This window comes from Zeus faber (assembly GCF_960531495.2).
Source record: "Zeus faber genome assembly, chromosome: 1".
Classification (NCBI taxonomy): Eukaryota; Metazoa; Chordata; class Actinopteri; order Zeiformes; family Zeidae; genus Zeus; species Zeus faber.
This window is the reverse complement of record NC_137193.1, coordinates 31,634,090-31,759,089: the sequence shown is the minus strand read 5'-3', so window position 1 is coordinate 31,759,089 and position 125,000 is coordinate 31,634,090. Positions and strand designations below refer to the sequence as shown.

The 125,000-nt window shown below is 43.5% G+C and overlaps 6 protein-coding genes across 8 annotated transcripts; 3 read left to right on the top strand and 3 right to left on the bottom strand.

The window, feature by feature from the left end:
* Window positions 1-13,474: 13,474 nt before the first annotated feature.
* sdhaf3 (succinate dehydrogenase complex assembly factor 3) lies at window positions 13,475-19,821 on the bottom strand. The gene is made up of 2 exons (XM_080014741.1): window positions 19,405-19,821; window positions 13,475-13,830 (listed from the first exon to the last, which is right to left on the bottom strand). Exons 1-2 carry the CDS (start codon window positions 19,579-19,581, stop codon window positions 13,630-13,632), a joined length of 378 nt encoding a protein of 125 aa, XP_079870867.1. The 5' UTR covers window positions 19,582-19,821; the 3' UTR covers window positions 13,475-13,629.
* Window positions 19,822-23,453: 3,632 nt separating this feature from the next.
* Window positions 23,454-26,952, top strand: c1galt1a (core 1 synthase, glycoprotein-N-acetylgalactosamine 3-beta-galactosyltransferase 1a; the record flags this gene model as incomplete). Its single annotated transcript, XM_080023554.1, has 3 exons — window positions 23,454-24,059; window positions 24,756-24,879; window positions 26,876-26,952. The coding sequence occupies 3 exons, from the start codon at window positions 23,454-23,456 to the stop codon at window positions 26,950-26,952; spliced, it is 807 nt and encodes a 268-aa protein (XP_079879680.1).
* Window positions 26,953-29,232: 2,280 nt separating this feature from the next.
* On the bottom strand, window positions 29,233-45,456 carry col28a1a (collagen, type XXVIII, alpha 1a; the record flags this gene model as incomplete). Its single annotated transcript, XM_080023439.1, has 34 exons — window positions 29,233-29,405; window positions 29,706-29,982; window positions 30,521-30,678; window positions 30,832-31,386; window positions 32,583-32,619; window positions 32,703-32,738; window positions 32,824-32,904; window positions 33,014-33,082; window positions 33,215-33,283; window positions 33,370-33,438; window positions 33,570-33,638; window positions 33,752-33,820; window positions 33,911-33,979; window positions 34,170-34,238; window positions 36,241-36,312; window positions 36,561-36,629; window positions 36,739-36,810; window positions 36,959-37,027; window positions 37,397-37,465; window positions 37,555-37,623; window positions 37,719-37,787; window positions 38,259-38,327; window positions 38,509-38,577; window positions 38,694-38,762; window positions 39,048-39,101; window positions 40,026-40,070; window positions 40,160-40,204; window positions 41,514-41,540; window positions 42,117-42,161; window positions 42,260-42,313; window positions 43,196-43,255; window positions 43,941-43,961; window positions 44,055-44,620; window positions 45,366-45,456. 34 exons carry the CDS (start codon window positions 45,454-45,456, stop codon window positions 29,233-29,235), a joined length of 3,504 nt encoding a protein of 1,167 aa, XP_079879565.1.
* A 7,516-nt stretch (window positions 45,457-52,972) lies between these two features.
* Window positions 52,973-56,771, bottom strand: rpa3 (replication protein A3). Its single transcript, XM_080010638.1, has 4 exons — window positions 56,620-56,771; window positions 56,431-56,505; window positions 53,273-53,384; window positions 52,973-53,187 (listed from the first exon to the last, which is right to left on the bottom strand). Exons 1-4 carry the CDS (start codon window positions 56,716-56,718, stop codon window positions 53,105-53,107), a joined length of 369 nt encoding a protein of 122 aa, XP_079866764.1. The 5' UTR covers window positions 56,719-56,771; the 3' UTR covers window positions 52,973-53,104.
* Window positions 56,772-57,208: 437 nt separating this feature from the next.
* umad1 (UBAP1-MVB12-associated (UMA) domain containing 1) lies at window positions 57,209-70,454 on the top strand. Its single transcript, XM_079999313.1, has 3 exons — window positions 57,209-57,613; window positions 65,917-66,002; window positions 68,412-70,454. Exons 1-3 carry the CDS (start codon window positions 57,532-57,534, stop codon window positions 68,673-68,675), a joined length of 432 nt encoding a protein of 143 aa, XP_079855439.1. The 5' UTR covers window positions 57,209-57,531; the 3' UTR covers window positions 68,676-70,454.
* Window positions 70,455-72,108: 1,654 nt separating this feature from the next.
* On the top strand, window positions 72,109-108,301 carry glcci1a (glucocorticoid induced 1a). Of its 3 annotated transcripts, none has more exons than XM_079998983.1 (8): window positions 72,109-72,877; window positions 85,555-85,706; window positions 96,117-96,206; window positions 101,835-101,981; window positions 103,437-103,589; window positions 104,900-105,110; window positions 105,835-105,955; window positions 106,043-108,301. In XM_079998983.1, exons 1-8 carry the CDS (start codon window positions 72,475-72,477, stop codon window positions 106,359-106,361), a joined length of 1,596 nt encoding a protein of 531 aa, XP_079855109.1. In that variant the 5' UTR covers window positions 72,109-72,474; the 3' UTR covers window positions 106,362-108,301. The 3 variants fall into 3 exon arrangements, with proteins under 3 accessions (XP_079855109.1, XP_079855108.1, XP_079855110.1); XM_079998982.1 differs by having other exon boundaries at window positions 103,434-103,589; XM_079998984.1 differs by lacking the exon at window positions 105,835-105,955 and having other exon boundaries at window positions 103,434-103,589.
* Window positions 108,302-125,000: the final 16,699 nt, after the last annotated feature.

The window sequence follows — 125,000 nt, the reverse complement described above, 5'->3', positions numbered from 1 at the left end:
TCTTCGAGCTCATCTTCTAGTTCGGTCCATCTGCTTTTCTTCCCTCTGAAAGCTTTTGTTGTCTTTTTGCACTGAGTCAGTTCCTCACGCTGCTTTCCAACGTCTTATCATCGACTCATTAAGGCCAAGCTCCCGTGCAGCAGCTCTATTTCTTTTTCCCTCAGCCAGATCGATCGCCTTCAACTTGAAAGCTGCATCATATGCATTTCTTTGTCTCTTTGCCATGATGAGGGTGACGAAATGAAGGCCGTAAATGATGGGAAGTTTGAGCGCGCTCGATTTAATCTAAACAGTTACATTGTTTCACCTTAACCCGTTCGGCAATTTCATTGGTCTGATGAAAGCTTCATGCCACCAAAAAACTGAGCAATGTCACATAATGTGTTTTTTGCTCAGTTTTTTGGCAGCATGAAGCTTGTGAAAGTGGGAAAAATCCATAAATTTACCGCGTCATTGTTTAAGCCGCGAGGTTCAAAGCGTGGGAAAAAAGTAGCGGCTTATAGTCCGGAAATTACGGTATATATATATATATATATATGTATGTATGTATGTATGCATATATATTATTATTATTATATATATATATATATATATATATATATATATATATATATATATATATATGCACTGCTGCCTCACAGCAAGAAGGTCCTGGGTTCGATTCCCACCTGGGGCGCTGTTGGCACCGTGCTCCGGGTGGGTTATCTCCCAAACAGTAGCCTTTCTGTGTGGAGTTTGCATGTTCTCCCCGTGCTCACATGGGGTTTCCTCCACCTCACATCAGCAAGGACCCCCACCAAAAACATCCACACATCATCGTCTGACCAGCGATGGACACTCGTCACCAGGTCCCCGGGCGCGTCCACGAATGCTGCCCACTGCTCCTGGTTAAGATTAGGGGATTCCGCTGATTTCTATGTGAAACTCTAAGAGATTGCAGTGTAATTAAAGGCTAAATGAACAAACTGAAGTTGAGTTGACTTCCAAAGGATGTTATTTCTGGACACTAAATCTATCTTTTTACATAAACTGTACCATGATTAAAGGATCCGTTGAGACAACTGCCCCTGTCACCATTACAAGTAAGACGGTGTATCGCAGCTGTTCATTTTGGACCCCACAGGGTGTATCGAGCAGGAGGTCCTCAATAGGTTACTGCCGTGGTATTCATCAAACAACGGAAGGATGGCAGCTCTACCTAGTGTGGTATGAATTCATTATCTCTATTGACTTTCGATGCCTGGTGATGTACCAGGCTGATTCCCTTTGAGCGACTCAGCGCCTAGTGACAGCCGCTGACTTTTGACTCGGCTTGTGCCTGCACTGGAGGATCTCGCAGCAGGTGCGGCCGCTCCTGGAGAGTCTTTCAGAGCTGTTATCTGTCGAGGTCAGGTGGCGAGTGGAGCTTTTGAAGAAAATCAAATCAAAGAGAAATCATCAACCGTACGTCTATTTACTTCATTGATCTACTTTATTTTTTTTTTTTTTTTGGAATGGAGCAAATACAAAGAAAACTATATAACAAATGAGATTACAATTTATTTAATTTTATTTATTTTAGTGGTTATTTTGTAAACAAACAAAAAAATCCATATTTGCTATTTTTTTTGTCTGGCACATTTTAAGAAACACTTGTTGCAATGTATTTATGTTATTCACATGCTCCTCTATATGCTGTTGCTGTTGTTGGTGGCAGGGTCAGGCTTTTCCTGGCAAGAATTCAGAGATCGGGCAAGTGCAAGAAGTGCAGTGAATTTGATTAACCAGCAGAGTTAGCTGTAATTAGAAAACATGGATGATTGTTCCCAAAAGAAAAGCACCCTCGGTTGAAAACAAGAAAGAAAAAAAGATTTTCAATGGAATTCTGGGACTTGCTACGTAATCCACCCAACACAGACGATCTTATGAATTTTCACTTGAACGGCCAGATGACTAATAACCTGAATGTCCCCAAGATATGGAATATTTACAAACATATTTCACTGCCTTCACATAAAAACTGTTAGAATATTACCTGGATCGTAATACTGAATACTGAATGACTTGGCTCCGACAGCTGATTTGAAGCTTTCCCATAGAGCACATGGTGTGTATGGGTTGTACCCAACAGTTTATGTAATTGGATGAATGTAAATGAGAGACCTTTACTGGGGATCAATCAGCCCTAGCTTTTGTAAGGAGTGTTTCGATCTGACTTCCAAGCCTATATTTATTGCGGGACAAGCGCCGAGGATAATGCACGCTGATAAAGGCAGGGAGCTGCATGAGAAATCGGTCACTCATGGAATGACTCACGTCGATGCAACACATTCTTGTAGAAATATTCCATTTCATATGAATGCTCAAGGACTCAATGACTTCAGGGTCTGATTCAGTACAGTGTAACGCCAAATAACCTTGGTATTACACAGTAGTAATTTAGTGAAAAATGAAGAAAATAAGTTTGGGACACAGCAGAAAATGTATTCCTGGCTTCAGAATGTACCTTAATCAGCCCTGCGGGCTGGAACCATATTGTTTTTGCTCGGATTTTTATTATTTTTAATCCTCTTGGTATTTTTTGGGCTTAAAGTATCTGACACACGGCAACCGCAGTACGTCCCGCAGTCCAACCGGGACATTTCAGACATCTTGTTGTTCAAGGATATCAATGTAAATTTGGAGCAGAAATCTGTTAAAAAAATGTACTGGAAGTTGAAGAACATTGGCCGGACTTCATTTATTTGAGGAGTGGGACGATTTGTAACGTCATCACTTAAAGTTATATTAGTCCAAACTTAGTCTCTTGGAACTCATTTTCATCCAGCGACTTTCGCCCTGTGGACCTCCTTGCATTTGCTCTGCATAGACAGACAACTTAAGCTGATACTGCATTCAGAGGAAACTCGTAAAACTGTAACCGAAAAACTACAATTGGTCAGAGAAGCCTTTTTCTCATAGCAGGAAGTTCTAAAAACCTTTGGAGGAGCCGTAGCTTTCTTGCTGTCCACACTGCATGATCCAGAAACGATCGTCATTATTAAAACACCGTTCTTGAGGGACATTTTTCGCTCCTACCCTAGACCAGTTCAAATTTACAATAAGTTGAAGAATGTTGGCGTACCTTGATTAGGTGTGTAGCAGGGCACTTTGTGACATCATCATCCAATTTGTTATACTGTATATTGTATGTCCAGGTTTCGTCTGTGTGGTCATTTGCACCCTGCAAGGTCTGTAGTGTAGGGCTGCGCGATCAATCGTATTCTCATTGTCATCGCAATATGAACATGTGCAATAAACACATTGCAAAAGACTGCCTGAAACGCGATCTATAAGAAAAATCATTTTATTAAATAAATCTTTTTTTTTTTCTTATCCGTCAGAGAGAGCGACACCAGTGGCAATCAATTAACTTGTAGACTAGACACACAGCTCTCCGGTTGAAAGCGCTCCAAAAGCAGGAAGTGATGGCGTGTTCACGGAACTCGGAAAACTCGGAAGTAATGCTGCATTCAGTGGAACTCGGATAACCGTTATTTGTGGTGTTTTCCCTTTTTATTTCAGGAGATGTTTTTGTTGAGATTAGAAATAATGGTGTTATTAGTTGTGTTGTGAAATAATTTGACTGTTTGTGTTTTTTCGTGTTTCAGATGCCAAAGAGAAGCCGAAAGTCTCGGAAATTTGTAATTGGTGTCGGTAAGAAGTGACACTGCATTTCATGGGAACTCTGAAAACTGTTATTTTTAACTAATACAAATAACCCTAACCCTCTGTATTTCTGCCTGCAGCTATACTTTTTACATATATATATATATATATATATATATATATATATCAAAACATTAACAAATGATCCATTAATGTTGTTTTTCTGTCATTAGAAGTCATATAACAAAAACAGACACAGACAAGACAACAAAAGACAGACAAAGGGGATTTAAACAGGTGTAAGCACAAATTTATTAAAAAATATCAAAAAAGCTGCTGGTCCAGCAAAAAGAAAATTAATTAAACGAAATTAAACGCCACCTACAGCATATTTGCAAGTTGGTTAATAAATGAGGCCATTTATATTTTCCTATGGTACATCCTATAGGAACATATTGATTCCATGCTTATTTGGAAAATAACTGATTTTAGCAAATCATACAAATCATGAATCACCAAAAGTGGAATAAACCCATTTCCTCACTTTCGTTCTGCCACTGTGCGACTGCATGACTTTTTATAACAAGTCTATTCAGTGAGTAAAACTAAATAAAAAAAGTCCCCTATAACAAATCATGAGCTTATTAATGTGCTCCCACTTTCCCTGACATTCTATATTTTCTGATGCAAAACTCAGGTGCAGTTGCCTAGTAGCTGGTGTTGGTTAATATCTGCTTCATCCATCGCAGGTTGCCATGATTTTGCTAGTGAAACTTGTGCAGATAACACCATACCCCAATCAAGCCATGTATGCATTTTCATCAACATTAACTAATCATTACCGATGTTTTTTGAGTGAGAATATTAGAAATTAATAATGAAGTGATGCGTGATCTCATGAAAATCAGATGATGATAATAACAATATCTTGAATGGCTCTCGGCCAGGCGGGCCTAAACTAAATCCCTAAAAGAGTGTCAACGCCTTAACCAGAGGTAAGGGTGGAGCTAGGTTACGATTCTATCCATTTATTCAAAAATGTATTTCAAAACACCAAGGCACTTTATACCATTTTTCAAGTGTGACAAATCAATATTTTTTGTAAGGCACTTTAGACAAAAGCCTTTGCTTAATGACGTGATGTAATGTAATGTAATGAAAATAAGGTAAAGCGAAGTAAAAAAGCCGACCTATGCCTGTCTTTTTTTTTTTTTTTTTTTTTTTGGAATGATGAAGATTCCTTCTTTGTATTTTTCACTGTGTGGACTGATAACCATTTGATAGCTGCGATATGGATGCCGGATCAGTGTGAAGCTCTCCAAGGCGCCGGCTTGATTGAGCGTATGAAAACTCAAACACAAAGCGCGGTGACCCAGCAACATGAAGCGAAATGAAACCAATACGGCATGACTTGCCAGTGCACAACTTGCTAGGACTCTTGAGTGTTGGGTATTGATTGCATTGCATTGCGTGTGGTGTGTGTGGTGTGTGTGTGTGTGTGTGTGTGTGTGTGTGTGTGTGTGTGTGTGTGTGTGTGTGTGTGTGTGTGTGTGTGTGTGTGTGTGTGTGTGTGTGTGTGTGAAACCAGCGGAAAAATTCCTAGATGAAGTGTCATGCCTTTCTACGGACATGTCACTCAGCGGAGTGTCTATATTCTCTCCGCTGCCTCTTCGTATTAGGCTTCTTATCATGGCCACGCTGATTGACTCTTCCTTCCTTTCGACTAGCAACACCCATCTCTGCGCAATTCGGAGAAATGGACAGTCCACGCCACAGCCCCATGCTATACCTCCGTTGGTCGAAATGCAGATGAATGCATAACCACCGGATTTGTGTTCATTCCGAACATACTGTTGCATTCCCGTATTTATCTTAGATGAGTTTTGTCGTTCTGCTACCAGGAGAGTGAGGACATAAATGTCGAGGAAAATGTTCCAGCCCCAGAAAATTACATATTATTAACTCTGCATGGACTAATCTGCCATCCACAAGATTGGTTCCTGAAAATCAACACCCAGATGAATTAACGCTAAGTGCATCAAATGCACTTACATTAGTAAACAACATTAACTACAAAAAATAAAAAAAATACATTCTCTCACTCTACTAGTGCTGCTCGTTCCTAGAGAAGAAGCTAAAGGACGTAATGTAATGTAACTATAGCGATCATGTTACTCATTTGAACTCATTCAATCATTAATGACCTTTGTCATTAATGATTAAACTAGCCATTTTTTCCCCCCGTTATTAATATATAAACCCCTTAAGTGATTTTTTTTTTCTTTCCTTCTTTCCTTTTTTGACCTGATACAACGTGCGGAAATTCAGACTAAATTGGCACATCTACAAAGGACGCTTTCGTCTCTTGACACCGCCCCAAAGTATCCAATTGTTTCGCTCAGCCCCGCTGACCTTCCATATCATGGTGGTCGAAGACATTCAGATGTGTCAGGGTTATAAAAACAGATGTTGGAAAATATCAATATCTCTATGTTGTCTGTGATTAAAAAAAAAATAGTCCAATTTGTTCCTAAGTTGAAAGTTTTCTATTTCATTGTTGACAGATGATCTCGGGGCCAAGGTGGCAAACAGCCCATATTAATATTAATACATGTTAAAAACGACGATAGAGGTCCTCTATGTTCCCGGATAAAGAGTTATTGTGCAACATATATAGCTGGCGTGAGAATGCTAAAAATACCGTGGACAGAGGCTGAGGTGATGATTCAATTAAGCCCATAGAGAACACGAGCTGAATAATTGATGTCCCCCTTTTCATTCTTTGGAAGTCTTAAAGAGTAACGTCTCCATGGTTTCATCCTCTCTCAGCTCACCGCACAAATTTGGAAAAAAAAAAAAAGCAGAGGGATTGTGATCGAGGAGGGCGGGAAGGGGAGCAGGGTCAGACCATCACCAGCTTATCTGGCCATAAGACCATTATAGAATGAGAAGAGTGGCCCAGCTGTAAATCAGAAAATCCAAACAAAAGGGGAAAAAGAAAAATCACAAGTTTCAAGTTGCAATTCTGTGTTCCGCCATTCTCCAATTATCCTAGAGAATGGTTTTTGAAATCATTCAACTAGAGCAACCTTTAGCTAAGTCGCGACTAATAAACGTCCCTGAGAGCAATGAATGATTGCGGATTGCAGCCTCTATTTCTATTCATTACTTAGAGCTTGTTCTCGACCTGTTATCTGTCGTGTATAAAGGTCGGGTTCTGGGGTTGGTCTTCTAAGTCATGTTTCAAGCAGTGGCCTTGTGTTTAAAAAGGGGCCACGTACTAGACATGGACTGCACACAACGTACATGATAAGCCTTTGGTTGTGCAAACTTTGCACTGCATTGTGGCGACGCAGGGTTCAAACTCTTCTGAAGACATACTTTTACCATAAAGACTATCCATGATTTTAGTTGAGTAGCCTTTTATGTCTTAACCTTGAATATATTAGGTTTTTTGCTTCATTTTCAGGATTACTGTTTTCGATATACGCTTGTTTATTAAGTCTACCTACAGTTTTACTCCTTGTACTTCTCTTTAAATTATGAGGTTTGCCTCCATTTTGCTGTTGTGTGCTATGTGAAGCACTGTAACTCTGCTGAAAAGTGCTCCATCAATAAAGTTTATTATTATTATTATTATTATTATTATTATTATTATTTTTATTATTATTATTGTCACAATGTCTCTGCGCCACACGGTCCCGATTCTTCATCGCCTTTTCTTTTTTTTTGCCAGCAGTGAATCGAATGAGGGGGTGACAGCATGGGCGAGAGGAGGTCCACGTGCCAAAACTGTCGTGCTGTCCTCGCAGTATTTTGCTCTTACTGTGAGATGGTGGGTGGGTGCCGCTTTTTGTGTTACAAGTAGAAGAGGGAAAGTTCCGCTTTTGTTTCCCTGGACGAGGAGGCATAACGGAGTGAGTGAGTGAGTCACGGCTGACCGTACAGGTCCTCTGATCCCATAGCTCAACACCGAGCATACTTGGCTTTGTTTGTTTGTCCAGAACTAAAAAAAAAAAAAAATTTCAAAAACATATTGACACACACTTCAAAAAAGAAATTAAAAAAACATATTGCAGATAATTTGAATGTTCAGAGTTTGTTGTCGCTTTTGCTCTCTCCCCGCAACTTCCTTTCAAAGCTGCCGTGAAGGGCCTTGAGTCAACCCGGTTCCGAGGGCGGAGGGGGCCCTTGAACCTCGCTGCTGAGTGGTTTTCACACTCACGGCTAGTCTGGATTGTTTCGACAATTTGCCATGTGCGGATGGAGATGTGAGTGTGCATGGGATTTATATATGACAATAAGGTCCAAGCCAGTTTGAGGAAAAGTATTTTTTCTTGCATATAATAACAATAATAACAACAATAATAATCATAATAACAGTAATAATACTACTACGGTACTGTTATTATTATTATAATTATTGTTATTATTGTTATTATTATTATTATTATTATTATTATTATAAACTTTACTTATGGAGCACTTTTTCCAAACATCAATAAAAAACTGTAAAGAGCAATAAAGAAAGCGATCATAATAAAAGCAATCACAAGAATAAAGGAATTGAAGGAATAATAATTAATTAGTAATAACAAATTAGAATCAGAATCAGTTTATTCTGCCGAGTATATTAACACATAAAAATAATTTGTCGTGGTGAGTGGTGGTGCATTTCTACGGAGACAACTGGCATAAAGAGCTGTATGAAACTGTATGAAAAAGTTAAAAAAAAAATAATGATGGCCAAAGGCCAAATATAGCCCAAAATACCAATGAAATAGCAAATATCCCAAAAATTGAATTGTATTAAAAGAGAATAGGCTGCTACAGTGCCGTCTTCCAGGGAACACTCACCACCACCACCATTTAATCGTTTCATGGGTGTTGATGGTGGTTTTTTTTTTTTGTTTTTTTTCCCCCTCTTTTAAACAAGTAAATCAATAACGATCCCTCCGTCCCGTCATTGTTCACCGCCCTTTTGCTCCCCCCAGATTGTAATTTCACACACGCTAACAACACCGTGGCCGTAAATAATAATTGATTCTCCCGCAGCTCACGGCTCTCTCTGGCACTCTTCTGATAAAACCCTGGTGACTTCCTGCTGATCACCCTTTTTTCTTCTTCTTCTCTTCTACATTAAAGGGCGAAGATTATTCTCTTTTAAATTATGCATCCGTGTGACTCATACGGTAGAACTATGATGATTACAGCTAGAAATGACCATGCGGTGGCTCCTATGTCACTGTCCCAATTGTATTATTCTTTATTTTTGTCTTCATACATGTCCAAAGCAAGCGGGGGTTGGAGCGTGACGAGAGCCAGAAGCAGCTCTGCTCAAGGCCGCTCCACACGAACAGACTTTTCAAATCTTAACAGATGTTGAAAATGTGATAACATAACATAACGACATATCATGACAAACGTAACAGCTTTGTGCCGGTAGTGTTGTGGAGAGCAACCATTTGGCCCAAACAGCGCACCACACGAACCGATTCCATTCACGTTGTCATATGTTTATGACTTCTTCCGTTTGATTGGCTCTCGGCCCTTCCAGGACATACCTCACACCACAAGGAAAATCTGGCAAGGCAATCTTCATAACCGTCAAAAAATCTGGACCATGGTCGCAAGGGCGGAATCAGGCTTGTTCATCTTGTATTGTGGACCCCGTTTAACCTAAGCTGTTTCGCTACGCTTGCTATGGCCAGTTAGTGGGATCTCATATTTTTTATTCCCCACAATGGACTCAACAAACTTTGTCCAAATTAATTCATTTTGCTTCAGCAATGAACCGTTGGAGAACTGTGTGTGGGTGTGGGAGAGAGTTTTGAAAGAATTGGTGGTTACAGTTGGATGGACTGTATTCATATAAGAGGCAACTCCATACTTCCACTCTGAATGTATTTATGAATTTAGAATTCCAAAAGGCAAAGAAGAGGACTCGAGATGACACGTTGTATGGGCGAAGGAGGACGACAATGGGAACGCCGGGCAGCTGGAAACGCTGAAAGAATGGGATCTTGCTCTTAACTGACAAGAGCAGATTCCTTCCATGAAAATATCATTGCTGAGGCTTAGAGGCAATTCTAAACCAGGATATGAAAACATTAAACCACATCGTAAACCAAAAAAAAACCTCTCAAACTTTTTCTCTTTGTTTGACAAAGGGGCGAAGATGAAATATCTGAGGCCGTTAACAGTTGCTTTATTGGCCAGAATTGCACAGAGTTCTGAGTACAGAGTTTATGGCTCCTAATCTGTGCCCTAGCTCGGCCAAAAAAGGAGTGATACTATTCTATTTGACGTTTTATAGAAGTGACGCACGGCCGTCGACGACCAGTGTTGACGTCCCAATGTATGCTGATGTAATTCATTAACCTCAGGGTAGGGTTATCATAAGGTAGTCCATGCCACTCTGGTTGAAGCAATATTGTTCATTTGCTACAAACAGGAACAAATACCTTTCTTCAAGGGGATGACAACAAATATCTTGGTTTAAGGGTAAAATTACGGGGTAAAAGGGGAATTAAGACATTTTTGAAGAAAACCAAAAGGCATACGGCCATCTTGCATATGGACATCGAGAATTCGGTCGTGAACTAATAGAGCTAGTCTTAAACCATTGGGATTAATATAGAAACGGTTAAAATCCCAGATAAGGAATATAGGAATCACAACGTCTAGCCCCTCCTCCACTCCCAAGGTGTTTAATAAATCAGGATATCCACTTAAGCCATATTAGCGGAGGTGCTGCAAGAGGTAATGATCATATTCCAGTGAGAAAATGCACACTCAGCCAGAACGCCTTCACACTAAAAGCTCCAAAGCCATGGACCGAGGTGTATAAGAGAACTTACAGTAATACATCATCCCTCAGCATATTGGGCGACCGTGGCCTTAACAACACAATATGCTCCTTAGTATCATCCCCTGTTTTATCACCTCCTATAACTGTTTTGTCTTGGTTGTTTTTGGCAGCTAGCGGAAGACATAAGTTTGGTCACATACCATCTCGTCTACATACGTCAAAAAGAGCAACGTAGCCTGTTCAACCACACCATGTCTGGTCACAGCGAAAGCAGCCGTTTGTAGAGCAATAAAGCTGAAATATTGTCCCTCCAACGCCCAATGGCTTTTTTCATCCCCTTATGAGGGGAATTCAGTGGGGCACGTTGGAGTCGTAGGGGCGTGCCCTAGTTACCATCAGCCTTGCCTTGTGACCAATAAGACAAGTTACAACTTCTGCAATGATCTCCAACCTGTCTTTGCAAAAGTAGCTTATGATATGTTTCTTCACTTTTACTTTGAGGGAATTAAATCAGGTTTTAACTTTGAAGGTAAGAAACCACAATCTTATTTGTTTATATGATAACATTTTTTCCCCCATTCTCATTTCCTGACTGTCAATTTCCATTTTAATACAATGCTCATGTTTGGCTTTTAGTGTGTTCCAACTCAGTTTTGTTCCGGTTATGAGACTGAACTTTGCAAGACCTGGCACATTTCCAATGTTAACAATTCTTTCCTTAATATTTGTTTTTGCTTTTATAATTTATACTCGTCCTAAAGACGAGTATAAATTATAAGTATATCTCAAATTACTACATACTAGCTACTGTTGGAGACTTTCTCCTGCGTAGTCGGTGAGGTTAATCTGCCCGCCTACAGGGAAAACAAAACTGAGAATATTGAAAGATATTTATTCTGCAGAATAAAGGGAAAGATTCGGAGCTGCTCCAAAGCAGTGTTATTGATCTGTCTGCCTCTACTTTACTTGAAGAGGCCTTTATAGACATGAGAGGTTGTGTCCCATTCTGAGACTAGACATGTGATTCGCTGTTGCCTTCAGTAACAGCTGAGAACCCATTGAGTGTTGACACAAAATGGCCTTTTTAGGAGCCAGAAAAACAGAGATTAACGACTAAAACAGTTGTGAGCCATTGCTCAGCTTGTCATTTACAGGACGATGCCCCCTCAATCATATCCCCGGGTGTTTCTCTCATACAATGGCGTGACAGTCCGGTCACAGGCCCCAGGTACAGTCTGACTATGCCACAAGACAAACCACAATGCTGTCGAGCGCCCTGGGGGGGGGGGGGGGGGGGGGGGGGGTTATCCTCATCTCCACACCAGGCTGAGTGAAGATGGGATGTGATCTGGTAAACCCTAACTAACCCTTATAATACAGTAGGCATTGTTGGCAAATGAGACTCTTTATATAAACACTATGGGATGCTCATTAAAACCCCAAGGCAACGTGTTTTAAAAACTATGTGACATACAAAAATGGCTATTATCCTATATAAAACATGTAAAACATCATTCAAAGAACTGATCATGTGCATTTTTCTCTCACACTACAAACGGGGAACAATAGCTTTGGAGATGCTGAAAGGCGCATATCCCTAATTTCACAGGAGCTAGGCTATCCGAACTTAAACTGTTAACTTAAACCCTATCAACAGATTTGTAAACATTCTGCCACGAAGCCGAGAAGGCATCAAAATCTCTTTTGTTTCTATGTCTCGTTGTGATGCTGCCGGGTACAGTATGAGCACTGATTATTTAATTCCACCACCCCAGACCAACAGACTACTTCCTCTGTTGGAGTACAATTCAGTGTGTGACGGTGGGAGACTATTCATTGATTAAATCTGGGGAAAATGACCCCCCATCCCAAACCAACCAGATCCTTGCTCATAATGACCGCTGAGGCTGATACAGACTCAGTATTTCCCGGATTGATTTCCTATCGATCTGTGTGTAGTACACAAGGGGAATATTCCTCCGCCTGAATTCTGCTCACACAAGGCTCTAGAGGAAGCCGTTTAGGACCCATTGATTTCTTCCTTCTGGGGCCGTGTACACATGACCCCGCTTCATTGCCGCAATCAGTTAGGATAAACAGCATTGTGTTGACCCCACCAACACACACACACACACGTATCCCAGTGGAAACACTTTTTCCCTTGGTTGTCTGAACCGCCTGGGCCAGGCGGCGGGTGACTCTTCACTTTGACGGGTCCCGGTTTGTCGTGTGTGTGTCTCATTAGCGACCATCCTGGACCGTGGGGGTGACATGACACCACTGCACACGTCAACAAAAGAGGCCTCACTTGTCTTTGGTAACCGTGGAGCGGAAGCAAACGTAGACTGGGTATAGAGATCACAGGTGGTGTTATGTTGTGCCGCTCGTTTGGGGCTCTAAGGCCTCTTAGGTTTACGCACACTTCAGTGCAGTATCTCACTCAACAGCTACGCAAAAACTTTATTCATATTCACATTTTTATTATTACATGGGTTTAAATTCACATTTTCTTTAATGTTATTGACCATTTGTCCATTTTCTTGGGCACAGGAATTGACACAGGAATTTCCTGAAATAAAGAAGGAAGTATTTTGTGCAACGTGCAGTCCTTTTGGTTCACCCCACTTAGCGGGCGGTATCTGTTAAATAAACACAAGTCGTAAGGCGCGGCTACGTCAACCAAATATCCCCTCGGCAAACACCATGCCCACGTCTCTCCTCCTCCGCGTGGAGACGACGGTGGGCTGAGCATATTTTCCGCATGGATAATGAGGTTTACCCCCCGCCCCCGACAATGGAAGGATTGTCAGCGAGGCAATGAAGGGAAGCGTCCCTGATTCGAGCACTGGGTGCATCTGCGAAGAAGACGCATCTCTATCATCTTCCGTTGGGCTCAGCATTTGGGGGGAGGGAAGGTTGACAAAGGAAACTAATTATCGCTACCTAAGTACATCTTGCAGTTCCTATGAAGCACTAAGAGGGAGCACTTTTATTGTCACAAATATGGCAGGAAAGACAAGGACGGGAACACCGAGATATTACACACCACTTTTATTCTGAAATATTCCTAAAAGCTTTTGCTCTGTCCTCGAGTGCCACTCTCATGTGCAGCAATGAGTGTCTCGTTTTTTTTATTGGTGCTCTGAAGCACCGCCGGTCTCCTTTCCCCTGCCCGGCCCTTGGACGCCCATCTACTTCTTGAGGGTGTCCCCTTGGATATCAAACTGTTTGTTGGGTTTCGTGGACTCTAGCATGAGCTCGTACAGCTGGCCGATCTGCTCGTCTTGGAAGTGCTTGAGATGGTCCTCCGGCAGCTCGGCCCCAAACTTGGCCGCCTGGACCAGGTCCCCTGCCGACTCCAGCACCTGGGTCTGCATGGTGTCCTTGTAGCTCTGTATGGGAGAAGCGCACCGCTTGGTTGAAACTACGGCTCTCAAATAGATTGCTAAATTTTGTGACTTTGCATTGAATAACATGTTTAAATTTGCCCATATCCAGGTTAATTAGCTTCAAAAGTTGAAAATTTGATATATAATTGTGTATGTTTCAGACATTGACTGTATTGGTTAAGCTATTAAGTTGTTTTAGGTGGGTGGGGGGGGGTGACTTAAAGGTCAGCATCAATCCTTCTCCCCCTCATTCCTTTCAGACAAACGTCCAAAAGAACATTTTTAGGCATTAATTACACAGCATGGTGTGTGACTTGACTGAAACTAGTAGCCTGGCTCATCCCCTTCCTCCGCCACAATATGGCGACAAAAGATGAGAAAAGCAAACCAGGGACCGGAGTGGCCCTTGCCATTCGGCTTTGAATGGCATGCAGAGCTTTCTGTTAAAAGGCGGGAAAGGTGGTTAGTGAGATCAATGCGACGATTAACCACTTATTCCTCCAACTTTAAATAAAATCAAATCAGGCAAAACGTGCAGACAAGACATGCGGCTGTCAACAGTAGGATTGTTCATCTAGAATTCTAAGTAAAACCAAGGCTTAAGTCATTTCCTTGTCATATTGCATACAATCTCTCACAAAGTTGCGATTGTGATGACGGATTAACCAAAATTGTGAAACAAAAGACAGATCAACTTACAGAAAAATTAATAGGCCCAAAGCAAAGGGCAATATCTAGAATAAGTGCCCGCCAATTGACCGGCTGCAGTACATATGAAAAAGTCAGTTGTGGTGGATCTCATCCATTTTGGCTGTAATGGAGGCCGTGACCCACGCGGACCGCCTACAGGGGAACCGGGTGAGGGGAGGGGAGGGCAGGGTAGTGGCGCTATTGGAAAGGAATCCAGAGAAGGCCCTTCACATTAACAGTTCCCAAGCTCGCTCTGCTCAGCTTCTGCGTCGGGCACTCTCGGAAAGAGCAGTGACAAGGCCATTGCGATATTGACAAAAGCTTGTAAATATTTTTTTATTTGTTTATTTTTAAGCACTCTTTAGGTGGCACCGAGGCGGGACATTGGCACAAACGCACATGACAAAGTTCTGTTATTGTACTTTGACTGAAACCCAAAGCTGACACTCTAGGGGGGTAATGACAGGGCCCGTTCCCTCTGATACATACTGAAAGACCCGCCTGTTTGAGTTGTACACTTTGACCCTTCTTTGTTCTTTCAAATCTACAAGGGATGAGTCAAATCTCCTCAAGTACTTGGGTCAAATCTCCTCAAGTACCCTAAGTTCTCGATGTACTGGCCGACGGCACTTATCTTTCATTCATGAAAAGCCATCTCTGAGCTCAAGAAAAGACACCATTCAACATCTTGGTTTGCCCATTCAGAAAAAGCGCTTTTAGCTTTGGCAAGAACGAGTCATTTGTCTTAAAGGCTTTCCCTTAAGTTGGCGCATAATGTAATTGTCTTGAACCCTTGCCAAGGACGTAATATTTCCCCAGAGGCGGGGCAGCTATGCGCTTAAGCCACCAGGAAAAGCACTCAGAGGTTATACGAGACAGCAAACATCTTAACTTGCAGTTTTCTTCCGCCGCACTTTTGGGACATGCCCCAGATCAGCAGTGCATCGTAAATAAAAAGCATTATTATTATTTTAAGTTGAATTGCGAGAAATTCAGCCATGACAAATCGAGAATAAATGTTATCTGTAGCTTCAAGCCCAAAATGGAACAAATGGCCCTCCTCCCCAATGGCATTTATCAAACTGACACATCAGCCCGGAAGTCTAAGTTCGCCTTTCATCTGGAGAGCTGGTGTATTACTGCAAAGTGCGCTAAGAGTGTGAGTAAAAAGTGTTAAAAAAGAAAGAACCTTCGAGAAATTGGGGAGGAGCTTAAGTGAAGCACCTCTAATGAGGCAACAGATACTTAAGATATGATCTATTTTGGTCCGATTCGGTCTCAAAACCCCCATCAACATGGTCAGAGTCAAATGGCTATAGTCTCTCTCTCTCGCTCCCTCCCCCTCTCCCCCTCCCTCCCGGGGGGCCTCTTCAATAACCGAATTAGACTGAACACTCAGTGCTTGTAATCACATTTGGGTTCCGGATCCTCGTCTGCTACCACTCCACCGCTGCACTCGACCGAACCCGAGACAGAGCGGTGATTCAACTGCTGCTAAATGAATGATGGTGGGGTGGGGTGGGGTGGGGTGGAGTGGGGTGGGGTGGGGTGGGTGTCAATCACTTCTCAGTTGTGGAATAATTAGAGGGTGACCAACTTTCATTGGAATTTTATTTTAATTTTAATTTCATTTCCAGTTCTCTTGTCTACAACCCTATTGAAATCACTCCGAAACCCTTACAACGCACATGTGATCCTCGCCACGTTGTCGTGCTGCCAATATTCAAACGACGACGCACACAAAAGCCGCCCTTGGTCTTATGGTAAATTATGATAATACGGTTGGTCTGGGAGTCATAAAAAAAAAGAAAAGGAAATATCAAGATCAATTCTCCTGTTCTGGGGCCGGTGCTCATTAAAAAAATAAAAAAACATTTATCCTCCTCCTGCTGCTCCTCCCAGTGCAGGGACCAGACTGCTCCATTTTTTTTGGGGGGGGGGCCTTTGTTCGTTCCCCAAAGGTGTTAGGCCAACCTCTTGCGACCCCCTGGAGTGTAAGCAGGGGTTGAATGGCTGGCACACACACACACACACACACACACACACACACACACACACACACACACACACAATGTAAGAGAGTTTAGTTTAGGTTTTCTAAGAATAAAGTTCGGCTTGCCAACTTGACCTTTCTGCTACGATAGGATTGTGTTTGTAATGTAACTCTCAGCATTGACCCTGAGACGCCACACACGCAGTGCGCACGCCACGGTATTGTACGCAGCGGCGGGTATTGTACGCAGTCAGAGAGCTGGTCGTAAGTCCGAACAGTCGTGAAAAGGGAGGTAATTAAGCGGGGAGTACCTGTAGTAGGAATAGTTCCTTTTCAAGCATCGCCACCTAGTGATGGTTTCCTCACATGGCATTTTCACGTGGATGTTTTTATTTTAGTTTCGTTTTTTTTTTTTTTTTTTTTTTACACATCTAGCTGCGAATCAACTATTACCAAAAATACACCTGTGAAAAAATAAAAAGAGTGCCATACTTTTAAATAAAATGTGACACACTGTGCGGCACTGTTGCAGATTTGAATCCTTCCTCAATATCAGAGAATTAACAGGAGCAGCTGAAAGAAGTAGACTTTATTAGTTTAAGTATCAAATTTTTTGACTAGTTAAAAGGGCTAATTCCTGATACCATAAATGCTATATTAACTCCTTGAAATGTCAAGTCTTGATACTGGAAATTCAAATCTTGGTATCAGGAATTAGCATCTAAACTATTAAGAATCACAACTTTTCCCCCCATTCATTTAAACGAGAAATGAAACTTTAAAAGATCATGGCACATGTGTATAGTCCTCTGTGGTTTACAGGCATTTATGCCTTGCATAAAAGACACTTGTGGCAGGGCTCCAGCTGTGATCGCAACCCACTTCATTAGAGAAATTACTCACAGCCAGACGATTTACCGCTCCCCCTGCAATGTATAATTGCTTTTGGAATGCGTGAGCTACAAAATTCCCGACTGCCCCCCTTACAAACACAAACACAGACACACACACACACACACGATGGTTCAGTTTATTTCAAACAAGATGAGATGCAGCAAATTTACTGATGAACTGCACTCCGTGGCTCAAGGTTTCAGACCTCCCATTCCAGTTGCAAAATTGTTACAATTAGAATCTTTACTTGTGTAAATGGACAACTCTCTATCACCAATTGTGATCAACAGATATTTTAAAAGCAGACTGACTGCTGTTTGTAGATGTTGCCAACCTGTCTACTCGTGATTCTAGAAAATATGATCCATTCTATAATGAGAACAACATAGGTCAATAAAACACAATAACACACTCCAAGGCATAGACACTGCAGTTGGAGCCGGTCCCTGGGGGTCAAACAGTTATGGTTAAAATGCACAAAGTTTCCCCACAGGGATGGATGAAGAGTTTAAAGTGAACACAATTTTCCCCTGTAACGGTATACATTACAAAGTACAGTGAAAATTGCATATAAGGATCATGGTTACAGTGATCAACCGCTTATGGATCATTCCTAGAATCATTCCTATACAAATGCTGCTTAAATAATCAAGTAGTCTGCTAACAGTGTTCATTTGGTTTCTTTTTATACATGACAACATATGGAAATTATTTTTACTTTACATTAAAGTACTCCTTCGCCTTACACCCGTCTGCAGTGGCGGCGCTACGCCAGGGCTTGCCGGTGCTATACCCCTACGGATTTGCTTACAATTTTAGATTTTCATTCAACACTTTAAATCCTATCAACAATTCTTGTTGACAATTATTTTAAGTTAAAAATGTATTTAAGACTGATAATTCGTAAACAGGCAGATGTGGAGCAGTGGCATAAATGCGTAATGGAGAGGGAGCGGTCTCCGCTGTGCTGCACGTCCCCGTTTCTTCAAAAAAATAAAAACTGTGTTTTTATTTTTAATGTATTTACTTTCCACTATTTGCTAATTTAACGCGATCACTGTAAGAGGTTTGCACTGTACATAGTAATAATTCCCATTTCTAATTTATACCCTATATACCCAAAACAATCATTTATCCTGTGCATAATATTGCATTTTGTATATTTTTATATATCTGACTATTTTCTGTTTTTTTGGGCTATTTGTATGTGTGTGTGTGTGTGTGTGTATTTTCATTATTAAATAACTTATTGCTTAATGCTATTTGTCCGTCGTAAACGCACCAAATCTCAAAGAAATTCCTCGTATATGTAGATGTACCTGGCTGAATACATAAATAGACATATTCTGATACAAGAGAAATGAATGTTGGGCTGGACGATAATTATGAGTAATGTGGATATCATAACCCAAATGGTCGAGGCATTGATCAGAACAGCTAGGGAAAAAAATGGATTACTGTATTGCTTCACTGTAATGCAACCTGAAATATCAAGACAACCAAAAGAGATAGATAGGTACTTTATCCATCCTCGATGGGAAATTGCAACGTCCCAGCAGCTCACATCAACACAACTGGCAAAATAGTAAAGCAATAAATCAATACAATAATAAAAAAAAAAAAAGGATATGAAAAAGGAAAATGGAGAACTTGGAATATATAAAACAAACCTAAAAGCTAACTGTAACCTCACCTAAACAGAACAGAAAAACGGCCAGCCCCTCATACGTGGATTAAAGGCTCATTCAAAAGCGTTGTAGACAGGTTTCCAGTGAAACAGTGGCATCCTGTGGCAAGGAAGCGGTACCCGCATCCACGACGTCCTCCCACGTCACCCACAAACCTCTGGCGTGAAACGCGAGCAGCCATGAAGGGACTTCATTATGATCGTTTGAACGAGCGTAGTTAGAGTAGAATAGAGTAGAGTAGAATAGAGTAGAATAGAGTAGAATAGAGTAGAATAGGATCGCACCACGCAGCAGTGTAGTGAAATGCCTCACCTCCCACTCGGCCACAAAGCGACTCGCCTCTTGTGCCGACACAACTTTGTGTCTCCTGAACTCGTCCTTCACATACTGGTCGCCGAGAGCTCTGAGATCTATCGGCAGGAACCGATGCAGCAGAAGGATCCTCTTGTACAGCGAACGCACTCGGGAGACGTGGGCGGGGGTCGCCATGTCGGTTAGGCGACAAGTTATTGAGCCGATGTGCCCCCCGATGAGCGACTCCCGTCAAAAACCGCGGAAGCAGCCGTCGTTTTGTTTTGTTTTTTGATGTGGAAACGCTCCGAAACAAGGGTGTCGAGGTTAACTCGTCACATTATGGGACGCCCGACGACAGGGCGCCCCGGGGACGCCGGACACAAGACGATCGAGACAAACCTTCGACAATGCCAGTTATTCAACACATGTCCTTGTTTATACCGGAAGGGATCCTGCTTGAGTTAAAGCGGCGTGTTTCCCTATACTGCCCCCTAGCAGTGGTCCCTATACTGCCCCCTAGCAGTGGTCCCTATACTGAAGAAAGAAGAAGAAACAGTCTTTATTTGTCACGCAACACACCACACTACAACACATGCTTGCACACACACACACACACACACACACACATGCACATGCTTTTTGATGGTGGCCGGTGAAATGGATCCTCTGCATTTAACCCATCCTTGGCTTGTGCTTCCTCCGGGGGCACAGCCAGGAGCAGTGGGCAGCATACGTGGACGCGCCCGGGGGTCTGGTGACGAGTGTCCATCGCTGGTCAGACGATGATGGGTGCATGTTTTTTTTGGGGGGGTGTCCTTACTGACGTGAGGTGGAGGAAACCCCATGTGAGCACGGGGAGAACATGCAAACTCCAACTGCCCCCTAGCAGTGGTCCTTATACTACCCCTGCTAGGTGGTATAAACAAACGAACTGAAGAGCAAACTAAAGAAAAACCATCCACCCTCCCGCCCCAGTTATTAGTCACTATGGTACATCATTATATACCGTATACATACTGTATACGCATTATATTAAAAAAAAACAACAATTAATACAAATGAATAGAAGTGATCTACTTTTCCCGCCAACCATTTTTAGCGAAGTAATGCCAGTTCAAGTTTAAATTAGTACAAGTCACCATTCATCCCTTTTTTTAAACCTCTACCCAACCACCCATCCACCCACGCAGCACCCCCCCCCCCCCAACCCCCTCTCCACACAGATACACATAATACAAAACGGAAACAACATCAGGGAATAACTATTCTCATGACGCAGAAAATAAATGACGGAAACATAAATAAGTAAAAAACAAACAACTTTAAATGAATATGAAAATACAATTCAAAATGAAGGGCAGAAAATGAATGATACTCTGGGTTGGGTTCAGGGCTCATTTAACAGAGTTATAGATAGAGTTATAATATATAATTGTATTACAGGCCACTCAAACCAGATTGTTCAGTAAGAAGGGAGAACAGATGTGTTAATGTGAAAAATATTCAAGATATGCTAACCTATAAATCTAACCTCCTACTTAGTTGACTAGATTTTAAGAAAGCAACAACAAAAATTGTATACAATATTGTCAAAAAATATTGGTGACAATTCTTTGTGTGATTGTTGATCGATGTTTTTAAAAATGGCTATAATAATAATAATAATAATGATAATGATATAATTATTATTATATTATTATTATTATTATTATCTTTGTGTCATAATATAAGAAGAATAATATTATTATTAATAACAATAATAATAATAATAATAATAATTTGTATTTATATTATTATTATTATTATGATTGTTATTATTATTATTATCATAATTATTATTATGATTCTTATGATATACTATTGTTCATGAAATTTCTGCTCAACGTGAATCGACTTTCATCAGAGAACAGCACTGAGGCCACTGGTCCCTTGTCCAGCGTAAATGCTCCCTGGCCCGTGTAAGACGATGATGCCTGTGCCTGGTGGTGTGGTCAGGTACCCTTAAAGGTCGTCTAGCACGCAGACCACGCTGATGTAAACGGTTTCGAATGGTCTGACATGACACTTGGGTGCCTCTCACCTCCCTTAAATGTGCCTGGAGTTGAGTGGCATCATCATCCGGTTCCGCAGGGCACTGTTCACAATGAAGAGGTCATCAGTGTGGGATGTGGCCAAAGGACGTCCACTTCTATGCCTTTCTGTGACTCTTCCAGTGTCTCTGTTGCAACCTGCTGATGACACTCTGTGACACTCTAAGCTCAGTGGCCACTTCCCTCTGAGAACATCCTGTTTGAAGCCTCACAATGGCGAGGTACTGTTGATCAATTATTAGGTGTCGTCTTGGTCTCATGATGTCAAAATGTGAACAGCATGATGAAGAGGACTGTTTTAATACCAATTCTAATTGAACCAGGAAATGTATTGGTCGATTCATGGATCAAACACCTGTTTTTTGCCGTTCAGCTCCTTGTGAGAGAACAGCAAGTTGTGCAAAAAGTACTGAAACATTGAACAGTTGGACATGTGCATTCAAAAGTTTAGAGAAGGTCAAATGAAGTTCACCTGTAAAGGTTATAGTGCATTTTAGGTTCATCCTGAAATTTCACCCAAAAGCCGAATATCCCTAACTTTTTGTGAGTAGTGTATATATATATATATCATTCCGATTATAACACTGCTGTAAACAACTATGTAGTATGTAGTAAGTATGTGCCGCCGATGGGCACTCCCACTAGGTGGGTAGATAGGTAGGAGTGCGGAGCAGAAATGGATGGGATTTGGGTGACTCTGTATAGCTGTCAGTCAGAGATGGATTCTCAAATACGAGGCATTTTTGCCCCGTTAGATTACAGAAAGTGGTTTACTTTACTTAATAGGGTCAATCTCTTTCATGCAAATGTCAAAATTGGTATCATGTAAGAGTCAAGTGTCCTTTCTTTTTGCAACATTCAAACTGAATGGGGACATTGTAATGTAACTTTATTGTACAAAAGTGTATAAAGAGCTGCAGGAAACAAAATTATAAGAAGTGATATTCAACACAAAACAAGAGAGCTTGTCTTTAATAACTTTGATCAATAGGGTATGAAAGGGTGTATCAAGTAGGATTAGCTCATTATTCACAGTCAACATTAACAATAAATTCATAAAATTATTTTCTGCTCAAAAAAGTCAAGACTTTCTTGACCAGGAAAATTTCATTGCTGATTTCAAGAATTTATTGCTGCAGTTACTTTAAAGTAAGTCACTCAAAACATCTGCGTCAGAGTTTATGGAGGTAACAGGTAGGACTTGTTCCCCTCCTTCCCAGCTGTGGGTGCGTCCCTTTCAAAAAACATTCATAAGGTACCTACACCGTGACCAACCTTAATTTACTACAAGTACCGCATGGAGTCAGGAGAAAATACTTTTTTTTTTTTTTTAAAGGAGGTGAGGTCATTTTAAATTTACCAATAATTATTGACTAGTGAATTGATGAATGCTTAAAGCTAAATCAAACTATCTGCCGCGAGGTGATTGCCAGTGGAACAGTGTGTCAAAACATAACTCCTGCTTTGGCTATTAACCTGAATGTATCTGTCTGTCAATTTCAATTTTCTAAAGGGACAATGAAGGGGCATCTGTCTGTCTTTGTCTAATTATTTTTTTACCCCATGCATCCGTGACTGTGATATTGTTTGTTTTCCCCAGGTTTGAAATCGGTAGAGATATGACTTACAGTAAGTCTTATTTGATATTTGCCATGGGGCTCCTGATGGGCTTTCTCACCACCTTCGTCTTCTTTCAATCTGGCCAGATTCCTGTCTTAAAGCACAAGGCCAGTGGTGTAGAAGTAAACGGACACGTTTCACAGCATATCCACAGAGGTAAGGCTCTGATTACTATCTATAGGTTGGTTGGACGATATGGTGGTGTGGCACTGGAGTTTTGGTAATACTACCGACATTTTGCAATGATTCACAATTGGTTAAACATGTATATGTGTACTTTTATAATGAATGATTTCAGGTATGGACCGAGAGGTGGCTGCTAATCTCTCCCAGACAACACGGGTCTTGTGCTGGATCATGACAGGTCCTAAGAATCTGGAGTCCAGAACCAAACATGTCAAGGCCACATGGGCCAAGCACTGCAACAAGGTGCTGTACATGAGCTCTGTGGAGACAGACTTTCCCACGGTGGGGCTGAACGTGAGTGAGGGGAGGGACCAGCTCTACTGGAAGACCATCAGGGCTTTTCAGTACATCCACCAGCACCACCTGGACGACGCCGACTGGTTCCTGAAAGCAGACGATGACACATTTGTTGTGGTGGAGAATCTGCGACACACCCTGTCCCGCTACAACACGGAGAGGCCCTTCTACCTGGGCCGAAGGTTTAGCCCCTTCATGCACCAGGGCTACATGAGTGGCGGGGCGGGCTATGTCCTGAGCAAGGAGGCAGTAAGGAGATTTGTCGGGGCTTTTGCAAGTGGCAAGTGTACTCATGTCTCTGACATTGAAGATATGGCATTGGGGTTGTGCATGGAGGCCATGAAGGTGGAGGCAGTGGACAGCAGAGACCACATGGGGAGAGAAACGTTTCATGCCTTCCCACCAGAGAACCACCTGGTCAGGCAGCCCTCCAGGCCAAGACCCTGGTTTCTGATTTATGACTACTACACACCAACAGAGGTGCGTGAACTATTTGATTTGGTATCTGAGCCACACAAAGTATTTTATTGGTCACATCCATATGATTATTAATTCAACATAGAACATAAGGGTAAAGGGGATTAAAAATCCTAAATCTGCAATGACATGAATATACATTATATGAATTATAAATTTCGAGTACTACTACTTTCCGGTTATTGCCTTTAATGCATAATTAAGAAGTGAATTCTTTATCAGACCTGCGGCAAACTTGAGATGAACAGGACTGGTTTAACCGGTTTAACAAAAAAACTGTTAATCAAACATTGTTATGAATTCTGTAGAACAGGGCTTGTTCTACATGTTTTTTTAGCTCCTCTTCAGGCAGCTCCTCTTGCTCAACCAATGTTTGGCTATGAGATTCGACCACTATTTGCGCCACCGGTTAACAAGTGGCTAACAAGTGGCTAACAAGTGGCTCTATCGCAACCTAGCAAACATAACGTGCTGCTTCGTATTTTGGGATTTCTAGAGCTGATTTGCATATTGAGGGAATGCCCCTTGGAACCCAGCATCTGCACTTGAATCAAAAAAGTTTGATTTTGGAGCCTTGCCTGTCTGTCTGTCATGATTTACGACTGGGTCTCCTGTACCTTTGATTGTAGTTTATATTGGTCCTTAAATATAAATATCTTCGTCAAGAGTTGTTTGCTAAATTGATCCTTCTCTCTGCAGGGTCCAGGTTGCTGTTCAGATTTTATAGTGTCATTTCACTACATTAACCCAGTTGGAATGTACACGTTGCAGTACTTTACACACCATCTACGACCATACGGGTACCACTACAGGTACAATCCTGGTAACCACACTCAAAGAAATAGAACCCTTGAGTCGAGGTAACACAGTTTCTGGTTTCAGCACAAAAAACACATTTCGAACAGTGGGACTTTCATGCTCAAATACACTGTTGTGCGAGATTGACAGGTTCAGAGCCGTCTCATCACTGTGGCCAATTTGCGTTGAAGCAATTATGTATATATATTTTTTTATTTGAAATGTATTTGCTTTTGCCATGTTTGACAATTAATACATTTTTTTTATTGACTTGTGGCTTCCTTCAAGGAGCTGAAAGTAACTGCCCCGATGAGGTTTCTATGTGTTTGTGTGGGGCTAATTTCCAAAGACCCCTTGATATGAAGAAACGTGGCCCATGCAAGTTTCTAACAGAAGAGGATCGTTCGTATTTGCACTGCTCATTCTTCGCACTACTAACAAAGAGAAGTAACTGATCTCAAAAAACAAATGTGATAATTAGTCTCACCCACAGAGCTACTTGAGAAAGGTGTTTTCATATGGAATGTATGATGATGAGAAAAACAAACCTATCAGGATTTTTGTGCTATTTAAACTGGGACCTTGCCATGTGGTTGTAACTAAAAATGGTATATGCTAATGCTGTAGAAAATATATTTACAAATCTAAATGTCATCGCATCTTTTGTTTGTTTTTTACTTGGCATGGACACCTGCAGAATATTTGCTGTCTGTGTAGACTTTGAGGTACAGCCAGTCAGATATTGGGAACACTGCTTCCCTATCAAACTGTAATGCCATATTTATTCATCAATCGTCTCTGGCTGGCTTGTGTGCAATGGACTTCCATCAGTGTCCACTACTGTAACTGTAGGAGAAGGAGTAGTAGGTCTGCACCAGGAGGGTGGAGGTTCTGCCATATTTCATACGGGACGTACGACGACAATGAAACAATCACACCTATCAGGATGTCTGTGCTATGTGAACAATGAAACAATCAAACCTATCAGGATGTCCGTGCTATGTGAACTAGGAATATGTAATGTGGCTGTAACTAAATGTACATTTGGTGAATATGTCAATTTCCATCACAAAGCTGATGACACAAAGCTATGTAGAGCCAAATCTTACAGATGCTATAAGCGCCCTCACTACTTGTCTATTTGCTATCAGTTATTGAATGAGTACAAAGTTTTTTTGTTTTTTTTAACGAAATGAAGACAAGACAGAAATCCTTTTGGTCGACCCCAAAGCCAACAGGGAGGAACTCTCTGCAAGGTTTGGAAAACTGAATTCCTGGATTAAATCAGATGTAAGAAGCCTGGGTGTTATTCTGAGTTAGGTTTTACCCCCTATATAATTACATAGGTTGCAGGTAGGAACCCAATCTGACTTGTTCCTCAGCGCATTTCAACAATTGGGAGGGCGCTTTCCAAAAACCTTCATAAGGCACCTGCTCCATGACAAACCTTAATTTGAATACTCCAGCTCTCACATTGTGTTATCATTTACTGAATGTAGTAGGGGACTTTTACTTTTTAAAGGAGCCACGGCCATTTTTAATTAAACCCATTCTAAAAAGCAGAAAAACCTAGTGGTATTACTAAAGTTTACAGTTAGTTAATACCTGCCGTATGTCCATACGGCTGTCCCCAATTACTCATTGCAAGTAATTATAATGAAACTTTTTTTGTGATGCTAAAAGGTAAATGTAACTATCTACCGGGAGTTGATTTCCAGTGGAACAGTGTCAAAACAGGCCACTGATTTCGTAAACAGACAAGCTCCACGGCATATCCACAAAGGTTAGGCTCTGATTACTTTCTTTAGGTTGGTTGGACGATGTGGTGGTGTGGCACTGTGGAGCTTTTGGTGGCACTGCCGCATTCTGGCATGGTTCACAATTGGTTAAAATGTATATAATATGTGTAGTCTTATAAATACCGTCGTAATGAATGAATGAATGAATGATTGCAGGTATGGACTGAGAGGTGGCCGCAAACCTCTCCCAGACGACACAGCTCTTGTGCTGGATCGTGACAGCACCTAAGAACCTGGAGTCCAAAACCAAAAACATCAAGGCCATGTGGGCCATCGCTGCAACAAGGTGCTGTACATGAGCTTCTGAATCGGACTTTCCCACGGTGGGGCTGAACGTGAGCAAGGGGGGGGACCAGCTCTACTGGAAGACCATCAGGGCTTTTCAGTACATCCACCAGCACCACCTGGACGATGCCGCCGAATTAATTATGCACAAGCAATGGGTCATTTAACATATAAACTTAATTGTAGTTTATAACATAAACTCCAATTCCAAAGACGTTTCCACATTAATGGAGCAATATTATTGCTCCATAAATGCGGAAACCTCTTTGTCAAATGTGGTTATTTGCTTAATTTGTCTTTCTCTCACCCGGTTTCTGTTCAGATTTTATAGTGTCGTTTCACAGCTTCCTGCTTCCAGTCTCTTACATAAATGCGGATGTCGCCAAAAGAGCTGATTCACCGAGGGGCAAATCATGGGACCCAACATTTTAATAAAGAAAAATAGCAAACCTATCCTTTAATATGCAACTACAAATTATATTGAAAACAACTCCTTTGATGTGTTAACATAAGCTGTGGAAAAATAAGGATCTGTGTCCGTATTCACAAAATACTTTATTTCACCACTAGGGGGTCTCGCAAATAGCAGTAAAAGTTTGTAGTTAAAGGTTTCCTCTTAAAACCTATTCACAAAGCTGCTGAGACCGACTTTTACTCAGGAATGGGAGAAATTTTAAGCTACGCGAAAGGGCGGGGTTAACCTCGTTGCTATGGATGATGTCATGTTTCATGAACAAACTTACTATGCCAACAGTGATTGGCTGACAGGGGATGGGTCTCTGTCCTTGATTTCATTATAGAAACACCGTAGAAAGAGGTATCATGTTGCCATATTCAAATGAAGATTTTAAAATAAAGATGTAGGCTTGTCACTCATTACACATGAAACCAAGAATAATATACTGACTAGTCAAGTATATGTTCATCAGTCTTCCATGGCTGTATCTCTACTGACAGATGACTGAGATACACCCAGTTGGCCTGTGCTGCATCACTGCATGTTTCCTGTTTGTAGAGTTGTCAAAACTTTGATCTCTGATGTTATGGGGTTGTTTTGGTTTGTTGGTGAAGTGACTGCATCCCTGACTAGCTCTACTATTATCACAATACCCTCATGATTACGGAGATACCCATTTTTAAAAGGTCAGTATCATTAAATGCCTCTTAAATGTTGATGCAATTACGAGGCGGAATGCCGGCAGCAGCCGTTTTCGGATTGTTTGTGATTTGGTCTTAGTGATTTAGGAGTCCTCCCGACTACCCCTAACTTTTCAGATTCAAGAGCTGGTTTTAGTACAAAAACACTTTGTGAAAAACTCTCAGACCAAAAATGTAGCAGTCCTAAAATTAGGACTGAAACGGCCATTATTTTTAAGAGTATCTCCTAAATCAGCAAGTTGGGAGCAACTTTTAGACTCTAAGATGTTTTGTGGAAAGGGGTGCTGATGCATTACAGTAAGTCAGTAAGTCAATAAACACACAGAATGCTGAAATGAGACCAATGTTTATAATCCCCTCGAATAAGATATTTACTTTGCTATTAGCTCATGTCTCAGAGAGGCCATACTTTAGCACTTGGTTACAAGTGTTATATTCACAGTAATTGTGAATACAATCTATTAAGGTTAGAAAAAATGAGCAATGCATTTCTGCATGTTATTTATTGAAATACATTCATTTCTTTTTTTATACTCTACATGTTTGACTTTACAATTCCTTCCATGGCTTTTTCTGTGTTAGACAATTAATACATTATACAGTCAATCTACATAATGAGGGTTAATGTTTCTGTTAAACTATATTGAAAAAGCAAGGGCTCGAGAAAGAACTTGTTCAGAAAAAGGCGACTAAGTTGACGTGATATGAAACTAAACATGAAACAATACTATTCAAAACTGTTGAATTCACAGTAATCACATTAAGTAGACCATTAAAAAACAAATGCCAACCCTTTATTTTTTTGTTTGTTTTTATCCTGATTCATCAAATCCTGATGTTATTGATTTGTGAAACTTATGGCTATGGCTGGAGCATTTATTGCCGGTGTGGCCGTCCATGGGTTTAAATACATAACAAGGATAGTAGAGACTGCCCAGAGGTCCTCTGCTGCCCTCCAGTCCCTTGCTCCCCATTGTCGTCTATGGAGTGTGACAGAAGCGACTTCTGCCCGATCCTTGGTCCAACGGTAAACGACGGACCCTGTATCCCTCAGGGGGCATCCATTCGCATCCACGGTGACAACAGTGGGAGCGTGCTGGCTTCGCACACGCCTCTTCCGCCCGCAGCGATGGGTGTTACGTGTACACGCAGGCATTCCTGCAGCTGTCTTCGTTGTCAAAGTTGTTTGCATTGCCCTGGCAACCCCCGTACCAGAACTGGCCGCATGCGTTCGCCTCTCGGTCGTAATACCACCTCACCACGTATTGGCGGCAGGGACCCGGGTCCAGGGGCTGACGACACGTGGAATCTGAAAGGGCAAAATGAAGCTGGAAGTATTAGTGGCTGTCTTTAAAGGAGCTGAGAATGGCCTCCCAGTTGAAGTGGAGGGAGAGATTACTATCACAAGTCCCGTACACTTGCATAGTAGTTCTATCCAATGCAAGAAAACAAACAGATGGGACAACTATATAGACATATATTTTTCCACGTAGATGTAACTTAAAATAACTTATTATAATAATAATTATACATAATGCAGCATTCACCTGCATCAGTTAGCGGTACACAACATATTTCCCCACGTCATCAAGAGTTTTGTGTGCTATACCTGACACAAAGACCTCAGGCAGGGGTGTGGGAGTCGATGAGGCAACCTGTGATGTCTGTGGGACATACAGCCGGTTCATTGGCGTCTGTGACCCTGCCACAGAAACCATGTGAGGGCGCTGCTGTTGGTTTCCCGCCCAGCCAGGAAGGGTAACCGCATCTTCAGGTGGCACATTGAAGGGCTGCTCATAGATTGCTGCAGGCTGGCTGATTTCCTCTAGGCTCTCATCAAAGCCCATTAATTTTGGGGATAGCGGAGTGGAAGCAGTGGCTGTGATCTATGAAATGCGGGCAGAGAAATGTGAGAGAATTCTGTTAATTAATGAAGCTACTGTAGCACCTAGTTCCGGCAGCTCGTATTGTCGATGACAGAGCCCTAATCTCCTGCCGCCGCCAAAACCAAGTATACCAAGTATATAAAGGACCCCATATGCCCCACTGTTTTATCTGTATTGAACGATAACAATTTTCTGTTCTGCTCTGTTGGGGGGGGTGATGTAAAAAAAGGGGTTGTGGTATGGGGATGGTGGGGTTTGACCAGCCATACCCGACCTGGATCTATTTAATTGGGCACAGGATAAGAGTGGCTACATACCTGTCGCTCGTTGGTTGGTCTCACGAGCAAAAGGTAAAACCCCCATCCCCACACACTTAGAGAGAGGAGCCCTGTCATGACCTGTGTCCATCTGCTCCGGGGGTTGTTCTATCAAGTCCCCTCTCCACGATAAACTTGAGTGTTTTCTACAACCCCGTCTTTGGTCTTAGCCAAAATACACTTTGAGGCACCACGTACGGACGTAGGCTACTGTTACTTACCTGTGTGTACTCTGGTGAATCAGGTGAAGTGCCCTTGTCTGGAGACTCCAGGTGAATGTCATTAGTGGGCACAGCCAGAGGTGGAAGGAAGGATTGCGGAATGAACAGCGTGCCATCATCATGCTCGCATATCCGGCTAAGCAGCCTGCTCTCCAGAGCTGTGCCCAAAAGTGTAAATAAATGGACAGAATAAGAAATGAATACAGTAAGATAGTAAGACTGATCAGATTTGAACAGAAAAATATATTAGCAAGAGTAGGTAAATGGCTGTGCGAAATGTGGATTACATTTCCAAGGGAGTGTTTGCTTACTGGGGAGTGTCATGAAGTCATCAATAAGGTAGACGTGTTCCTCGTCAGGGTCAGAGGCGATGGCTTTCATCTCCGCCCGAAACTCCGTATACAGAGGATCCGTGTGGCTCACCACGCCTATAACAAACACCTCGATTCCGGACGCCTGTGCCTCGGCGGCTGCACCCTCCGGCTGCACACTGTCCCGCTCGTCGGCCTGGCCATCCGTCAACACCACGGCCACCTTCCGCACATCAGGCCGGGAGGCTCGGAATAGCTGGACGGCGCGGTGAATGGCGCTGCCTGTGAAGGTGCCCTCTCCCAGGTAGGGCATCCTCCTGACAGCCGCCTTGATGTCCTCCTGGCTGGACTGCTCAGACAGGCTGACCACCACCATGTCCATGTGGCTGTAGAGTACCACGCCGATGCGACTGGCCTCACGGCTCACCGGCAAGCGGTCAATGAGCGCTTCCACAAAGTCCTTGACCACCTCGAAGTTGTCCGGCCCCACGCTCTCCGAGCTGTCGATGACAAACACTAGCTCCAGGGGGCTCTCCCTGCACTTCAGGCCGCAGCCTGCAAGAACAAGAAAGGAGTCCACAAAATTAGTGCAGATTAGAGATCTCCCACAACATTTTGCTATAAAATCAGAATCAATGTCAGTATCAATAATTTGGCAATTTGACCTGGTGAGGTGGATGCATTGAAATATACAGCCATGCAGACCAACGTCAACAGATCTATGCAGAATAAAAATTTAATTCCAAAAATATGCATACAAGATAGAGTGCGAAAACTACATCAAGCTGTTGACAGCCTTTTTCACAGGGGGGTGGGGGTGAATCACGGTAGCCAATTTAATAATCTAATTGGCTCAGAGTGCTAAATATGTAGAGATGAATAGATAAATATGAACCATTGCTATACAAATGAATATGAGTGTGTACACTGTAGATCGTATTGATGAATGAATTAAATATCCATTAACATGTATGTGTCGTGTATATACATATTTATTTTTTTATTTACAGATGAGCATTACAGATATGAAAGGAAAGGTGATTTGAGAAGTGAGAGTTTTGGTGTTGTTTGGCTATGTTGCGGTTAGATTATGGTCCAAGGCGATTGCTTGTTTGGGAGGAAACAGGGATTGGGTTGAGTAACTGTGGTGTGGGGACGGTATGGTTTAAGCAGCCACACCTGTCTTGGGTCTAGGTACAGTGGTACCTCGACTTACGACTGTAATTCGTTCTATAAGAACGGTCGTATATTAAAACAGTCGTATGTCGAACTGATTTTTCCCATATAAGTTATGAAATCATGAAGTGTGAAAATAAACAAAATACACAGCACAAACACAGTAAATATGAAAAAAATATTGATAAGCCACGAACTACGTGCACACGCGATGAAGGTCGCCTGCTGACTGACTGCTGACTGGCCGCTGACACGCCAACCGCAAATTTCCATGGTCGTATCTTGGAGCAGTCGGTTGCAAGTCGATACAAATTTCCGCGACTATCGCTACTCATATTTTGGATTAGTCGTAAGTAGATGCAGTCGTAAGTCGAGGTACCACTGTAATTGGGCCCAGGGCCAGGGTGGCTGTACGCCGGCTGCTCGTTAGAGCAATCAATGGGCTTGTTCCACCTTGCCCACTCTCTACAATAAAACTGGTACTTTTCAACCCCATTGCCTGTGTCTCTGTGTCGGAGGGCCCTGGAAACGCCACTCGGGTGGGTGGTGCAGGTGGAACGGCAACAGTAACTTACCACAAATTTCCCTTATTATTTTGATGACTTCGTCTCTCTACGGATGGAAGACGGGAGAATTAGACGAGGTTTCACTGTGGAGATCAAATCGTGCTACTTGTAGCCTATCCCACTACTCACCGTCAGCCCGGGGTCCCCTTTTTCACCAAGCTTACCCTGCAGGGTAACACTCAGATTTAGGACACAAAGCATCTTTTACCACTTTAGACTGCATTGTTGGTTGCACAATGTCTGTGCTTACCATTGGTCCAACAGATCCAGGTTCTCCAAAGTCTCCCTTGTCTCCCCTCCTTCCGCGGTCCCCAGGAATGCCCCGATCTCCCTGCGCATGTGTGAGAGCGTGTATTTAGAACAAACACACATCAGCTAACGGGGATCATCAACGTCAAACCGATGTGAGACAATGCATTTTCATTTTTTTGCTCTCCGACCTTTTCTCCTGGATGTCCGTCTCCTGGTGGCCCACGAGGGCCCATCATTCCCTGAAATCCCGCCTCTCCCTATAATTCATTGAAACAAAAAAATTCCTATCACAGAGTTCATTCATCTATTACAAAATTGGGATAACTATATTTGCACAAAGGCAAAAGTTTCTTCAATGAGACCATGAAGCCGATCACCTATTAAAATACCTTTGGCCCCTGGATTCCTTCTCCTGGTGGCCCTGGCAGGCCGTTGGGGCCAGGTTGACCAACGGAGCCCTGAAAAACACACAGGTCACGTCAAGTCGTGCTGTGATAGTGAGATAAGAGGTTCTGTTATCAAACACATATGCACACACACTTACTTTCATGCCGAAAAGTCCAATTCCAGGAGGACCAGCTGGTCCCGGGACCCCGGGGGGACCTCTGACACCCTGAATTGACACAGTACAAATTAATTCACACACAAAAACTCACATCTTAGACCATAGCCCGCTTTTCCTCTTTGGCTCACACACACACACACACACACACGCACACACAATTCACAAAGTTGGGGGCTAACCTTGGGCCCTGGCACTCCTCTGCCTTCAGGTCCTATATCTCCGGGTTGCCCTGGCAACCCTGGCAGCCCCTACCATCCAGGTGAAACATTTAAATGAAAGATTTTTGTTACACTTTTGAGATTTGACATGCACTTGTATCTCATCTCATCATCTTTTGGTTATCCCTCTCTCCCTTTCTCACCTGGGCTCCCGGGTGGCCTTCTCCCTTTAACCCCGCCGGCCCGACAGGTCCGAGGTTTCCCCTTTCACCCTGGATGAAGACACACACCCAATCAGCTCGGGCAGTCGTTGAGTAGTTTTATCTTTAACGGTACCTCCGTCTCGCTCGTGTTCGCATTACCTTAGGCCCAGTGATTCCGACGCCGGGCTCTCCGACGGGTCCGCCGGGGCCCGTTGGGCCAAGCTCTCCCTGTTACAAAGGAAACCCATGGTCATGACGGACTAAATGGTGGCCTGTATCATACATGTATGTATCGCATTGCCACTAGTTTTTCTGTCTTTCTGTACTAGTGATGCAAAAAATTTCAAAATCAAGTTACGTATTTATCTCTCATGCATCCTGGCACATCCTTTGCTATAATGAATGTGGCTTTAATTACCTTGGGGCCCGGTAAGCCCCGCCCTGGAGACCCAGGTAGACCCATCATTCCCAAGCTGCCAGGCTCGCCCTGAATAAATCATGCATAACCGAGTTAGTGTGGAGAAACCTACTCAGTCGGGATCTATGTTAACTATGTGAGCCGGAGAACTCATCCGTCTCCTACACGAGATTGGTTCCAAAGGAAAAAAACCAAATGACTGTCTTTGCCTTTGTCTCGGATGCAAGATGTGTGAAACAAAATGTGCGTCTGGCCGACCGTCTTGTCTCCTTGCCTCGCCTTTAACTCCAAAATTCATTATTACATCGTTAAGTCTTTTCACCTGTTTTCAGCAATTACTTTCTAAGATGTATAATGTGTTTGAAACAAATCACTGAGTTCACTTTACAGGGACTTTAAGTAAAGTTTCCTTTACAGCAACCGACATGCAAGTTTCAGATAAACAGCTTAAAACAACACCAACAACACTGTGAAAACAGCATGTTCACCTGTCCCTACCCACTGTAACTAAACGTTACCTTGAAATATAATCATTAAAATCCTTCAGAAATCGTGTTATTTTTGCATTACTGTATAAATCCATTTCTTATCTCCCGCTTAAACCATATTTTTTGTGAGTTATTCATTGTAGATTATGACAAATTTCCATTTTAGTTGGGTCCCAGAATATTATTAACTCAACCCTGTTACCTGAACACATTCACCCCTATGAAACGGAATAAAGTGGCATCATTAATTTTCGGAAGGTCGTTGGAAGAAGTACGTTCTCTCATTCTTTATGCTGTATTTTCACTGATATCTTGATAATGACCAGAGAAGGCCACTCCCAAGGTGCCGTGTTACCAAAATTATAGCTTGAAAGTAATCATTAAAATACATTTTAGGTAAATTAGCTTTACTAACTAGCATTCATGCTATCCCATTAGCATGAATGCTAGTTAGCCACATTCTGTCTATTTGCTAATTCTGTGCTCAAACCTCAACCCTGTTGCTCATTTGAACCATTATCAACAAAGAAACAGGAGGAAGTAGTCAACCATTAAGAACGCTAAACAGCAATCATGGCTGCACGCATTGGAGCTTGTTTATGTTGAGAAGGATTTGCTGTTCCTGGTAGGTATACCAACAAAAGCGCTGAACAGGAGAAAAGGAGAAAAGGAGAAAAGGAGAAAAGGAGAAAAGGTGAAAAGGAGAAAAGGAGCTGCTCTGTCGGCCCGTTCCATGCAGAGACATGAGAGGGGGATTGAAGTTATGTCCTGCTCTGCATTTTATTACAGAGGGCTCTTTACTGAACTATTGAACGGAGTCACAATGTGTAATTATTCTCCCTCATTGCAAGATTCTCTGAAAGGAAGCGGCACATAAATACCAATTACAAACGTTCCCTTTAAATTGTAAACTGCACTTTACAACGACCCTGTTCATTTACAATAAAACCCCCAAAGCTGAATGAGCCGTTTGCATATTCTATTTTGTCTCTGCATCAAAAAGTAATTGGTAGACTTTGAATTTCATCTGACTTGTGCTGCGGATCAATGTTGTCGAAAAATATCAGAATTAAAACAGCCAAACGCCGATCTCCCATCGCTGCCAATGCATTTACAGGGAACGGCCCCTCGCGGTCCTCCCATTTTTTCAGAGTGTCTGAGTATACGTCAACGGAGAACCTGCCGACTATAAACGCCCTGCGCTCTCTAGACGGGCGGCGTCCAAAAACGTACCCTGTCTGCGCGAAGGCATAACCAGGGCCTCGCAAAAACTCGGGAGGTGTGAGACGTAGCTCCCCACGCGCCGTGGCGCCACCCCCTGGTGACATCATTCGCGGCACGCGCTCCCTCGCGCCCTCGCGCTTGCGGCAGCTATAAACCAGGCCTTACATCTCCGTACAACTAAAACCTTTTCCCTGTCGTAAAATAGTTCTCCACCGGCATTTGGATTTTACCTCAGCGCTGCACTCCCCACACAACAAGCACAGGTCTGACCTTGACAGTACTTGTCCCTCACATTCCCAGTTACATTAATAGCCAAGAACTGGGAATGTTTGGGGGCGTTAAGCCTATATTTAACATACCTTAGCTCCTGCGGGTCCTACCGGGCCCGGGGACCCAGACAGTCCCCGTAGCCCCCGGTCGCCTCTGTCCCCCTGAAAAACCACAGCGGTGTTGTACAGTATTACTTATTACCTTTGGTTGTGTTGTCTGTGGCTAGACACTTCGAAGGAAAAAGTCAAATTTACTTAAGCTTTACCAACTGAATCAGAGGCAAAAAAAACAGTGTGCCGTGCCGGTATCACTGGGGACAATGTTTTTCTTTGTAGTCACACTTGCACAAAGGCAAACAGGAGGTCGGAGTGGACTACTTGGGGCGATGTCTGCCTCACCGCTATCTCACCTTCTCTCCGGCGACTCCTCTCCCTGGCACACCCTCTGGGCCTCGAGAGCCGGGTAATCCCATCTCACCCTGGGTATAAAAACAGTGGAGCATTAAACATATTGTAAAGGAAATAACAAATCGAGCCGGAGTAGTCAGTGAATCAGAGCGAGCTGTGAAGCCCCGGCTCCTCGCTCACCTTGGGTCCAACAGCCCCGTCCTCACCGGGAATGCCGGGTATACCGGAGGGGCCAGCGGGTCCCAGCTCCCCCTGGGCCGGTCACAGAAAGTCAAAAAGATATTTTGCTGTCAACTTTCATTCAATGGATCAATGTCCCGAAGGATTTTGAGTTCCCTGTGGAGTTTCTTGGAAATGGAGATGAACTTAAGCTGAGCGAGCCTGAGATGGCGTCTCTCACCTTTGGGCCCGGCTCGCCAATTCCCCTCTCTCCCTGTGGTCCGGCCTCGCCGGAGAAACCTTGATCTCCCTGGAGGAAGAAATGCACGTCGGCAACATTCAACTTTTAATCCATGAACTTTGAATTTTAAATTAAAAAGCATTTGTTCTGTATATGTTATGTCAGCTGGGTAGTCATTTTAGTCCAAGTTGCGGCACCTACTGTATATTGACGCTTTGGCTGCTAATGATCTTATTGGTCAAATATCAGCCATTCAGATTGATCTATACTTCCAGATGTCTAAAGGCGTAATTGGGTTGATAGTTCACCATGTAAGAAATATAAAAACTATACAAGTAGTCACAATAATTTGAATATCATTGGGAATATTTACATTGGAATTGACAAGATTACCAATTCCATTTGGACTTCAATCTTCACAACAAACACTCTACCAACCTTTGGCCCAATAATACCATGTCCCGGAGGGCCTCTCGGACCAGAGGGCCCTGCCGGCCCCTGGTCCCCCTGTAGGAGAAAAAATTCAAAGATTAAAGATTAAAATCTAAACTCAAAAAATGGCAGTAATAGCAACTTTGCTCTTTGATTACACTTGCCTTGTCTCCCTGGATGCCTGCCCCTGGAAACCCTACTGGCCCCAGCAGACCCGGGGCACCAGTGTGGCCCTGGAGGGCCAGCAGTAAGAGGTCAGACAGGTTGCCTTCCAACAAACACCTAACACCTTCTGTTTGTAAACCACCCAGCTAGTGGTTAACCGTACCTTATCACCTTTGATCCCCACTCCTTGCGGCCCACGGCTACCCTTAGGACCCTCATAACCTCTGTCTCCCTATTGAAGAAAAGAACATGGGAGGGGAGGGGGGAGTTGCATGTGTTTTCTGTTAAACAAAAAAGATCACATTTAAGACCAAATATCAATTCTCACAGAAGAATGTTTAATATACTGTATAAATATATATATATACCATATATATATATATATATATATACTAAATATATATATATATTTACGTAAATATATATATAAATAAAAAATATATATACTGTATATATTTATATATATATATAGTTATATACTGTATATATTTACCGTATATATAAATACATGTACTGCTATTGCCTTATCAAAGACTACTACATGGCGATATGTGGCCTTGACGGGGGCTTCTATATCTAATCCATGACTTAAATGTATAGAATAATCAACATAATTTATATTATATAATCAATTTATCTCCATTAGAGACATCTAACATGTTTCTATGTGTAAAACGATCCCACTGGCTCGGCACAAATTTACCTTTGACCCTGGTAGACCCTCCCCTGGGAATCCCTGGGATCCTTGGATCCCAGGCGGCCCAGCTGGACCCTGGACAGTCAAGGCAGAGCATAAAAGACACAAAGTCAACCAAGCCATGATTGAACTCTTTTGATGCAGCTTGAGGACAACTTTTTCTTTTTTTGGGGGGGCGTGAGGACTTTGAGGTATAAATCAAATGAAAGCGTCTGCCAAACCATCTGCGGCGGTTGCTGAAGGTTCCCCCACTCACCAGCAGTCCTGGTTCGCCCCGGCCCATCGGCCCAGTGGGACCTGGCCTCCCTTGGTTGCCTTTGTCGCCCTGAGGAATATGCTCAGTGTCAGTGGACATTTTTTGTGATTACAGACGTACCGATGAGGTACTGAAACAACCTGATCCGGAGCGCGAGAACTGCATAGCGTTTGCTCGACATTCACCTTAGGGCCCGGGAAGCCAACGCCTGCATCGCCTGGGGGTCCCGGTGCGCCGCTCGGTCCACGGTCCCCCTTTTTGTTGGATGAAAAGGAACACTGTCAAAATGTCCCGCGCTTATGTTTGTGCTTCTGGGCATGGTGTTGTTTGTCTTCGCTAGTAGGTTAGTTAGTTCGTTAGTTCGTTAGTTAGTTAGTTAGTTCCTTATTTATTTATTTATTTATTTATTTATTTATTTATTTATTTATTTATTTATTTATTTATTCATTTAGTTAGTTAGTTAGTTAGTTAGTTAGTTAGTTAGTTAGTTAGTTAGTTTGTTTGTTTGTTTGGTTGGTTATAGCCAGTGCTTGTCTTACTTTAGTTCCAACAGTTCCCTCTGGGCCCTGGTCACCGGGTGCTCCTCTCGCTCCCTGAAATGGACACGGGTCCACAGGCCAGTGAGCAGTTTGTTTATTTCGTAAATGTATTTCTTTATTTTGAAATAGGAAAGCACATTTTTAAACGGTCCACATGGTGCTTTTCACAGGAACAAGTGCCAGGGCGGAGAAGCCACCCACAAAAAAAGAAGAAAAAAAACCTCAGACATACATATTCAATGCTCACTGCTGCCCTGCCAACTCCGATGGGGGGCAGTGAGCATTTAAGGAGGAGAGAGGGAGTAGATAGCATGTGCTAAAACACTAATCCTATGGGACAAAGTCCCTTCGGTGGCTGGAACAAAAACAGTGCAAGCCTGGGTTCATCGCTTTAGAGGGGCTACATTAGGAGGGGGATAAGGTGTAATCCACCGATCGCATTCCACAAGTGCAGAGCAGGAGACGGGCCTCACACTCCTGTGCGAGACTCCTGTGCATTCATTGCGGATGAAGGTCGACACAGAAACACTTAAATTCGACTATTTGCTCTTTCAGGTATGACGGATCATCCAACAATTAATTTCGTTTGTTGGTTGACTGGAATAGGACTAGGTCTGGGTATCTTCAAAAAGATTTTGATAACAGCAGCAACATCTACCTTGACCTCGATACCAGTTCCTATACAATGCCATTTTTTTTTTAATAATGGAAACACCAGAGCTTATAAATTGTTTAAAACGTTTTTTTTCCTTCTGTTTCTGTTTTTTGCCTCACTGGCACTGAAGAGAACCTCTCAGGCATCAAACTTTGGTATTGAACGCAAAGGAATATTTCCATACTCTATACTGTTAGGGCAATTTGGTCAACACCATAAAAGTATTGAATTCTGATAAACAGCCTTGAATCTGTGAGATGTAACATTTTTTCCATATTATCTTTTCACAAACCAAAGACCTAGAAACATGAAAACTCCCTCACCTGCTCCCCTCTGGGGCCCCGGGGACCTGGGGGCCCGTCCGGACCCTGTATTAGAGTACAACATATTATGCCATGTTTATAGAGGAAGTTTTTATTCGGAAGTTTACAAACATAAAGAAACAAAGAAAACCCACTTCTTCTCCCTTCACTCCGGAGGTGCCACACTCACCGCGTTCCCCCTAGAACACAAAGTGAGAAGCAAATCAACCGTAGTATAAATATCGCCAATCACCGTTGAGCACAGCAACAGGGAAAGTGTCTTAAATGTGTCTTATTATTGTTCACGAAAGCAGAAATTAAAAGGCAGGTCTACTATGATTAAAAAGGGGCTGAAGGAAAACTATGATTATTTATTCTTCTCTATTTTCATCTCTTTTATCAATGTTTTTGACTTGATTTACTGAAATAAAAGTCATTTTTTTCAGTGCTTGTGCACATAGATTTGGGTCTCTGATGGGTGTAATAGCACACAAACTGTGAAGTAAGGCAACGCAGTTAGTTTTATGTGGGGTCCCTATTTTCGGAAAACATGTGATTCAACAAGCCTCTCCACCCACGACTGGAGAAATTCCTTTGCCACTTTTTTTCGCGCATGCGCCAAAACACACTGGCATTATGTCAAAGCTAAGAGCTAAGCATGGGAACTGCTCTGTCGTTGGCTGCACAGACCAGCACAAATCTGTTCAAAAGAAAGAGGAATTAATGCCATCTGTCCGTGACAAAACTGGAGAAGAGGGAAATGTTTTGTCACATATTTTACCCTTCTCTCCCGTTTAAATATTTTCCCGTAAATCTCCCATATTTTGAACCTTTTGGAAAAAGGAAGAAAAAAAAGGTTGGCGGCGCACTGCACGCTGCACTCTGCTCCGCTGCACTCTGCTCCGCTGCACGATCCGCTGCGCGTTTCTTCAGACAAAACCAATAAGGACGGTGTGTTTTGATTGTAGATGTATTTATTTCCTAACTGAATGAAACAAAAAAAGCCCTGTGTTACCGCCCCACTCCCCGCCAAGCCACAAACAGCTCCGTAGTAGTGCGTGGGGAGAACCAGCCCATTTGCATTAAAGCAACACACACAGAAACAGCCGGCCGAGTACAGGAGGGGTATAGAGGGATGTTAGAATGGCTAGAATGCATATTCTGAGTGGTACAGTATTTCCAGCAAAAAAAGTTCAAAGACATGTTTTGAGGACCTCAGAGACCCATATTAACTTGTTGAAAAGGAGTATATACGGGACCTTTAAAATTAAAATCCCAAAATAAAAACAAAACTTTTCGTTACATGCAGTCCACCTGTTTTTTTGGCCTTGATTAAATGGTTTAATTTCAACTCCTGAAACCTTTCTGAAACCCAGCAAAATTGAAAGTAGTCCAGAAAGTAAAACTCAGTTGAAAAAGTGGAACTATAAAATAACATTTGTCTGATATTTTTCAGCATTTATCCTAAGAAGTTGGTTTTAAAGGCCCATTTCCACAATATCTTCCTACCTTTTCTCCTCTGGAGCCAGTTCGACCCTACAGAAAAAAAAAAAGAGATGTCACTTCAATCTGATTCTACATAATTACCATAATTGCAATGCCAACAGGTGAATGAATAGCCTCACTCTTAGAAAATAAAGTATAGAATTGTTCCTTTAGGGCTACAAGCGATTGATAATGGAAAGGATCTGTTGTGTTGCAAGATCAAAATTGCGAGGCTCGACTATTTCATCAAATACAGCCAGGATAGCAGCTCTGGGGTCAAGTTTCCCACTGAAAGTATGTACTATTAGTCGGCCATAATAATGTATTTAGATCATAATAAGCACAGTTAGACATGTTTGTGAGGTTATGATTGGATAACAGGATAGTATTAGTGTGCGGTGGGATTATCAAAGTTTGCCGTGGCAGAAAAAAGGGTGAACACCGCTCTAAGGCACACTCATTAACCCTTGGCCTGGGAACTGGTTTGTAATTTTGACCTCTAGAGACAAATTTGTAACTCACCGGTTCAAAAACGGTAGACGTTTAGTACCAATCTGGTACAAACTGCTGCCAGTGTGACAAACCGTTGTACCTCTAAGGTTGCAATGCGCTTTGAGCGCTCATTACCTGAAGGCCCTCCATTCCTTGCCGTCCGTTGATGCCTGGCTCCCCCTGCGGATGGTGCCAGCAGGCGAAACAGCACTGTCACATCTCCACTACATATTACTTTTGCATCAACAGGTGGATTATCATGATAAAAAGAGACTTACCCACTGTCCCTTCGGCCCCGGGCCTCCATCAGATCCCTGCTCGCCCTGTTTGCCCTTGAGATGAAAGAGAAGGGTGGGGGGAAAGGGGGAAAAGCATACAGCGCAAGTGAGATTATTATTCTCGCCCCCCTCGCTTTTTGGTTAGTTTTGTTTCCATGCGTGTACGAGCAAAAGGTGAGGCCGCGCATTCCCCCCCGCATGACCTGTCTGGGACACCCTCGGCCCCCACGCAATAATCCACCTCCACCTCCGTGCAGTAGGCTCACACCAACCTGTGTGTTTAATCTTCCCACCCTTGACCTTTGCTCCCCTACGCCCCATTCCTCCCTCCAAAAGCGCTGATTTTGAAATCACAGACCACCCCCCCCACCACCGGCCTTTCAGTAGGTGTTCTCGGTCTGCCCTGCTACACTTGCATTGTGGGATGGACTTCCTACTCTTTGGTCCCTGGCCAGATGCACCTGCTGGGATGAGGCCCCCCCCTCCCCCCTAACGTACGTGATGAGGGAGGGAAGAAGCCAGAGCCGACTGGGAGAGTTTTCCAGATGCTCAGCCACTGGGAATAACACACCACTGTCTGGGGATTAGCGAGCCTTTCTACGGCTGAGTAAACCACTTTCGAACTTGGCCAGCTGAACACAGCGGCGTAAAACGCGGGCGGAAATCCTCGCGCCCACCCCCACCACCCCCACCCCCACCTCCCCCATTCTCTCTGCATCCCTGCACGTGATGCTGGTCCCTCTCACTTACCTTCTTATCAGTGTATCAGAATCAATCAGGACTAAATGTATTTGCGAATACGTGTCATTTCGGCGTATGATTCCATGATTCCAAAGTGAAAATTTCTTTATGTTGGCACTCACCACTGGGAACCAGAGAGAGAGTGTGTTGATTTTGTTTTAGGATGTGGGAATCCAAAAAATAGGCTATACTCACAGGGCTTCCAGGAGGACCCCTCTCCCCCTTGTCGCACAGGCAGGACTTAGGCTGAGGGCACTGACACAAGAACAAAAATAACATTTTGTTTAAAAAAAATTTATATATATATATATATAGAGAGAGAGAGAGAGAGAGAGAGCGAGAGAGAGAATGTGAAATTATGAACATTTTAATTAAACAAAGCCATTAATCTCAGTTAAATGTAATGTTAATGTCAAATGTGAATTTCTTCTATGAAAATCCTTTTTGGATTTGAATTTGATGAATTGAAATGAAATGAAAGAAAACAGTGCCAATTGAGTCAACTGAATTCATGTTTTAAACCGCTTTGCCTTAAGGAGTTCATTAATGCAATCGGGTTCATCCATGGCATATATCATTTAACTGTGTTTTAATTCAATGTTACACGTTTCATTTAATGACATTTTATCTGGTCAGAGATCCGTAATTGAATGTTTGTTCCTTCCAAGCGCTCTCATGTTTGTATTTGAATGTATACATCTTGAAAATATGAAGAAGCAGGTAACCACAAACCACAAAATGGGCCTCAGTGTTTGCATGACCAAATAAAAAAAAAAGAAATCAAAGTAACAAGAAACCGAGCCTCAACATGTTGATCTTCTGCACACTTTGCTTACTTACCTGTTCATGGCAACTTGAATCGGAAATGTTTCCACAATGTTCGTGATTATACTTACTGTCACAGAGGTAGTTAACACTCTATACAAAGCTCAGTACTTACCCCCGTGTTGACGATTGTGTTCTGTAAGACAGAGACGAAAGAAAGTGAGACATAAAGAAGAAACAAATATGATTCCGGCATTTTTCACTTTCACATTGACCTTCCACTACTGACCAGCTCCTTGAAGAGTCTGTCTTCCAGCTGCGGGTCAGTCATGCTGAGGACGTACTGCTGCGCCGGGGCACTGGCAATGGAGCGCAGCCCGGAAATGACAAGGGCGTCCCGGGGCGGCCCGGAAGGGCTGATGGTGAGCACCTTGATGTTGTGGTTCTTGGCCTCGGCGGCGGCCGTCAAGGCGCTGGGGCTGCGCGGGTGGTCCACCCCGTCAGTCATCAGCAGCACCACCCTCTGGCTGCTGGAGGAGGTCTCCCGGTCGAACAGCTGCGTGGCGTTTGTGATGGCGTAGGCCAAGTAGGTGCCGTGGCCGATGTAGGCCATGGCCGCCACGCGGCCCTGGAAGACGTCCACGTCCTGCCAGTCCCGGAAGTTGTGCTCCACAGAAACGGTGCTGCTGTACTGCAGGGCGGACAGACGGACCCGCAGGCGCCAGCCAGGAGACTGGAGTTGCATGAGGCGGGTGCTGAAGCGCAGGACAAACTCTTTCTGCCTCTCAAACAGCAGGACCTTGGCCTTCTCTGAGCTGTCCACAATGAACATGATCTCCACCGGGCAGATGAGGACTGGACAAGGTATGACAACAACACTAAGCTTGAACACCAACAAGGGAACAGGGGCATAATAGAAGAGTTTGGGCAATTGACACATTGGCACAGCAGATGATCCACTGGAGTCCACTGACATTCCAGGATCAGGGGCAAACATTCTAGGGGGGCAAGTGAATAAATGGCGTACTAGCATACTGTTTAGTAGGCCAAACTACTGTTTAGTACTTCCAAACCCCTACAATGCTCAACTATCATGTGTAAGGTACCAGGTATTGTAGTATGCAAACACTGGACACTATGCTAACAAGTGTATCCAGCAATGCATTGTGAGGGCAGGACGATAGCCTGCCCAAAAAGCCATCATTCAAGTATGCTGAACAATAGTATGCCGATAAGTATATAGTACGTAGCCTAGTATGCAATTTTGGATGTAGGGCTGTAAGTCTTTTAGTTTGGCAAATTGAAGTCATGTCGGAGAGAGAGAGTCTGAAAATGGAAGGTGGCGAGTTGAACTTAAGACCAATGGGACTGGTCAAATTCAATACCATCATTGCAACTGTACTAGTCTAGGAGTCTTTCCAAATGTGAAGAATTTTGATCTTGGGTATACATTTCCAAACGTTTACATACTCATATACTGTATATAAACAAGCCGATTTAAGTAGTCTCATGTGTGTTTTTGTCTGGAAAGGCCACTTGTGGACCTGAGACAAGCTGGTGCTCGAGATTTCATAGACCCTGTCAAAGGTGATATTCTTACTTTTTCCTTCATTCAGAATGACCTGGTTATCATCTCGCTGTCCCTTTCTTCTCCTGCCGTGTCCGCTGGCTGTGAGTGACAGGACCAACATCATAACAATGCAAGCATGCCACCGCATCACGTCTTCGTTCAAGTCCAACCTGGAGCAAAATATCATGGAGCACAATGGATTTGACAGCTCAAAGTTCAAAGTTCAAAGTGTACTTTATTGTCAATCGTACCATGCAACACGTAATTACACAGAGGATCAAAATTGCGTTTCCCCATACTCCAAATATGCAAGTAATATTTGTAACACACAACATATGACATGAAAGTGCAAAAAGACAACAACGATAGACACAACAACACAACAAGACTAAGGATAGTCTTAATATACTCAAAAGTCAGAGTAATGAGCTGTTGCATGTCCTATGCTTTCTGTGAGATTAACAATGAACCACGCTTAACAACTTCAACACTGAAGTCTCTGTATTTGACAGCCCTGCTGCAAAAGGCTGCAATGAGCCATCAGCAACACAAGGGGGAGGCCATGCCACTAGGGCTTTTCCAAAAGGGGTTCAATTCTACCGCTTCATTCATCTCACAGTTCAATCTGCAGGTCTGTTGGTTCCACTGTCTTCTGACAGACAGAGGATGGATTGATGGACAGACAGACAGGCAGGCAGGCAGGCAGACAGATAGACAGACAGACAGACAGATAGATAGATAGATAGATAGATAGTTAGATAGTTGATCTACAATAATAATAAGATGGGATCATATGGAATGAAACACAGGGAATTTGATGTCAACATTGACATTCTTCTGTCTCCTCTCTTAAATGTTTTAATCGTATACACAGTATTTAAATATATATATATAAATATATATATATATATATATATATATATATATATATATATATATATATATATATATATATATATCGTGTCATATAATAATTTAAAAAAGTATTATTATTATAATTATTATAATTATTATCATTATTTTATTATTATTATTATTATTATTATTATAAGCACCACTACTGCTTAAAAAAAACAACGACAATAATAACAACAATTATTGTTATTATTATTATTATTATTATTATTATTATTATTACACCACTACTACAAGTACTTCTAATTCTACTACTACTTCAAAAACAACAGCAGCGACAACAACAACAATCATCATCATAATAATCATAACGTTGAATAATAATAATAATAATAATAATAATAATAATAATAATAATAATAATAATAATAATAATAATAATAATAATAATAATAATAACAGCCACAATATAAACTAATATCCAACGATTACATTACAACCAGTATCAGAAGAAAATGAAATAACAACAATTCCATTGCCCATAACACGTTCAGTTGGTCTCACCTAATGAGTCACTAATTGCTCGGTGCGCTAGAAGCCAGATCTGGTCCCGGGTCCTCGCTCGGTGTCTGCACACACACGCAGCGGTCAGCTGCTCTGGTCTGCAGCCCGCAGCGACGCACAGCTCCATCCACACCGATCCACACTGAATATGCATGAAGGCAGGGCCACAGGCTGCAAGATGCTTGGGCTGCACTAGGAACTATGCGCATGGCTGTAGCAGACATGTTCGGTCAAAATGATGTTATGGGTTATTACTCGATACAAAATTGGAAGAGTTGACTGAAAAAAAAAATGCAAAAAAAATAACCAAACCGAAATGCTCAATACCAACACCCAATAAGTTCACTGATAATGACTTCAACTACAGGTGAAAAATGTACTTTTTTTTTTTTTTTACTTTTTTCTTCAGTAATCATCGATCAGTTTTTACTTTTGTGATGCCCATCACTTGTGGGGTTTTTATGGCTTTTTTTTCATTTCAATACAAAAATACCTACAATAAACGTCCTGGAAAGTTGAAATGACTTGTCAGCCGTGACAGCTTAGGAACTGTGTTGAGGCCACAGTGCAAAATGTATCAAAAAGACATGCATGTCGTCCACTTATTTTGATGAAGTGACTTATCTCTTAAGTTCAAAAATTCAGCAATTTAATAATAATGTATACTTCATTTATTCCAGTGGGGAAATTAGTTCTCTGCATTTACTCATCTGGGAGCAGTGGGCTTCCGCCCTCGTAGCGACACCCATGGAGCAGTTAGGGGATTAGGTGTCTTCAGCACTTCAGCATGCTAGCAGCTGAGATCAAACTTCGGACCTGCTCTACTGCCTGAGCTACTGCCCCCGTAACAAACAATAAGTAAAAAACTCCACCAGGTGCTCACCGGGTTAGGGACGCATTGAAAGCGCAAGAGCGGGTCAACTTCAGCGAAACAATGAATATATAGTCAATTCAGAAGGTAGAGAGGTGGACGGACAACAATGCTCTGAGCGGTGGATATCGATATGAACTAGTCCCATTACCTTTTCCCATAATTCACACAGACAGGCCAGATAGGGCTCATCCCAATTCTTGTCATAAATCATAGACGTCTGAGAGTCATGCTATACAGTAGGCCCACTGACCCTGCTCTGAAAGCGTTACAGAAAGAAAGGGTTGAGGGTTGGATTTGGTGCACTTATATTTAGTAGTCTGTAAAACAAACATGTAATGGACCATAAATGGCTCAGCACCGGTGGAAAAGAAGTCAGATTTGACCACCATCATGCTATAGCGTGGAAGGTGTAGGGGCTGATATTATCAATTATCATCTGTTAGTGCTGTAATATCATTGTGAAATTTGGAATTTGATGTGATGAAATCCAGACATTTCCCCTAGTTTACTAAGATGATAAACTCTCCCGCATCTATGGCCCAGCCCTAGGACAGGGGTGTGTGTGTGTGTGTGTGTGTGTGTGTTGTATGTGTGTGTGTGTGTGTGTGTGTGTGTGTGTGTGGGTGTGGGTGGAGGGGGGGGAGGAAGTTGGAGATTATTTTGGCCCTGTGGGAGAGTTGGCCTGCAGACCGGGCTGTCGCGTAAAGACAACACGACCGGGCAGCCGGCGTCGGTGCCAGTCTGGGCTTGGAATTTTTTTCGAGGGCTGTTTCCTGTGTGACCAAAATGTGGCAAACACTGGCCGAGCAACTCCAGCGGCGCCGCCAGAAGGTTTTCAGCGGGCCGCCATTACCTGCCTGCTTATGCCACACACCGTGAAAATAAACAAATACATTTGGAGCCTGTGCCTTTAATATCATTTGGGAAACACAAAAGAATTCGCCGAATTCTCTGACACTTCAGACCTTTCAAAAATGACAGTTTGGGAAACGCTGCCTCCAAGGCCGCGGATTTTCCGCCGTGTTTTTGGTCGGGGAATCCAAGCGCACGCAAAGCATTGGACATACGGATACGGGTCCTTCCGTGTTTTTGGGGTTAGGACGGGGGTTAAAAAAAATGGCCCACAGGTCTCAGCGGAAGCAAATCAATCTTTAAACTACACTCAAAGACGGCTTCCTCTGCACCTTTGCGTGTGTCGTTTCTCCGGCGATTCCATTTCTCTTCCGAGCCGCACGGAGGGCTGGGCTGAGCTGGAACGGCTGCTCGGGCGTTGAGTTGCTCGCAGGTATGAAGTCTTGTTGAACTTGCCATCCCAGGATCATTTGTTAAACACGTCCCAGGTGTGACACGGCGAGAAGCAGCCCCGTGGCGCTTTTGAGAAAAAGTCAGTGGAGACTCGCCTGACAGCTCCACATGTACTGGTCCGCGCTTCGGCTCAAGGGCCTCCGATAGGCATGTGATGCGTGTCGGCTCACATTGTACCGGGGCCGATCCGCTGGCAAAACTCCGCTGGAAGTCGGTCCCGTCCGGCATTCCATAACCCCCGCGGTATGCGGAATATGAGGGATTCTCCTCTGGAGGTGTAGGTAACGGGCGGGGATTTATGTGATTCATCGCCTTTAGCCTGGCAGTAACGGTGGTCATGTCCGGGTTAACAAGCGGGACAAAATAGCATCATAAAGGAGCAGGCTTGTAAAATAAAGTCAAAGAGAGTAAAAAAAAAAAAAATAACGAAACACAACCTCTCCGCTGGGGTTAGCGTCGGAGCGCAACTATGATAACGTCAATACATGTATCGTCATAGTCATATTTGAATGTGAATAACTTTAGAGCCGGGGTCTCAAACCACAGGCCCAGGGGCCACATCCGGCTCGCGGTTCAATTTAATGTGGCCCTCTATATGGTGATAATATATTGATGAATCCAGCCCGTAAATAATTTTGTCAAATCACAATGCCTCATTAAGTCACACAAGTGTACTTAATGTTTTCAAAATGTAAACAGAATTAAATAGCTCATAAGAGAGCTTTCTTCCTGACAGGATTACGATTCAATTCCCTAAAAAAAAAAAAACAGGCCGGTTTTTCCTTGCCGTTCAACACGGGCCCCCTGGAAGAAGACAAGATGGCCAGTGGCCCCCAGGTCGAGTTTGAAACCACTGCTTTAGATTGAAAGAGAATTCAATTAAAGTGGAAAATCTATGAAATGAGGCTGGATTACACTGCGACTCCCAGAATTCCATTAAAAAAAAAAAGCTTTTTATTTATTTATTTATTTATTTATTTTACCCTCATCTTCACTTCGATTAGCTTCGTAGGAGGAATTCAGTTCAATAAATAAAAATAAAGTACGATCTTATCTGAGGTCATGATGGATTTAGGTGATTGATAACGGTCATAATTGCTATATAGTTAAACCTCGTCTTTTCCTGGTCTTAAAGGCAGCATTACAGTAAAGCAATGCAGCTTAAGTACCTTAGTATCTTATGAAAGCACCAACAGTCATCCCCAAAATATCGATATTAGCCAAAAGGAATATTATGACATATTTGATTTTGTTCATATGGCCCAGCAGCCCTAGAGAGCACACACGGAGGGGGGAGCAGATGCCAGAATAATCCCACAAACGGTGTCTCAACTTGCCACAACATGGCAGCTGCTTTGCTCCGGGCCCACCCCCCACCACCCCCACCACCCGCACACACACCCACACAGACACACACAGACACACACACACACACACACACACACACACACACTAAGAGGCTGAAATACAGTTATCACTACTATAATCACTACTCGGTTCACTATAGCTTTTTTTGGCTCATAAAAGCAACATTTTACAGTGGCGATTACATTTACAACATTTCATTCATTGGAGAGATCTTACTGCACGAATGAGTGTAGCTTTGTGGAAATGTCATACACATTTGAAAATGTCATGCAATTCATTTGTCATTTTGATCTCTCAAATTGAAAGGTTTTGGGGTGTATTTATGATGGATGGGAGGGATCATTAACAGCCCTGGGACCATACGGCCCAACCCATGCCAGCTGAAATAATAGCAAAGGGATAGGTTTACACAGGACAGGGAGTGGCATTTCAGGAGGATATTAGTTAGAAAACGACTAATGACTTTTTAAATTATTGCGGGACAAAAACAAAAAACAAAAAAAATAACCATTTAATCAATCTAATAAAATAAACTGACACTTAAAAAAAAAAAAAAAAAAATATATATATATATATATATACTGTATAATTCAACATGCTAGTGTCCAGCAAACCTGATTAAAAGAAAAAAACAACCATTTAATTATCTAATAAAACAAACTGACACTTTAAAAAATATATATACTGTATAATTCAACATGGTAGTGTCCAGAAAACCTGATTAAAAGAAAAAAAAACAAAAAACAAGGCAGAAAGTAAGTTTAAGATAACACTTTAATTCAGGAAAGGATAGTTTAAATACAGAGTTGAATAACTTAGTAAGTACATAGTATTCATTTATACGCTACTATAGTTTATTACAAAGTTTATTCATTAGAAATATATTTTAAAAGTCAATTTACTCTCAAAAATGGGCCAGTATAAAGTTAATTCAATCCGTTTTTTTAAAAGTCGCCAATTCGAATTAAATCGAATTCATTTATCGGAATCAGAATCAGAAATACTTTAATAATCCCAGGGGGAAATTACTTCAACTTATGAAACAATTTCTTATGAACAGTTTATAGGCACAATGTGAATGGGCACTGGAAGGAAACACAGTGAACCCAGATATTATGTTCAAATAAACAGACAACTTTCATGTTTGGGTTCTACTTGACCCCGGCAATTTAAACCTACAAAACATGACCAATGGAAAGTGTTCCCCAAGTTGACACTTCGGAACATCAGCAAGGAACACAAAGCGGTTAGTCACTGATAGCAAAAAAAAACATGAAATAAAAAGTAAATAAAAGTGTGTGTTGTGGTCTGGGCCTTCTGGCGTCCAGGATAAGGCCAGACTCGACAGGTGATCAGAGCAGAGAGGATCGCGGGCTGGGACCTGTCCACCCTTCTGGACCCTCCTGGACCTCTATACTTCCATCTCAAGGAGAAGGGCGACAAAGATGATCCGTGACCCTGGTCAGAGAGAAAGGATGCCTCAGCATCCTGGACTGCTGCGCTGATTCAGATTCAGAGTCGGTGCAAGTCTTTATTCCTTACGCACGTTATGGAGAGAGGATGATCATCACACATCGACCGGCTGTTATCCATCTATTCATTCATTTTATTTAACAAATTGCTTTGGGGCAATACCAATATTATTTTCTTCCAAACATAAACATAAACAAAAAAAGAAAACCCAAACAAAACAACCAAACGCAGGGTCTTCCAGTGCCTGTTTCATAAATGAATTCGATTTAATTGACAAAAATTGGAAACTTTTTAAAGACTTATTGAATGACCTTTATACTAGGCCGTTTTTGAGAGTAAATCGACATTTAAAATATATTTCTAATGAATAAACTTTTTAAATCCGCGTCTCGAAGGACAAACGTCGGCTGCTCCGGCCACGTGGTTTCCTGTCACCGCCCGCGGAGGCGCGTCTTGCGGAGCTCTCCCATTTTGTCTGCGTCTCTACGCAACTGAACTCACGGTGATCCGGATTCTTGAATTGGAAGAGCTGTAGTTCGTATTGCACATTATATTTATAATAGGCCAATAGATTGTTTGGATTTTTTTTCCCCCCCCTCCGGAGATTTGAAAATTCAAACGCATGACCGAAAAGGGAAGAAGTGATCAGCGCCCATCGCCGCCCTGTGCGCGTTGACCATTTGAAAGCAGCAGATGGCGCCAACAATACAAGACTTCACCAGAGCGGGTTTAGACCGTCAAAAAAAACAAAAACGACAAATCCTCACCAATACCGCTCCCTAGCTTATTTAGAATCATTATGATACGACTTCTCCAATTCCCATGCCTGTGGTGTGATGCCATGTCAACAGGGCAGACACTTCCAAATCAATTTGATCCGGGACTGATCCATCCGTCTTTCATCTGACGTGACACGCTTCACGTAGGGGGAAACTACCTTCGAGTTCCTCTCCCCGCTTGGGGGCTACTGAAATGGTAACACTTATGTAAGCAGTAATAAAAACAGTAGTTACAAGTCTTTAATTTTGCTTGGAGTGGAATTTGCTGGGGATAATCTATCAAGACAGCTGAGCACCTGAGGGTGGTTTAAAAGAGCGTAAATCAAAATGCTAAAGAACAGGTTGTACAAACTACCCTTTACTCAAAGTTTAGGGGAAGAATTAAAGAGAGAGGGGGGGAAAAAAAAGCAACTCTTCAGTAAAGCTACACATTTTTTTTTTATTACTGAAAAGGGAAATAAGTGAATTTAAGTTTTGTACAAGTTAAGAATGAAACACTTGAAGCGACAAACAGGCAAGACAACAAAAAGCCAAAACAAATCTTTAAATGTTCATCCGCTTGGGGTCACTTGGAAGGGGTAGTACTGGGGGAAGTCGTGGATCACCTTCAGGGCTTCGTTGTACAGTGCCAAATCTGCCGTGGAAAGGAAGAGCGAGAGTGTTAAGCTGCAGCCGAGCTCGTCACGGCAAAGGAAAAGAGGAGGAGGAGGAATCCAAACCGAAAGCACTGCCTCTGTCGTCGCGGAGGACGTTACACGCGGTGGCCATGATGGCTCCCTTGTTGGACACCATTCCCACCACCTCGACGATGCCGCTCAGCTCCTCTTCAAGCTGGAAGAGAGGGAGGGCGACTGTCATGACGTTCCAGCATTACAAAATCTAATTAAAGTCTGGTCAACTACTTTTTTTACGCATATTTTTTTTTCCAAATCCATTTTCAATGTGATCCTTAATTATAATAATTATTTCAAATACAAATATATTATTAATCTCATTGTCCTCTACTATCATAAGTGTATATTTACAACCATTCTGGATTAAATGTACATTTTCCTGGCATAATCCATGTGGTGAAAACAGTTCTGGAAATGTTTTATTGCATCACAATTTAAATAACAATGGCCGCACCACCCCCCAAGACTTTAAGCACTTCAGCACAAGGAGTTATTTTCAAGGTATTCCAGTACTTACATTTCTGAGTACGAAATGAAAGAACATCAATCAGGTGGTAAGAAAGAACCCGGCTGGAAACATCCAATTTTGGATTCGACACTTTCCTTTTTTTACCTGTTTTCATACTAATATTTTCCTTCTCGGTTCCCCCTGAATTGTTACTGTACGTGTACGGGTTATGGACAACAACAAAACAGATTTATTACCATTCTGGTCATTGCAATTTAAACAATTTATTAAAAATAAATAAATAAATCAAAAATTAAGTTCAACATCAGAGGGGCATTCTACTGTACTTTTTACTATGTTAGGTAACCACCTGATTTCACAAGAATGCATATATGAATTCTTGTGAAAAACTAGGAAAATTCTGCATCAGGCGTATTGCTGGGCGATAATTTTATATTATTGTCGCAGGTCATTGACTGGTGCTTCATAAAATGAATCATAGAGTTGCAAGACAGAGTGACAAATCACTCACAAATCAGATATCACATCACTGACAGCTAGGTTTTTTTGTTTTTTTCTTTTTCCTTTGCTCATCTAATTTATTAGCACAATCCAAATCAGTCACTTGTTTATTGCCACCCTGTAAATGCTTTGTTCCAAAGAGTAGATAAGATGTGAGTGTACACCGATTAGCCACAACATCCAAACCTCCTGTCTAATATTGTGTAGGTCTGCCTCACCAAAACAGCTCTGACCCGTTGAGTCATGGACTCCCCAAGACCTCTGAAGGTGTCCTGTGGTATCTGGCACCGAGATCCTTTATGCCCTGTAAGTTGTGAGATGGGGCCTCCATAAATCTGGCTTGTTGTTCCAGCACATCCTATAGATGCTCGATGGAATTCGGATCTGGGGAGTTTGGAGGTCAAATCGACACCTACCTCTTTGTCATGTTCCTCACACCATACCTGAGCAATTTTTGCAGCGTGGCAGGTGTATTATCCTGCAGAAAGACGTCACTGCTATCAGGGCACACGGTTGCCATGAAGGGGTGTATTGGTCTGCAACAATGTTTAGGTAGGTGGTATGTGTCAAAGTAACATCCACATGAATGCCAGGACCCAAGGTTTCCCCAGCAGAATATTGCCCAGAGCATCATACTGCTTCCGCCGGCTTGCCTTCTTCCTATAGTGCATCCCGGTGCCATCTCTTCCCCAGGTAAACAACGCACACGCACCTGGTCATCCACATGATGTAGAAGAAAATATGATTCATCAGACCAGGCCACCATGTTCCATTGCTCCATGCTCCAGTTTTGATGCTCACATGGCCATTGTAGGCACTTTTGGTGGTGGACAGGGGTCAGCATGGGCACTCTGACTGCTCTGCAGCAAAGCAGGCCCATACACGGGAAGCAGCGATGCACTATGTGTTCTGAGACCTTTCCATCAAAGCAACATTAACTTTTTCAGTAATTTGTGCTACAGTAGCTCTTCTGTGGGATCAGACCAGACGGGAAAGCCTTCGCTCCCCAGGTGCATCAATGAGCCCATGGGCGCCCATGACCCTGTTGCTGGTTGTCCTTCCCTGGACCACTTTTGGTAGGTGCTAACCACTGCATACCGGGAACACCCCACAAGACCTGCTGTTTTGGAGATGCTCTGACCCAGTCGTCTAGCCATCACAATCAGATCCTTACGCTTTCCCATTTTTCCTGCTTCCAAAACATCGACTGGTGGCACGGTGGCGCAGTGCATTGCACTGCTGCCTCACAGCAAGAAGGTCCTGGGTTCGATTCCCGCCTGGGGCGCTGTTGGCACCATGCTCCGGTTATCTCCCAAATAGGAGCCTTTCTGTGTGGAGTTTGCATGTTCTCCCCGTGCTCACATGGGGTTTCCTCCACCTCACGTCAGTAAGGACCCCCACCAAAAACATGCACCCATCATTGTCTGACCAGCAATGGACATTTATCAGCTGGTCCCCGGGCGCGTCCACGTATGCTGCCCACTGCTCCTGGCTGTGCCCCCGGAGGAAGGACCAGGAGCCAGGATGGGTCAAAAGCAGAGAATCCATTTCACCGGCCACCATCAAAGCATGTGTGTGTGTGTGTGTGTGTGCAAGCATGTGTTGTAGTGTGGTGTGTTGCGTGATGAATAAAGACTGTTTCTTTTCTTCTTCAACTTCAAGAACCGACTGTTCACTTGCTGCCTAATATAGCCCACCCCTTGACAGGTGCCACTGGAACGAGATGAGCAATATTAGTCAAGTCACCTGTCAGTGGCTTTGAATGTTGTGGCTGATCGGTGTATTGTCGTTATAGATTTCCCAGGGCATGACAAAACTAAGCATCAGAAAAGACAGAGGAAACCTTTTTTCAGAGTGGGTCTGTGTGTATGCGTGTCAGTGCATCAGTATAAACATTGTGGTTTCAAGTATTGCTATATATGTAGGTATAGTGAAGTTGCACCGGTATACCTAGATTAAGGAGAACATACCTAGAGCTGCCACAATTATATAACATAACCGCCGGATCTCATTCAATTAAAGGGGTAATAGCAATCGTACTGTGTTTCCATCTTCAACCTGGGAATCTTGAAATGTTTCGTACAGAAGTTGCACAAAAGACAAGAGTAACATTCTGTGTTAGCAACACCGCATCGACAAATGAAGCCACGGTTAATCGCGATTATTTGCACAAGTAAAATCGTCAAATGTAACGTCGTGAGCGTGCCGCATGGAAATGAACGCGTGCACTCACCGGGTCGTTGAGCTCCACCGCGGCAACTTTGCCCTCTCCGTCCGAAAGGGTGAAGGTTTTCCCGGTGGGATGCACCTGGCGGGAGTAAGGGCACACGTCACGACTGTGTTACAGACATTTGAGATTACACGCGTCAACAAGGGACACCGTCACCCCCCACGACACAAGTACTCCTGCTGTCTTGACAACCTTATCGACGCGTCCGACGAAGCACACGGGGCGGCTTGTGTACTGCGGCAGCATGGACGTATTTACTCTCGGCTTCGGGGACTCATATATGCCTGACATCTTGACTGGGCGCCGCCAGCGACTTCGCGCTACGGCGAGGAGGAAACGGGAACGGCGCTACGTAACGCGGGAAATGTTCGGTGGCGCGTTTTGATTCCCAGGGTCGACCGGGCGGTCGGTGGCTATGAAGTACACGTCGGGCCAGGTCTTTCGGGCGATTCCCGGCATTATATCGAGCGCACCCAATACCATTGACGTCATATCCGCCTTGTCCTGCGACGCCCAGTCACGGTAAACATTGCGAAGCAGATTAGTTCCCCCCGTTGCTCTTATACGGTTGTGTATGCAAACATATGGTAATTGTTCATTGACAACAGCCTTTTAAAATATTATATTTAATAGTATTTTTTTTTAATTCATATTGCTTTATTATATACAACGGGAAGCTGAAAATATTTTACCCTTAGCTCTCCGGAGCAACGCTTTAGTTGGCGCTAGTTTCGTTACGACCACATTAAAACGCTGCACCCACGTCCGTCGTCACAACGCGACTTCCATTAGAGCTGCCTTTCTCTAAAGCGTCAGAGCAGCTGTTTACAGTAAGTCCAGCGTCATCACTCTCCCGCACCGAGTGAATTACACACGACGATCACGATTCAACCAGTTTGCCGTCAATCCTTGCCAACGCTAGCTCGCGTAGTTTCCGCAACATGGCCGGCGGCTGTCAGATCCCGGAGTAGCGTTAGAGGAGTGCGGCGTTGGGTGAGAGTGACTCGTGAAAGGATGAAAGCAGCTCTGTAGACGAAGAGCAGCCCAGGCGCCACTCGAAAGCAGAGAGCTGATCGCGTGTTGTCCTGCCGACAGACCGGGATCATGTTCAGCTTCCTCGGACTCCGCAAAGACTCGAAGAAGTCGGCATCGGAGAAGGAAGCGGATGGAGGCTTCGTCATCATTGGTGAGCGACACCGTCGTGTTGGGTTCGTGGAATGGGAAGGCTCCAATGCAATGCCGGCAATGCTGGCAATGCTGGTAATGCTAAACTTACGGCTGTCACGATCTTGAAACTTTAGCGAGCGATTCATCGTCGTACAAATATTAGCGAATTCCAATTTGATTGTATTTTTGTTCATTTTATGCCACTATCGTAGTATAAGCCCATAACAGCGTAATAACACACACACACACACACACACAGACACACACACACAGACACACCATCTATTAAGAAGATCCATTCACTGGCATTGGACATTTGAGACATTTTCTTTTTTTTCAGTCCAACTGAACAAAGAGAGTCAATTGACATTGTGTGTGGTAACCTCTCTAGAACGGGTGCTTGTCCGTTCAAACATGCCTGTTCGTAACGGGCCGCACTGAGGACGTAAGTGACTCAGCCGCAGAGGCACTAGTGCCTGCCCGTGGGAGATCATCGGAGGTCAGACGGAGAGATTCCTTCCTTTATGAGTGCGGACATAAGTGACTCAATGAGGTGGAGGGGTAGGGGGTGTTAAGTTGCCATGCGTGACGCATAAATACATCTAAAATCAAAAGTTTGTTTTTTTTGTTTTCTTTGGAGAAACGGGGATGTGCAGCGGATGCTTAGCCTTTAGTTGGCTTATGCGTTGGGTCGGCCCTGCAACACAGAAAGATTACATAGATCGTTTAGAAAAATTTGCATCAAATGTGAAAATATAGGTATATTAGAAACTTCAGGAGGATCAGACGAGTCCAGGTTTCTTCAGTCAATGATTTAGTTGTGTTCATGTGGACTGCCAGGTGTTCCGCTCCTCGCCCAGGGCTGTGCTCCTTTCCTGGGTGTGTGAGGTTAAAGGTCATGCGCCCGGCGCTCGGCTCGCATCTCCAGCGCTTCCTCTGCCCTCAAGTTAGCAACGCCTGGAGCGTTGCTTACCAGGCGTGCATCTTGTGGTTAAAATATTGGATGATATATATATATATATATATATATATATATATATATATATATATATATATATATTTACACTCTCACCGGCCACTTTATTAGGTACCTGTTCAATTGCTTGTTATCACAAATAGCTAATCAGCCAATCACATGGCAGCAACTCATTGCATTTAGGCATGTAGACATGGTGAGGATGACTTGCTGAAGTTCAAGTTGAGCATCAGAATGGGGAAGAAAGGGGATTTAAGTGACTTTGAACATGGCATAGTTGTTGGTGCCAGACGGGCTGGTCTGAGTATTTCAGAAACTGCTGACCTACTGAGATTCTCACGCACAACCATCTCTGTGGTTTACAGAGACTGGTCCAAAAAAGAGAAAATATCCAGTGAGCGGCAGTTGTGTGGACGAAAATGCCTTGTTGATGTCAGAGGTCAGAGGAGAATGGGCAGACTGTTTTGAGACTATAGAAAGGCACAGTAACTCAAATAACCACTCTTTACAACCAAGGTATGCAGAATACCATCTCTGAACGCACAACACGTCGAATCTTGAAGCAGAAGACTGCACAGGGTGCCGCTCCTGTCGGCTAAGAACAGGAAACTGAGGCCACAATTGGCACAGGCTCACAAAAAATGGACAATCGAAGATTGGAAAAACGTTGCCTGGTCTGATGAGTCTCGATTCAGCTGACGATTTTATATTCAGCTGCGACATTCAGATGGTAGGGTCAGAATTTGGCGTAAACAACATGAAAGCATGGATCCATCCTGCCTTGTTTCAACGTTTCAGGCTGGTGGTGGTGGTGTACTGGTAATGGTGATATTTTCTTGGCACACTTTGGGCCCCTTAGTACCAATGAGCATCGTTTAAATGCCACAGTATACCTGAGTATTGTTGCTGACCATGTCCATCCCTTTATGAGCACAGTGTACCCATCTTCTGATGGCTACTTCCAGCAGGATAATACAAAGGGCAAAGGGGGGCCCAACCCGGTACTAGCAAGGTGTGTGTGTGTGTGTGTGTGTGTGTGTGTGTGTGTGTGTGTGTGTGTGTGTGTGCGTGTGCGTGCGTGCGTGCGTGCGTGCGTATATATATATATATAAATGTATGTATGTGTATATATATATATATATATATATATATATGAACATCTCATAAAATAAGAATATCATGAAAAAGTTCAATATTTTTTTGTCATTCATTTCAGAAAGTGAAACCCATATATTATATAGATTCATTTCATGTAGCGTGAAATATTTCAAGCCTTTATTTCTTGAAATTTTGATGATTGTGGCTATAGATATGGAAAACCCACAATTCCGTGTCTCAGAAAATTTGAATATTGTGAAAAAGTACAATATTGGAAAGTCATGGTGTGACACCCTAATCAGCTAATTACCTCAAAACCCCTGCAAAAGTTTTGTTAGCCTTGAAATGGTCTCTCATTCTGGGTCAGTAGGCTACACAATCATGGGGAAGACTGCTGACTTGACAGATGTCCAGAAGACAGTCATTGACGCTCTCCACAAGGAGGGTAAGCCACAAAAGGTCATTGCTAAAGAAGCTGCTTGTTCACAGAGTGCTGTATCCAAGCATATTCACAGAAAGTCGAGTGGAAGGAAAAAGTGTGGTAGGAAAAGGTGCACCAGTAAAAAGGGACAACCGCAGCCTTGAGAGGATTGTCAAGTGAAATACATTCAAGAATTTGGGGGAGCTTCACAAGGAGTGGACTGAGGCTGGAGTCAGCGCATCAAGAGCCACTACGCACAGACGAACCTCAGGCATGGGCTACAAATGTCGCATTCCTCGTGTCAAGCCACTCCTGAACCAGAGACAGCGTCAGAAGCATCTTACCTGGGCTGTGGTGAAAAAGAAGTGGACTGTTGCTCAGTGGTTCAAAGTCCTCTTTTCAGATGAAAGTAAATGTTCATGTCATTTGGAAATCAAGGTCCCAGGGTCTGGAGGAAAAGTGGAGAGGCACAGAATCCACATTGCTTGAAGTCCAGTGTGAAGTTTCCACAGTCAGTGATGATTTGGGCTGCCAGGTCATCTGCTGGTGTTGGTCCACTGTGTTTTCTGAAGTCCACACTCAACACAGCCACCTACCAGGACATTTTAGAGCACTTCATGCTTCCTTCTGCTGACAAGCTTTATGGAGATGCTGATTTCATTTTCCAGCAGGACTTGGCACCTGCCCACACTGCCAAAGGTACCAAAAGCTGGTTCAATGACCATGGTGTTACTGTGCTTGATTGGCCAGCAAACTCTCCTGATCTGAACCCCATAGAGAATCTATGCGGTATTGTCAAGAGGAAGATGAGAGACACCAGACCCAACAATGCAGATGACCTGAAGGCTGCTATCAAAGCCACCTGGGCCTCCATTACACCTGAGCAGTGCCACAGGCTGATCCCCTCCATGCCACGTCGCATTGATGCAGTAATTCATGCAAAAGGAGGCCCAACCAAGTATTGAGTGCCTAGAAATGAACATACTTTTAAGAAGCCTGACATTTCTGTTTAAAATATCCTTTTTTTATTGATCTTATGTAATATATACATTTTCTGACACACTGAATTTTGGGTTTTCATTATCTATAGCCACAATCATCAACATTTGAAGTAATAAAGGCTTGAAATATTTCACTCTGTGTAATGAATCAATATAATATATGGGTTTCACTACACACACACGTTTCATCTCATAAAATTAGAATATCATGAAAAAGTTCAATATTTTTGTGTGTGTGTGTGTGTGTGTGACAAAGGGCCCCACTCCACACAGAACTGAGTGGCTCGCTGGTCCACTTGATGCTATATGTAATAATATTACACTTGTCGCGTGTCCAAATTGCACCAAATTCGACAGTGCACATCCTTCGGTCCCCTGCAATACACCCGCCAGGTGTGAAGTATATCAGATAAACAGTTGTTGAGATAATTAAATGACATACATACAGACAGAGATCCCTTCCTTTATAGTTAGTTAGTTAGATTCCCCTTAAAATTTGATGGAAACATACAACTACAAAATGACAGTGGTCAATGCCAAAAATAGCGATCAGGCGACTATGTAACAATTTTTTGACAGCTCTAACTCAACTTGATATGTCTAGTAGTTCTCGTAAAACATGGTGCTTGTATTGTACATAAAAACAAGCAGTTTATTGCACATAAAAAAGAACAGCCATTTGGCCAAATAAGTCGAAAGAGCTCTTAAAAGCAATCCACAGCAATTGATGGTCAAATCAGCAATAGAGTATGGGTGGCTGCTCTGGACGCGGACACAACTACCAACTGAAAACACACCTGGCAAGGTAGCATCACTAGGGGATACTGTGGACTGGACACTTCAGCCAATCCACACACATTACCACACCCCACAAGAAGCCTACTGCCAGACATGCGCTAAATGCCTGGCATGCTCCAGTCTGGGCCAGTGTAAGTGGGTATTGTCTTTCAAACCTACAAATCCTACAGGGGCAATAACAGAAGTTTTTGATTGCCATAATTTTATTGTAGTAATATGGGCCAACTCTTGTCTTAGTCACATGAGTGTCCCTCACAGTGTACACTGTTTGATATTTGTCCTAAATTTTACAATTTATTTGTTGAATATTTACGTTGTTAACAAAGTCAAGCAAGCCTCACTTCATGCTTTTAGGCCATATTTATATCCGACTTTGAACGGCTTTTTGTTTGTGCTTTCTCAGAATTTGTACTTTTCATTTATTTTTTCCAAGCCCCACCATTTTTATATTTAATCGATGTCCAGCACTGATTATCAAGCACGGAACCTCACTCGAAGAAGAGCTTTTCTGAAGGCATTTGACTTGGATGTTGTCGGGCATGACTAATTTCCACAAAGTGGAACAATTCAATCGATTAAATACACTGTGCGTATAAAGTTGAAGCAATTAAACATATAACTTAATACATACTGGAAAATGTATGCCAACTTTGTCCTTTATCCTCTAAACTGACATGGTCTCAGAGACTGTTTATATTACTCTAGAACTACCCTTTGTACTTTTACCAGCATATTGAAGTGCAATTTGCTTTTCATCCTGTGGCTTGAAATTGGGAGGGCTCCCACTCCTGGTGGAGCCTATGCAGATGGTCTGCACTTGGATTTGATCTGTGGTAGAGGGAGCCCATGTCACAAAGCCAGCATCTTTCCTGCAGATTGAGGATACCCACCAAGCTCACAGATGCTCAATGTATGTCTGACATGCTCTGTTATTAAAGCATTTGCCATCTCATAACAAGCGTCACTGTGGGTAAAAGTTGAAAAGTTGAAGGTACAGAATATGAATGACCACAAGCAATTGAAACTATGCTCACACACCGGAGCCCCACATCTTTAGTCTGCATTGATGGGGGCTGTAACTGGCCACGCATTCGACTGCGGTTGGAGCCGAGACAATAACTAGCAATGACACCACTGTTAAGCACTGTCACTTCCCTGTTCCCTTACTTGTTTCGAAATGAAGACAATGCAACTTGGAATCGAGATTTCTTCTTTCAGGGGGATGATTTCAGCAGAACAAATGTGTGTTCAACACTCGCTGGTAGGAGAGCCTGTAGAGGGCTCAATGACAGCCGGACACCCCCTTTCCCACTTCCATTGTCCTCATGTTCCTAAGCAGCCACAGCGTCAGTGGAGCAGCTGGGTCATGCTGTGGCTGTGGGAGTCTCGCCAGTTAAGAGGGAAATCCCAGCAGGGCGGTGTGGCCTGGCGGCGGACGATTCCTCCACGGCAATCGCCGCCCTCTCCTCCATTACCATTTGGTAGACTAAGGCTGGAAAACAAAGAATCCTCCTGGGGGGAAGAAGGCTTTGAGAAAAACAACTTGCGGCATCCACTCCTGACACTAGGTGGAGACACAGATCTCGTTTGCAGTGCGTCATGCAGCCATGGGGCCCTGAATCTTTCTAGGCTGACACTTTCCATATCCACACAGGCATACAAATAATTCTTATTTTACATTATTTATTGTTGGGCAGATTGATTGTTTTGCACTTTGATGCTTTTGGATGATGATTTGAATTTAAGTGCTCCATATAATCTGTCAGAGGAAGTTATGTCTGAGTGTTAGACTTTGAATGGCTTTGACGTTGCTTATTGGATGTCTTTTACCTCCTTAAAGACTGGATTTGAGCCCGGCTGAGTCTGTAGCTGAAGCTCTGAGTAAAGGGTGGGTCTGTCCAAGTCACAAGCAGCTGTTTTCACCATTCCAGGATGCAGGGCACTCAAAGGCCCCTCGACGCCATCACCCAGACAATAGAGTTAGCTTGTGAGTGGTTGACATTTTTGTTGTGCCAGAGCACAACAATAAAAGAGCCTTCTTTTTGCATCGCATATGAGCACTTATTTATGTAATTCTTTTGCTTTTAAGTGAGGACATGCCTCGTCTTTTCATTGAGTGACCCGTGGAAGATATCTGCAGGCTCACTAAAAGTCCAGCTGACCTAATGGCATCCATAAGCCATTATCACTGTGCATCCAATGCGTGTCCATGGGATGTGCAATTGTAGTGTAGGTAATAGTTGACGTCATTGATCTCTTGGGCAGTAAACAAAAAAGCCATACTTATAGATTACCCGGTGTTAACCCCCGGTACGACACCAATTATGAGGCATTAGTGGAGTTAGTCCGTCTTTATCTTGTTTGTAGTGGCCTGCTAGCTATGTGTGGCTTGCCTTGGGTGTGCAACCACGAGCGATGACATAACACAATGATGTCAGCTTAAAGGTTCCCAGAGCAGGAGAGCCATCCTGTCTTCAAGGATAGTTTTTTTTTTTTTTTTTTTTTTTATCACTATGAAGTTCTTTGCCTTCAAGACTCTCCAAAAGTGGAGGCTCAAAAAACAACAACAAAAAAGACGAGGTCAGCCAGTTTGCACTGGCTCGTACCCAGAGTACAAAAGAGAACGGTCTGGGCCCATCCTCATCTAACTCGTGCAAAAGAGAAACACTCAGGAAGTAGGCCTAGTATTGACTTGTCCCCTTCGTACGATAAAGCAGAGGACTCGGCTCATCCGTTCTATACCTGAAGGATTTACTGAATGTGAGAGGAGAAAACCCTGCACGCTAGGCCTGTTGAGCTCATGCAATTACTGAGCCGAATACTCTGTGCCTTACTGAGGTCAAAGGCATGGCTGTGCAGAATTATACTGACAATGGTCAAAGTGGAGAATATAGGCTTAGTTTGCATGCCATTATTCATTTTCTCCGAAGCGTTCCACCTGTCCTAGGGAAACACGTAGGCAACAACTTGCCTCTCTAAGTTATGTTTTCTACACAAACTACTGTGGCCTCTAAGAGTTCCCCCACAGATGTGAAGTATAAAGTTTGGGCCTGAAACCATCAGGAAACGTGACTACTTTGGATGGGTTTACAGAACTGTTCCTTTGAAAAAACAACACAAAAATTATTTATACAAGGTGGAGATGTATTACATATAGGATTATTCATCGTGAGTTGACTGTAGTACTGTAAAAGACTACGACACACATGTGGCAGCCACAACCTCTGCACTACTTTTGCTAATGGACATCCAGATGCATTTGTTGTAGGGGAGGGTAGACGTGTGGCCCATTACAAAGTCGAATTGGATACCTGTTCATCTATTGGAGAAGTGTAAAGGACCAAAGGGCGGAGATAGCTGGCTGTACAAATGTAAAGTGTAAAGCTTCTACCCTAGAGCCCTTGATGACAGAATTGCACTTCTTCACTCTCACCCTCTCAGCCGGGCTTGCCAAGACGGCGGTGCAATTAATAAGGCTCAACGGGTTGGCAGTCTTCTGTTTTGATCTGCCAACTAGTTGGTAACCTTGGCGACACGTCGTCTGTGAAGTCTGACTTTTACAGCACAAAGTTATCAACTGTCAATACAGTAGATGGTTTATTCATTATTTTAAAGTAGGGAATTTTAAAGTAGCTTCCGTCGAGCAGACAGTTGTTTTGGTTGTGGTGTAAGAAGAGTTTAACCTAATGCGGGAAGTAAGCACCGGTGTCACAAGGCTAAGGAGGCTGGAAAAACCAGGACATTGTACAGCAACCTTGACGGAGGGACACATCCCACATGGGGAAAGATCTTGAAGAGAGCGTGGCGAGTTGTTCCCAGGAGTCTTATCGCTTTGTAATCCATTAATGTGATCTAGAAAAGCACAGGTAATCCTCTGACAGAACGCGACTAGGGTAGAGAAGCAATTCTGTATTGGTAGTAGCAGTTCCCTTCCTCCCAGGTTGTTGAAATAAGCGACACGATACCGAAGTAAGTTGTGTGCGCATTTTGCGTGTTTTAAAGCCCTCTTCATTTCCCTTTTCCTCCAGGGGAGACTGTCGCCGAACAGAGTCGGAAGATCCAATCCATGAGCGTGGAGCAGCACTTCACCAACGTCATCGTGTGGCCATCAAAGGTGCTCTCAACCAGCCTGAAATGATACGAACCCGCCTTTAACATTGGAAGTGACTCGAAATGTATCTAGCTTAGGCGACAGCGGGACGCACCGCAAAACCAAAAAAAACAAACCTTCTGTTGATCCGACCTGCAGCACACACATACACGCATACACGCACACAGCCATAGCATTCTTCACAGTCGACGCTCCGCGCCGCTGTGCCGCTGACAGGTGCTGGGCATCCAGGCCGGGAACTACAGGCCAAGAAATGCCAACGCCATTCACCACGCTTGTCTTGAACGCTGGTCTGGACATGTGGCGCCTCAGAAGTGCGCCGCCGGTTTTCCTCTTATTGCTTCTCATGATACTTTTCATTCGAGGAGCTTTGTGAGCTTCCCACATGTCACATGTTAGTAATTTGCGAGCTTTAATCAGTTAGGCACCGTCTGCAGAAACGGAAGACCCGAACTTTCGCCTGCGCACGTGTTGCTTTGCTGTGGGGCCCATATGGCGTAACGGAGCACCCGAATGTCACAGCGTGAGCGACTCGTCGGATGGGCCCAGCATTGCCACATGGCTCCAACGGTGCAACAGGAAGCTGTGATGTAGACACAGTCAAAATTCTAACAAGGATTTAGGCTGAATACAAGGCCCCCTTCCAAGCCGGGTATTTCTCCATAAGCTGATACACACACAAGAAAGGAACGCGCAAAATGCTTGTTTTCCTAAGCAATATATTCAAGCTAGTAGCGCGGTGGCCATTCCCCCAAGTGTATTGGCGGTTTGTTTTGTGTTTTGGCTCTTAGAAACCGAAGCTTTGTGTCAGGGAAGTGCAGCGCAAAACAAAGGAGGCTCAAGTATGTACACCCATGAACTGTGTGAGGGCGCTCCCTGTGGTCCAGTCCCAAAGGAAATCTTCTCGTCTGCCTAATTGCAGAGGAATAACCATTTCCTGCAACAACATGTACTGTACTCTGCATTTAGTCGTACGTTTGCCCTTTATTGCATGCCAAAAATGTAATCCGCAACGATGAGACTTCCACCATGGCCACTAAAAGTCTCAATTATTTTTGAGATTGAAGGAATATCGCTGCACTGTTTGGCGGACGTCTCACCGCTTAGTCTGCTGATCTCTTTTCTATTTCTTTTTAAAAATACAAACGTAAGCATTGCGTAGCCACACCCAGTGCACGGTTTACAGTTGTTAACTTCCTTCCTCGGGGTGTCGCAGCGCTCAGGCTGGGAGGAACCTGACGCTCCATCTCGCCGTGCGTTTTTTTTCTCTCGCTGCCTTGCGGGGGAATGAAACCGCCGTTTGGTCGGCCCGGCTCCAACCAGGGTTTGTCTTCGTAACCATACAGAGATAAGCGTCGGGTAGCACTCATAGATTTGATTAAACGAAAATATCACAAGCATAATGAGTAATTTCCTCCATTTTTGTTTGTTCTATTATGCCGCCCCCTGGAATTAGTAGATAGATAGATAGACATGTACTCTAGTTATCCCCGGAGGCAAATTACAGCATCACAGCAGCTCACAACAAAATATGCAATACTAATAAAGCAATAGAATAAAAAAATATGACTGGCAATACATGGAAAAATGAGAAAATATGCAGTTAACTGTACACAATAGAAATATGGCAATATACACAAAATGTAATGATTAACAACAAATATAACCTAAAAATAAGAAAAACAGTTCAAAAAAGAACTATAAAAAATAAAATGACCCCAGCAAATCTACGGGAGAAACGTGTTCATATACAATAACTAATGAGATAACCCTGACAGTGAACCAGAAAGATAAACCTAAAGATGAGAAGAAAATGGTAATGTACAATAAACCTAATGATTTGCATTAAATATAAGCCTAAACATTTGACAAAAAACAAAAGATAAATAAACCTAAAAATGTTTACCTAAAACGGTGAACACAATGTTGGTAACAAACCTCAAAAAGGAACAGATTGACACGTTCAACAGATTGACACATTCTGGATAACGTGTTCTCATTTTAAATCCCATTTGTGGTCTTAAGCAAGGGATTTTGTGTATGGAATAGTTGAATCTCGTAAATTCCCACTTAATGTCACAGTACTGGTGCACTCATATTTATTCCCTGTGACGCTGCTTATATTGGAAAATAAGTTTTTTCCATTGAATTTATTATTAATCACTTTTAATGAGTGACCACTCAATGTATCAATGTCAGATTTTAACTATAAGTTGAACACAGCATGTCATTATAGAAGAGCAGGACCGAGTTTACTACACGGCTACGCCAGTTACTGAATCAAGTCCTAATAAACAAACTAGGAATAAGTCGGTAAAGCCGCTTCAGTGGATATCCCGGAAAGGAACCCTTCGAGTGTTTGTTACTGTTGAACCAACCTACTCCTTGTTTCCCCTCCGCTCTCCTTCCCAGTCATCGTGTGCGCCCCCAGCTCACCCCGTCGAGGCCGGGCATCGCCCTGCGCCAGTGCCGCTGGGGCCGCCGGCAGCGGAAGCCAGCCCTTCCGTCCCAGACTCCCTCGGCGACGTCCCCTTCACCCTGGCGCCCCACATTCAGGCGATGCAGGCGGGGTTCGCCCGGATCCCCGAAGTGCTGCTCTCCCGGGACGTGAACCACAACATGGACAACTTCCACTATGACTTCAGCTTGGAGAACTCTGTGCTCTGTGACCTGTAACGCCTGTATCAACCGCTCTGTTGGTTCCGTCAGGGGAGCCGTTTCTGTTAAGTAATGAGTGAGGCGGGGCGGGGATAAACTACGTTTTTGGTTTGACCTGCATAGAGGCGTGCAGGTATCAATGCTGTAGGTACAATGTGCCAAATTAGGACGATTAGTTTTGAATGCTGAAGGGATTGCTGAAGGCCATTTATTATGCTGTAGGCTTCGAAGGGAGAACCAAGTCGTCTGTTTTTTTTGTGTCAAACTGCCATTTCAAGTAGTGGTCATGGCTCACAAGAAGACTTTTTTTCTGATGGGACACCAGCGAGGAACTTAGACATGTGGAGTGGATATACTGATCAGCGTACTCATTAAAAAGCATTGATCGAAGCACAGTGCTTAGGAAAGTCATTATGCAAATTTTGCAGGAGACACACCCCCCTCCGGCCAATTCAAATCAACTATTTAAAGGAAACATTGCAGGAAAAAGATCGTCGTCATGGCAGATGACGGTCTAATTTAGCCTCGGTGTGTGGAATTTATTAAAATAAGAATGAATGTACAGTATGATTCTTTTATTTCATATACTGGAGGTCTCTTGTCTCTACTTAAGCCACTTTTGATAAGATGCATTTCTGAAGTTATTATACATAACCGCAGAATAACCCATAATAGTTTTAGCTTGTGGGAAAGGTCATGAATTAGGAGCCTGTGTAAGTTCTTCCAACTTTCCCCTTGCAGATCACCGGTCAGACTCAAATCTACTTATATATCTAGCTTTTCTCCTGCTTAAATAACACAGAGATCTATCACAGAGGCTATCAGTCACCCTCCAATATGTTACGCATACTTTATCACGACAACCCGAGCCCTAATCTGTCATGACAAATGGCTGAGGACGAGACCTGTTGAATATTTATCTCAGATGTGAGAGATTGAATGGTTATGCAACACTAATGAAATCACTGGATGCATTTTTGTACAAATGTACAATACATTTCCATCAAATAAAAATGTTGCCCAAGTAGAATTACACAACCTGAAACTTATTTTGGGCAGCACTTAATTATTTTCTTTTTTTTTTTCTTTATTGAATGAGAGAATTTTCACTCGCCATTTTCTGACTCAACCTTACTGTAGGTGATGGTGTCGCTGGTAAACATTTAATAGAATATAAGCAGCCTCAGCTTATTCTTTTCACTTGTACTCTGTTTGCCTTTTGGTCACTTTATAGGGGGCTTATTATGCTAATTTTTTTAACATAATGAAAAAAAGTTAAAAGAAAAAAAAAAAAGTCTTTGGGGTCCCCAAAACATGTTTTTGATTTTTTTTTTTTTTGCTGAAAGTACCACTCAGATTATGCATTCTATTGATGTCCATTCTAACATCCATCTATACCATTCTGTTCCAAAACGGGGTGTTTTTTTGGGGGGAGGAGCCACCCTCCCGAGGCCCCGAGTTCTGCGAGGCGATGGGGTTTGAACACAAGTTCCAGATTCTGTGAGCCAATGGCGCTTCAGCATGGCTTCCTGGTTTTGTTGCATAAACTCTGTAACGTTCACTCATTTCACCTCATTATTCCACCAAAATCTGATTTTGAACAAATTTGAGGCGAGAAATAAACAATGCAGCCGCTGAATGTTCTCTGATTGATCTACAAGGGCTCACTTAAAAGTTTTTTTGTCTGACTTTGGTTGCCGTGCTCCAGGCTTGTGTGAGACAAGGACGTCTCGGCGGCGCTTTCGGGCCCGAGTTTTTCTTTTTGATTCATGTAAATGTCGGAAAATAAAATAAATAAATATATCTACAATAAAACGCTATTTTTATTTGTTTTGCTTGGAGGAATGCACAGTGGATCACGCGCTGTAGCCTACAGTCTATCTGCCCCATACTTTTATTTATTTTTTACAGAGAGCCCTACATCATCATTATTTTTAAAATACTAACATTTCCATCGTCTGCAGTTTCTCCGTGGACGGTTGGTATTAATATTAAATATTGGTTTGTTGAGTTATACCATTTTCACACCAAAATGAGTGGGCCAAACCGCAAAAAAAAAAACCAGCCGATTGACACCTTTCCCATTGCAGGAGAAATGCTGTTTTTATCTCTGGTGCGTCACGTTCAACGTCATGAACACCTCGGAAAAGGGGCGTGTCATTGTTCCAGCGCGATTGCGAACGAACCATTAGAGGAGACAGCAACTTCAACGAACACACAACATAAAACTGTAACACTTGTAAAAAAAAAAAGTGATCTGATCCGTTCAAAACAATCGGAGCAACACTACGGTAGAGGAAGCACCGGCAGCACCGACACTCCATGCTGCCAGTGAGCGTGGGGGCTCTCCACTGTGGTCCCTTCGGTGCGATCCCCACACTCGCAACATTTCACGGTACCCAATGCGGGGAAAAGTCAATAACTTCTGATATTGGTTTTGGGTTCTAAATGGGATGGGACATGATGGAAGGATACGCAGATAGATCCTGTCTATTTTTATTTTTTTTTTTGCGTCAACGTCCGCACTTTCAACGCGCGGTCGCATCGTGCGGGTAAAGGGGCCAACGATGAGCGAAGAAGCGAGTCAACAGGTGCCCTTTAAGTCACGTTAAACTGACGGGTGCGGGTGCATTTCATCTACGGCTATAAAACATTACTATAGTTATACGATAAAATGTTTCTCATTAATTTCCACGGGTGGGTTGAGTTCCCTTTTTTGTGGTTCACGGTGTGTGTTTGGCAATGATGTTTTGTTGTTGCTCGGGGAGAACAGGAAAGTTGTTGGTGTTCGATTTGTACACGAAGGTACAGAGTATCTGCACCTTTTGCTGTCCGTGAACTTCTCATTAATCAATACGTTATGCACCGCTACACCCTTTAAACCTCCTCAACTGTAAACCTTTGAGCTTGATTCGCTCTGGATATGCAGATACCCTTCGAAGAACCCCACAACAACAACAACAACAACAACAACAACAACAAAAAAATCCAATTCTTCTGTGGAAACAGTCATTTTTGTCCCCAGCTCAAGTGAAAATGCGTTGAGGTGGTGGTAAATCAGGTAAACCTGTTCAGTTATGTATTTGGTGTTATCTCCATTTGTGTTGGAAGGAGATATCAAAATCGTATTTGTATAATATTTCATTTCTGCGCTTACACGAACAGGTAACGAGCACACTTAGCAATAACCCCAATGGCGTAGGTCAATAGCCAATCGCATGTCGGCAAATCTCTAAAGGTCCACCCACTGCTAACCTCAATGAATCTATTGGCGGATGCTCGCGTATTATCCAATGAGCATCGCTAAGTGGCAGCGCGGTGAGCCAATCAGAGCCGGGAACCCGAGTTGGCCCCGCCCTCGCCCAGCAGCCCGTGGTCGCGTCCAGTCAGCCCTGTTTGTAACCCGTGGACGTCGATCCGAGGGAGCGAGACAAAGGAACGAAACAAGTTAGTAACGCGGTAATTGACAAGCCGTAGAAACCCCGACGTTAACGACGCGTTCACGTTTGAGTTATTTTTGGTTGAAAAACAAAAAAAAAACAAGGTGTTAAAACGAACTTTTATTAGACTCGTTAAAAATCGCAAGCATGTGAGCGGAGCCGCCGTTACCGCGGACCGACCGCCGTGAAATTAATACGCGTCACGACACGACTCCTGGAAAGTTCACTTTCAGCATTTCTGTCAAGTTACTTTGAAACAAACACTTGGCGGCGGAAGCGGCAAAGTTTTCCAGAGATCTCCCGTCAAGTTCAAATCCCACAAGTTGAGTCTAAAAAAAGTGGAGGAGTGGTGGTGGTGGTGGTGGTGGTTTGGAATAATGTCAACATCGTCAGCATCGGCGACGAGCTCAGCGCAGCAGCGGGTGAAGCGCGGCCGCAGCGGTGACGCCTCCCCCACCGCGTCCTCCCCGGCGTGCGGCAGCAGCGGCGGGAGCGCTAGCAGCGGCAGCGCGGTTCGGCTGCAGCCCATCCGTGCCACGGTTCCGTACCAGCTCTTGCGTGGAAACCAGAGCAGCTCCGCCTCCTCCTCCTCCGCCGCCGCCGCCGCCTCCACCTCCTCCTCCTTCCCAGGACCGACGACGTCCCGGTGCTCCAGTCCCGCGGCCAGCCCGACGCAGCTGCTCGGGAACGGCTCGGAGGGCAGGCTGCTGCCCAGGCACAGGCTCTCTCCACCGGACAAAGCCTCGCCAGAGCGCTCGGCGACTTCGCCCGTTTCCAAAGGTAAAACGTCAACCGCGTTCATGGTTCTTATGCATCCATCGCCACACAGATAGCTCCATGCTAGGTTAGCGATGCGAGACCTGCAAATGATCCGTTCGCCGCGAACAAACGTTTTGAAGGACTCGGGCGTCGGGAGCCACTCCTGGCAAAAGAGTGTGCGAGCAAACTTGTCAACTGACAATAACAACATTTAAGTCCACGGCAATTCGGGTGACTCACGTCGCGCGTTCCACCTCGATATATAATGTTGTAAATTATGTTCGGTTTACGCACGAAATGAACAGGCGAACGACTCTTTTTACGGAGTGACTCGCCAAGATCCGGATGTCAATAACGAATCGAACCTTTCGTCACCGTGCTAAGCTAGCTGGCTACAGCTCGCTAATTGGGTCAGAATGTGGAGGGAGGAGGACGAGGGTGGGTGATGCTTAACACCAGAGCATCAAAACAACAAGCTCCGCGATTTAAATGTTTTGGTCTGTTCAAATCACTTTTTAGTCATGACGTTGTTATTGATCCGTGTTGTCGTGATATTATATTTATAGAAATTGATGCCTGTGTGCGTCGTGATGAAGATGCAGCCGCCAGTCGATTACGACCAGGAATCCGACATATTCAAAATAACACCATTACGTACATCTTATTCCCCTAATCCAAGTGCTATGCGTTCTGATGATCAATAAAATAGGAGCTCGCCCTGTGCCAGCACTGGGGCCTATTGTTAGCTTTCCAGACATAAACACACGCCTCTTGTGAGCAGGCCAGCATCTGGGATTGTGCACAGAAGCACATACAAATACAATATAATAAACCATCTTTGTAATCCTGCCAGAAAGAATGTCTTGGACATGAAACAATATGCACACGTATTTATAGGTTTGCTTATTAATTGTCCTGTAAAATAACGTTAAATAAACCAACTGAGGTTTCTCACATTCAACTATATCAGTGATTCTCAACCATTTTCAAACTAAGGTTCCCATTTGATACAATTTTGTCCCAGGAATTCAAATCTCAGAAGAATATTATTGTTTGACATGCTTCAGTTAAAAATGCCATACTTTAGTTACAGTGACTTAACAGAAGTCATTATTGTGCGTTCTGTAGACAGACCCCCTGGAACCTCTTTGAATCTTTACATCTTGAATTCTCATAGCATTGCTTGGATGTAAAATAAATATACACATATCTCCACAATGTCTTAACACGATAGACACCAATACAGCAGTCAACTCACTCAAGAGTGAAACACCATTGAAAGTAATTCAGCACAGAAAGAAGTATATCTGTCAATTGTGCATCACCGTTAAGCACCTTTCTGACATGCAGGCTTTCTCAGCAATGTTCCGGAACTGTTCCTACATGGCATCATGTGTGAATGGGATCAGGGATCGATATTCCGGGAAATCTGTTCCTGCAATTTCCCACCTCAACAGCTAGTAACATTTCGGGGAAAATGCCGGTATGGCTGTGTTGTGAATAGAAGCTAGCCTGGGAACCAGGCGATTCTGCGAGCTCATGTTTCATTCTCTCTGCAGAATACTTCTGGCCACCCTCCATGCAAACAGATTTCCACCCAACCTTGCCACGGTCGGGCCGATCACAACCATTTATGTAATATGGAGCGGGGTTGATATGATGACGATGCAGAGGAGAGCCGTTGAGGCATTTTCGTAAACAACCAAGATCTCTGCCGCTGATGTGGAACACTCTGTTGATGTCGCTATAGTGACAGTATAAAATGAACTGGAGAGTAGATTTCTTCAAAAAAGCTTTTGTTGATAAGAGAGATGTGTTTTCCGTACTTCTGACAGGATTTGGGAAAAGTTAAATTTACCAACTCACTCGCTCAGCGCTACGTCACATGTTTTGTTGCTCTGATTGGTTGTGGGTCTGTCCAATTGCGTCCAGAGACATTTTGGTCCGTGCCCTTTGGTAATACCCCTTGGAAATTGAAAATTAACGGTGTGATTCCAGACTAATATGCATTTGCAAATTGGTCTGGCCATGCCAGGCTGAATGGAAGCAGTAACATTTCCGGAACAAGCAGTGAAGTAGGAGTGGAGCCGATTATGGTACCGACAAAGAAAAAATTGCATGTTTTTAAAAACATTTATTTTTTACAAATATAAAAAGAGAAAAAATTCAGGAAGAAAAACACCATCTGTAAAATGGCAAGTCCGAACTGTGGAGCTCAGCTGCAAAGACGAGAAACTGAATCCTGTCCAGTCTCAACAGAGACAGGTCTTTTTATTCTTTCATTTTATTATTTTATGTCTTAAAAGATGCCACTCAGACCCTAGTCCTGTCTTTTAGAGTTTGGGGTGTGGTGCGGTGACATCGGGCACAAGTGCTTAGCTTGCCTGCCGGTTGCACCAGAGCACAGCACCAGAGAGGTAGAACGGGTGGAGAAAGTTCCTTCTCCGGAGGCAGAAAGTGTACAGGCAAACAGGTTGAAAATTATCACAGTGATTTATAACATTGGGTTAGGGTTATTGCGCCGGGCATACCTCTGCCCGGTCCGTCGGCGTATATATTTACTCATTTACATATTTTTATTTACATTGATATATTTATTACCTTGTTTACTTATTTCAGGATTTACTTCATAGACATATTTATTTTTGTTTGCATGCTACGTCCACATACATCCTCTGCACACAAGTGAATGAGCTTTGTCTGTACATCTCTCCATGCTCTGCTGCCCCGTCTGTGGACCGCGACAACACCGGGTGACTTCTGCTGCTCCCTTGTCTATCTATTCCGGCATTATAATGGCATGTGTGAAAAGGTGCAAGACAGAAATTTTCCTGAATGTAGCTTTATGTGTGAATAGTGAAACTTACTAATGGTGCCGGAAAGGCTATCCTAGTAATTTACCGGGAACTATGTGTTAAAGGGGATTTTGACAAATGTTATCTCTTCTCGATAATGCAATCCTGCCGAATGAGCTTCAGGTGAAATGTCTCTTTGGCTTTGAACGTATTTCTTTATTGTGCGGTTCTAACTCGTGTTATTACTTTTTTTTCCAGGCATGGGTGTTGGTCCACAGGTCATATGAATATCAAGCAGTGTAAGGATTATTTGTTATGTTCCTGCAGAGCCCATTATGTCTTAGTGTTGCTCTTTCTCACACTTGGTTGATGCTGGAAATCTTCCTAGGATAACAAATTCCGTCACACAACCTTTTAGGGGTTGTTGGCCGATGACATTGTGCCAGAGAAACAGGCACATCGTAGTAGGGCCAGGTATCGAAATTCAATACTTTTATGGTATCGACCGAATTGCATAGATAGTATTCATAGTAGAAAGATTATGCGGCATTCAGTACCAAAGTACTTTTATCTCTTTGGCGTCAGTGAGCCAAAAATAAAACTAAGAGATAAGGCTGTAAGAGTAAATGTGCTATGTCATTTTTCTTTTCTTGAAAAGCGATTTTATTTATTTATTTATTCATGCATTCATTCATTTATTTATTATTTATTCTTTTACAACGTTTCAGATATTTTTTGATCTAAAAGCATTAAACACAAAAAAAGAAAAATGGTATTCATATAAGAAGCGGTATCAAAGTCAGGGAATGATTATTAGTACTGGTATCAAAAACAGTGTTTCATTCATTATAATGCTGGACAGGTTTTACCACCAGTGGTATGTCTTTCAAAAATGTATAATGGCTGACATCCACTGCTCAAAGGAAATCTGATTTGTCATCTAGCGCTCACATGGTATTAAGGCATTTTTAAATGTGTAATGTGTATAATATGGAAAATGTTTGTTTAGTATTTTCATGTCCAATTTGCACTGGGCATGGGCCTAGCCAATGTTCCTCAAATGGGCTAGCTAGAGGAATCAATGTCTTGTTGTTAAGGGGGGTTCATAGGAGGCAACTTGTAAAGCGATACAATTCTATCATTATGTCTACGGCTTTTTTAGTGTACTGCTTGTAAATCATTCCAAGGTCGATTGAAAGTTGGGAGTGATTTAAAATCCATTGGCCTAGTATGAACAGCTTTTAAACAAATTTCATCTTGAGGAGGTAAAGCGTGGAATGAGAACTGTAAACTGGTATCGTGATTAAAATAATCTGCTCTGTCTGGTTGGATATTGAATCAGTGTTGCGTAGAAGCAATCCTCTTAATTATTTTACAAACATCTGTTGCACTCTCTAAGTTGGGCCGCAACCTCCAAGACAGAAAGAGCTGCCTCCAAATATCTTAGTGATTTTTATAGTGTGATAAATTTCAAAAAGATGGCAGACTTGAATATGTACGGTGCCTTGGCCCTTTTGCTGTTAGCTCTTGCAATTACTACAAGATGTGCTCTGCATTCACGGTTCTAGGTTAACTTTGTATTCTTTGAAGTAATGAATGTTTTAACATCTGATCCAAACAAACTATAACCGTGGAGGAGACCTCGAGATTATGATGTTTATATTTTGAGTATTACATTTCCAACTCCAAAAAACATACTTTTGCTATTTGGTAATTTCCCCATTAGCTGTAGCCTGAAATACATTTATTTCATTTTATGATCTCTTATAAAAAGGTTGGATTTACATTTCATCCGTAATGCTGCACAAAGAGATTTCCTCTCCTAAGTGTAAATATATATGTGGATTTATGCTTCTGATTTTTGTTATTCTTTAAGGCTTTATGCTTTAAGAGCCCATGCCTTAGTTAGCCATTACATGAAGGACACGTTCTTGGCTAAGATTTGTATTTGGAATTGAACCAAATATAATGTCAAGATATTTCTTCCATTGTTTACATGGTTGTTTTTGGTCTTCTAAAGTCATAGAAACCAACAGACAAGATTTTGTAGCACTCCAGACCTGGAATGCCTGTTTTTCTGCCTTTATTTAAAATGATGTGATGACAGTTGCGAACTGTAGCCCCTTGAGGAGGCAATGTATGAAGACATCAGATGACAGGAAGTAGAGTGCCTGTTTTTCATTTTAGCTGTTAAACTGAGGCAGCATGGATGTTAATGAAATAGGGATCTTGACAAGAGCTTTACTGGTAACCTGGCCAGAGAGGAAGCAGGGGCGGGCCAGAAATTCTGAGGCTGCTCCTGTTGTGGACAGCCATGATGAGTGTAGGCAAGACTTTGCTCAGTCGTTCAATGCAAACGGGCCGGGGCTGTGTGTAATTAATCTCTTTCTGTGTACTATTCAGCATGGACCGTTGCTCAAGCCTGAATGCTCAGATACTCATAGCTGAATCAGTCATGTCTTTTAAGAGACAAATCTGAAGACAAATGTCTGCACCGTTTCCGTATTAGAGCCCTTTCATCTGAGCTGTCAGATCAATTTCTGTACATTGTGATGATAAATGAATTAATCTAAATGACACAAATCAGGCGTATAACAAGCGATGAATGGGCCTCTTCTATGGAGGCTGAGTCTGCTCGGGGACAGTGCCCCTGTCATCGATTTGTTTCTTGAACTCCAGATGTCTTTGTGATGTCTTTGTGCGTTGATTCATTCTCAGTAGGTTTGGAGTTCTGGAGTGTGGTATGTGTGCTCTGTTGCCATAGCAGTAACCCTCTTCTGGTTCAGTTAACAGACATGAAGAAATACCCCGAATCGGCTTGCTTTAGACAGGAATAGACCACGCTCAGGTAGGAAAATGTTTGCTGTTGAAATGGCAACATAGTCATCCTTCTGAAGACTTTGGCATTGCTCACCCAACTTTTCTGTTTGTGCTTCAGTCACCGAAGTTTGCAACAACCGGACATCCTATATGTCCAATGAAATTTCTTACTACTTTCTATGTTTCTATGGTTTCTTCCAAAAAAAGTTATGAGAACGGTTTCACTGTTTTTTTTAGCCCCTTTGCCACATGGAATGCATAACATTGCTGGATTAACAAAATATCCAACAAAGGCAGTAGGTAGTCATTCCCACATTGGCCTCTTATACAGAAAGTTCCATATGGAGTCTGTTCCCGGATAGACTGTTATGGATTTAGTACATAATGAGTTAGGGTTTAGAATGGTCTCAGAGACCAGCACTTCGCTTCCCGTCTCCCCGCCCCTCCCGGACAGACTCGGTTCCCTCTGCTGACGGAGCCGGGACAGCGCCCCTGTTCCCAGACGCAGTAACCCTAACCCACCGAACTGCACACCTAACTCTAAAAGACACGTCTAGGGTCTTAGTGGCACTTGTAAGAAGAAAAAAAACAACAATTTAAAAACATGAAGACCTGTCTCCGTAGAGACTGGACCTTTTTCAGTTTCTCGTCTTTGCAGCCGAGTGCCACGGTTCGGCTCAGTCTCGTAATTTTTTCAGAATGTTTTTCTTTCTTTCCGAAATCAAATAACTATTAAATAAATTACATGATAAATGTATCATATAATATTATCATATGTTATATAAAATATAATAACACATTTTGAAATATTTTTACGAAATAAATATTCCTAAAATCCCACTATTTGTGCTTTATTTGGATTCGGCTCCACCCCTTCTTTGTGCCTATGTTACTACTTCCGGACTTAAATGAGGGGAAAGGGAAAAGATAGCTCCACCGCTGGAATGTTTGCGGCATACGGAGATCAATGTAGTTCCAACGAACATAATGTGTAGTAATTCCCTGGTAGTAATAACCAGCGTTGTCACAAGGGTACAAGGAGGCAAGAAAAGCTTCTTTTGTAAAGCACACCAAGACAGTTTACAACTGTTTACACAGCTAGTTTACAACTAGCGGTGTCACGATTCTAAATCGATCGAAATGAGCGTTTGATTTCGAACTTAGAAATCACAAGCAAGTTTGGGATTCTCCCTGTATTTTTGTGGGTTATATTGTCCGACATGATCTGCATATTGGGGCAATCAAGATCCGCAGATAAAAAAAATAGAAATAAAAATGCAGTGTGCACTGGGGGGTTGCAGGCCCCTCTGGAGTGGACTGCTGCTCACCCGGCTCTGAACCGACATTCATGAAATTTGGTTTGGAGTTGGACAAGCTGCGGAGGATCTGCTGCGCCGCATCCCTCAATGCACACTGCACCCAGCCACCTGGCATTAGGACTGCGGGAACAAACTTTGAAAAGAATTTGAATACAAAAACACTATTCCAATACTAAAATTGCCATTCAATTGTGTATTTAAAAATAAACAAATAAATGATTATAAATGTTTTGGCTAACATTAGCAAATAAATTCACATGTGATGGCAATAAAGTTCAGTATAAGTTCACCAAGTTTGAGAGAAATATTCCCGGTAATGGTGTGCCAAGTCCGCGCTGGCAAGTTTCCCTCTCCTCCGGCCTTTCACTGTCTGTACAAGGGAGAGTGCCCCTTTGGCCAGAATGTTCAATAATTCTGCAGATGTGGTGATGAAAGTGGGCAATAAACCCGACCATCACCGACAGAATGTCCTCTAGTGCAGAGGCTCAATTCCCAATCAAATTTGCCACCAGAGCAAATTTTTCAGGAGCAATCTGCTCTGCTGCAGCAGGAAACCGAGTCAATTTCATAGTACATCTAGGGTTTTTATTTGCTTTGGAGAAAAGACCGCTCTGATCGGAGCTGTGGAACGAGCGTAATTAGGGCTAGGGCTGTACCCAACACGGAATCGGATTGGGCTGTACAATGCGGGTGAGAATGGCCCCTGGCTTGGCCAGGGGCGGAAATTACGGGGGGCGGACATGGAGGGTCAGGATCCCGCCTTCCAGGGGAAAACCAAGAGTTGGACCCCTCAATATATCATTGCAAACATATCTATATAATGTAAACTATATCATTTTAAATAATCACATGATTTCATTCTACTCTTTCTGTTTCCTTATGTAACTAAAACAAGCACCGTGCGGGATGGGGACACATTCTCCACCTCTCTCGTACCCAGCCCCTCCCGTTAGTAAACTGCAATACCGCGGTTATACGTTGTTTTTCACCACGGTAAGAAAATATTCATAGCGTCACAGCCTGATCTTGAGTCTGCAAAAGGCTTGATTCAGTTTATTGCAGAGTGGCTCAGTATACTTTTATGAGGCACCCTGGGTACTCCTACTTGTAAAATAAAGCTAGCAGGAATGTGTATTGGAGTAGCTAACATTTACTCTATTGTGCTGGTCTAATCGCTGTTAATTAGATTGATTAGACTGTCAAACTGAATGATTATGTTTGTGAGTTTTCAAGTTCAAGTTGCAAGGTGACTTTAAACTAAGTTAAACTAGTTCCAAAATACTTAATGTTAACTTTGTAAGAAGGCAGCACCTCATGCTTGCCTAGCATTACTACCTTTGCGGTACATATTGGTTTAATTTCTTGTTTGATGTTCAGGTTTATATACAACTTCAATTGGGGAATAAACCTACATTTTGTGTTCTAAGTAATCGATTCATTGTTGTTAATGTGGCTCAATCAAGGAAGGAAATTCCTTATTATTAGCGTCCCACTTTGACAATAAACCGGTCATGCAGTCAGGATGCCTTTATAGTTAGTCTGTGGTGGTTTCACTACATTTGTTTTCTTGGTGGTTTTTAAAAGAATCAGGACACGAAGGATGAGACCAAAGCATGTCTTGCTAGAGGTGTGCGTGTGTGTTCCTAAAGACACAGTGGATTCACACTGTGCCTTAATGGGATTCTCAGGTTCAAGAACAACAGACAACACAGGTGGCTACTCGGCATGCAACGGCACAGTGGGTTCACAGTTTGGTATGTATCATGGTTTTGGGGTAATGGTACGGTTTTGATATCTTTATATTTAACATTTAAAAAAAAAGTAATTAAGTGTTTTTATAGTAATCTGCCACATGAACAAGTGTAATGCTCTGTGTGTATTACGCGGGTGTTATTATTTGCATAAGTTCAACATATGCAAAAATCTGAATAACTTCTGATCTGAGGGGAGGTGTCCAGGATAGTGGTTAATTAGCGTATTATTTTCCGTTAATTATTTTTATATATATACTGTATATACACTCACTGGCCACTTTATTAGGTACACCTGTTCAATTGCTTAACACAAATAGCTAATCAGCCAATCACATGGCAGCAACTCATTGCATTTAGGCATGTAGACATGGTGAGGATGACTTGCTGAAGTTCAAGTTGAGCATCAGAATGGGGAAGAAAGGGGATTTAAGTGACTTTGAACATGGCATAGTTGTTGGTGCCAGACGGGCTGGTCTTAGTATTTCAGGAACTGCTGACCTACTGAGATTCTCACGCACAACCATCTCTGTCGTTTACAGAGACTGATCCAAAAGACGAAAATGCCTTGTTGATGTCAGAGGATTGGTTCGAGATGATAGAAAGGCACAGTAACTCAAATAACCACTTGTTACAACCATGGTATGCAGAATACCATCTCTGAACGCACAACATGTCGTACCTTGAAGCAGATGGGCTACAGCAGAAGAAGACCACACAGGGTGCCGCTCCTGTCAGCTAAGAACAGGAAACTAAGGCTACAATTCACACAGGCTTACTAAAAATGGACAATAGAAGATTGGAAAAACGTTGCCTGGTCTGATGAGTCTCGATTTCAGCTGCGACATTCAGATGGTAGGGTCAGAATTTGGCGTAAACAACATGAAAGCATGGATCCATCCTGCCTTGTTGTATCAACGGTTTGGGTTGGTGGTGGTGGTGTAATGGTGTGGTGGATATTTTCTTGGCACACTTTGGGCCCCTTAGTACCAATAGAGCATCGTTTAAACGCCATGGCATACCTGAGTATTGTTGCTGACCATGTCCATCCCTTTATGAGCACAGTGTACCCATCTTCTGATGGCTACTTCCAGCAGGATAATGCACCTTATCACAAAGCTCAAATCATCTCAAACTGTTTTTTTGAACATGACAATGAGTTCACTGTACTCCAATGGCCTCCACGGTCACCAGATCTCAATCCAATAGAGCACCTTTGGGATGTGGTGGAACGGGAGATTGGCATCATGCATGTGCAGCCGACAAATCTGCAGCAACTGCGCGAGGCTATCATGTCAATATGGACCAAAATCTCTGAGGAATGTTTCCAACACCTTGTTGAATCTATACCACGAAAAATTAAGGCAGTTCTGAAGGCAAAAGGGGGTCCAACCCGGTATTAGCAAGGTGTACCTAAAAAAGTGGGCGGTGAGTGTATATGCCACACATGTAATACTGTGGTTCACGTGTGCATATTGAACCGTAGGGGGTGTATGGACCGGTTCAATAATATACCGTGTACCGTTGCATCCCTAGTGGCTACACTATATTAATTTGCTAAATGTCTGCTAAATGTAATTTAGTAGTAGATTTTAATTGTAGATTTTTTTTTTAGCTGCGTAAGGTCATAACTGACTGGGCGTCAGGTGTTGTTGGGTATGCCAGTCATCCTCAGCACACTGAATATCCACCAACATGTGTTGAGCGCTGTTCAAAGCTTTGCGCTGGCAAACCAAACTGGCAGTCAAGGCTTTGGCCTTGACTACAGCACACACAGCCAATGTTTTTGTAGCCCAATGGGTGATTCTGGAATGTTCTTCCTAGAAAACCTGTCCAGTTTGGTCAGCTTTGCAGAGGTCCTAGCACCCTGTTTGCCTTTTTTAGTTCTGAGCCAATTTTTGGTTCTTTTAAAACTAGTCCATGTGCACTGTAAGGGCCTCCTTGTGCTATTGACTCAAATATGGAAGCCAGCGAGGGAGGTGGTGAGGGGGCATGAAGATGGCACCTGACCCTCGTAGGACTGGAAGATTATGCTGGTGTAATTTTTTTCTAACGTTGTTGTCTCTAGCCTGAAACTACTGGAACCAAGACTGTCAAACACATCAGGCCTATATAGTATAGTTATAGTAGTATTAGTTTGGTTGTTAGTCTCATTATGCTTGTAAACGGTTTAAATGTAACATTCAAGACCAAGGATGGTCACCTAAATAAGTTACAGCAAGTGGATAGATCAAAAAGATAATGAATATAGTTGATGTTTCCTTGCATAGAAGAGGTCTAAATGTGGGGAATCTTTTGAAGCAGCGGAATTTTTTTAATTTTTTATTTAATAAAGAGTAATCCAACTGAAATTGTCTTGTCTTGGGCCATTCCTTTCTTGGATACTTTGGGGTTGGAGGTGTGTCATAGGATATTGGACAAATCACTATACAATATGGCTTGTGCGCCAGAGGCAATTAAGATCATATTGAAAATAGTTACAAGATGTTGCCCTCTCTCTGCCATCCTATTGGTCGATCTGTTGCGCGCGCACACACACACATACACACACACACACACACACACACACACACACACACACACACACACACACACAGATGATCAGATTAATTGCATAAACCTATCTGAGAAAACTTTGAATATACGTAGGTTGACACGAAAATACACATAACCTACATGCCTGCAGAGTTGGGCTGGCCAATAAACGGTTATCATATTGATGTTGTGATATGAGACCAGACATTGTCTGGTATTGTGGTTATTGTAATATCTTAATATAGTAAAATGTCTTTACTTAGTGTAATTTTCTGAACTGTATAGACTGTTCTAATCAATGTCCTTACCTGCTTGGTCATTATTTCCACATTGCTGTTGATTGTTTCTCAAATATTTCTTGTACGCAAATATCTTCTGAAAACGCCCGTTGTCATCCAAAATACCACCAAATGATCAATATCCATGTTTTCGTCAAATATCCTAGTATTTGATTTTAGTTGATCAAATGCTTCTGAACTGGGAATATAGTCAAAATAGACTATATTTTATATTTAATTAGGAATAAAGGAATGTCAAAAAAAAGTTTAGGCTTCTTATAGGGATTCTTTCACTTTCTTCTTTCTTCTTTCACTACTATTCAAACTTGGTGAGATTAATTTTTTATTTCAGAGCGTGCACAGGACACACTTTCACTGTTTCCTTTTCTGTTTGCACAACTTGCGTTCTTCTGTTTTACCCATTAGTTTAACGTGACCGGTGATGGCGCACTGTGCTGCGCCCTTTTGTGACCATATTGCAATGTAGGATAATATCAAATATCAATGAGCGTCATTAAGACCCACGTTTCCATTTTCCGGCTCTGCGGCCTGAAATTCCTTTCTAGCTGCCAAAAATGCCTCTGTAGGAAAAACCCTACACATCAGTACGAGGAAGCACCGTCAAGAGAAAACACCAGCCTTTGACCCAGTTGCGGCCGTCTGCTAGAGACCAGGATGTTTCTTCTGTTTTGTTTCTTTTTGTTGTCGGGTATAAAATTGTCTGTCTCAGCCAATAAATCATAGTATCTGCGCCACTTGGCCTCCAACACTCCGGCCAAAAATCTGAGGGCTCACCCGCCGTTCACACATATAGCAACAAAAGAGACAGGAAGTCATTGATTCTCTATGGCAGCCACCAGCATCAAGCAACATCAACATTGGCCATCAAGTGACGGTGGGAGGGTGAGCGTCAACTTTATGTAAGTGAGACATGACGGTGTTCATGTCTCATCTCATGCGTGGTCCTATGAGAAACTGCCCAATCGGCAATGGATATGCAAGTTGGGGTCCACAAACGAGCAGCAGGTTAAGGGAGACAAGAGACTGCTAGAGCCTAGTGTTTTTGTCTCTGCATGTGTGAATCGGAGGTGTGGGGTTAGAGTGGGGGATTTTTGTCTAGTCCAAAGCGTTGATCTCTCATCTGAGCAATGCCAATCTATAGAACTGTTGCCATGAATCTGTCTCCTTTTATCTCTGCAGCTGAAAGGCCAAAGTCGCAGCAGGTTAGGAACGAAGGTTCCATCCGACGGACTTCCTCTCTGGGCACCATCACTGGCCCCTACCTCACTGGGCAGTGGCCTCGAGACCCCCACGCACACTACTCATCTTGTATGAAAGATAAATCCACACAGGTAAGTGCCACCATTACTGTATTTACCATATTGTCTTCTGTCTCCTGCACAGATGAGTTCTTGAGAGGGAGAGAGAGAGCGTCAGCGCCTGCTTGCATGAAACATCTTAAATATTTACCTTATGTTAGATACTTGTGGGGATTAATTATCTAAACCGTGGGGTGAACTTAAGTGCATTGCATTAAAATTCTTTAGTGCTCTTCATAGTTTGGGTACTTGCATATCTTTTCACCTGAAGTTTATATGTTTTATGTATACTTTTACAACGAGGTTGCAAAAATCCATTCACAGGAACATGATAGACCTAGTTAATACACCGACATAGGTCAAGTCATAACAACTAGCTGGTTTTGTGTAATGCAATGAATGTATAAATACTGTTAATAACTACCTAACGCATGCTAAATAAAGCCCCTTTCCCACATGGAATCCGTAATATTGCTGGATACAAATTTCCGACAAAGGCAGTTAGTAGTCATTCCCACATTGGCCTACTTTACGGAAAAGTTCTGTATGGACTTCCCACATAGATGACTGTCATGGATACAGTTGCTTTCAGTGCAAGTGGGAAAGGGGCTTAACATTATGCTCAATAATGGTAAAAGCCTTTACCACAGGAGGGGAAAAAAAGTGGGATTTCAATGAGTAATTGAAATAGGTTTAAAATGTTTTTATTTTTTATATTTTCTTATTTTCCTTTGAGATGTTTTTATTTAAAACTTGAGTGTTGAAACTTAAATTCAAGTCGAAACTTTAATTTGTCATGCCAAAACTCTCTGAAGACGTTTCATGATTGACAGTAATGCTTGGCATGTAAATGAGGAACTTAAAAGAAGAAGTAGCCAAGCTGCTCTCTCAAAGGGCTTTTTTTATGCCTTCACGCTGGCAACAGCCGTGGCCAGAGGCATTATGTTTTCATGTTGTTCGGCCGGCCGTACGTCCCATGTGAATGCGATATCTCAGGAGCGCCTTGAGGGAATTTCTTCAATTTTGGCAAAAACGTCCACTTGGACTCAAAGATGAACTGATTAGAATTTGGTGGACAAAGGTCAAGTGTAAATTGCAACTTGACTGGTTGGCGGAGGCAGACAACCGCAATGCAGTAATCCTAGTTTGTTGTTGTTTTTTTTCAGACATCCTGTTTTTTGCTTTGCCATTGTTAGCTCTACTGTCTAAATACGTCCAAGGTTTACTCTCTCGAGATACGTAACCTAATTCAGACCTTTAAGCAGATAGTAATACAACTTGAAGCAGATGCCAATACAGGGTTGGACACTTGTCTACCTCAATTAAAGGATGACACAGGAAACAGTCTACTTCTTCTCAGATCCCATCCCTTATTTCTTTCGTTCCCCTCCTGGTTCCATGACTTGCCATTTACAAATCTGTCATTTCCCAATCGTATCACTCCCACTCCCCATCCAGAGTGATTATTTTTCATGTTGACTATTAGAGAAGGAATCTAAATACGAACAACTCACACTCTTGAACACTAAAGCAACAATGTTGAGGCTTCTGCCCTGGACTTCAAATCAACTGCGTTGGACTTCCTCCTTATTATATGAATTGGCATAACTGATTTAATGAGGTCATGTCGAACAAATATAAATATAAATATATTGTGATGCTGAAATGGCTGCCAGTCAGAGGGTACCAACGGGGCTGGCAATACTTTCATTTTTTTGCAGCACCCATGTGCTGTTCATCCATGTGCTCGCTCTGTAGCATATTAGCATTACATTCATTTTGGATGTGCATGCCTCCATTTGGGGCCGGCGACCCGTGTTGACCCACCTCCGCACCCAAACACTCACTTGCCTACAGCCCCCCCATCCATCGCCACAGCATTTACCACCCACACCATCTATGGGTCCTTCAAACAGCAGATGACCCCTTTGCTCTTAGCTTACAGTGTATTATTAACCAGGCCCTTGAAGCGACACAGAGGTGCAACTACGAGGAGGATCCAAGCACACTCCCACCGGCCCATGAAGTCAACTGTTTGCACACGTCCGACAACTCTCACTCCCGTGGCTGGAATGTTCTCTGACGCTGGAGTCTCTTTACTGAGGAACCCGTGAACCTGCCCATTCCGCATGAACTGTGGACTCACAGCACCACCCTGCCAGGTTAAGACAGGCCCAGAGCAGAGGAAACTATTGCTGATCGGGTAGACCGAGGCATAGAAGAACAGCGCTGGGGAAATTGTGAATTAAAGTGAAATGGTGTTGCAGTGCGCTCAAGGTTTCCACAGAGCAAGATTATGACACCCAAGAGCATGTGTTAATCTTGATGACACCCATATGACTTCTTACATCCTGTTTTTTGCACAACCTGAGGTCTATTATGCAGACAATGCCAAATCGGTTCTGCAAACGTATTGCTATTGGTGTTTGGGGCGTAACTGTTTTGCTAATTTCTGGTGTGATGAGAACAGCAGACCTGCCAACCTGCATGCTTTTTGCGTACCAGCCATGCAATTCTTGGTCGAAGTATGCAGGTACAAAACGCCAGCTGAAACTATGCAGTGTGTGTGTGTGTGTGTGTGTGTGTGTGTGTGTGTGTGTGTGTGTGTGTGTGTGTGTGTGTGTGTGTGTGTGTGTGTGTGTGTGTGTGTGTGTGTGTGTGTGTGTGTGTGTGTGCACTACTCACAAAAAGTTAGGGATATTTGGCTTTCAGGTGAAATTTATGGAAAATGTAAAAAGTTCACCCTACAGTGATATTATATCATGAAAGTAGGGCATTTAAGTAGCAGCATGCAATGGTGATTTCCTCATCTCAAACAATTTATTGAAACAAAAGCCAACAACAGTGGTGGGTTTACCACAACAAAAAATGTCAACGTCTCAATAACTTGTCATGTGCCCTTGAGCATCAATTACAGCTTGACAACGACGTCTCATGCTGTTCACAAGTCGACTTATTGTCTGAGGCCTGGCCCCCCACTCTTCTTGAAGGGCGGCCCTCAGGTCATTGAGGTTCTGGGGTACAGAGTTATGAGCCTCTACATGGCGACTCAGGTCTGGAGAAAGTGCAGGCCACTCCATTTGAGGTACCCCAGTCTCCAGCAGCCGTTCCCTAATGATGGGACCTCGATGAGCTGGAGCATTGTCGTCCATAAAGATGAAATGAGGCCTGTGTTGTTCATGCAGGGTCACAATGACTGGATTAATGATGTTATTCAGGTAGTATGGGCTTGTCACTGTACCATTCACAAAGTGTAGGGCAGTTCTGTATCGACTAGACACACCTGCCCACACTGTAACACCACCACCACCAAAGGCTCGTCTGGTGACGACAGTGGCTGATGCATAGCGCCCTCCTTGACGTCTCCAACATTGTTGGCGGCCATCATTTCTGCTCAACGTGAATCGACTTTCATCAGAGAACAGCACTGAGGCCACTGGTCCCTCGTCCAGCGTAAATGCTCCCTGGCCCATGCAAGACGATGATGCCTGTGCCTGGTGGTGTGGTCAGGTACCCTTGCAGGTCGTCTAGCACGCAGACCACACTGATGTAAACGGTTTCGAATGGTCTGACGTGACACTTGGGTGCCTCTCACCTCCCTTAAATATGCCTGGAGTTGAGTTGCATCATCATCCGGTTCCGCAGGGCACTGTTCACAATGAAGCGCTCATCAGTGTGGGATGTGGCCAAAGGACGTCCACATCTATGCCTTTCTGTGACTCTTCCAGTCTCTGTTGCAACCTGCTGATGTCACTCTGTGACACTCTAAGCTCAGTGGCCACTTCCCTCTGAGAACATCCTGTTTGAAGCCTGTCAATGGCGAGGTACTGTTGATCAGTTTTTAGGTGTCGTCTTGGTCTCATGATGTCAAAATGTGAACAGCATGATGAAGAGGACTGTTTAAATACCAATTCTAATTGAACCAGGAAATGTATTGGTCGATTCGTGGATCAAACCTGTTGAGAATTTTGCCGTTCAGCTCCTTGTGAGAGAACAGCAAGTTGTGCAAAAAGTACTGAAACATTGAACAGTTGGACATGTGCATTCAAAAGTTTAGAGAAGGTCAAATTAAGTTCACCTGTAAAGGTTATAGTGCATTTTAGGTTCATCCTGAAATTTCACCCGAAAGCCGAATATCCCTAACTTTTTGTGGTGTTTGTGTGTGTGTGTGGTTTAATTTAGTGTATGTGCTAAGTGTATGTGCAAAAGTAAGTGAACCCCCATCTGTATTGGTTAAGTCAAGCAGGGAACAGACTCAGGTCAAACACATTTGGGTGCTTAATTAATCATTTAAGCAGACCAATGAAATGAGACATCCTTGGGAAAGGGTTTGGCCTGCACTAATTAAAAGAGAGAGGAAATCAACCAAACCGCTGTGGTCCCATACAAATCAACAATGCAGAGAGCAAAGGAGATATCCGAGGACATGAAGAAGAGGGTAGTGACAGCTCATCAGTCTGGGGAGGGCTATAAGACCATCTCAAAAAGATTCCAGCTCCATCCATCCACTGTAAGACAAATAATTTACAAATGGAGGGCCTTCAACATGACAGCAATTCTGCCTAGAGGTGGGCGCCCATCAAAACTATCACCCAGAAGCACCAGAAAAATAATAAATCAGGTAAAGGCTAACCCACACATCACCTCTAGAGAGTTTCAGACCTCTCTGGTAGCATCGGGGACAAATGTGCATGCGTCTACTATCAGACGAAAATTGAATAGCCATGACATTCATGGGAGGGTTGCTAGAAGGAAGCCTCTGCTCTCAAAAAAGAACAAAGCTGCCCGTTTCAACTTAGCCAGAGAGCACTTGGACAAACAGGAGGCCTTCTGGAAGTCCATTCTCTGGACACACGAGTCCAAAATAGAATTATTTGGTCACAATCAAAACCACCATGTTTGGAGAAAAGCCAACACTGCATATGAAGAAAAGAACCTCCTCCCAACAGTGAAGCATGGTGGTGGAAATGTGAAGGTCTGGGGCTGCTTTTCTGCTTTAGGACCTGGATGACTCCATATTATCCAAGGAACCATGTATTCTCAGGCATATCGACAAATCCTTGACCAGAATCTCCTGCCATCAGTCAGGGAGTTGAAGCTGGGACGAAAATGGATTATCCAATGACCCAAAGCATTCCAGCAAAACTAAAAAGGAATGGCTTCAGAGAAAGAGGATTCATACTCTGGATTGGCCCGTTCAAAGTCAAGACCTTAATCCAATTGAAATGTTGTGGCGAGACCTGAAGAAGTTGGTACATACCAGATGTCCCTCCAACCTCTCTCAACTGGTTGGGTTCTGCAAGGAGGAGTGGGCAAAAATCCCCATAAGCAGATGCGAGAGACTGGTTAGTGGTGACAGAAGACGTTTGGTTGAAGTAATGGCTGCGAAAGGAGGAGCCACAAGCTACTAATAAAAGGATTCACATACTTTTGCACGTTAAATTTTCAGTTTTTGTGAAATAAACCACCTTTGTTTAATTAAATAATGAAAATATATCTCTCTTTGTGTGTGATTATTTGGAAGGTGTACTTTACAAATTGAGATTTGGATGTATGTTTAATAAGGTTATTTTAATGTTTTTTACAAAAAAAGTGACCATGTCTGGAGGGTTCACAAACGTTCAAGCAGCACTGTGTGTGTGTGTGTGTGTGTGTGTGTGCGTGTGCGTGTGCGTGTGCGCGCGTGCGTGCGTGCGTTAGGGTCATTGTGAACAGTGCCCTGCGGAACCGGATGATGATGCCACTCAACTCCAGGCACATTTAAGGGAGGTGAGAGGCACCCAAGTGTCACGTCAGACCATTCGAAACCGTTGACATCAGCGTGGTCTGCGTGCTAGACGACCTGCAAGGGTACCTGACCACACCACCAGGCACAGGCATCATCGTCTTGCACGGGCCAGGGAGCATTTACGCTGGACGAGGCACCGGTGGCCTCAGTGCTGTTCTCTGATGGAAGTCGATTCACGTTGAGCAGAAATTATGGCCGCCAACGATGTTGGAGACGTCAAGGAGAGCGTTATGCATCAGCCACTGTTGTCACCAGACGAGCCTTTGGTGGTGGTGGTGTTACAGTGTGGGCAGGTGTGTCTAGTCAACACAGAACTGCCCTACACTTTGTGAATGGTACAGTGACAAGCCCATACTACCTGAGTCGCTGTGTAGAAGCTCGTAACTCTGTACCCCAGAACCTTAATGACCTGAGGGCCGCCCTTCAAGAAGAGTGGGGGGCCACGCCTCAGCAGACAATAAGTCGACTTGTGAACAGCATGAGACGTCCTTGTCAAGCTGTAATTGATGCTCAAGGACACAGGACAAGTTATTGAGACATTGACATTTTTTGTTGTGGTAAACCCACCACTGTTGTGGCTTTTGTTTCAATAAATTGTTTGAGATGAGGAAATCACCATTGCATGCTGCTACTTAAATGCCCTACTTTCATGATATAATATCACTGTATCGTGATGTAATTATCAAGCACAAAAATGTGACCGCAATGTTTACATATAAAGCGTTGGTAATAGGGACGTACCGATCGATTGGCCGCTTTTCAGCTTCATCGGCTGTGACTGGTGACTGGCTGATCAGATATATTGTCAGATTCTGTGCCAGTCAAATTTATACGGCCGATACTGTGCTAATGTACTCTGCTCTGTAAAAATGCTCCGTTACTCAAACCCGAGACGAACATAATGTACTGTAATTGTGTAGTTGACGCTCAAAAAAGAGCGGGAAAGAAAGAAAATGTCGGCTGTTTGTTTGGTAAATATTCTATCACCTGACAATATTCCAAAATTCTGTGTTTATCGCTGTCAGTGCACTGGAGCGTCTTCTCTGGGTGTTCCCAGTGAACAAGCTCTGCCCGTGTTTAAAGGTTTGACTTTTGAGTTTTCTTTTTATTTTTATTATTATTATTTTTTTTCCTTTCTTTTTTTTTTTTTTTTTCAGACTTAGTTCTGGACTAGTCACTCAATAAAACAAGTCCTTCGATTTGAATCAGTTGGTTAAATGCACGGTGGTCAATATTCCTTTTTTTTGCAATGATTGCAATTTATTTTGGAATGGCAAGTACCATATAAATATAATAGAAATGTATATTTGCACTTAAAAGTGAAAGAGACTTTCATTTGAAGTTTGAACTGGACATTTCAATGTTAGTTATATGTTGCGTCCTACTAAAACTCGTGAGTTACAGGTTGTATGATACTGAAACTTGGTGACAGACCCATATTATTGGAACTCAGTGACCGTTCCATATTATAATTGATTTTATTGGAACTCAAGCACAGTTTGATGTTTTATTGTTCCATAGTGAAAAATTAACAATAATAAACACACAGTGTCTAAATCAGTATTCGCCCGAATGTATTAACTGAAAATTGCAGCGGTAGTCCGTATGTTCAGCTGTCCTATAATGTAAGTGTGATCAGATCACCAAATGTATTTGTCATACAGCAGATGTACCAATAAGACCAAATTGTAATAAAATTAGATTTCGTCGGTCATGGATATAAGCTCAAAATGAACGGGCGACAATGTAAAAGATATTTAATAGTCAATGTTTTATTCTGAACATACAATTGAATGAAACTCAGAATCGGCAAGAATTGTAATCGTCAGATTTTTTTATTAAATTTTTTTTTTTATTGCAGTCGGCCAAGAAAATTACGATCAGTGTATCTCTAGTTTGTAAACATGCGGCAACTTGACGAGACGATGCATTTCAAGCGGTATATCCTAAAGAGATGTTTATACTGTATATGGTTAGACGTAGTAGCTCACATACGATGTGATTAGCCTTGTTACGAGACGACTACGGTGTTAATAACGGAGTCATTTATCTGCCGTAACTCAAACACCACGGAGACTCCCTGTCACACTAGTGTGGTACTCAAAATATTTTCCCATGGTTGGCAGGTCTGAACAGTGAGAACTGACTCAGCAAGGGTGGGGGGGCACAGAGCCCGCTATACATCGATCAGCCACAACATTAAATCCACTGACAGGTGAAGTGAATAACATTGACCATCTCATTCCAATGGCACCTGCAAGTAAACAATGAGTTCTTGAAATTGATGTGTTGGAAGGAGGAAAAATGGGCAAGCGTAAGGATCTGAGCGACTTTGACAAGGACCAAATTGTGATGGCTAGACAACTGGGTCAGAGCATCTCCAAAACGGCAGGTGTTGTGGGGTGTTCCCAGTATTCAGTGGTTAGTACCTACCAAAAGTGGTCCAAGGAAAGACAACCGGTGAACCGGCAACAGGATCATGGGCGCCATTGGGCTCATTGATGCATGTTGGGAGCAAAGTCTAGCCCATCTGGTCCAATCCCACAAATTGCTGAAAAAGTTAATGCTGCTATGATAGAAATGTGTCAGAACACAGTGCATTGCAGCTTGCTGCGTATGGGGCTGCATAGCCGCAGACCAGTCGGAGTGCCAATGTGGACCGCTGTCCAGCTCTGAAAGCACCTTAAATGGGCATGTGAGCATCAGAACTGGACCATGGAGCAATGGAAGAAGGTGGCCTGGTATGATGACTCACATCTTCTACATCATGTGGATGTCCGGGGTTAGGGTCCGATCCGATCGAGCATCTGTGGGATGTGCTGGAACAAGCCCGATCCATGGGGGCACCACCTCACAACAGACAGGACTTAAAGGATCTGCTGCTAACGTCTTGGTGCCAGATACCACAGGACACCTTCAGAAGTTAGGTCACATCTTCTCATAATCTATCTTTGGCTCATATCCAAATTGCGTATTACAATAACAAAATGTGTTAATACGAGGATACGACACGACGGACAGGCACACGATTACTGATTCATTGCCCAGCCTGGCGCTCTTTGGCTGTCTTTTAAGCTTCGGCAGGTGGATGACGTTACAGGGAAGCTGCTTTTTAGGCACCCACCGTCCCGGTCGCACAATTACTTATCAATCAGACCTCTGCTGGTGCTGTGTCTTTGGCCATGTGTAGGCCTCATTGTTGGACACTACAGAGAGCTCCTTCTGGCCATTCGAGAGCCTCGGCTCTGCTCTGTCCGTTGTTTTCTTTTAACTTTGCCGCGGTTTCCCTTGGTATGGGATTTTTGTAAAACCTGTTCTGTTTTTTTTGTGTTAATGCTCTTTACTTCTGAATAATAAATCCATCACTTCTGTGACAGGCAGACTTTTCACTCTGCATAGCTATCGATACCTGGCCCTCCACTCTGCTTCTTAGGTACCTGTGCAGGCACTGCCAGCCGACGGCCTCAGCCGTGTTATTTATTTTGTTTTTATTTTATATTGTTATAGCTAGAGTTTGTGCAACCTGCACAGGCGCAGTACTTCACCATCCTAAATAGCTGTGAAACTAAAACTGACCTGCTGACTGACTACCATCCTGTTATTGCACTGTGGCAGTCATGTTTACCCTGCGTGACGTCACCGGCCGAGATGTAAAAACATGGCCTTTTTACGCGTAAACTTAAAAACATCCACATTTTACCAGTATTTTTGCCTTTGTTGCCAATAAACAATAATGAAATAAAGCTTTCTAAAAAAAACAAAACATTTCAGACAATCTTCTCCATAAGCTCAAGATTGTTAATTCATTAAAAGATTTAACCTGATAGTTACTCCTTAAGCCTGTATTACATTAGTAATGCAATTATCAGAATTTTATTAAGTGCCAAATTATCGACTGATATCGACATCACAAAATTATAGTGATATTTCATTTTGTCAACATCGTACAGCCCTAATTTCAGACATGAGATTTTTGTCGTGTCTGATCGACTGTACTTATCTCTTCTTGATACCTCAATACCCACATAGTCATTGGCCAGCCCTTCTTCAGACCTCCACCCCCAACACTTGACGGGCTGCTGCACCATCCGAGCATTCTCAGAGATTTGTGATAAAACCCTTTTGGTAACCTGCAAACTAGAATGGAATCAAGATACTTGGGAGAACACAGAGCCACCTCAGTCGGCTATGAAGAGCTCCTCTGTAGCTCTCAGATCAGCTGCCTCTCAGACTGCTCCAGCTCTCATCCCGCTGCAGAATAAAAAGGGAGAGCCAGAGAGAGGGAGAAGTGAGAGAGGAGGGGGAGAGGGCCCTCCCTAGTAATTGACTTGCTGCTGAAAATAAACAAATGGTCCTTTGAGTTGGGTACCGAAGATGAGCAAGGCAGCAAGTCAATTTCCTCTGGTGTGTCAGGGAGGAGAGGAAAACATTGTGGTGTGTGCGTGTCACAGAAACAGTGATCTAATGCACCATAGGTGCCTCCCTTTGCGTCACACTGACAAAATCAGTTCAGCGTGTGGGCCTGTGTGTGTGTGTTTGCATGCCGTATGTCCAGCCATGTGGCTGAGTGTGTGTCTGGCATCAGAGTCCCCATGCCTACTCTGTAAGCATGGGATGATTTTGGAGATATTTTACTGTGGGGTTCTACTTTGCAGACTCCTGAATGTTGGATTGAAGGGACAGGAGGGAAAAGGAGCAAACACCAGCGCTCGGCGTCCTGGGGCAGCGCCGATCAGCTCAAAGAGGTACAGGACTCGCACACACACACACACACACACACACACACACACACACACACACACACACACACACACACACACACACACAGGGTCAGATTTTTTATTAAGAAAATTGAGACAAAGCTAAAAAAGGAGTCATTATGACATTTTGGAGATAAAGAAACGGTTTACTGACTGGTGTGGAAGGACATGACTGGCCTGCATGGAGCCCAGACCTGAACCCCATTGAACACCTTTTGAATGAATTGGAACCTCGCTAATCTGCTCTTATGTCTGAATGGAAGCAAATCCTTGCAGCCTTGTTCCCAAATCTGGTGCAAAGCCTTCTGAGAAGAGTGGAGGCTGTTATTAGGCCTGTCACGATAACTACTTTGGTGACGATATATTGTCCCAGAAATCATTGCGATAAACGTTATTGTCATTTCAAGACCATTTTTTGCCGCTATATAAAGATAATATAATAATAATAATGCAAGTAATAATGCAAGTACACCCTTTCAAATAACAATGAACGTTTGATTCTGAAAAATGTACAAACTTTTTAATGTGAAAAAAGTAATATCCTAAATAAATAAAACAGGCAAAATAAAACCATACAACCAGAACAATAAATAGTGTGTGTGTGTGTGTGTGTGTGTGTGTGTGTGTGTGTGTGTGTGTGTGTGTGTGTGTGTGTGTGTGTGTGTGTGTGTGTGTGTGTGTGTGTGTGTGTGTGTGTGTGTGTGTGTGTGTGTGTGTGTCCACAAACCTTTGGCCATGTAATTGACCTTTTATTAAAAATCCCATGTTGAATATTCAGTCTTCTAGCCATCACAGTCAGATCCTTATGCTTGCCCATTTCTCCTGCTTCCAACACATCAACTTCAAGAACTGACTGTTCACCTTGCTGCCTTGACAGGTGCCATTGTAACGATATGAGCAATGTTATTCACTTCACCGGTCAGTGGTTTTAATGTTGTCGCTGATCGGTGTATGATATATTGTATATCAGCCACTGCAGTTGATTTAGCGAAGTACGGCTTCTTTTGGGTAAGCTAACTGCTATTTGTGATACTGATGTAGTGTGCCAGAAGACAGGCAGACCGACCTGTAGGCAGGCAGACAGGAAGACATGCATACAAACAGGCAGACATGCAAACAAATAGGCAGAAACACAACAGATGCGTGCTGCCTACACAGCCTCATCGGCCCTTTCTCAGCTCCACCCTGCTGATTCTCAGCAGCAACAGGGAGGTGGAGGATACAGTTACAGAGACCGGGCCGGGGGGGTGGATTGGTGATTCAATAGTTGTTAAATGGGAGACCCCCTCCCGTCACCCCCACAACAACAGACAGCAGATCCAGAAGATGCAGTCGCTGCCGTGATCTGTGAGCGTGTATGCAGAGAAGCCTTGCAAGCCGGGAAATCTAAAACTATCATACCAGGATGCTGTAACTAACTATCATACATACAGATACCAGCAAAATAATCAGGCTTTAAACGTGCTGCACAGCAGGGAATTTTCAAATAGAAGTTAAACAAAGGACGTTTTAGAATTAGAAAACTTCCAAGTTACTCACTTGTCAAGTATTTATAGTGATAGCTTTTTCATAATAAAAAATTTAAAAACATGGACATATGATGAAGGTGTTTATGAAGAACTTGGCTTGCAGGCTCTAGGAGTGCAACGATGCGAGTATTCTTATGACAATTAACTTTTTTGCATCGTGATACACAAACAATAATACCAAACGGTTTGCTGCAGGACATTCGCTTTGACCATGAACTGTATAATTACGGAGTTGCATGGCCATTGAGTGCAGTTTTTGGCCATGAAACTTCAATACAGTGCTTTGAGTTCCACCATAACAAAATGTCGGAATTTGTTCAATTTTTCGTTGGCCCAAGCTAGCTTACGCTGGTATCCTAGCAAAGTATCTTAGAAGATGAAGTTCATTTGAAGCACAAAACAGAAAAGGTAGAGCAAAACAAAAATGATTCCCACTACTTATCCATAGAAAAGTAATAACTAACACAAAAATCAAGAATGAATTGAACGAGGGATATCAAAAGTCAGTTAAGTCAACAAGGCATCTGCTGTTAAATATGGTGTCTCTGTGGTATGGTGTCTCTGCCAACTGTTTTGACAGAGGCTGTTAGAGTAGGCAGGCCTGCGGGAGGCAGTAGGTCTGCTGGAAGTGGGAGGCCAACAGTATATTGGTTGTAATAGTGCAGGGTTTCCCCCAGAAAAGTTGTTAGGCCCGGTGGCATGTACGGGGGGGGGTGATGTAAGAGTGTGATGCTGAGAATGTCACCGTTATGTACGGAGCTTTTTTTTCCGGTTTGTTTAATCCCTAAGGACATTCAGTAAAATAAAATACATCTAAAATAAAACGAAATGTTTTTATTTGCTTTATTTAGAGGCACGGCACACGTGATCGCCTCCTCTCCAAAGTCTCCATTGCACATGGAAAGAGATGCATGGGAGAGGAAAGCGGCGGCGCGCCATACAGAGGATTACAAGCGGCGCTCTCCAAACAATGTTTAGTGAAGGCATGTGTGGGGGTTTCGGAGCACCAGAGGGCGGATATTTCAATCGGCAGCTCGGGCATGGCACTGAAATGAGGCACTGAAATCTTTGTTGCGATTTGGTCCGGTAGATACCAATCATAAAGGAACCAGTGCTATCGTGGTACTGGCTTTGGGTGTCAAACCCAACAGGATGTTTAAAACGATCCCGCACATGATCATGCTTTGATTCAGAGTGTGCACGGAGAGGAGGGGCTATTCACAGACGGGTCCGTTGTCAATGAGGGAAAGAAAGAGAATCAATGTGCTGTGTTCTACAGTGAAATAAGATTTTACCCATTTTGAATAGTAAAAAATATATAAACTCAATATATGGCGGTCAATTTTGATAATAATAAAAAAAACAATCTTAAAAATATAATAAAAACACTGATGCCCAGAGGGGGGTCAACTTAAGCACCGCGGGCCGCTGGGCTTGCAATACATTGGGGGAAACTCTGTAGTGGCAGTACGTAGGGTTCAAGGGATGTCAGGTCTGCAGGAAGCCAGTTCCAATCCGGAAGCAGGTCATAGTCATGGCAACGGTAGCAGTAACTTGGGGGGGGGGGGGGGGGGGTCGGAAAAGGTAGAGGTCTAGGAGCCAACAGGTCCAGGGAGAACCAGCCTAATATGCTTGTAATTGTGCTTGTAAAGATGCAATCGTCTGGCCATTCTCTGGCAGTGTATGAATACGGTAGTCATCTAAGGTTTAACAGTGATAGCCACACATCATCGCACATAAATAAATAATAGGCGCCGGTCAACCTCACAAATGATGCGTTGCACTTCTGGCTCTTTTTATATCTGTATTCGGCATTCAGGGTACCACCCCAAATTCAAAACTATAGCAATAGTGGCTTCAATAACTGGAATACAGGCATAGCTTGGTTTTCATAGAATTGGAAGTTATCAAGATTTGACTCGCTCCAATCTTTTTATGCTTTGGAATAACCATGAATTCGTTCATATTCACTAAAGTAACTTCAACAAATAAATTGTGTGAGCGGATATTAATTGATCAAAAGGACATGATAAGGTCTTTACTTAGTTACTAGCAACTGCTTCTGTCCATATTTTGTTTGAGTCAGTCTAAGCTTACAGTCTGGCTTATTGGCTTACTGCGCTGCTCCTGCAGGGAACTATATCGGCAGGGGGGACAAAAGCTGACGGCTCTGGAGTGTGTGACTGGCTCCCTGGCCAAAGAAAGGGGATCACATATCAGCTGTATCAGACAGAGCACTCTTTGATAAGTGCTGAACGTTAAATGCCGTGTTTGCTTGGGCTGTATGAGCTAGTATAGGAACCAGGAGAGTGGGACAGGACTTTAGATGCCTCTGCCAGCTTACTGCATAACAAAGCAACATGTGCTGACATGTCTGAGACATGTGTGGACATGTTCTGGTCTAGCCCAGTGCGTGCGTGCGTGCGTGCATGCACGCACGCAGAGTGATATCTGCATCCAGTCTAATCTTACCGCCAGTGCTCAACTTTCCCTCTACCCTAAAGCCTACTATTAAGGCCTTTGCACAAACTATCTGTATCTCACATGTCCTTGGAATGTTGACTTGTGTATATATTTTAACCAGATGTGTCAGATTTATTCATTGTATTCGACTTTACGATTATGACCTGCTCGCTGACTTCTGCAGCTTGTCTCAATCCTCGACCGGATCTGTAAAACAGGTCCACGTCATCCCAACTTCATGTCTTTTTCCAGGCTGATTTTCTGACGCCGAATGGAAGCAGAGACGCTCTGTGGCTGTTATGGGTACTACAACAACTAGGTTTAGGATAGGATTGGGACTGAATTGCGCTTTATTGCTGCTGCTGTTGGAAGGGCACAGAAGGAGAAGGGCGCAAAGTAAGCAAACAGCAACTTCCAACGTCAAGTGTGTCAGTGACAGACAGGATTAAATAAGTAGAAATCGTAAATCCAAATGAGAGTCCTTGGTTAGTACCTGAACAAGTACCATAACCAGTATTTAGCTTCCATTTCCATGCACAATTTTCTGGTTCTGTATAAACAGTATGTTGCGATGGTGCGTGACATCATATCCAATACGTGGCACTATGTGACATCCTCTGCATAGAGGACTGCAATAAGCTTATACACGTATGGATGAATATGAATACTACAGTGGATTAAAAAAGCCGCACTTGTGTAAAATAGAGCTTGAACTGACTAAATCACTCACCTACCACATACTGAAATAAAGACCTGTATAGTACACTATACAGGTCTTATATAGGAACACTTGAAGCCTCCGTTTGTCAAATTCATTACTCATTTCTTAGTATCGTCTTTTTGGTTTTCCATCTGGCAAAAGTTGTGGATGGTACCTGGTACTATCCACGAGCCGACATGAGGAGATACTAAAAGGTCACATGAATACACTGCAGACTACTGATTGGTCAGAGAGAATAGTCACTGTATCTTTGCGTCATCATTGCGCGACACAGGTAAGTGGGGGGCTGAGAACAGGACTGAAAATGTCTCACTGTTACACACGGGGCTTTTTTTTGTTTCATTCCACTAGGAAAATAAATACATCTACGATTAAAATAAAAAACACGCTGTTATTATTGGTTTTGTTTGGAACTGGGACGTGCAGGAGTGCTTAGAGATTGCTGAGCAGAGATCTATTTAAAACATTTTTTAGAAAGGTAACGAATTTGCTAGTTATCGTCCTCGGGATGTTTTTAAAAAAGTGGATGCCAAGAAAACCAGAAAAGCTTATCTAACCACACACTGAGAATCAAGAACACCATCCCATCGACAGCCTCCATTGCTCCTGTGTGTGTCATGTCAAAGATGATGTCACCGCATTTTAAAGGTAATCAGATATGGGAAATGGTCACAGAGTTCCAAAAATAAAACGGGAAACAGGAACTTAACACAGCTCACATCTCATTGCGCTGTTATCCGGTTGAGGTATTGCAACGTGTCTGATGTCCGATGAAAGAATACACAAGCACAGTACACGGACCTGAGCTTTGTGAGGATTGTTTTGGCCTACATCTTCCCACAAACTCACATACTCTCCATCTTTTCCACCTTCCCTTTTTTTTGGGGGGGGGGGTGCCAGATTGCCAAGCTCCGGCAGCAGCTCCAGCGCAGCAAGCAAGGCGGGCGTCACTGTAAAGAGAAGGACCGCCTCTCCCCACTCCAGTGCACCGGCGTCAGCCACACCACGCTCACCAAAAACACCTTTGCCGCCGCCAGCCAAGTGCAGGTAGTGCCAGCCACCCCCCTTTCAATACTTGTACCCTCTGTCCCATGTCGAGAAAGTCTGCATATTGTTTTTAAAGCTAAGCACCATGGCTCACATAAACACATGTATACGCAAAAGCTGAGTTAATTTTTTTGGCTTGCGTCACAGCTTGACCCAAAAGCATAACATATAATGTAAAACATTTGTAATGTTGTCCTTGTAAGGCAAGGTTTATGGAAACATTAATGTTGAACAGGGCAAGTGGTGGAGGTAACACCTGTGGGTTAAGAAACAGACGTTAGAAACATTGGCACTTTGCAGGCATTTCACTTCAATTCAAGATTAATTGTCAACATACAACTACATGATTGTTCATTATTGTGTCCCTGAAATGCGACTCTATATCCTAATAACTGCCTGTATGTTTGTATGTTCTGTGGATCACAATCTTTATACGTTTAAACACAGTAACTACAACATGTGGTGTTTCAAAGTTATTATTGCTTGCACACACTTGAAACCCAACAGGTTGAATAATTTAACATTTCAAGTAGGCGTGGGCCGATTTACGATTAAATCGTCTATCAGCAATGACGGACATTTTTATTATTATTTTTGTTTTTATCCACCAGGAAAGATCCGAGAATTGAAACAGTGTAAGTGCAGTTTACTGTGTTCAGAAACTGGAGGGAAGAGAGGGAGTGGGAGATGGGGGGCGGAGGCTCTCGCCCTCTCTGCTCAGCGCCGTTGAGAAGCTACTCCGGATCTGTCCCGTACAAAAACTTTGAGGGGCAGGTGCAATATGCAAATCTTGTGATAATAATATAGCAACATACAATATAATCTCATAGAGAAGGATCTAGATTTATTTTGTTTCCTTAGTTTCTTGTATGGAAAATGAAAAACGTAAACCCAACTCAGAGAATTGGAGCACAGGTTTTTTATTTTAATTTTTTTCTTCTCCTCCTCCAGACTAGAGGTGTGCGCCGGCTCCCCTGCCTGTCTTTTTATATTAAATCTATTTATTTTCGTTTGTTTCCTGCATGGATGAAGCAAAATTTAAACACAACTGAGTTAAGGGACTGTCCAAGTCCTTACTCCGTACTGTTCCGAAGAGACCTGTGTGTCCCCACTGTCGGGACGCACGTCTCCTTTTTCTTTCTGTTGCTATGGAACTTAATTTAGTAAAAACTGGATGTTTTTGTGGAAATACTTTACTGGTAAATAATAAATCCTGCACTTCTGGAACGGGGAGACCGCATTTTTCCACATTGCATTACGTTCTATTTGCGCACGAACCCCACCGCGCGATTGGAATTTTGCATGATCGCCAAAGCCAAATTTCTAGACATTTCAGAGTGTATTGCAGCTTCCCCACAATAATGTAACGCCAAAAAGAAGTCACCCACACAGAGGAAGATCTGACGGCAGGATTTCTCCGTGTCCTAAATGTCCCCCCCCGTCCCCCCCCAGCAGCAGTTTTCCATGTCGAAGTCGGCCCAGATGCCGCTGTCCAACATCACAGTGCCAAAGCCCTCCATCTCCAGGGTTCCCAGCAGCATGGAGGGGATCAACCACGAGCTGGAGAAGGTCTTCATCAAAGACAATGGAGATAAGGAGGAGCTGAAGGTAATGCTGAGTTCAGACTTTCTGGATTCTGGCCTGACTGCTCGCCAACTGCTCGCGGACGGCAGCGAGATATCAAGCAGGTTTAATATCTGGTCGTGTCGAAACTTGGGAGTGACGCAACGAGCTACAGCCAATGAGGGGGGGGCTGTCAAGAAGGGGAGACGAGAGTGCACGGAGCAGCAGCCAGAAACACACAACATACCTGTTGTACTTTTTTCTCTAGGTTTTCAATATACTGTATATTCCTATTTAAATTCAGCTATTATTCTTTATTTTTTACAGGGATCAAGACTATAATAAATAATATGTAATAATAATAAATAATTACTTTGACACGTACCACCTACCTCAACATTGCTGCAGACCAAGTACACTCCTTCATGGCAACGTTTTTCCCTCATTGGAGTGGCTTCTTTCAGCAGGATAACGCGCCCTGCCGCCACACGGCAAAAAATTGTTCAGGAATGGTTTGAGTGACATGATAAAGAACGCAAGGAGTTGACTTGACCTCCAAATTCCCCAGATCTCAATCCGATGGCGCATCTGTGGGATGTGGTGGAACTACAAGCCCGATCCATGGGGGCCCCACCTCGCAACGTATGGGATGGGCCCACTCCACGACTTTCAAAGTCATCAGATCGCTGTACTGTTCACGCTACACAACTTTCTGTCTTGTGATCTGGAATCTTGCAATCTTGTAGTTTCACACTACATGACTGATCGGGGACAGGGGGTCACACATTACAATATATTTCACCGGGCGGAATCCCAAACGAGTCTGTCGTGTCTCAAACTATGTTTTGTCACAAAAACACGTGAGAAGTGTCACCGGAAATGTCGTGAAACCCATTCGTCCACATTCCTGATCAATGTAAAAAAAAGAATAAAAGCAGAATTTAAATAAGAGATTTATTAAAAGAGAAGAAAAGTAAAATAGGTATGTTGTGTGTTTCCGGCTGCTCCTCTGCTGCACTGCCGTCTCCCCTTCTCGACTCTCCTCCCCCTGTCACTCCATGCCGGCTCTCATTGGCTGTAGCTCATTGCATCACTCCAGAGTCAATCCCGACAAAACCAGATAATTATCCCGCTTGATATCTCGCCAGTGTCTGCGAGCCACTGGCGAGCAGTCGGATCGCGCTGTGAGCAGTTCAAACCACGCGCTCGTCGCCTATTGGAGCCACTATGATTTTCCTCCGATCTGGGGCTTTGCTCACTGATCTCCAAAAACCTGTCTGCGGAAAATCAGGCCAGAATCACATAGTCTGAACTCGTCATAAGTCCTTGAGCACTCTCCTTCTGAATCCGGCCAGGCTCTGGAGGTTCCCGACGGGCGCCGCGCCCCCTTCCCTCCCCAGCAGCGCAGCAGCAGCACGCGGAGCGTGGACACGCAGACCCCCTCGGTGCCGGGTCGCTCCAGCAGCTGCTCCAGCCTGTCGCCCTGCCCCTCGCCCGCCTGCCCGCCCGGGTCCCACGACGGCAGCCCCTACTCCACAGACGACCTTCTGTACGACCGGGACAAAGGTAACTCAAGGTTATTCCAAGTTTACATGGTGACGGACAGTTTATCACACCTCCTGCCAGAAAGTGGGAAGGTCTCAATACAGGTCAGGAATATGTATGTTATTAAAAGTGATAAGTAGGGCTCATCGAACGAGCGCAAAGTAGCAGTGTTGAATTTTATTGACCGATGAGTTGAACTGCAGGTAATTCTAAAGGCAGTTCCATATCATCGTTGGGTAGTTGTGCGGCGACCAGGGAGAATTAGGTTTGTGCGAGTGTATTTCAACAAATACAAAGCAGTGCTTTAATGGTTTATTGATTACAGAAAAAATATCTGTCCTTTAAATTTAAGATGGAGAAAGTATTCACACAGTAATAAATAAAATAAAAACGATATGTACCACTCTAGGTGTTGTGTCAATTTTGCAAACATGGCAAATATACACTGCGGTCCAGAGAATAGAAAAGAGAAATGAACAGTCCAAAGTAGTTTGCAAAGATGTTATGAGAGAAAGCTTGTTGGCTGCAGTTCTTGTGGCAGGAAGTGCTGCAGGATGCCATTCAGCACAAATAACCGCTTACTAGATCAGAGATCGTGTGTGTGTGTGTGTGTGTGTGTGTGTGTGTGTGTGTGTGTGTGTGTGTGTGTGTGTGTGTGTGTGTGTGTGTGTGTGTGTGTGTGTGTGTGTGTGTGTGTGTGTGTGTGTGTGTGTGTGTGTGTGTGTGTGTGTGTGTGCGCGCACAGACAGCGGAAGCAGCTCACCGCTGCCCAAGTTTGCCTCTTCGCCCAAACCCAACAACAGCTACATGTTCAAGCGCGAGCCCCCAGAAGGCTGCGAGAAGATTAAAGCCTTTGAGGAGATGAGGTATGAGGCTCCGTCCACTCCTCCGTACGACCTGTGGCGAGGTAAAGCACAACCCGCTCACACTGTGTTTTTGGTTTGTGCCGACAGCTCCAGACAGTCGGCGTCGGCGTCCATGCCACTCTTCTCGTGCCCGGACAAGAACAAGGTCAACTTCATCTCCACGGGCTCGGCGTTCTGCCCCGTCAAGCTCCCCGGCGCCCTGCCCCTTGCCCCAGCCTCCGAGGAGGACGATCCCGAGGCGGGCCCCAGCTCGGGGCCGCTGGGGTCCGCAGTACCGCGCGGTGGCCCGACCCGGGTGTCCACCAGCACCAGCACAGACGACCCCCCGGAGGAGCATCCCTCCCCCTCCCAAACCCATACCCCCGAGACTGACGCCTCCCAGACAGACAGCCTGGCCGTGAGCTAGAGACAAGCAGAGCTGGCCTCTGCCCCCCTCCCAGCCCCCTCTTCCTGATTAATGCTAAGCCTACACAATGCGCACCATCTCCACCAAAAAAAACAAAAAAAGGACTGAGCAAATACCTCCCCCTGGCCTGCTAAGGGCGTCTCTGTCTCTCTCCCTCTCTCTTGCTCTGACTCTCTATAATCTGCATGAACTAGCACCGATAATCTCCCCAAGAGCAAGATCAACCACCGGCACCACTACAACGACACCTTAATAACATTCCTACGTGCGTATTTCCTTAAGCTCTGTTTTTTGGCAGGGAGACACTTAATTTTAGTTTTAGAAGCCGGCATCAGAGGGAAGGGTGGAATATGGAAGGTGGGGGAAGGAGGGGGGCGGCGGCATGCATTTTAATCCGGTAGTATGTTTATAATTAAGTTATGTGTTGTGTTCTGTTTTCGACATCCACAGTATGAATAAGCTCTCTATACAATATATACAAATATATCTCTATAATAAGAAAGAAAAATGCTTGGTTTTGAACAAAAAAAAAACACAAAAACAACAAAAAAACATCCAAAAACAAATTCCCAAACTGTGTATTTGCTGTGTTATGTACCTTTAAAAAAAGCAGCTGTTCTATTCAGGATTTTGTTTACACGATCCAGATCACAGTTCTGAACCCTGTCTGAAAAGAAAATAAAGAAAATGCAATGGGGGGGAGAAACAAACAAATTTGGGACAAAAACCGTCCACAGTTCATGCGTGGATTTGGCCTCGCTTTCAGGTATATCACTCGGAGTCTATACTCAGGTAAATTAGGAATGTATGTCCATACGGAATATCCGCGGCCCGACAAAGTGAAAGAAGGAGCCTCGATTTTATTTTTATTTTTTTCCTCCGCGGTCACCACTCACTTAATCTATTTTACCCCCCTCCCCCCCGACGTTCCCAAAACATTCCACGTCGTTCCGGAGTTGGGTCTCGGAATGGAACGGCTTTTTGCGATAGGCGAGACGCAGGGGTGGGTGGAGCTGTGTTTCTGTGTGGACCAGGTACACTGTGAGAGAGGCCAGTGGAGGAAGTCAGAGAGAGGCCGCGGTCCTTCAGGTTGTCAAAACATAAGACTGTTCAGATAAGGCAGATGATTATTATTATTATTATTATTATTATCAGAATTTTTTTGGAGGGGCTTTAAAAAGTGATCTGCGCTATTCCATTAAATGCATTCCATGAGATTTTTGCGACGTAAGACATGAATAGACTCATTAATTCATCCCCCGCTCCCCCGGAAAACCCTGACAGACCCTTTTTTTTTTTTTTTTTTTTTTGGATGCGGTTTGTCTTAAAAAGCTTGCTACGGGGAGATCAGAGCGAAACCACTCACAGGCGTTCACCTTGTGAGAAACAGCACCCTCTATAGGCTACGCAGCGTTATTACACATTTGCCATTTCCAAGTGTAGAATGATTATTTTCGTATCACGTGTGCTCGTGGAACTCCTGCATTGACGCTCCATTCCCGTTTTGTATATACGTGGCTTTAAAAGCGGATTCAAACGCAGCGTTGTGGTTTCCTGATTACATTTCAGCACCTTATCCAGAATTATAGCTTATCCAGTGTCGTACATACCCGTGGCGCTGGTAAACTAGATGTGTGCAATAATAGAAAAAAAAAAAAAGGTGTTGTTGTCCTCCCGGATACTTTCTGTCCTTCGACACGTCCGTCATGTCTGTTTATTTTATTTTATTTTTTAATTTGGGTTTGAGTACGGTGCTGGATCGGCAGGCTGTTTGCTTAAGCCATCAATCGACATTAGAAAAACCAGCACCAGAGTGACCAGAGCACACCACTGGCAGGTCGGAGTTGTTCCTTCACTTATTCCATGATACTTTCTGTGTATAACCTGCAGTGTCAACGTTCATGCACAATGGCAATAAAACTAATGGTTTGTTTCGTCCACTTGTCTCCGGTGTGTGCGTGCGTGAAGAAGTGTGTTGCGTCAGAATATGGTTTATAACGAGCGGCCCTCGCAGATTGTTAGGGCAGCTACCGCAATGTTGGTTTCGCACGGATGATGCTGCACACGCACGGCATTACGCTGAAGATGAATCCTTTGACTTGGAGTGATGTTGCAGGACGTTCTTAACCCGCACGTCATTTACAACTCAGGCTGCATCAAATTACATTTCCGTGCATTTATTTTACAATGTTAAGTGGAGGTTTGGAGCCACACAATGAGATATATACAGTGTATGTATGTATACAGTATATGTATATATGTATGTATGTATACAGTGTATGTCTATCAATGGCACCTGATGAGGGTTTTCTTTTTTTTTTTTTGAGAAATGGTGACAAAAAGCCCCCCCCCCCCCGCACTAAGCCGTGCAGTGACGACGTTTTTCCCAGCAGGTGGCAGTACATCAGCACTAAGGTGATGGAGGGGGAGCCTCATTGTGTTTCACTGCTGGAGGTCCTTTGTCTTGCTTTCATTTATCTTTTTTTTTTTTTTTTTGCGGTACATTGTACCAATCATTCAAAACATGAATACACCGAACACATGACATCTCCATTTGCCACACAGGGGTAAAACTAGAAAAGTTCCTGCTTGTCAGAAAGAGTTTTGCTTGTAAAATGCAAAACAAAAGAAACGTCTTAAGGGGAGCGTTTTGGCCGCTTTTCAACCTTTGTTAATCGCATTTGTCGCAAAGTCTTCTCTCCGCTAATCTGGGCCTCCCACCGTGCCCAACAGAGGTAGCAGTCTTTTAAAAATCAGACCGTGGAGCAAATAGCTGCTTGTATTATTTTGCCTTGTTAGTTATAACTACGTTTCAGTCATGCGCTTAATGCTAATAATCCCTATTCATCAACCCACAGTGCTAATTATACACGTCAAATAAGCCGCTAAAATATGGGTCGCTCATTTTGACCCTTTCCATTATGCGTTCCTAGTGTCTCAGCGAACAAGAAGTACCATGGTCGGTAACTAACGCCGGCTGCCCAGCAGGATTAATTTGCCCTTCATTCTAATAGAAAACCCTCACGCCAGTAGAGCCAGTAGAGAGAAGGACTGTACGGAAGTGGGCCCCTGCCCCGGTGAGTGCAGGCGCCCGCTAAGATGCCGAAGTCAAATAATTGGGCTGAGCCCACTTGCTCCTTTGCTGTCATAATTGTTGGAACTTTTAGCTGAAGTGGCTAATCAGCGGCTTTCGCCTGGCGGGTTGCCCTATTAGCCGAACGGTTAGAACTATAAGCCTGTATAGGCATAAACATCTACTTTCAGTTTTGAACCAAACTTAACCGTAAATACAGCAATCATTACCAGAGGCCCCTAAATAGGTCTTTTCACACCTCAAAAAATGGTCTTGTGGCAAACTAGAGCTATAAGAGGAACTGTTTTTACTTAATTACATTTTATGCAGAATTAAACAATTATATATTGTTGTTTTTAATTTTTTTTGTTTCTCCAGATGACACGGCCGTGTGACTATACAGGAATTTGCCACTGGTGGTGAAAAAACAAGCAAACAAACAAACAAAAAAAGGTTGGCGTCCAGAAGTAAAGGTTTTCCTCACAGACACACAAACAAACAAGCAGGACACACACAGAAACCCCCTAAATATCACCTGCCTTTTCCTGAATAGGTTAATTCCTAGTGGGAACGCACCGTAGCGCTGTCAAACTTGTCTCCTGTGTTAAATCCGTCAAATATTCCCAGACAATATGGCGCGGCAACGACGGGGACGGGTACGGGGTCCTTATTGTGTAAATGTGGAGGGAGGACGGAGGCGGCAGCGCGCCGTCCCAGGGGACTGGACGGACACACGGCCGACTGTCAGATTCGGCTCTTTTGTGTGTCCGTCTCCGTCTCGCGGGGCCCATTGTGGCTAAGAGGCCAGGGCCAATCCCGCGCACAGCCACATCCACCCTGCCTTGTATGCATGACAGCCCCTCCACCCCTCCTTCCCCACCGCCCTTCATTGTCCCTTCCACCCCACCAGCCCTAAATCAGACACCTTGAATGCTACACTGATCAAGAAAAAACAATCAGCTGCCCTTTGTTTCAGCAGCCGTCTCAATAGGGGGGATGAGAAAACAAACTTATGCTAATGAAGCCTTATCGTAGGCGCTTCAGACGGTCGGTGGGGGGGCTGTGATGTGATTCGCCTTCCGGTCCGCCGCCGCCCAGGCTGTCCAGCGCCAAGCCCCCCCCCCCCCCCCCAATCCCCCTGGCTCGACTCGGTGCCATCTCGTCTGCGCTCCGTGCTCAAGTGCCGTGGCTTTTTCTGCTTCTTCTTTGGTGTAAAGGTTGCCAGTGCCCTGTATTCTGCAGTCTTAAAGTAAGCGAGCGTAGTTTAGCGCAGGGACCTCCGGGGTGGCGTGGAGACACGTCTTTTGTGAAAAGGAAAGGAAAAAAGAAGGGGGGATCGGGGGTGAAGAATTTCCAAACTGAGATCCTCTGATGGTGTGGGAGGTGTCTGCAATGGCATGAGAGTAGGGGCGTGGCGGGGGGGGGGGGGCAGGCCATCCTTTAAAATTATGTGTAGCTTGGGGAGCTAGTTTTGTCCGACAACTCGACGGCGCCACATGCTTCCACGCCCTAATAAGGGCCCGCCTATTTTAGCAGCCAATCCCTCCTGCCCCACCTGCTTTGCTTCCGACGTTGCTGCGCTCCCTCCACCTCCCCTGCATCCACCTGTTAGGGTCTACATCCCACACATGGCCTTTGTCGCCTGTTTAAATTACCCTGTGGGTTGCGTGCATTAACCTGGAGGAGGAGGAGGAGGAGCAGAAAGAAGAAGAAGAAGAGTCTCATTTATACGAGACGCTACGCGGCGTGAGATTACAGTCCCGGGGTTGCATGTAGGACACCACGCCGCCGCTCTCGCAGCGAAAGCGTGAATACCCTGTGTGCGGTAGATAAAGATGAGAGAGCGAGGGGGGGACATTACAGCGTCCCACCTCCACCCCCACCCCCTCCCTACGCTATCTCCCCTCGGCAGAGCTTGAGGTGAGAGATAGAACTGTACTAAAACGAGAGGAAAAATAAATGTTGGGCAAAGAGGAACGACCTTTCAGAATATTATACACAGGCGACGGGGCGGCACGTTGTATCTGCCCCCCCTCTCCCACACACACACACACACACACACACACACACACTCAGATTAAATGGGTGTTTTTGCCCCAATGTCAGCCTTGGTCGGTGTGTCATCAGCAGAGCGTGGAAAGCGAAACCTGGAGGTCACAGGTACATAATGACGACTGGTCAGTTTATATATATATATATGCATAGGGTATATGTAATTTACAAAACGTGCTTTTGTGACTTGTTAGGTTGGAGTCAACAACAACCACCCCAACCGCTGCACTGAAATCATTTACCCCCCACCCCACGGCATTGTGGGATGTCTGTCTAGAACAGTGTTGTTCAACCGTTGTGCACTAGTGTGTGAGAGCTCGCCAGGTATGCCGTCAAATGTTTTCCAATCCCACTGAAACAAATTAAGAATGTAAATTAGCTCTTGTGTTGCAATGTCAAAATTGCAAGGCAGCACTAATTAATCACTTCCAGGCAGAATAGCAGCTCATGCAGAGCAAGTTTCACTCTGAAAGTGAGGACTTGAATCAGATATGAGGATAAGTACGTACGCAGTACATAACTGAACCCCCACGTCGCCGTAATTACCCGGATACGTTTCTGGACGCTACGTTACGTTTCTGGATGGATCAGCGACCACGCCACGTTTTTTTACAATATTTATTTCAGACCCCCGTCGCGCTCCCGCTAATTTGGTGATGAATCGGAGCCATTGTACTTTTTATAGTCTGCCCCCCAGCCACCCCCAGCCCCCCCCCCCCCCCCCCCCCCCCATAAACAAGCCTGGAGTGACAGATCGGCCGATTCATGGGAATGCGGGGAACGCCATTACCTGCACTTGTAAAACCAGCGATGACCTTTATATATGTGCAAGAGCGGGAGATACGGCGCTCTGCCTCCGGAAGATTATTATAGATTGCTCACTTTTTTTCTCGCGAGCGAAAGGAGACGCATTATCTCCTTGGTGGGTGGGCGGGTGGGTGGGGTCGGGGGTGTGGGGGTGTTCTTCATGCGCTTTTTATTTTCAGGCGTTTTCGCGGCTGTTTTTATGATCTCAACCCCGCCTTTGAGTAATGTGAGTTATGAGTTAGGATTCCCCCGATTATTCGAAGAAAGAGAAATAACTTGCTTGATGTCAGCCATGAGGGCGGTGTGTGAGCCACTTGTGTCAGATTAAATTAAATTAAAGTAAATTAATTAATTATTTAATTAATCAGTAATTGGCTGAATTAATTGCGGTTCCAAGGAGTATTTATTTACAAATGGATACATACATATGTAGGATATAGGATAGGATATCAACTACAACTATATTAGGGAGTAACTTTAAAGAGGACAGACAAGACCCCTCCCCCATCCCCCATTAGTGGATAATTGAGCTTGATTCAATTATTTTCTATTTAATTATGTATTTGTAATTTTTCTTCACTTCAAATCTGACAATATATAATACTCCAGCTGTTTTGAATGCTAGATGACAGTAATGCCCCCCATGTCCGCAACCTGGACATGGGGGGCAGGGACAGAGCGGGGGATGAGGTGGGGGGTCCCTATCTCCACTCCACTGTATTATTTTACTTTGGGGACTACAAAACTGAGGTTTAAAAATGAGTTGCCAGGAGCCAATTACGCTGGCTATACGTAGCTACGCCAGGATCGCTGGCCAAGAACGTTATGTCATTGTTCTTTCTGTTGCTACTCCAATTTCATCATATTTTTTCATTTTTTTTTTTTAATTTTAAAACAAAATTTGTCCAACCGCTCGAGGGGCCGTGTTTTAGATCAGGAAGGTGAAAACAGCGATAGACCCCCCAGACTGAGCCTCTAAACAAGCGTTGAGAGGTTTTGGACCGAACGTGGACCCCCACCCCCCCCCCCCACCCCCTTATCTCCTTGGGAACCAATCAGCGGGGTCTATTTTTAGAGGCTGCGACGCAGCGCCGCTCGGGCAGCAGATGGTATTTGAGAGGGAGCGGGGTGCAATTTACAGTAAACAGATTCTTTATCCTTGGCAGGTCATGGGGAGCGGTACAACGCGGCGGCAATTTAATAAAGAGTGCAAGAGCAAAGGCGAGCGGGCTAAGACTTTAAGTGAGATGGAGTAAACCTGGCCAACTCTGGAGACGCTTTCCCCCTTCAAACTAACCCTCACGTCTACGCCGAACCTTGTTTTGGAAATCAGGAATCTTTGCTTTTAGAGTGGTGGTTTACTAATACCCCTCTCTGAAGTACCGCCCCCATCATGTCTCCAGAAAATGTAAATGCATATTCCATGGTACAGGTGCTTTCGGAATGAACATTCATTATTGGGGAGTAAAGGAATACAGTACATGTTATGGCCGTTTGAAAAAAACAAAATGGATACTGTAATCTGTCACATTTAAAGAGAAAACCATGGTATGGGACTATGGGATGCGAATAAAGAGAGGTGACATAAGCGATAGCTCCGTCCTTGGCGGACGAGAGAAAAATGGCACCTGGTGTTGAGCTGTGCTCCGCAGTGTCCTCTAAGGGCGGGTGTTTTATGTGACAGCGGGGGAATAGCGTTCCCGGGCGGCGGTGGACACTGACTTCAATCGTCTCGCCTCCAATACCGCCACGCCCTGTGACAGATCACACCCTCACCTAAGCATTTATCCATCACCTCTATAAGGATCGTTCGCTTCCCCCGAGGGTGTGTGTGTTTAAATGGATGTTACACATAACAAAATGTATTGGAAAACCAATTGAAATTATTTCAGTGGTAAGTTAACTAACAATTGAGATGCCAAACGGTGGAAAAGGAAAAATAGAAACAGAACAATTTTGGTCGAATGTAAACTTTAAGCGTTATCTTCCCTTCGATACCGTGTTTGTACCGTTTTTATTTTTCATTTTCAGAGGCTAGACAATCCTTTCTATTAGAGCCCCCCTGTTGGGCATGGTCCGTGTGAATTACACCTTCCATAAAGCTGTAATGGCGGGGGACCATCAGCACCTTGTAGGGGTGCAGCCTTGCACGGATACAAGGGGTATTTACCCTTTTTATATGGGTGTAAATTTGACATGGACCAAGGACAAGCTTTTTTCCTTTTCTCTTTCTTTCTCTCGCTCTCACCCCCTAAAGACATGTTGTTCCTTTTACTCACTTAAAGATGGACATGAACGCCGGACACAAAGTCTATAAAAAGATTGGAAACCGTATTTCAAAGTGCGGTGCGTAACACAAAACAGTGGAAAAATTCTGAATTTTTTCATACAGGGACTAATTAAACTAATGTACTTACCCCCTCGCCACTATTTCGTGATGACTGTTCCGCGGAAGGGCCTTAAAAAGTGTGGGATTTATCCACCCCTTCACCTTCTCTCCGCCTAAGTGCTCTGATTGCTCCTTGTCGTGGGGCTGTCATAACAGTGGTGAGTGAAAGAACAGACGGAATTATGGGCTGTTGTGCTGACGAGCCCGAGAGCGTTTGGTGTGTTAGTCTTCCTCAAGCTTTTCAGAGAGAGAGAGAGAGAGAGAGAGAGAGAGAGAGAGAGAGAGAGAAACAAAGTAGGCGAGAAGATGTATCAAGGCTCATACAGGTACCTCTCTCATGTTATTGGAGGGTTTTAGGAAGCAAACCGCCCTCACTTTTGGGAGCGGGAGATTGAGCGGGACGATAAATCGAGAGTTACTGTAGCTTTGTAACTACAGTTCTATGATGGAGGCGTAGCCCCTTAGGGTCTTCGGGGCTCCGAAGGTATATGTTCAACCGCGTACGTGGAAGTACTGAAATTTATTCATACACTCACTTCAGCCAATCAGGATGGAGCTGCATAGGCAATATAAACCATGGAAGTGCCCCGCTTCGTCATCTGAAAACAATTCAGCAAGACTGATAGAGGTCCAGTGGGGTATAAAACCCTAAGGGGCTACTGTACGCCTTCTTCATAGAACTGTAGTTACCAAGCTACAGTAACTCTCATTCGATGTCAGCAGGCTCTGCCCTTTAGGGGCTACGCTCCTATTGGTATACTGGGGCGGAGACCCGTGATCCTCTACTCCCCTCTGGACCTGAACATGCCCGAATTGTGGAATGCTCCAGGGTGTGGGCTGAAGCAGCCAAAGCTGACATTGAACCTAATTTATGTACACCGCGACCCTGGAAATTCATTGTGCCCCACTGAAGGGCCAATAAGAAGCAACTAACACTACACACACTGTATCCACAGAGAAAGTGTTAGTCACTAAACACAGGTAACACGTCAGAATTCGAAGTGGTCCATGAAGAAAAATATTCCTAAATCTGCTTGGCCGCAACGGCAAGCACCGACTGGGAAAGGAACCCTGTGGAAACATTGCACATGTAGAAACGGACAAACGGGACGGCGACGACCAGGACAAATGCCCTGAAACCCGACACCCCTAAGAAGGGCTGTTGAAGCTACCACACCTCGAGTAGAGTGGGCACGGAGAGTGGTCGGTGTAGCTTGACCCGCCGACTCATAAGTCATCGCGATACTTTCGCATAGCTAATGATATAGGTGCTGTGCAGAGACTGCATAGCACACAAACAGAAATTGTGCCATGCTGCTCATCCGTGAGAGACTGCAGGAAGTCCAAAATATGAACAATGCTGCAGCACAGGGGGTTGACCTGCCTGTTGACGCACCACCACTCAAACACATTCCAAGTGGACTGAGCACGAGAGCCTACGATGGTAGAGATCACAGCCTGCGCCGTTCAGGCACCAGGCCAACAGAGGACGTCCCAGGACTGGTAACGGGGTCACAGAGTCTCCGGCCTACAACAGCTTGTTCTGCCACAGGCCCGCAACCACTAATAGTTGGAGCTCCTCGAATGCCCCGGGTCTGGGCAGCAGCCCTGACGGTGGGAATGCATAAATAAATGCATTACGGTAAGCATGAGAAATGGACAGCGCAGGCCCAAAGGCAGTGTGTCCCGCGAGGGGCGCTGTCCTTGCGCAGCCAGTCCCACTTGAGCACGGCTCAAGTCCTAGTTCCTTAAATCAAATTATTGGGGGACGGCCAGGGCTTCCTAAGACTCAGTGGCTCAAGGAGACAAGTCGTTGGATGACAACTTAGTCTTGAGGGTTCGATGCCAGGTGAGCTTCTAGAAGCTGGGAACTCAAGTACGTGTATAAAAGTGCCCGGCGACCAGGACTGAGCATCAAGGTGACCTGGTGGAGTGATTTTTCAGCCGCTGCCGTCACAGGTTCAAGTCCTGAATTTCACCTTGCATCGAACACATAAGTCTTCCACTACTGATATTCCAATGACTTATCTCCTTGAGCCACTGAGTCTTGAGGGCTTGAAGCCAGGGGATCTATTGAAAGCTGGCAATACAAGTGTGCATTTAAAAGCGCCCAGAGACCCCAGCTGAAGGTGACGTGATGGTTCAGACGCTGCCTTGTAGCCCTGCCGTCACCGGTTCAAATCCAAACTTTTCCATCTAAGTCCTGTTCTTTAATCGAATAATTGGAGGAGACTGAAAAGCGCAATACTCTTAGTTTATGTGGCACAAAGAGATAAGCTGCTGTCGGACAACTTGAGGGTTCGATGCCAGGTGAGCTTTTGAAAGCTGGCATCCCAAGTGCATGTTTAAAAGTGTCCTACCTCTCTGTGCCACAGAGTCAAATAAAGACTATTTGTGTCCGCCAATCATTTAATTCAAGGAACAGGACTTGGATGGAAAAATCAGGACTTGAACCTGTGACAGCAGTGGAGGGCAGTGTCTTGAACATCACTCCACCAGGTGGCCTTCACATTCACCCTTCGTCTCCAGGAGATTTTAATCATGTACTTGTGTTGCTGGCTTTTAAAAGCTCTCCTGGCATTGAACCCTTAAGTCCTCAAACATTGAAGTTCTCAGCCAACAACTAAGCTCCTTGAACCACTGAGCCTTATAGATGGCTCAGGACTTGTATGGAAAACGCAGCACCTATGACTGTTTTAGACTTTAGTCGAAAACCCATTTTGGGTATTGTGTTCGATGTCTTTTTTAGTACTAGATATCGAGAAATATATTTTATCACAGCAATTCTGGGTAATTTTAAAATATTAACAACAGTATTTCATCAATGCTTCAAGAAAAATACCCCATATTAAACAGTATAATAATGTTATTTATTGTACTAGGGTTTGTAATGATGATAATCCTTGTTCTACCATGAAAGTCCCAACACTACAAGTGTGTGTTTCCTCTCCTCCCCCAACTACATCTATGTCCACGCTCTGCGTTCTCTAAGGGCCTTTTTTTCTAATTATTATCTAATTATTGGGATACTTATAGGATGTGAGTGATGCAAAGTGCTGATCACTGGAGTGACAAAGCAAAACAGAGATTTTATGAAAAAAGAAAACCCACAATAATTTAGGCCACCTAGCATGCAAGGCTCCAGGCAATTGCCTGACTATGCCTATGGTCAAATATTTTACCCGTGCTTCACACATGTTGCAAAAAAGTGTTTGCAGCACCACAAAGTCAAGTAGGGACGAAGAAAATGGTTCAGTCCCTTTACACATATCCTTGTGATTCCCAGGGTAAATGATTGCTAGGATTGGCCAGATTTGTTTTCTCAATTTCAATTCCTCAATGTGTGGTGTGATCCACCACACATGAGGAAATATTAATGTGTTATGTAATATTAATATACATATTTGTTTTGTAATATATATATATTCGTTTAGGTATCTATATATTTTATATATATACCGGACTAAATTGATAGAGGAATCCCTCGACATCATAGTCGGCAGCCGTTACCTTTGGGAGCACCTTTCAGTAGCAGTTAAATCCCAAACCTAAAGACACGTATTTTTTTTGCTGGCTGTGGAGCCCCTGCTCCATTTTCTGTGTATCAGTAACATTAAGACCTATTTAGTATGCTGCGGGTGTAAATGGGAGATGGTTGGGGGGGGTGCACGGGGTGGCAGAGCGGGCCACTCTGTCATTAATGTGCCTGTCGCCGTTATCGCGGGCCTAATGACATCCTTGTCCGATAGCACGCTGCGAGCAGGACTGCAGGGAGCCCGGTTCAAACGTCTGCGGGTGCCTTCCATCAAAGAGCGTAAATTTTTACGCAACTTCTCCCGGAAAAAAAAGAAATAATCAAGAGCAGCTCCGGATAATGTCTTTCACGGTTCAGCAGTCTTAGAGGGGTTTCCTCCTGCCTGTCCTTGAAATGGGCAAATTAATAGTCACTTTAAAACAAATTGCTACTACACCCCTCAACGCAGCGGCGGCGCAATGCGGGCCTATTGACACACGTGGCTTTTTTTTGCGAGGTGATGGAATGTTAAGATCTGATGGCTTTTTTCTTCTTCTCCACTCTTCGCGTGTGATAAACGGGGGAGAGAGAATCAATTAGGCTGCGGCGGAGAAAGGGCCACGCAGGCGCAGCTCCACAGACCTCATCCATGAGAGGTTGGAAGTCTTCCTCTGCGGCTTATTATAGCCATAAAGTGTTTGAATGATCCCCTGTTAACTTTATGGCCCGGCTTTACACCGTGTAGTTTGCCTGGAACACAGAGTGTCATCCAATGGCAACACATTATTTCAAGTTGTGCCATTTGCATGGAAATTCAATTAAAATGCCAGTGGAATGTCTTGGTTTTTATGCCTTTCAAAGCCTGTCTCACACTAGGCTGTGAGAGCCCATCGCTGTAAGAGCCCATCGCAGTTAGAGTCAAATTTAAAAGTGCTAAATTTAGTCTTCTCAAAAATGTAAACCAGTAATTTTCTTTTTTAAGACATTCTCTGGGAACCTTTTCCAAATAAACACAGGTAACCTGTAACTGTTATTCTTGTTATGCTCTATTCCCTCCATTACTGAAAAACACTTTGTGTAATACTATAATTATACTACTCATTCATTCTGTGAATGATTGTGACTCGATACCAAAGCACTCAAAGAATCATCGTGTTAGTGTGGTATGGAGATGGTGTGGTTTGAGCAGTCCTGGGTCTAGGTATTTGGGGCCCAGGATCAGTGTGGCTGTATACCTGTTGCTCGATGATTGGTCTGACAAGCAACAGGTAAAACCCCCATCCCCACACACACAGGAGAGGAGCCCTTTTCATGACATTTATTCCACCTGCTCCGGGCTTGTACCAGCTTGCCCACTCGCTACAATAAACTTGTGTGTCTGCTACCCCATCGTCTGTCTCTGTGCCAGAGGGCCCTGAAAACGCCACTCGGCTGGCGTGTGGAGGGCAAAACTGCCACGGTGACAAAGAAGTGGACACATTTGCAATTTGGATTTATTTGCACTTATAAGAATATTTCCATTTTTAAGATGTGTTTGTATGGCCAATCATTTGTCCGTGGCCCAGATGAAATCCAAATGCACCATTTGGCTCTAAAACTGTTTTTTGAAAACAACTGTGTGGACAAACAGCAGCGGAATCACGGCAATGCCCGCTGACATGGGTGTCACTGCAACCCATCTGTAATTTAGGCTGTAGGCAAATTTATAATCATGTGGGAAGATCATTTTGGTCGGATAGACAACAATTTGCCCCTTAACTTGGAGATGTGTTGCAAATATCCCCCTTTGGCCTTCACCCGTTTGACATGAACACATTCAACTATGCTAGGTTTGAAGTCTGAACGACATCGTCAAGCCACGTTGTGCATTTTGGTTCACAGTGAGGCACAAAACTATCATCAGGCCATTAAAAAATATATATATATATATATTTATAAAAAAATCTAAAATAACAGAACAAAGGAATGGAAAGACAAACTCAACAAAAACAATGGTGGACACCAACAGTTCATGTGGTCTGGTTAACAAAACACCTTGGACAGAAAGCATGTCTAAAATGGATATTTAGAAAACCTAAACAAGTCAAGGGTGGAGATCACATAGTTGAACACAAGCTGCTGCTTAAGCTGATGATGGTGTTGGTGAAGCGCTAATGGTGACTCCGTCTTGTAAACAGGACACATCAGGACACCCTCCCAGGTGTCCATTGCAAATGTGCACTACGTAGACTGTCGGCATATGAAAATAGAGCTGAGCTGAGAAGCGTCTGGTCTAGGGATATGCGAAATTCCTATTTTTACGGTTGAATAATCGGTGTGTGGTCTGAGCGAATAATCGATTATGCCGACAGGATCAGAACTCTGCCAAGTTCCAAAAGTGGTAGACTTTCCTACTGACATGGTAAAACTTAAATCTAAAATTTACCCACACAAAAGTGTGCCGTCAAAGAAGAAAAAAGTTATTCTTGCCATCATGAACAAATATTAAAAAAAAATTGAAAATTCTGACCCATCCCTAGTCTGGTCAGACACGTACATACATGGAGCCGTCCGTTGGTGGTTTAACAGTCAGTCACGTCACTACGCCCCAAGTTTAAACCTCACCTTAAAGCCGACTTCAGGGTGTTGCCGAAACACAATGAACAGTGTTTCCAGCTTCCATGTCCAGAACCTCTGGCTTTTCGGGCCTTTCCCCAGTTTGGATGAAACTGCTCATTCCCTATCGTTCTGCCTAATGGAAACAATTTAAATACATTCTGTTTCTAAAATAAAATGTTCCCCCTCCGGGTTTTGGGCTAAAGCTAGTGCGGAGTTGAAACTGACTTTTTGCTGGTGGGTCGAGACACATTATGACAGCGGTGGGGGAACACTGGTAGAAAGGTTCCAACGCTCTCAGTTGGGGATCACATGCTCTGTCGTCTCCTCTTGGACTGAGCTCTCCTTGTCCTGTTCCTGCCGCGGCTCCTCCTCTTCCTCCTAGAAAACGACAACAAACACAGTGTTGTCTCATCGTTGTCGCAATTGCACACTGTTAAGGTTTTGATCAACGCATCTCTGGGAGATGTTACATAAAAAAAACAGACAACCAAACAACGGAAAATCAACGCATCAGAAGCCCCCCCGGCTGTTTCAGAGAACAAATGAACATATGTTGGTTTGGACGTCCAACTGCTTTAGTACGTAAACAAAAGTGCAAGCGACAGCAGTGGGATCCGCGGCAGCGATTAAACAGCTCTGACAGATACCCTCGGCCCCTGCTCCTTCTTCTCCTTCTTTTTCCTTTTTCTTCCAGGGATTAATAAACTCGACACACTGTAATGCGTGATTACCACCTTAGGATCCCCCGTGCAGGTGTCCTCCATCATCCCTCTGTTCATTAAGAATCCTCTCATTTGGCACCCACTGGGCCAAGTCAAATGGCTTCCCTCATGCACGAGGCACTCGCTGGAAAACTGTCCGCAGAGAGATCTGGGAACTTTTTAATCAAAATCTATACCCCAAAAACGATTGATTTTCCATTCTTAAAAGACGCCAGGACGGGTGGTGTAATGTGAGTGACTCCCTGAACCACTTTGTGAGGCTGTGTTGTTTTTTTTTTTTTTCAAACGACAACTTCTCCTCATTGGGTACACTTTAATGGTGTAAATTAGGTACATTGTGCAACAAAGAGAGGTCCAGAGCACATCCTGGAACAAAGGAATGCTAGAGTTTAATTAAAATGAGCCAATTTAAGGATTATTAGACTAGACGGGCAAATTGTTTTTATTTTATTATTTAAGACATGTAGAGTACAATATTTCCCCAGTGGCATGATATGATGCATACACATATACATATAGATACACACATATATATATAAATATACATACACCTCCACACACACACACACACACACATATGTACAGTATATATATAAAAATGTATATACTGTATACAGTATATGTCTGTATGTATATTTGTCTATATATATATATGTATGTGTGTGTGTGTGTGTGTGTGTGTGTGTGTGTGTGTGTGGGTGTGTGTGTGTGTGTGTGTGTGTGTGTGTGTGTGTGTGTGTGTGTGTGTGTGTGTGTGTCTGTGTGTGTATGGGATGCAGGTCTAGCGAGCCCCTGCTCAGACATCTTAAGAAGCAGTAAGTTAGCCAATGCAAAGGCTGCTCCATATATCTTGTCTGCGCTGAGAGGAACCTTGTCTGGGCCACCTCTGATATGCAGTCTCCCCTGGGAGCCAAATAAAAAATGTGCCACTCACCCCCTTCCCCCCACTACCACTCTGTCGCGAGCCCACGGCGGCGATATAAATCTAGCTATGGGGTGACACCCCATGAACTCTGCTGCCGCACACCCTGGTGCCATCCACCAAATCTCCTTGACAAGCCTGCCAATTTTCCAATTACCTGTAGTGCCATCCGTTATGTAAGGGCCAGTCAGCTCCTAAATGGAAAACAAGCGGGGGGGGGGGGGCATGCTAACTATCTTATAAAGCCAGGGCTGATCCCCTCCCCCCGCCCAGTGACTGATTTAGTGTCTAAGATGACTGCCGCCCCCGTCCGACCCTTCCGAGGAACTTTGACACCAAAGTTGCGCAGTCAACCAATAGCCCTCAAAGTTGTCCTTTGAAGGGCCGGTCCCTTTGAGAGTCCAAAATAGAGCATCACCATCTCAGCTTGGGGGTGGGAGGGACTTCATGCTCTGGCTTCACACACACATAACACTTATAGGGGCCTATGGGGTGAAGCTGCCTCTGCGCTGTGCAATTGAAGGCGTCAAGAGCCAATGGGAAAAGTTTCTGTTAATCACATATGAAACAGTTGTTATCGCTGGGGAGCTGTTCAGGAGTTCAGCAGAGTGGGCTAATCCCAGCTAGAGACCGAGTTTCAGCACCAACGCAGGACTGGGCAGTGCGTCCGGACCCTACTGCCTGGCACTTAACCTCTGACTGATCACAACTACAGCACTACAACTACTGTTGGTACTGCTGATACTACTATTCCTACTACCTCTGCCACAACTTCTACTACGACTATAACTGCTGTTATTACTAGTGCACAATAACCATACTGCCTAGCCCTGAATGCCTAATATACTACTACTCCTACTACTTTTATTCCTATTACTACTGCTGCCACTATTACTACTGCTATTACTAGGGTTGGGCTGGTCATGAAATTTTTGCTGTCGATCAGTCGTCACCCAATAATCCAATCGATTGGCATTTGCGTCTCAGTTTTGGGGGGATGGGGCAGTTCATTCACAAAAAGGTAGCATAAAGGCACATGCAGAGGGGCTGGGTGCACCTGCCCCTTGGCCTCCTGATGTCCATGGTGCACATTTTGTCCGTTTTCTTTTTCTCAGAGAGTCACGCAGAGGCGGAGCGGAGTTTAGAGCGGAGCAGGTTTTCTTATTTTTATCTGAATATCAATTGTCAACTTTGGATAAAATAGAATGATTTATAAGCCCAAAGAATAGACATTTAAGCGGGCACCACTGTGGCGAAAAAATAAGACAATAAGTAATTTCCCGACATTATTTTTTATAATCACAGCAGGAGAATAATGGAATAACTATTGTGTTTTAATGATGTCTGAAGGAAAAAAGAAGAGAGAAAGTCCAGAGGACAAGCAGTAGCTAGCGGATTTATTTTCTGGACAAGTCATGAATATTCATAAGGTACACATGCTGAACGCCTCATTGGTGGAGTCCAAACAAGTCTTTATTATTATTATTATTAGGGGTCCAGCCTGCATCCAAATCGATCCACATACGGAGCAGAAATTAGTAAAAACCGAACAACTTTGACCCAAAATATCCGGTTGGTCGAGACACCTCACATGTCTCGTTCAAAAACGAACGAGATGAGATTTACAGTAAGACGCTTTGGACCATGTCCATTGGACGACGGGGAATCGGTCACTCTGTAGTGGTTTGAGATTACCAAACTATTGATTTACGTGTATATCTATATAGCTTCTTATCTGGTAAATGTCAGTAGATCTGTTCGATTGATATTTTAAATCCGTGGTCCACATTACTTTGCCGGATTAATGAAAAAAATAATAGAAAATCATCCTTGAAATGTCATAAGCGCGTCCCTCGAAAACACGGAAATGTCCGACTTAGTGATGCCTTCAAGATCCTGCGAAGTGTCTGAAGAATAGAAGCCCTACAATGGTAATTACCCACAGAAATATCCCAATGTTTGTCGTAATTCATAGAAACAGAACTTACTGAAAATGTAAAAACTAAAAGACTGAAATCAGCCCTACAAACTGAATACGTAAATTACACTGCTATCGTAAATCAACGTGAATAAGTCATAATTGACGCATACAAGACGCAACATCTACCGTCACAGAAACTCTGGACGTACATACTTCAATGCAGTAAGGTAAGTATTAACAATAACAACATATCGTTTCAAATAAAAAATAAAATACTTTTTTGGTAATAAACGTCATGTATAAACATTGTCTAATAACTATGTTATAAAAATTCACTTTCCAAACATTGTTTTATTTACTTAAAAAACGAAATATAATACAATGTTGATAAACACTGTTTACTTTGACAATTTTATACAATTTGTCTATTTCACATTCCTTTTATTTTGTTACGATGGACATTTTAAGAACATTTATTGATTATTTGACATGTAATCTCTAGAAATACTGTGATTTTTTTTACCTATTTTGTCCAGCTCTTTTGGACAACTGTTTATTAAAACAGTTATTAAACTACTTGACAATAATGACTTGTTTTGTCATTTGTTGTACCAATTTACAAATGAATACATTTTTCAATG

Bases quoted from the DNA above. Each gene is read 5' to 3' on its own strand.
- sdhaf3 (XM_080014741.1), bottom strand. From the start codon at position 19,581: ATGGCGACCCCCGCCCACGTCTCCCGAGTGCGTTCGCTGTACAAGAGG. The intron at 13,831-19,404 runs GTGAGGCATTTC...TCTCCCATACAG, and splicing joins GCTTTGTGGCCGAGTGGGAG to AGCTACAAGGACACCATGCA.
- rpa3 (XM_080010638.1), bottom strand. From the start codon at position 56,718: ATGTCAGGCATATATGAGTCCCCGAAGCCGAGAGTAAATACGTCCATG. The intron at 56,506-56,619 runs GTTGTCAAGACA...TACTCCCGCCAG, and splicing joins TCGTCGGACGCGTCGATAAG to GTGCATCCCACCGGGAAAAC. The intron at 53,385-56,430 runs GTGAGTGCACGC...CCTCTCTTCCAG, and splicing joins CGGTGGAGCTCAACGACCCG to CTTGAAGAGGAGCTGAGCGG.
- umad1 (XM_079999313.1), top strand. From the start codon at position 57,532: ATGTTCAGCTTCCTCGGACTCCGCAAAGACTCGAAGAAGTCGGCATCG. The intron at 57,614-65,916 runs GTGAGCGACACC...CTTTTCCTCCAG, and splicing joins TGGAGGCTTCGTCATCATTG to GGGAGACTGTCGCCGAACAG. The intron at 66,003-68,411 runs GTGCTCTCAACC...TCTCCTTCCCAG, and splicing joins TCATCGTGTGGCCATCAAAG to TCATCGTGTGCGCCCCCAGC.
- glcci1a (XM_079998982.1), top strand. From the start codon at position 72,475: ATGTCAACATCGTCAGCATCGGCGACGAGCTCAGCGCAGCAGCGGGTG. The intron at 101,982-103,433 runs GTAGTGCCAGCC...GTCCCCCCCCAG, and splicing joins CCGCCGCCAGCCAAGTGCAG to CAGCAGTTTTCCATGTCGAA. The intron at 105,956-106,042 runs GTATGAGGCTCC...TTGTGCCGACAG, and splicing joins AAAGCCTTTGAGGAGATGAG to CTCCAGACAGTCGGCGTCGG.